Source organism: Anabrus simplex, chromosome 1, assembly GCF_040414725.1.
Source record: "Anabrus simplex isolate iqAnaSimp1 chromosome 1, ASM4041472v1, whole genome shotgun sequence".
Lineage (NCBI taxonomy): Eukaryota > Metazoa > Arthropoda > Insecta > Orthoptera > Tettigoniidae > Anabrus > Anabrus simplex.
In genome coordinates this window covers 1,091,520,534-1,091,664,712 of record NC_090265.1, presented here as the reverse complement: position 1 = coordinate 1,091,664,712, position 144,179 = coordinate 1,091,520,534, and the positions used below count along the sequence as shown (strand labels likewise).

The 144,179-nt window shown below is 39.0% G+C and overlaps 1 protein-coding gene across 2 annotated transcripts; it reads right to left on the bottom strand.

The window, feature by feature from the left end:
• Positions 1-25,025: 25,025 nt before the first annotated feature.
• YL-1 (Vacuolar protein sorting-associated protein YL-1) lies at positions 25,026-133,544 on the bottom strand. Of its 2 annotated transcripts, none has more exons than XM_067150417.2 (8): positions 132,981-133,041; positions 101,263-101,411; positions 90,696-90,822; positions 76,734-76,830; positions 56,107-56,295; positions 44,500-44,656; positions 42,697-42,879; positions 25,026-25,481 (listed from the first exon to the last, which is right to left on the bottom strand). In XM_067150417.2, exons 2-8 carry the CDS (start codon positions 101,400-101,402, stop codon positions 25,244-25,246), a joined length of 1,131 nt encoding a protein of 376 aa, XP_067006518.2. In that variant the 5' UTR covers positions 101,403-101,411; positions 132,981-133,041; the 3' UTR covers positions 25,026-25,243. The 2 variants fall into 2 exon arrangements, with proteins under 2 accessions (XP_067006518.2, XP_067006510.2); XM_067150409.2 differs by lacking the exon at positions 132,981-133,041 and adding an exon at positions 133,447-133,544 and having other exon boundaries at positions 25,028-25,481.
• Between the last annotated feature and the right edge of the window lie 10,635 nt (positions 133,545-144,179).

Here is a 144,179-nt window from a genome sequence, read left to right as displayed (position 1 = left end):
AAATTTGTGTTCGCCTCTGTGGTGGAGTGTTTAGTGTGATTAGCTGTCACCCTCGGAGGTCCGGATTCGATTCCCGGCCTTGTCACGAAATTTGAAAAGTGGTACGAGGGCTGGAACGGGGTCCACTCAGCCTCGGGAGGTCAACTGAGTAGAGGTGGGTTCGATTCCCACCTCAGCCATCCTCGAAGTGGTTTTCCGTGGTTTCCTACTTCTCCTCCAGGCAAATGCCAGGTTAGTACCTAACTTAAGGCCACGGCTGCTTCCTCCCCTCTTCCCTGCCTGTCCTTTCCAATCTTCCCATCCCTACACAAGGCCCCTGTTCAGCATAGCAGGTGAGGCTGCCTGGGCGAGGTACTGGTCGTCCTCCCCAGCTGTATTCCCCGACCCGAAGTCTGGTGCTCCAGGACACTAATCTTGAGTGGTAGAGGTGGGACCCCTCGTTGGGTCCGAGGGAAAACCCGACCCTGAAGGGTAAACGGATGAAGAAATAAGAAAATTAAATTCGTTCTAACAGGAATAAAGCTCCTAAATGACCAATTTTAGCATGCTTTTCAATTTGGTTTCCTTTTTGGTCAAGTTCAGATACCGTAAAACTTTTTTTTCTGTTTTCATTACCCGTATCCTACTTCTCAATTTACAGATTATTTTCTGTAATCTGGTATTTAATTTTCTCATCCGTATATTTTTTAGATTTAACAGTGACACTCGTAGACTTTCCTTGATATAGAAACGAGACTTGTACTCCTTTTTCGTTTGTGGCTGACGCATGAAGATATCGTTATCTGAATCGGAACTTTGATGGCAATACATCATTTTTGGGAGCTGGACGCTTCCTGCGTTTGACATTTTCCTGTTTGTGAACAGGATACACAATGAAAACAGAAGGAAATTTGATTGATATGCTTACACTGAAATCTGTTTTATGAGAAGAATTGCTAGGTACCTAAAGAGATCCTACTATATCACCTTGCCTAGAAATAGTTTGCTTCCATTTCTCCCTTAAACCGCACTCGGAAGGGAAACTATGGAACGTCAATTTTCATGCTTTTTAGTGTCATCCGAAATAAAGAGAGGTACACAACAGTGCACCTTCTTCTCAACCTCACAGACACTCACCGACAGAAACAATATTTACAATAAATTGCACAAAATCAACACAGCATCACAATTACTCCGCATATCACAATGTTAAAGTCCACCAAGAACAGAACGGAAACCTGGCATCTAGCGGCCAAACCGTGAACACGGTCGGGTCGCTTTTTCAGCGACAAATTAGTAGCTATGTCCCGGCCTTGTATATCTCGTAGGCAACGGTACAACCGGGTGATGACGTTACAACTTCTCCGCTCCGCACCGCTCCGTCCCCAGCACTACCCTCCACAAAAATGCGACACCACGAAGTGGAGCTTATCCCTTCCCTCACTCCGAAACAGCTTTCCTTTTCACAGCAGAAAGATAACTGTAAGCGCGGAGTCCATGATATGTTTATTTTAATTTTAAGTAGGCCTAATTCGATTATTGATTACATCTGTCTCAAACTTTTTAGGGCGACAAAAAATATAAAATTAAAAGCGTCGAATTGTTTCCGGCCCTGCTTGTGTATTGTGTTATATGAGCGAGGCATGCCAAAAGAAAGGGAGAGTTTCAGTCAAACAGGTTACAAAGATAATTATTTGATTCAGTGGCTCACACTGGTGCAGATCGCACAACATTTGTGTGGAATTACTGCACCTACGCTGTTAAGTAAACAACATTCACTCTCCCTCTCATCTCCGAGTTGCAAATCTCACTGGAACAAGATACAGAAAATAACTTTAAAAACAGGTAACTTACCTGAAAGGGCATGATCGTATTAACCATTTCAGCTACGCTTAATCCGTCGCCAGTTTTCCCGTACAAGGCCACCATAGGGCCAGTTTTCCATAAACATAGTCGACATACATTATCAGGAAACATGGTTTTGAGCAAAATCGTATTTCTTCTGATAATTAGAAGAACGGATAGACACGGAAAAGATAACTTCTACTGTACGTCACTCAGCCCAAAGACAACGCACTCAGCCTATATAAGTTACCGATATGTAGCCATGGCAACGGGAACTCGCAGAGTTGTCTCTTGTCTGATATTTTTCTAGAACAAGTCCCGTGTTTCCTGTTCCGGATAAATACTATGTTCCAAAATAGCAGTCAGTTAGGAGGTAGGGGAATAAACATATATTAACAAACCTCGTGTACCTATCCTAGTACTGTAATGCTAAAATAATGAAAGAATTTTCTGCTTTTTACACTATATTGAGACTATATACAAAAATAACTACCGTACACAGGGCACAATTATTGTAATACCTCTCTAGTTTACAAATTGTAGTGATAGCACAACACAAAAAATCGTAAACCGCGGGGGAAAACCTAATAGTTGACAATGCACGTGGCTTAACGCATCAAAAATTAATACGAACAAAGATTAATAATAAGTTAGTCATTGTCATGAACACGTACCGTACCGCGGATTCACTGTCGAATTTCTCACCAAGGTGCGCGCTTCATACAGTTTCATATTTCGCGGTTTCCTGGGGCTAAATCTAATGAGTTTTGTCTGTACATTGCTCAGAATTTAAAAAGAATGATATTTCTGTATCGGTCGTGTCCACAGTAACAAGGAAATGCACTTTTTAAATTTCCGCCATTTCTGGTACGCGCATCACGAGAAAACGGCTGAAGAAAATTTAATGAAAATCGGTATGTAAAGACAAAAAAATGAACCACTACTACATTCTAGGCTATAAATAATTTTATTCACGCTGAGTGAAATGGTAGTTTAGGGGAAGACCTACAATGTAATTCACAAATATTTATGTTATTAGTGGTCCTATCGATAAATATTACATACGGTAACTAAAGTTATATAGAATTAAATTTCCGATCATTTATTATACCTGTTTACCGTACTGGCTATGATTCATGAATTTTGATTTTTGTTGCTAAGTCCATATCAAGGCCGAGCCACGATAAAATGGGTAGCCTAAACAGGATTTTATGAAAATCAGCATGTAACGTCAGGGAATAAGCAACTACACTCCAGGCCATAAATAATTTTCTTCACCCAGGTTGAAATGGCAGTTTAGGGGAACGGCCTAAAATTTAATTTTTAAATACCTGTTATCAGTCCTATCAAAAAGTACTACATAAGAACAGTTATACATAATACAATTTCCGATCATTTATAACACTAATCAGAGTGAAAAGAATAGAAGGGGTCCAACACTTCGAAAAATTAAAGTATTGGCCTAAGAAAGACAAGGGCCACAAAGGGCATGAAAATGAAAGACTCCCTAGGCCTCCATACATAATACTGTCAGGGTCAGAAAAGAACGAGAGTTGACCACGGGAGATTGGATAAAAGTGAAGAAACTGGCACACCTAAGTGGAAACAATGCCAGGGCTCAGCTAAGGGCCCCATGGTCGCCAATGCACGCTCCTAAGTTCAGAGCCCATAGGGCCCCTTTTAGTCATATCTTACGACCGGCAGAGGATACCATGCATGTTATTCTACCGTCCCTACCCACAGGGGGACGACTGTGATAAAAATTAATGAATTTAGATTAATTTAGAATTTTATTGTTTAGTCTGAATCAATGCCGAGCATTGCTGACACGGACATATTGTCCAATCGTGTTAACTGACAGTGGTTTTAGTCATGATTGTCTCAAAGTGTAAAACGCAGAGATGAGTGGCGACAGAAGAGACAGAGCATATCACAGAAAACAATGGTCAATAAAAGCTATTTTTTAATCCATTTTATGATCTTTCGGTATTTTGTAGGCCTTCACATCGATGGAATTACTGCTGCGTACTGAGTATAACTGCCTACCTGAATATTGGCGGGAAGTAGCTGGAGAGTTAGATAACTTTTTCTTTAGCATGCCATTCCTCTGGTTAATAAATTGTCTGATACTACTGGTAGAGGAGAGGAGTGTTCACGGCTGTCTGCAACCTAGTCATTCCAGTTCTGGAACTTTGGACAGTTAGAATGGCAGCATAGTACTGTTCTTTAAAAGTGAAAAAATGTGTGATTTTTCATTTGATCAAGTATTTCATATTATAGCATTGCTTTTAATCGCAACATTCCTCCTGACTTCACTGTTATGACCTATGTTGATTTCAGTTGGGAAAACCACAAAGAGAGTCTTTTTGAAGATGTATAAAGGCAGGTGGAGAGTGAATGTCTGCCATTATAATGAAAACTGCTGAACTCGATTGTGAGTGACAGTAGGCAAATGGGCCAGCCATTATAATGAAAACTCTCCAAACTTTATTGTGACTGATAGTAGCCAAGAGGGCCTGCCATTACAGTGAAAACTCCCTCACCCAGTCTTCACACAAGAACATTTTTCTATATCTGGATCAAAATATCAGGTAATTTGCGCACCAGAAATCTACGTTGGCACTCGTGAAAACAGGAGGGAAAAATGGGAAATTATCATCTGTTGGCTTGAAACACTGTACACTAGCCCCTCCCATGGGTGTACTAGACTAGTTTAAGCAACACATCCTCTTCCTTTTCTCTTGTTAGACTGCAAGGGCTTTTCAACTGTAGGCCTGTTTCATCTCCTCACCATTTTTTGTTTGGGTCTCGTTCTGGCTGAGCGCCGATCGTGTCCTGGGGACTTACTTGTGGGGATTATATGACTCGTACGGCTAAAACTTTGACATAATTAAGCTGAAATATATTAACATATGATATAAATGAAATGTACAGGCAATGTACGGTTTCAGTATTTTGCGATATAGATATGATGAACATGATTCCAACTGTCATGGGGACTATCACCAATTAGCTTAGCGAACACTAGAGAAGACATACGGTAACTTCCCCGTCTCGTTTCTGGGGTAACATTAAGAGCTATGCAATTTAATACAGTCCTACTTACAACGTGCACACTACTTAACCTAGAATGTAGAATTCCAAAGTGAAGCAAGGGTACATCAGCTAGTAGGTAATAAAGATAATAGTGCAAAGCAGATGTGGAAATCTGTGACAGAGACTGTGACTCACTCTGGTGGCTCGAAGTGCACACTAACAACTGGACATCAACAGCTGTAAAGTAATACAATGGTTTAATTATTTTATAGAAAAATGGCTGGAAGATGCAGTATTTGCGTTATATATGATTGTAATAATAACAGACAGCAAAGAGCGTTAAAGTCTGTCTATAGATTTCCATAAAGAAATGTGAGTGTGAGTTGAGATGTTAAAGTACTGTAGATGCCATGTATGACAATTGTTATTTCTTGTTGGCCCATAAATACCTACTTTACAGCCCTCAATAAAGTCTTTGAAAATAAAATAAATAATTCCTATACATCCTAACAGAAAGCAAAACACATCGGATTGCAGAAAGTAACACACATGACTGCATGTTAATGTGCATGTGGGTCCACATAATTTAGTATTTATATACTAATTATGATATGTGTGCATTGTAACATTATCTCTACTAAACACAACAAAAGTCACGATAACATGTCCATAGGTGTATGTAGCAGCAGATAAGCACAGCAATACGTAGTGAAGACATCAATAAATTGGGCATAATTTATTATCTAATTTGAGCCAAAAAGTATAGTAATTTATTCATGGGTTGAAAGTAGGTCACGCAATAGTTATGGAAAATTCCTGTATGCCAGATGTGCCGAAACTAGCGTCTCTGTCAAAAGAGGAGTTCCCGATTGTCTTGGCCTAAGTGTCTGAGAAACTTGCAAACTCTGCTGTTTGGCAGAATGTCCCAACTCCGGGAAAACGCGAGTGCTAGTTCTCTACACTGTTTTCGATGTTCTTTGGAACTAGTCTCAGTTGCAATGAACTGCAGTGGAGTACCAAGGCAAATAGGTTACAAAGATAATACCAGAATACATATCTTTCTGACGACACTAGCTGATGTACCCGTGCTTCGCTTCTTCTATTACTTGTTTAAAATCAGAGTGACAACGTTGTCACTCTCATTATAGATTATGATTTTCATTTCCGTGTTGACGTATAATTAATATAATAGAGTTTGATGGATGTTCCACCATTCAACACAATGTAAAATATTTGAAATTTATTAAGTGAAGACCGATTTCGACTCCCTTGGAGTCATCATCAGTTCTTGTAGATAATTAAATCAATGGGAATCTGATAACAATCATCATGGGGATTGCCTACATACATCTCCATAGGTTGACAAAAAAATCATGACAAAATCATACACACAATGGCAATTGCCTAAATACTTATCAATAAGTTGTCCTAAAACATAATGACAAATTATGTACACAATGACATGAAACACTTGGCATTTTAAGAAAGTTCTTGGTTCTGGTTTAAAAATACTGTCTTGTGTATGTGGAACACAGAACAGACTTGTTAATCTTGTTTCAGTCTACTAGAAAATATATGAACTAGTTGAAATATACACATTGACATGAAATACTTGGCACTTTAAGAAAGTTTTGGTTCTGGTTCAAAAACACTGCCGTGTTTGTTGTACATTGTCACTGTACATACCTAATCTTTAATTACAAAAAAAAATAGAATGTATGTATGCCTAAGTGAATTTAATAGAAATATAGTTGCATGGCCTAACGTTGTAAGTTATGTAAATTGTTTGAGTAATGTTTCATGTCTAAACTTTAATTTGCAAAAATAACTTATGTGCAGCAAGCTGAGTTATTTTTTAATGTATGTAGTTGTCACTTTTCATACCTTATCTGAGAATTACAGACAGTATAAGATATGTAAGCATAAGTGATTTTGGTCTAGCTGTAGGCCTAAAATGGATGTCACTTTTCATGCCTCATCTCGTGACTAATAAAATGTTATAACCCCAGATCAAACATTTTGTACCTGAAAACCTGCTCCATAATTCATAACGGAGTGCGTGGGACCTGGCCGATCTGCATACCATAGTCTGTAACTCCTGAGTGCCATCTCCATCATTCTACAAGATGACGAGCAGTCAGCAGACCTCGTCATCCGGTTTTATAAGGGATAGTGGCCTTTTTTATTGTGTGAAAAATTGTATTTTCTATTAGTGTTATTTTTTGTTAACTACGCTTTTATTCCATTGACTCTATTTTAATTTGTGTTTGAGTATTTTAATGTGTTATTTTAACTTCTAACTTGAATGATACATATCACTGTACTTCAAGGCAATGCTTTACTCCATTGTAATCTATATTTTCTATAATTTTATCAGAAAGTAAGGCATTGCGATTTAGATCCACTGATTAATTTAATTTCATAATCATTTTTCTTCATCATTTGTTTTAAATTAGTCAGTGGATATATTTTAAAATTTTAATTATCATGTCTGTTTGTTCCATCTCGTACCATTAGGGGCCGATGACCTAGCTGTTATGCCCCTTTAAAGAAAAGTATCATCATTATCCATAATTCGTTTAAAACTGAAAAGCAATATGTTGTCGAATATAAGTGGAATTTTGAGATCTCTGGTTCTGGTATTATATCATAGCAGCCAACAGGAGCAGACGAGAGCTGTAAGTAGTTAAAACAGTGAGCTGCTTGGTAGCATCAGTCGCACTGTGTTGTCGGAAAGATATGTATTCCGGTATTTGACTTTTATGTCATCAATGCATGTGCACAGAAAAGTCAAGGATTTCTTAATCTCAGGTTGTTCAGTTTCTATAGCCTCCACTTTAGACAATTTTGTGTAAATTTCCCTAATCACATGTGTCATATATTTATGGATAGGACAAGATGGCAGCATGTTCTCTGCATCTTTCGTATGATCACACTACCACTTTTAAAACAACTTTTATGATAGAGCTTTAACTTCTCTGAATTGGAATATCACCTGTCTTACTAAAACTATGTATTACAGAATTGTTGTAATTTGAATGGGTGCTGGCCAGGAGATGAAATGAGTAACTTGACATATATAACAAAAATAGGGGAAAGTGTTATAGAACTATTATATTCAAGGAAGGCATTACCACTCGTCAAAAGGATAACAGTTAAAAGGTGGGCAGTATCCAACCACTTACCTCTGATCATTAACAGGTCCCGCCCTAGGCTTCATGGTGTAGGGGCCATCAGTTACAACTCGTGGTCACAGTTGGTGTTTCTGCAGGGTAACGTAACCAGGTTGTTGCCTCCATGTTACTGCCATTTATTCGACAGGAAGATGATTTACTTTTTCAGCAGGACAACGCATGTTCACATACAGCTGCTGTGATGCAATGTGCTCTACGTGATGTACAACTGCCCTGGCCAACAAGATCACCGGATCTCTCGCCAATTGAACGCATATGGGATGGGATGAAGCGGGAACTTATGCGTTCTCCAGACCCTGCAAGAACCACTGCTGAATTGCATCAAAAGGGACAATCTATCATAGGATACCATTTGGTACCTTTACGATAATTTGCATGTGTGAATACATGCCTGCATTGCCGCCAGAGGAGGGAATACTGTGTACTGAAGCGACTATTTGGGCACCTTTTACTGTGACATTTGTGTTTCACATAGTATGAATTTATAATCGTATACCGGTACTCCTCCAATGATGAACTACCTGTCACATCGCTTGTGAATAAAATGACCTTGTCCTTAAGGATGTTGCATGTTTTTTTCCAGAAGTGTATAAAGGTAGGAGTGCCCCAGGGATCTGTAGTTGGACTGACCAAGTTATTTCTAATTTTTATTAATGATGTAGGGAAAGTGGATCTAAGAGGTAAGTTAACATTATTTGATGATCACACTAACGTGTTTTATGCCAGAGAGGTGAGGGATTTACAGAATTATATCATTTATGATCTTGGGATTCTTGACAACTGATTCAATAATAAATTATTCATTAAAAAAATATGATTTTTCATAAGTTTGCATTGATAGGTGTGAAGTAATAAAATTTCACTTACCAAGTTGAATTAACTTAATATCTGGGTTTGATAATTGACTCTTAGTTGGTTTGGGATGCTGACATTAATTAGAGAGAATGAAGATTTATTTCAGCTTTGTCTCACCTGAGGTTGCCAGTTGACGAATTATAATAAATGATATAAATTAAAATTATACATTTCAGCACTAATATTATTCTGGTAATTCTAGTATAAGTGGTTTTGCATTAGTTATACTGAATCTTTCAATGTAGTAATAATTATATCTGAGATTAATTGAGATTAATTTTGTACAGTTTAAAAGTATCCAACTAAAAATTATGGAATAGTTCCCCTGGCACTTATCATTAATCCTATAACTTTGATATTCCCACTGTATTTTTCCTTGTGTGTGTATATGTATACATACTTATCTTCTCTATATTAATTCTATGTGGCTGCTCAGCATTGTGCTTTGGTTTACTTTTTGTATTTGCTTTACGTCCCACTAACTACTTTTATGGTTTACAGAGACACTGAAGTGCCAGAATTTAGTCCCGCAGGAGTTCTTTTACATGCCAGTAAATCTACCGACACAAGGCTGACATGTTTGAGTACCTTCAAATACCACCGGACTGAGCCAGGATCGAACTTGCCAAGTTGGGATCAGAAGGTCAGCGCCTCAACCATCTCGGATCAATTACAGCAGCAATTCTTTCTTTCTTTCTGTCAACTGCAATAATGTCCAGTCAACCTACACAATCTTCTACAGCAAGACAATGTACTTCCTTTTGTACCTCCAAACCAGATTCAATTAATTTGCTATGATCTTCCTGACTAAGCGATGACAGATGTTCCTTAGAAGTTCTCCATGATGACAGGATCCCAGAACATAAGCAAGGTTTCAAAGAAAATCTCTTCCCACATTGGTGTCATGCACAGATTACGCTATCCCACATCCATTTCTCTCAAGAAAAATATTTATCATTCAAAGATCCATTGTCATTCAATACATGTGTGTCGTTTGGGGTTGGTGCAAAGAAGAACTCTTAGAACTCCACGTCTTACAGAACAGAGCACTTAGCAAAATAAATGATCTTGACTATTCCATTAGAACCAATATTATTTTTAAGGATTCTACAATACTCAAAATTGATCATACCATACACTACAATTTTATCCTCTTCATTTAGAAGTGGTACATAGGTAGAACTCATATAAAATGCTGATGTCAACAAAACAGAATTTCTGACCAACATCAGAGAAGCACCCAACTTCATTTCTTTCGGGGACAAAATAATACGAAAGGCCAACTCATTCAAATATCTTGGAGAATGGAAAACCCCAAATATATAATGAGGACCTTGCAATGAAGAGTAGATGCACTAAATTACACAGAGCTTATCAACTTTGTAAGAACATATACAAGTCTAAATCCCTCTCCTTATTCTGAAACTTAGACACTACAACACTGTAGTAAGACCATATGTACTGTACGCCTCAGAATGACTAAACATGACCTGGAAAGGACAACTCAGAAAACTGGAACTGAAAGAGCAAAAGATCCTAATAAGTATTATAGGTCCCATTAAACAAGGAGATTGATACAGAATCAGGCACAACAAGGAACTGTACAGTGAAACAGAGAGTTTTACAACAGCTATGAGGAAGAGAAGACTAATGTTCTATGGTCACATAGTCAGAACGGACAGCCAGAGACTAATTTCAAGGAGCTTCAACACTGTATCTAGAGGGAAAGCAACAAATACCAAAAGGACACATTTAGTTAGGAAAGATCTACAATACATAAACATTCATCACATTGACATTTACAACCGAGATAAGTTCAGAAAGTTAATCAAGACATCTGACTCTCTCCAGTCACTAACAGCTAAATCAGTACGTCCAGGAGTAGGAGTGAAATGGACTCAAGAAAGAAAAGACATCCATAATGCTAGAATGAAGGAATACTGGGCTAACAAGAAGAAAAAAGCTCACCAGAGTTAAGAACCAAGTGGTCCATCGTAGGCCTAAACGAAGATGGAGAATAAGAAGAATAATTCACAACTTGTCAAAACTATAAAATGAATTACCAAAACATGTACTTGAAATAAATAAAAACATCAAAAATGTAAGTTGAGATAAATAGGTATTTGTTAAAAAAGGAGCTAAGCTACATTATATTAAAAATTTAATATAGATTTATATGTTAATTAATTTTGTAATAATATTGTTACCACTGATCACCGTATTTATAAATTTATGTTGTAATTATACTGTATTATACTGACAATGGGAGTCTATCTTTCAAGAAAAGAAGAAAACCCTTTGCTAAAGCAGTACAAGGCTGAGTGTTAGCCTGAACAAAGGTTAAACCTACCTCTACGTTCATGCCTCCATCCTCTACTTCTTCTCTCCAGTGGCCATACTCCCAATGAGGTTAAAGACTGCCTGGGTTGTCCCGCAGTACAGCCGTCCCTTGTGCTCCTGGATGTACTGGGAGGAGGGAGAGTCCACACTAAGCCCAAGGTGAATGCCCTTAGTCCTACTTGTGCTTGTAGACCCTCTATTAGTCCATTTTCAGGCCTGGGTTCTGAAGACTGAGCCTGTTCAGGAGAATCTAATTCTCCTTCTTAGGCCCCAAAAACCAGGCCAGTATCTCTTATAAGTACGCAGAGCATCTATGCCCACACCAGTGAGTCTGGATCCATCCCATGCTCCAGTCCATGTACCCCAGACTCCAACCCCTCTCTAAAGTCTGTGTCTTCACACCATGATAACAGCCCCCTTGGTCAGGTATCAATCAGCAACTCTGGGGATCTCTTCCTCTTTGGAGAATTGGTCGAACATATGGTCAACGTCCCCTGGATCATTGGGAACTGTTCTTCATGATCTGGACCTCAGGATGGCCCACTGGAACAATGGCCACCTTAAGTCCAGGCTGAGCAGCCTTGGCATATCTAGGAGCCCAGCTGCTTGAGTCTTTTTTATCCCACATCCTCTGGAGTAATCCCGCAGATCTTGGAAGTTCATCCAATGGCCCCAGTTCAGCTAGCAACCCAGACACTGTGGCAGCTGATAGGATCCCTCCAGATATCTTGGGGAAAAATGTATCAACCTGACAGCGCTATTCGAGGTCCACCGTAACTTTCCTCCTCTTCTTTTTAATCTTTAGGGAGCCCAACTTCTCTGTTAGCGTTCCTTTAACTGAATTAGTCCCGTCTGTCTGAGGAACCCTGTCCCCGATATGGGAAGAGGCCGGGCCACCAAGAGCTTTGATGATGATGCTTGTTTTTTAAAGGGGCCTAAGATCTAGGTCATCAGCCCCTAATGGTACAAAATTAGACGAAATGGAATGACAATTTATAAGTTCAAAATCAGCCTCTGATCAGAATTTTAAAATGTGATGAAGAAGAATGAATGGGTGGATGTGAATTTAAAACAATCAACGGACCTGACTCAAAAACTATCATAAACAATAGTATTACTGACCAAGGGACTGCTTCTAAAGGACAATCCTGAATCGAGGATGCTTGTTGTCTAAAGGGGTCCAAAATCCAGGTTAATGGCTCCTCATAATGCTACTTAATACTAGTTAAGTAAAACCATGGTATTTGTCATGTTGCGGTACTAATCAAAAGTAGCATAGACTCACGATGTTCCACACATTATGGCACTACTCACAAGTATTGTACTTTGCACAGGTAACACAGACCTATGGCTCTTCCCACACAATGGTGCCACTCATGGGCAACGCAAACCCATGGCATTCCTCACCTACGCGTACCAATCGTGGGTGCCAGTATTCCCATGGTGTTCCTCATATATGACCTCGGACACTCCTGGCACTGAAAGCCACACGCCATTTCAGTGGGTACTAATCACAGGCAACGCAGATCCACAGTGTCGCTCATATAGTGGTACTAATCACAGGCAACGCCCTGACCCGGGTGTCTCTCACAATGGTACCAATCATGGGTGGTGGTGATTATTGTTTTAAGAGGAAGTACAACTGGGCAACCATCCTCATACCAATCACGGGTACTGGAAAACCCATACAGACTCACCTTCTGTTGCTACTAATCACAAACCTATTGTGTACCTAATACAGTGCTACTACTCACAAGTAAAGGCAACCCATGGTGTTCCCCGCATGATGGTACTAATCACACGTAGTTTCATGGTTCTAATACAATCATCTCTTGGTTGCCCCTTTTAGTCACCTCTTACGACGGGCAGGGGATACCATCAATGTATTCTTCATCTGAACCCCCCTACAGGAGGTAGACAGAGAGAAAAAAAGAAGAAGGGATCCATCACTTTGAAAAATGAAGTAACGGATGAAGAAAGACAAGGGCCGCAAAAGGCGTGAAAATGACTCTCTAGGCCTCGAATGCTCTAATACCGTCGGAGTCAGAAAAGAACAAGAGTTGACCAAGGGAGGTCGGACAGGATAGAGGAAAGTTAGGAGCTTGGCGCAAGTAAGTGGAAGCAATGCCAGGACTCAGCTAAGGGCTCTGTGGTCACCAACTCACGCTCCCAAGTTGAGAGCCCCTGGGGCCTCTTTTAGTCGCCTCTTACGATAGGCAGGGGATACCATGGTTGTATTCTTCTTTAGCATCCCCCACAGGGGGTACCATGAGCTTTGATCCATAACCATTAGTTCTCCTTGCAGAGTCCCTACTGCAAAAGGGACACTGTCACCAATGTCTCCTTTGTTTTGTAATACAGAGTCCTTCAAGGAGGAGTCATTTGAAAAATTTTGAATTTGTGCTAGTTCCTAAAACCAGTTCCCTCGAGTAGTGGGAAAATATAGGTCACCCACTATGGAGCCTCAATGTGACAGAAAGATCTGTATACAACAGGCTGCAAGCTAGTGTCACAAGGGCATCTATTTCAATAGTTTTGGCACAATAACTTACATCTTGACTTGAGTAACCTCCTCCTCTTTTGTCAAAGCTTGGGACCGGTTTGGGGATTTCCAGGGTAACTCCTTAAAGCAGAGTTATATTGGTCACAATTAGTCGTATGTTGAAAAAAGATAGACTCCATTTTTGGATTGTTGATGACTTTCCTGAATTAGTCTTGGGTTTTCACATGATCAATAATGGTTATTTCTTTTTAATTTTCACAGCTATATACATGAAACTATACTTCATCAGTCAACAGGACTAATTTAGATTTTAATTCACCACTATTTACTGACTGGCAAACTCAAAATTAAATTACCATTTCATTTTCTGAGGGATACTCTTGGATATCATTCGAGTCTTTCAAGAATATTCCAAATCCTTTCTTGTATTAATACTGTAGTTTGTTCTACAACCTTCTGTTTAGCACTCAACTCAACATTTTGAATTTATTTATTAATCAATGATGCACTTGCACATTGAGATATACCTCACAAAAATTTTCTTTTATCTCTTCCAGATGATTCATTCTTCAGCATACAAAAGTATGTTGTTCAACACTTAGGTCATGCATGAAGGCAATGGCTTAGTACCATATAAAATGCAACTATAATTTACAGAACATAATCTCGAGTCTACCTGTAGTAATTCAATAACAATTTGCCCCAGCTGGAAGTCCGTATGACCTAACATGATGACATATAAACAAACTAACTACATACATACTGGAGGCTGACAATGCTTGAACAGTGTTCATTTTACTCAAGGAAAACCGGAGACTTAATTCAAGGTAAAAAAAGAAAAGAACAAAGGCAGATAAATCAGACATTTATAACAGGGGTTATCATATTGTTTTACTGTCCTCTGAATGTGAATAATGTTTCCTAGACATTAAAGAGGAGAAAACTCCACACCAACAGTAATATTCATCCCTTACCATCCACTGAAAATGTTTCATACACACAGCAAAGATAATTGTACCTTCAATTTAGCAGTCTTCTTCTTCTTGGCCTTTCTCTCCAACTGCTGGGGTCACGAGGGTGTGTGGATTTGACCCAGTTTTACAGCCAAATGCCCTTCCTGACACCAACCCCATGTGGAGGGATGTATTCACTATTGCAGGTTTGTGTGTAGTGTGGTACGTTGTGTGTAAATGGAGAGGTGTGTATTAAGATGAACACAAATACTCAATCCCCAATCCAGACAAATTAACCATACAGAGTTAAAACCTGGAGCCCAGCTGGGAACTAAACCTGGGACCCTCTGACCCAAATGCCGTGATGCTAACCATTCAACTAAGGAGCCAGATACCTAGAAATTAGCAGTATTAGTATCTAATTCAAAAGTTCATAGGTGCGCAGAGATGTAGGATATGCATATGTGGATAAGCAACTGTGTCAAAATCCAAGGTTGGAATTGGTGTCAAATTGCAAAATTGTTTTGAAAAGACAACACAGGCTGAAATTTAGTCAAGAATCTATATATATAAAATAAGAGTTTTGTCTGTACATTGCTCAGAATTTGAAAATAATGGTATTTCTGTATCGGTCACGTCCATAGTAACAAGAAAATGCACTTTTTACTTTTCCGTAATTTCTGTCTGTCTGTCTATCTGTCTATCTGTATGTATGTACACGCATCACGTGAAAACGGTAGAAGAGAATTTAATGAAAATCGGTATGTGAAGTCAGGGGATGAGTCTCTACAATCTAGGCTATAAATCATTTTACTCACGCTGAGTGAAATGGTAGTTTAAGGGAAGGCCTAAAATTGAATTCTCAACTATTTATGTTATTAGTGGTCTAATGAAAATCGGTATGTGAAGTCGGGGGATGAGCCGCTACAATCTAGGCTATAAATCATTTTACTCACGCTGAGTGAAATGGTAGTTTAGGGGAAGGCCTAAAATTGAATTCTCAACTATTTATGTTATTAGTGGTCGTATTTTAAAGAAAATGGGTATGCAAAGTTGGGGAATAAATTGCTACAATCTAAGCTGTCAATAATTGTATTCACGCTGAGAAAAATGGTAGTTTAGGGGAAGGCCTAAAATTTAATTCTCAAATATTGTTGTTATTAGAAGTGTACTCGATGAATGCTAGATAACTAAGGTTATATAGCATTAAATTTCCTATTATTCACGTCTTATACATTGTTACCGTACAGTACTGGCTATGATCACCAAGATATTCATGACTTTGAATTTTTGTTACTAAGTCCATATCAGCGCCGAGTAACGAGAAAATGGGTAAACGGTATTTAATGAAAATCGGTATGTAAAGTCGGAGAATAAGAAACTACAGTTTACGGTATAAAATATTTTACAAATCACAGAGTCGAAAGAAAACTAAATGTGTAGGCCTACAATATAGAAAGCTCATAACACTGATAAACAATAACATTACATTGACCATTGTTTGTCGTGATGTGCTTTGTCTCTTCTGTTGCCCCTCATCTCCGGTAGATAGGATTACTGCTGCGTACAGTGTATTTTTTATTTGATTTCCGTCGCACCGACATAGATAGGTTTTATGGCGACGATGGGATAGGAAAGGGATAGAGGTGACTTAGGCCTTAATTAAAGTACAGGCCCAACATTTGACTGGTGTGAAAGTGGGAAACCACGGAATACCATCTTCAGCGCTGCCAACAATGGGGTTCGAATCCACTATCTCTCGGATGCAAGTTCACAGCTGCGCACCGCTAACCACACGGTCAACTCGCCCAGTCGGACAGAGTGTAACGGCCTGCCTGAATATTGATGGGAAGTAGCTGGTGAGTTAGATAACTTTCTTCTTTAGCATGCTATTCCCCTGGTTTATAAATTTTCTGATACTACTGATACGTAACACACTGGATCATCATAGCATTCGGGCTATTCAATCCCTACTCTGAGGTACTGATTGGAATGAACAGTGTGCATATTTAGCGGAATAATGACAGATGAGTGTTCGTGGCAATCTGCGGCCTGGTCATCCCAGCTCTGGAACTTTGGACTATTAGATTGGCACCGCAATCTAACCGCAGCACTGTTCGTTAAAAATGATAAAACGTGCGGCTTTCCATTTGATCGAGTATTTTATATGATAGGATTGCTTTTAATCGCTACATTCATACTTACGTTTTTGTAATGACCTATGTTGATTTCAGTTAGGAAAACCACAAAGTCAGTCTTTCTGAGAAACCCGTAGCGAAGCACGGGTACATCAGCTAGTTTTTAATAAAGAAGTGTGTAAATAATCAAAATCGACTTTCAACCTATTCGGTCGTGTTATGTACATGCAGTGTGTGTTGAAGAGATTTCGCGGAGGTTGTGGGTTCAGATCCCACGGGTGTCTGGTTGGCCATTTTTGTTCTGTACTTAACATCTCCTCCATCCACAGTTGATCTCATTTTTGCAGCCTATTTACATCACATTTTGCAAGGTGTTTGAAACTGTGTTTTTCCCAAGCATCACGAGGCCTCCCTCTGGGCCTCTTATGAACAACTTCCTTTCATAGTTCTATTTGGATCTGCTTTATTCTAAGATTTCCAACAGAAACTGTCCCATCCAAGTTGCTGATTCCTTATTTTGCCTCTCCTTGTCTTTTGGAGACAAGTATTCATCCTAAATAATGATATTCATTGCACAGGGTGGGCCAGAAGTCACGATCGTATATGTTTAATATTATTGTATTGGAACAAGAACCAACATGAAAGGCAAACAATTGTAATTAACAGGAAAAAAGAAAAAAACAAAACAAAAAAAAACACAAGAATGGAATAAGACAGAAATTAATGTTTTTACATATTTCAAACTCTCTCGGTGTGCTGACCAACACTCTTGGCCCAGAGTTGGATTCGCTGCCATGTGAGTTTGCTTGCCTGGTGCAGCATTCCAGGAGTGATCATTCTCAGGGTACGGGTAATCTCTTCTTTCAGCTCTTCAACGGAAGTCATACTAAATGCAGAAATCTTTTACTATAAGAAGGACCACAACCAGTTATCGCACGTTGTTAAGTCAAGGCTTCTGTGCGGCCATATCAGAGACTCTCCATGTCCAATCCATAATGGAAACTGATTGTTTAACCAGTCTCAAACAGGAGTCCACTAGTGTCCAGGGATACCATCCTGTTTCATAACTACGTTGTTCATCAGGGCAATTTTGTCAAGTTCAGGTAACAGCCAGTGAGGGAACATCTGTTGGTATGATTGTCATCACAGACCCATCAAAGAAATACGGCCCGATGATAAGGTCACTGGTAACACCGGCCCATAGCGTAACATGGGGAGGGTGTTGCTTAATTTCTTCATAAAAATGAGAGTTGTCTTTCACCCAGATATAAATGTTTTGAGACTGGGAGTTAAGATACACAGCACATTAATTTGTCATCATAACCTTGCGGCGAGCCACTAATGTTGGAAGAGTTGCAAGTAACTGTTCGCATGAATCACGTCATGTATTCATATTGTGATCACTTAATTCATTGATGCTGTCGGGTCAAAATGAATAGTAACTTTCATTCTTCATCCAGCGGTGCAGGGAGGTTCTGGGAATGTCCATTTACGCCGACCGCTTCCTTGTTGATTTTGCTGGTAAACGAAGCAATGATACATTTAAGCATTCAGTGACTTCATTATCGTTGTCATATTTCTTGGGTCTTCCACTGCGTGGTGCATCTAACATAGACCCAGTTGCAAAGTTCTTTCTTTCCAGTTTCCACTTCTTTACTGAAGTGATTAAAAAAGTTTTCCCTAATGTCATATGTCTCACCCGTTCATTTCTTTTCATGCACCCATACGCTAAGAAGATGACGTTCTTCAATTGTGAATCTGCTTGCATCTGCCATTATAACACACGTTTACAACAGTATCACCTTTTTAGCAGTCACCAGAACCATCATTGTAAATTGAGTGACCTCTACCAGAAGACGGACATGCTATGCTTTTTTTTTTTTTGCTATTGGCTTTACGTCGCACTGACACAGAACCACAAGCAAAACAGAACATGATTACACTGCCGTATGTGGAATTAAAAAAAAAATCCTTGGAAGGGAAAATCGCCAAGGCCATGTGGTTTCTGGTGGGTAGAAGCAAGTGGAAGCATTCATAAGGATATTACCCTCATCCCTGTTGCACATGTTTGTGACAAAAATAAACCACAGCTGCGTAGGAACGGCTACAATTCAAGGTTGCGCTTATCAAGGCTAACTCAGAAATGGTCCAGAGCATGGACACGCGCTATAGGCAATAACTCGAATACGGGTGTGAATGTGGTAAGGTACAGCCCCAGCCTGGTGTGAAAATGGGAAACGACGGAAAGCCATCTTTAGGGCTGCCGACAGTAGGGCTCGAACTCACTATCTCCCGCATACAAACTCACACCTGCGCGCCCCTAACCGCATGGCCAACTCGCTTGGTAAAATGAGATTTTACTCTTTTGTTGTTCTTACTCAATGAATATCTTACGATCATGTCTTCTAGATGTAGATTTCTCAGAGAATGTTTGCCCGAATGTTCACACTTTCTGCCAATAAGCTGTTACGCAATGAAATTAAATCTATCAACACCATGTGTGTACGTATATCATCCTTCCTTGAAAATCCAGATTTATATCACAAAAACAAGAATAGAATATACACCAGCGAGCAAGTGGCCGCGCGGTTTGGGTCACGTTTCTATCAGATTGCATTTGGGAGATAGTGGGTTTGAATCCCACTGCCGGCAGCCCAGAAGATGGTTTTCCATGGTTTCCCATTTTCACACCAGGCAAATATTGGGGCTGTACCTTAATTAAGGCCATGGTTGCTCCATCCCCTCCTAGCCCTTTCCTATCCTATCATTGCCATAAGACCTATTTTTGTCGGTGTGACGAAAGCAGACTGTTAAAAAATTATATATATTGAAACAGGAACGCCCGTACTTCAGTTTTGCGGAGAGCATGGATAACGCCAAGGCGTGTATGGTTCATGCTTTAGAGAGTATGAGAGAAGGGTAGTGAAATAAGTTCATATTTAAAGTGGAACTTGCAGTTTATTCAAAAGAAATGCATAGAAATTATATCACCGTTTACAGACGAATAGTTAGAATGCCCTTGAAGATGTGGAGGAGGCGTCATTATGTGGAGGAGGCGTCTTTCTGCGGCGTCGGCGTCGTCTCCCATCGTCGAAGTTGTCCCATGGCGTCGGAGTTGACCCACGGCTGTTGTCAGCCCTTGATGTTGGCGGAGACTCGAACCTGGGGTGGTCGTCTGATGATAGTGCAGCGTGGAATAGTTGTTTATTCCACAAAGTCCTATGAAAGGAGCAGAGAAATGTAGAACTTTCGCACAGAATGTCAATGGAATCTGATATGACACTTCTCTACCGCACTGCACTGTGAATTAAGGCGAGACACTGTTAACTGGTCGAATATGTTCCACTGTAAATGGTGATGGACGCACTTTTGAAAAAGGATGAATTCAAAGTCACAGTTCTGTGAGAATAATGCAATACGCACTATCGAACTTGAAAGAATAAGCAATGAAAATAATCTGGAACTTTCTGAGATGCGATAGTTTAGCACTTCACTCAATCTCAAAAGAAACTAAATTAAGTCCTTTGGACACAGTCTCTGCACTGTTTGCAATGAGTACATGCAATATCCTAGCACACACGCACACTCTTGTGAAAGAGAACCAAGTTCTGTTACGACTCAGTCTTTAAAAAAAATCTCGTAACTTCTCAGAGGTAAAATTATCACTGTGGCATAATATTACACGTAGATTCAGACATAGTCTTTATGAGGGGAATTGACATAGTCCCTTGAAAAGAAATAAAGGTGCCGCATTCCACGAATCAGCACTGTCCTTGAAAGGAAATATCGGCACAATTTTATGAAAGTAAATATTAGCACAGTTCTGTGAAATGGATTGACACAATCTTTTAGAAATGAAGACTGGCACAGTTTTATGCAAAGAAAATGTCGACACTGTTTTTCTCACGGAGTGATTGACACAGTCTCTGAAAGAAAAGCAGGCACTGCTCTTTACGAAATAAAGTGACACTGTCCATAAAAGAATTGTTCTGTCACTAGGGCACAATTCTTATGAAACAGCCTAACATAGTCTCTTGTAGAGGAAACAGCTAAAGCACAGTCTTTATGCCCTAAGTCCTTTAAGCACAGTTTCAAAATGTACAGTCTCTTCAATTACACAATTCACAAACAAAATGAAGTTACACGGCTCGACAGACTGATATTAACAAGAACAAGCTCTTGCTTACACGCGAAGTTAGAGTCCACAGAGAAGGCTTTCAACACTAGTATTACGTACTTTCGAACCCCGATCCTCAGCCGGATAGAGTAACGAACCGTATCACATAGCGAGGCGACTGGTTCACGACGATGTGCTCGCTCGCACACACACACACACACACACACTGAAACATCCAGTGACACACTGACCTACTCAAGGCTGGCGACTTCCTTTTATTGCTGAAGGTCGGATGGCATGACTGTAAATGTGAGCATCTTAAAAAATTCATATCTCGGCCATCCTTCCATAGATTTTAATGAAATTTTGGCTAGCAGCATTTATTGTCCCGGCCTACCAGGCGACGTTCTCGAAATTATGATTTAACCTTCTGTTCGTGATAAAATGCCATAGAACAGAAGAGAACTTTCGGTGTGACGTCACTTGGCCTTGGCTGGCACTCTGGAGCAGCGCTTGCTTGCATGTTGTTTCCCACAATGCCTGCACGCTCGGCGCTCGTTTTGAATGCATACAGCCGGGTGTTAGCGAGTTCCTCTCAAGAAATACATGCACGCGAATGCTCGCAGGGCATTCCCGTTTCAATATATTACACCAAAAGAACTGCAGTTCTGGACATCCAGTATACCAATATACAGTATTTCACGGCATAATTGTCGCCACCGCATAATCGTCGCATCCTTTATTTTCAATACAAAAATCGGACTTTAAACCTTTAATTACATAATCGTCGCACGTCCAAATTTTGTTCACTAATCTGGTTAAAAGGTAAATGGAACTGAAACGTAAGTTGCACATGAATGCGCAATTTAAATACGAGTATAGTTTATGGGCAATTTGGCAACACAGTCACGTTTGCGACATGTTGCACAACGTATAAATAAATAATACCGGTACGACGCATGGCTTACCGGTAGACTATCGGCAGTCTGACAACGTGGTCGCGAGACAGTGTACTATTTATTCACCACCTACATATTATGCTTACCGGTAGACTATCGGCAGTTTGACAACGTGGTCGCGAGACAGTGTACTATTTATTCACCACCTACATATTATGCTTACCGGTAGGCTATCGGCAGTTTGACAACGTGGTCGCGAGACAGTGTACTATTTATTCACCACCTACATATTATGAGTTCCCATCTGAAATACGTAAGGCTGTAAGTTATCGCTTATCGGCAACGTCGCCAGGAAATACCGGCTAGGTAGGTTGAATGGACCTCGAACCAGCTCTCAGATACAGGAAAAATTCCCTGACCCGGCCGTGAATTGAACCCGAGGCCTCCGTGTAAGAGGCAAGCACGCTACCCCTACACCATGGGGCCGGCTCCTGTGTTATTGCGCACGAAGTGAAATCCAAGACGATAACGCAGATTTCCACGGAATTATTCAGCCGAATTATTTACGATGTCTCAGTTGTCATCGCTAGACTCTTATCTTACTACTACGTCATAAGTGTCTGGGCATGGGATGAAAACTTTTATCCAAGCAGTCAAGATAATTATTATCCAATGCTATTAAAGTTTTATTTTATAAACTCGTCAGTAATGTAATGTAAAATCATCAATAACTGGGAAAAAATATTAACCTAATTACCGTATGTTTAAAAGAAATTGAAAAGAATGTTTGTTACTGACGTCTCGGAATACAGTCAACAACTATACAGTAGATCTACACCGCGCTAGCTAGAGCTTCGGTTTGCGAGCTTTGGGCAAGCGCAGTAGTGTGTCGCAACCATCGAGCTAAACTGATAAATTGTTGCATGCTTCCTTGCTGCCTAACAGTATTGGCTGCTCTGGAATGGACAGATCACAGATGCATTTATTTGTTTCAGATTTACGTGATTACTGTAGACATGTGTGCATGAGAATTTAAGTTTTTAATTTGTGTTTTGGGTGTTTGCAGAAATAATTTGTTTTAATAGTGAACAATTACGGAAAGTCATTTATATCGCAAAACATTAACGTGTGAAGCATTTATAAGCGATTATGGGTAAATATAGAAACTATTCTGCGGGCTTCAAGCTAAGCGTAATTGCCTTCGCTGAACAGCACGGGAACAGAGCTGCAGAAAGAAAATTTCCTGTGAGTGAAAAGTTGGTGCGTGACTGGCGGAAAGTAAAAAACAAGCTAAAAAGCACAAACCCTTCTAGACGCGTGTTTAGAGGTCCTAAAACAGGGAAGTTTCCTATAATTGACGAAGAAGTGTTTAGGTACGTCAGTGAAATACGTAACAATGGCTGCAGTGTATCATATGAAATGTTACAAATTAAGGGACAGGAGGTAGCGCGCAAACACAACATACCGGTAACTCAGTTTATGGCGACTCGTGGGTGGATTAAGGGGTTCATGCGACGACACAATCTGTCAGTGCGAAGGAGAACAACACTAAGCCAAAAGTTGCATGCTGATTACACGGACAAGATTGTAAATTTTCACCGATTTGTCATACGTTTGCGCAAGGAAACTTCGTACTTGCTTTCTCAAATCGGTAATGCCGATCAGACTCCAATCTTTTTTGATATGCCTCGCAACAGCACTATTGCGCTAAAAGGATCACGGAGTGTATTAATGAAAAACAGCGGTAGTGAGAAGTTGCGATGCACGGCAGTGCTAGCCATTACAGCTGACGGGAGAAAGTTGCCGCCTTACATCATTTTCAAGAGGAAAACGATGCCTAAGAATATACAGTTTCCCCGTGGAACTCATGTACGAGTGCAACCAAAGGGTTGGATGGACGTAGAACTCATGCTGGACTGGGTTAAAACTGTGTGGAATAGAAGATCTGGTGCACTACTAAAACAACCAGCTCTGCTTGTTTTAGATAGTTTCCGAGGTCACCTCGTGAACGAAGTGAAGCAAATTCTCACTACAAATAAGACACGACAGATAGTCATTCCTGGTGGCCTAACATCTGCTTTGCAGCCACTAGACGTATATGTTAATAAACCCTTTAAAGACCACTTACGTCGATTTTACAATGAGTGGATGATGAGCGGCGATCAGCAATTGACGCCCGCCGGAAATATCAGGCGTCCACCCTTGGACTTGTTATGCTCGTGGGTAAAGAAGAGTTGGGATCTTATACCACCTGAACTAGTCTCCAAGAGCTTCAAAAGGACTGGGATTTCGAATGCACTAGACGGTTCCGAAGATGACGCAGTGTGGCAGGGAGACGAAGAATCTGATACTAGTATTAACAGAGGCGAGGACGGCGCATCAGATAGCGAAACCTGCGATAGCGACACCGAAGATTTGGAATAAATTGCGTACCGGTAAGTCCGCATTTCACAACAAAGCGATAAGTTTGCAAGTGTAATATTTTAACTTTAATACTCAAATTAATGACAAATTAACTTAATACGTTCGTTTTTATTTTCAGGTTGGAAAAACGTTCGCCGAATTGTTGCGAAAAATTATGAATTTTGTTTTAGACTATTTTAATTATTTTGATGTATAAACGCGAGTATTACGTGCATCTTAAGTTTGTATCAAATACAATTTAGTTATAAATACATTTTTTGAGTAATACAAATACTGGTATTAAATATTCATCGTATAATGGTCGCACCCTACAATTTTTTTCGAAAATTTTGGTATAAAAAGTGCGACGATTATGCCGTGAAATACGGTAGATCGTCATGCAATCTTTCATGTTTTCTTCAGAATATGACTCAGGTACAATAAGAGAATGATGTAATTGTTGATATTGTGATCACAGCCACGGGACCTTAAGTTTTACATGGAATGTGAACCACAGGGAAGTGAATTTTTATTTCAAAAATCCTACATGCATTCCCTAGGATTCAAACCATGACTGCCTTGGTGAGAAGTCTATAACAATGCCACTTGCCAACCATGCCCCTTACAAGAAGAAAAATAAATACAACTTCATCACCATCAAACTGCTATGTAATATACTGTACTACTTCTTTGCAAGGATCTATCATACTAATGCTATTTTCCTGGCTTTTAATGTTTATTATATGTATAAAATAGTAAACACCAAATATTATTCTATTTTGATCTCATTATCTTCCTTTCCAAAAGTAAAGCCTGCAAATTTTTACAGCTAGATAACGGTAATGGCAAGGGCAAGGAACTGGGATGTGAGCAAAGAGGGTCATCAAATAAGATATTTCTCTCAATTAGAGACCAATAATCTTGTAAAAAAAAAAAAGTATTATATTTAAATTAAATGATGTATAAAAGTTTCAAAAGTCCTCAGCTAGCAGCAGGCTGAGGTTCAGGTTCTAGTCTAATACTACGGTTTACATGAGGTAAGAATGCACTTTTCTTCTCTCGCATTGTACGTCGCCACTCAATCCAACGAGCTACATCAGGATTGTTCTTGTCTCCATACATCTCCAATTGCTGGTAATAAGCCTCTCGGAGAATGCGAAATGAATTGGCCATCCTGAATGGATGTTGTGTGACAGGATCGTAGTACCGTGCAGGAACCCTGAAATAAGTGCAAGTACAATTTAACCAAGTAGTTTATTATATAACAATGAAGACCTCTGCTCCATAATGGATTATTCAAAGTAAAGTTAGAATATGACAAAGCAATTGATTTTGGCTGAGGAGCAAATTAAACAAATTCTAATATTGTGCATTAAATCAATCATAACCATTTCTTGCCACCAAAATTAAGAAATTTTGCTTTATAATATGGTTGCTTATTATTATACTTCTCATTCTTGGCTTTATTTTGAATTTATTAGGGTCGGCATGTGATATGGATAGGGCCGAGTTTTACAGCAAGCCCTTCCTGATGCAAAATCTATATGCATATTTTTGTGATGGTTACCAGTGTGGTATACCAGGTGAGTCCGCTATGTCTAGGTACGTATGTATGAGACATAGTGAACACCAGAAGAAACACGAATGTACCTCCCAGCAACCCTTCTAAACTAACTTCCCAACTTTTACGTAGCACTGCGGTTTAAGTGAAGGCCATCTGAGCGCAAATTCCCATATCCTACCCACCCATTAGGATCTAGAAATCTCACTCCTAGTTTTCCACATACCCACTCCAAAGTACCTGTAGTACTTTTAAGTTATTGTCTGTGATTACTCCATGTATGAAGTTATTTCAGACAATCATATGTGGAAAAAAATCTTTTAAATAGCACAAGTATCCCTCATTTACATTAAGAAAGATTACAACAAAATACAATATTATTTAGTTTTTTTTCTGGGTTGAACCGTGTTGTTGTTTTCTGTACATTACGTACAGTTTGCCAACGTTTCAAATACACTGCAGTATTCTTTGTCAAGGTGACTGAAATACCTCTACTCGATCCGAGGTAATCAGTCTCCCAAGCAGCAATCACACTACAAGAGTGGTTCCTGACCTTGGTCTTATATATCCTAGCCTTTCTGGCTGACATAAGCCCCCTGGCTGTCACGTGAGATTTCTGGAAAGTATGTGTCACAGCCAGGTAGTGAGACTTGCCCACGCTGTTATGTAATTAGAGGTTCGACCTGCGTGTTTATGTTGTGGTCTGTATGTCTTAATCTATGTATGATACGCGTCCTAGAATTACTGATTTTATATCCTTCTTCAAAATTCATATTGTTCGGGTGTTTGATTTTGATAGCCTCACGGATTTTCCTTTCCAGATTCCAAGGGATAGCTGCTAGGATCTTGGTCTTGTCAAATGATATTCCGTGTTTTGTTTTGTAGAAATGCTTGGCTACAGCTAAAATATCTGTGTTCTGGTTGTTTGTGTGATGGATGTGTTCTTTTAGGTGGGTAGAGATCAGATGTTTCGTTTCACCAACATAGAACGTTCAATGTGGTATACTCCAGGAACCTGTAGTTCTATTGTGTCTTTTACTGGTGGTAGATAACGGGCTAGCTTCCGGTGTGGTTTATAGATGGTTTTTATGTCGTATTTATCCAGTATCTTTCCGATCCTGCCTGTGGTGTTGCTTCGCTGTTTTTGGGCGGGGCAGTTCTTCTTTCCTGTTGTTTTCTTCTACGGTGGACTCTTCTTTGTTTTCTTCTGATTTTCTAAAGATTTGTCAAATGTTATTGAGCGAGTAGCCATTTCTCCTGAGGGTTCTCGTGAGGTGTTCTTCATCTTCTTCGAGGTGTTCTGCGTCTGATAACGCTATGGCCCTGCTAACCAGAGATATTAGAACAGCCTGCTTTTGTGATGGGTAGTGATGAGAAGAGGCGTGCGGGTACCTGTCTGTGTGTGTGGGTTTTCTGTATACTGCGTGACTCAGAGTCCCATTAATGTTGTGTTTTACTAGGACGTCCAGGAACGGTAGTTTTCCATTTACTTTGATTTCCATGGTGAACTGAATATTTACGTGAACAGAGTTGAGATGGTCGAGAAATAGCTGCAGGTTATTGCTCCCGTGAGGCCAGATCACGAACATGTCATCCACATAACGGAGAAAACATTTCGACTTCAGGGTAGATGTGGCTAAGGCTTTCTGTTCGAAGTGTTCCATATACATGTTCGCTATTATTGGAGAGAGCGGCGACCCCCTCGCGGCCACTTCTGTCTGTTGGTAGAATTTCCCATTAAAGTAGAAATAAGTGGCGTTAAGGCATTCTTTAGCTAATGCTGACAGGTCTTCTGGAAGTTTCTGGTCTAATAGCGGAAATACTTCTGTTAGCGGCACCTTGGTGAAAAGTGACGCGACATCAAAACTTACTAATAAGTCCGTACTTTTGATTGATTGATCCTTAAGGAGCTGGATGAAATGTCGGGAGTCCTTCACGTAGGTTTCAGTATGTCCTGTATGTGGCTGAAGTAGTCCGGCTAGGTAACGGGCGATACCGTGCATCTGAGATCCTATAGCGCTCATGATAGGTCGCAGAGGTATGACTTGTTTATGGATTTTTGGGAAGCCATACAATTTAGAAGTTATCAGGTCTGAGGAAATCGGTTTCTTTTGTATTTTGGCTGGAATACTGGAATTTTTTACTAGTCTGCGGAGTTTGTTCTTAATGCGGTTCATAGAGTTTCTTCTATTTTCAGTGTGTAGTCGGTGCGTGTCTTTATCTGCGGGTAGGATTATTGTTTCTGTATCTTGACATAGTGTTTTGAGGGCATAAATTTCTTCTTTGGCCCAATTGGATGGCAGCGGTTTTGCGGTTCTCAGTAGACTTGATATATCCTGTCTTCTGCAGATTCAGTAGGGAGGTGTCGGATTGCAATTTCAACTTCGCTAATTATTTCTTCCACTGGTATCCTATTAGGAGCTACTGCATAGTTGAGTCTTTTTTTACAAGGCCAAGGTATTAGGTTCACTGAGTGGCTTATCTATGAGATTAACTACAAGGCACGTAAGTAAGGGCCATTTGAAAATAACTACACAACGAGAGACGATTTTCAAACTCCACATTTCTTTGCAGATTCTACATATTTTACTCTATTTTTCAACATAGCCGCCAAATTTCTTTAAACACTTATCATATCTTACAACTCAGTTTTGAATATCCTCTTCATAGAAATTTGCCGCCTGCTCCGATAACCAAGAATTCTTGATCTTGATCTTGTGCTTGGACAGAGTCCGTTTGGTCTTCACCTTTACAGGTGAATGTGTGTACGTTACCATTCCTTGCTCTGTTGTTTCGATTCGGGCATGATATGCGAAACCCATGTTTCGTCATCCATTACGATCTGACTCATCATTGCAAGTTGTCCATTTCATGACCGTATTGATGAGTATAATCAACAAGTATAATTAAAGAACCACCTAATCGATACTTTATTTTTGCGTTGGGCAAAATTAAATATACATAATCACTCACAGAACATGTTTCGACCACTTAGTGGTCATCATCAGCTGTATAAGGAAAACTTAGATGAAAATATTGGACAATAAGCACAAGCGTTAATCTTTAGGTTATGGAAAAAATATTTGCTGTGTATCAATTAGGTGGTTCTTTAATTATACTTGTTGACTGACTCATCATGTCGTCACCTTCTTCACCATAATGAGTCAAAACATCATCGAACACTCAAATCCCAGAAATCAAAAGATCTGAGTGTTCAATGACATTTTTGACTCGTTATGCCGAAGAAAGTGACGACATGTTGAGTCAGACTGAAACAGGAGACGAAACAAGGGTTTCGCATATCACGCTCGAATCGAAGTAACGGAGCATGGAATGGAGACACACACATTCGCCTGTAAAGGTGAAGACCAAACAGACTCTGTCCCAGCACAAGATCAAGAACTCTTGGTTATCGGAGGAGGCGGCAAGTTTCTATGAAGAGGATATTCAAAACTGAGTTGTAAGGTATGATAAATGTTTGAACAAACTTGGCGGCTATGTTGAAAAATAGAGTAAAGTATGTAGAATCTGCAAAGAAATGTGGAGTTTGAAAATCGTCTTTCCGTGTGTGGTTATATTCAAATGGCACTTATTTAAAAAATACGCCTCGTATTACATTCTTCTGTAGTGAATCAGATGGTCTCTGTTTTAGTAGGAGGTGGTCAAATTTCTTGTTTTGTATGGCAGCGGCTAGTTCCAGTGTATGCTGTGATTGTGTGTTGCTAATGCTGTCTAACATGGTCCAATCATTGAGAGACCAAGTGCTGGCAAGTTCCAAGTGGAGGTTAAATAATTTATTGTTGAGGTGTTCCAGAGTCTGTCTGGTGTCATTGATCCGTTCCTTGAGAAGTTTAATACTGGTTTCATGCAGAATACAGTCTGTCCATCGGTTCTTGGTGTCTCACACGTGCTGGTATAATGCTGTTGTCCCTGCAGCGTTTCAGAAAGGTGAGTCGAGCCAGGTAGTTACTCATCTTTTTTCGAAGGTTGTCGAACTGCCTAGCAGCTTTGAGAATATCCTCCCTGTAAAGGTTTCGTATCTTAGAAGTGAAGCTTCCACAGTGTGTAGAATTATTGTAATTTGACACCTCCCTACAGAATCCGCAGAAGAGATCAGACAGGATATATCATGTCTACTGAGAACCGCAAAGCTGCCGCCAGCCAATTTGACCAAAACAAGAAATTCATGCCCTAAAAAACACTACGTCAAGATACGGAAACAATAATCCTACCCGCAGATAAAGGCAACGCTACGGTGATAATGACACGCACCGACTACTCATTGAAAATAGAACAATTACTTACTGATTCTACATACAGGAAAATAAGAAACCCTACCAACCGCATTATGAACAAACTCCACACAGTAGTAAAAATTTCCAGTATTCCAGCCGAAATACAGAAGAAACTGACTTCCTCGCACCCGATACCTCCTAAATTGTATGGCCTTCCAAAAATCCATAAAGAAGGCATATCTCTGTAACCTATCGTCAGTGCTATAGGATCTCGGACACACAGTATCGCCCGTTACCTAGCCGGACTACTTCAGCCACATACAGGGCACACTGAAATCTACGTGAAGGACTCCTGACATTTCATCCAGCTCCTTAAGGATCAATCAACCAAAAGTACGGACTTATTAGTAAGTTTTGACGCCATGTCACTTTTCACCAAGGTGCCGCTAACAGAAGTATTTCCGCTATTAGACCAGAAACTTCCAGAAGACCTGTCAGCACTAGCTAAAGAATGCCTTAAAGCCACTTATTTCTACTTTAACGGGAAATTCTACCAAAAGACAGTTGGTCGCCGCTGTCTCCAATATATTTTTTTTTTGTTAGTGGCTTTATGTCGCACCAACACCGACAGATCTTATGGCGATGATGCGATAGGAAAGGCCTAGGAGTTGGAAGGAAGCGGGCGTGGCCTTAATTAAGGTACAGCCCCAGCATTTGCCTGGTGTGGAAATAGGAAACCACGGAAAAACATCTTCAGGGCTGCCAACAGTGGGATTTGAACCCACTATCTCCCGGATGCAAGCTCACAGCCGCGCGCCCCTAACCGCACGGCCAACTTACCCGGTCTCTCCAATAATAGCAAACATGTATATGGAACACTTCGAACAAAAAGCCTTAGCCATATCTACCCCGAAGCCAAAATGTTTTCTCCGTTATGTGGATGACACGTTCGTGATCTGGCCTCACGGTAGCAATAACCTGCAGCTATTTCTCGACCATCTCAACTCTGTTCACGTAAATATTCAGTTCACCATGGAAATCGAAGTAAATGGAAAACTATCATTCCTGGATGTACTAGTAATACAGGTACCTGTATGCCTCTTTCCATTGCCATCCATCACAAAAGCAGGCTGTTCTAACATCTCTGGTTAAGAGGGCCATAGCGTTATCAGACGCAGAACACCTCGAAGAAGATAAAGAACACCTCACGAGAACCCTCAGGAGAAATGGCTACTCGCTCAATAACATGCAAAGAGTCTTTAGAAAATCAGAAGAAAACAAAGGAAAGGCCGCCGTAGAAGAAAACAACGGGAAAGAAGAACTGCCCCACCCAAAAACAGTGATACTTCCATACATTAGCAACACTACAGACAGGATCGGCATGATACTGGATAAATAAGATAAAAACCATCTATAAACAAGCTAGTCCGTTATCTACCACCAGTAAAAGACACAACAGAACTACAGGCTCCTGGAGTATACCACACTGAATTTAGCTGCGGAACGTGCTATGTTGGTGAAACAAAATATCTGATCTCTACCCGCCTAAAAGAACACATCTGTCACACAAACAACCAAAACACAGATATTTCAGCTGTAGCTAAGCATTCCTACGAAACAAGACATGGAATATCAATTGACAAGACCAAGATCCTAGCAGCTATCCCTTGGAATCTGGAAAGGAAAATCCGTGAGACTATCAAAATAAAAAAACACCCAAACAATATGAATTTAGAAGAAGGATGTAAAATCAGCAATTTTGGATACCTATCATACATAGATTAAGACATACAGACCACAACATAAACACGCAGGTCGAACCTCTAATTACATAACAGCGCGGGCAAGTCCCACTACCTGGCTGTGACACATAATTTCCAAAATTCTCATGAGACAGCCAGGGGGCTTACATCAGCAAAAAAGGCTAGGATATATAAGACCAAGATCAGGAACCACTCTTGTAGTGCGATTGCTGCCTGCGAGACTGATTACCTCGGATCGAGTAGGGGTATTTCAGTCGCCTTGACAAAGAATACTGCAATGGATTCGAAATGTCGGCAAACTGTACGTAATGTACAGAAAACAACAACATGGTTCAACCCGGAAAAGGAACTAAATAATTCTACACACCGTGGAAGCTTCACTTCTAAAATACAATATTGTTTACTTTCATTTAATTAAGTTGTTCATGTGGAAAATTTACACAATATCTTTATTAAAGGTGAATACTCTTCTTTTCTATTTTGGTGCTGGCAGAACTTTGGCAATCTGGTCCTTCAGAACTGTGTCCTTATCCTCGACACTCGGAAACACAAATATTTTCTTGCTTCCCCTGTGAGAATGTAGGAATTTTACAATGACGTCCCAGGCTCATATGTTGACTGCCACACCAGCATACTGCCTAGTTTGTTTCTAGCTCCCAGACTCTTAATCGTAGTTCACTACAACGAAACTTTCCAGTCTAAGTGTGTAAACGTATGGTTGGTCATCTGATAACTGTAGAACTTCTTCCTGATTTTCCACAGCAATTTCAACATCATGAAAATGATCACCAACGATAGATTTTTTTGGAGGGACATTCAGTTTACGACGATGAGTTGTTGTGGCATTGGTAGAGCCATAACAATATTGGGATAGTACCGTCTCAAAACTGAATGACCAAAACATTTCCTTTGCATCTGAATCCAAAGTTTCTGGAAAACTTTAAAGGACTCTCTGCAGCTCAAGGAATTAGTCCAATACTGTGGAAGCCACTTCTGATGTTATCTGCTTTTCGCACTTCTATCTTATCTAGCATAATCTTCAAAAGAGGTGGAAAAGCATCTGTAGATATAGGCCCATGTGTACACTTCTTCCAGTTCATCAGCATACCCCTCCATGCTTTCTCGAAGGGCCAAAAATTGCACACGTCTAGAGGTTGGAGAATGTGTGTGCTATTCAGTGGGAGAAAAATGAAGGAAATGTTGTATTTCTCACTGAGAGAAAGAGAGACATGGCTTAATAAATTGTCCCCAATCATGAATTTTGGTCCATCTAGCTGTTTCAAATACGGTAGTGCCACCGTTAAGAACCAGTTTTCAAAAATTGGTATATCAAACCATCCACTTTGATCCTGATGTATGGGGTGCCAGGTTGGCCACCTTCTTGCCAGGTATCCCACAGATGCTCAGGCTTGTACAAAATGTATGGGGTCAGTAGTTTTCTATCCCCACTTGCCACACATCATGACAGAAATATTTGTCTTGGGAGATGTCCATTACTCTCTTAACAATCACATGTTTCTTTCCAGGGTCATCTCACAGGTTGGTTTTGTCATAGTTTATGATGTTTTCGGGTGGAATATTTTCTAGAATGGGTTGCACATTCATGAAATATTCCCGCACGGACTCCGAGCTGACCTCAGCATGAGCTCTCTTATTGTTCTCCAACAGGTGAACGGAGAGAATGCTGGAGTGCTCCTTCATGAACGACCTTGCCCATTTGATGCCTGGAAGATTCTGAGTAAACTGCCTCTCCTTTCTTCCAACTCTGTCAAGGTATCCTTTTATAATATATCATATATCAGTTAAAGTGAGAGGAAATCCCCAGTGCGCCGCTTGGACAATACCATGTACAAGCATTTCCTCCTCTTCAGTGTCCACGACAGGTAGTGCTCTGACGGCTTTGGGGTTGGTGCAGTTTACCTTATTCTCCAGGATCGATCATCGTCCTGAAAATACTCCACAGTATGCCGGTATGACATTTTTACAGCCTTAATGGCTTTTACTGCCACACTGAGTTTACTTTTGTCGTAGTGGAATACGACTGTCCTCCTAATCTTCTCTTGTACACATGCGGCATAGTCCGAAATTATCCCAGCCTTGCACACATTCACAGAAAAGTTTGTGTAGATTGAAATGTTTAAAGATAAACTTCGTAGAACCTTCACAGAACAAATGGTAGACAATAATGAAAAGCAGCTACACTCTTAATACCTGAGCACACTAAGAAGTTTCTGTACCAATTGTTAAGGCTGTAATGAAGCCGACAACAAAGATTATTATTAACGTGACACTTTCCTAAGTAAAAACTGGTGCAGGAATTTGCCTTGAATTCAGACAATTTGAGCGCGGGACTTCTATCTTGGAGAATTCCGAGTGACTAACAGTGATTATTATTTATAAATTTCATTTTCCGTATTGACAGATTCAAAGTATAGATAAGAAATGTGTTTTTCCACCAATCAATACACAATTTATTTTAAATAGATTAAACTAGTACTGGTTTCGGCTCCTTAACGGCTATCATCAGCTAGTACATGATTTGTTTCCAGCCATTAGATAATTCACAAGTTGTTATTGTATTAGACATCCGGATGTCTAATGGGGGATGGAAATGTATACAGTAGCATGAAATTAAAATATCAGTAGTCAAGGTAAAAAGTTACAATAAATTAGAACATGAGTATGTAGAACATATTAAAACATATGGGCCACAATATAAAACACTTAAAAAGTTTTAACACATTAAAATTTGGTATGTATAGGTAGACACTTGTTAAAATTTTTAGTTATTCTTCTATCTTCTGTGTAGTTCATTTGCTTCTATGTTATGTTGATTTTAGCTGTGTGAGGTAATCTTCGAGAATGTTCTGAAGCTAGTATGCGTCATGTTGATATGGGCCTTTGTCATGAAGAAATTTTATTGTGTTTTATATTCCAACTTGTGATGTACTCTGGTAAGTTTTAATATAGTAAACAGCAGGTCTTGAGTTTGAATTTAGAAGTAGTTGGTGGCAACACCTCTCTCGTCTACGTTTGTGATTGTAGTTATAGTTGTTGTGGAAGTCTTGTGCCGATGTGTTTGAAGGCTTGTTGTGTTCTACTGCGAGTGCGTCTGGGGCTCATAACCACAAACGTAGACGAGAGAGGTGTTGCCACCAACTACTTCTAAATTCAAACTCAAGACTTGCTGTTTACTATATTAAAACTTACCAGAGTACATCACAAGTTGGAATATATAACACAATAAAATTTCTTCATGACAAAGGCCCATATCAACATGACGCATACTAGCTTCAGAACATTCTCGAAGATTACCTCACACAGCTAAAATCAACATAACATAGAAGCAAATGAACTACACAGAAGATAGAAGAATGGAATCTATGTAACATGAACTAAAAATTTTAACAAGTGTCTACCTATACATACCAAATTTTAATGTGTTAAAACTTTTTAAATGTTTTATATTGTGGCCCATATGTTTTAATATGTTCTACATACTCATGTTCTAATTTATTGTAACTTTTTACCTTGACTACTGATATTTTAATTTCATGCTACTGTATACATTTCCATCCCCCATTAGACATCCGGATGTCTAATACAATAACAACTTGTGAATTGTCTAATGGCTGGAAACAAATCATGTACTAGCTGATGATGGCCGTTAAAGAGCCGAAACCAGTACTAGTTTAATCTATTTAAAATAAATTGTGTATTGATTGGTGGAAAAACACATTTCTTATCTATACTTTGACTAACAGTGAAACGAAAAAGTAACATTTTGTCTGAAATTATCTCCTGCGTCTGAAATAATCCCAAATGACGGTACGCAGCACAAAATTTGTTTGATTATACCAACATTCTGACTTTCCAGAAAATGAGGACAAAAAAATGTGAATGAAAAACAGAAACAGGAAAAATTGGACGATTATTTCCTAAAAGTGACGTGAAATCAAGTCATATGAAATACAGTGTTTTTTAAATGTACTTTTATAATGTAAGAATGCTCACTTGTGCAATCTTTCCTATTTCTGTTTTTCATTTAGCGAATAAGTAGTCAGTTTCCAGTAAGCTACATGGAAGTAATACAGTGGACTTCCAAAGTTATATGTAGCATGTTTTGTATATACAGTAAATGTGCAGTTTCTGGTAAGAACACATATATTTTGGATTATTCATGTTTTTTGGTTATCCATGCAGTCTCAGGTCTGCATTAATCCAGATAATTGAGAGTTTGCTGTATTGATAATACAGGAAAATACTGTTTAGAAAACACAAACTAGAAATCGACAACAAAAAATTTCAAAAAACAACAGAGCAAAGAGTCAAGCATCTGCTGACACTATTTGACACAGCAAAGACATGTCTAATATTACGAGAATGGCTTGTAATGAGGAGTTTGTTAATGTGATGGTGTTTTAAAGTGAATTTTTAGACCGACCGACCAATTCCATTGATCTGCATTTAGGATTGTCACCGCAGTGATAGATTGCTTATGAATTGTTTACCAAGCCTTTTCTTAAACAATTTAAAAGAACTCTGAAATTAATCGTTCATTTTCCTTGACAAATAAATTATTCCAATTTCTAATTCCTCTTCCTATAAATTCATATTTGGCCATATAAATGAACATGAACAACAACAACAACAACAACAACAGCAGCAGCAGCAGCAGCAGCAACAACAACAACAACAACGGTATTTCTATTTGTTAATTTGTTAGTACAAGTGATTCAACGGTTGTTATTTCCATTTTTTGCACACATATGAGGTATTTAAAAAAGGCTGGACTCTCCATTACTTTGGGGAATATAGATCTTCCTGTTTTATATCTACCATGTTCAGAGTAGGATTATGAACCAGAAGAATTGTACCAACTGCTATAAAATGTAATGGAGATTCAGTTTCTTGTTGCTTAACCTTTGTTACCAATATATTTGTCAGTATTTCATCATTTTTATTTTATGTTATAGCTCTCTTCATTGGAATATACTTTTCTCCTCTATTTTCAAGATAGTGAACAAGGTAATGTAAACTGAAATTAAAATAGAGACACACTGCAGTACAGTTTAGCATTAACTCTCATTACTATTTTACAGAACAAGGAGACAATAAAAGTAACAGTTCTGAAAAATGCCTCTCTCTCTCTCTCTCTCTCTGAGGAAGTAAGAAGCTACAGAGTACAGAACATAGAAATCTAGAAACTGTGGAAATTAAGGGTTCATTCCAGGCGTATTTTGAAAGTTCAGGCATCCAAATCGGCACTGAAACTAATTAATGATGGCTTTTCATATAGCAATAGCAAGCTCATTAAATCTGCATGAGGTAACACAATACAAAAGATGAAAATGTCGCCTACAACTGGTGTAAAGTTCTTGTAAACTATCTTAAGGTAGAAAATCCTGAAAAAGGCATTGTGTTGTAATATGCTGTACAGTTAGAACTTCAGTGGTCAAAGACAATCCTCATTAGGATGAGAAGCACAACAAAGAACGTTGAGGTATGCATTTATGTCCCGGTATGGCAGTAATAAAAATATGTCATTTACTATAAATATGTCTATCCTCATTCTTTCTGTGGTGTGCTAATATACCATCTCAAGAAGGCTGGATAAGGATGTATGGATAACATCAGCACTCTTTAAGCAATGCTTTCACTTTGCTAATTCAAGAATGTGGATAAGAAATAAAAATATTTTTTGCCTGTACAGACCATTGTAGGTTATGATCTTCATTTCTGTGTTGACGTTTAACTAATAAGATAGAGTTTGAGGAATGTTTCACCATTCAACACATTGTAAAATATATTAAATTATAAGAAGACTGCTTTCGACTCCTTTGGAGTCATCATCAGTTCCTGTTGAAAATTAATTCAGGGGGAATCTGATAACAATCATAATAAGAAAATTTAAAGGTGATAACCTGGAAAAACATCAATGGGTTGCAAGACATTACTTAGAAATGCAACGCATACATGGCAAGCAGCATTTGGAATTTAATATGTTCTTAGTTCTGGCCTGAACTGTCCTGTGTTCATGGAACACGTAACACTGGAAATACATGCACTGTTGAACACATGACACAGTCATTTATAATGATATGAAACCTTGGCTCTCTAAGAGCGTTCCTGGACTTGACAGTCCTGTTTCTATCTTAAAAAACTGGATAAAATACACACATCTTGAAACAAATGTTCAAAGACATGGTTCTGGTCTAGACTGTCGCGCATTCATAGACACGGAATACTGAAATTCCTTGCATTGGTTGAAAACACACTTACGATATGAAACAATTGACATTTCAAGTATGTTCCTGGGCTTGACAGTCTTGCCTCCAACTGATTAAACTAGATGAAATATATATACATTAAATGTACAAAGACAAACCATTTGGCAACTAAAAGTTCTTGGTTTGGTTTCAAAAAAATTTGTCATGTGTTTTCGGAATTAGAATAGAACCGTTGGTCCTGCTACAATCTATTGGAAACAAATGCACTATCGTAGTTGAGAATATACACATTGATTGAAAGTTTATGTATAGATATGAAACACATGGCACTTTAACGTTCTCGGATATGAGTAAAAATGCTGTCGTGTGTCCGTGCAACTCGGCACAGACCCGTCAAGCGGTCTTGCCACACTCAACTGGAATATGTGAACAAACATAAACAAAACTTATTAACCATTATGACCACACAATCACAAGAAATGTTTAGTAATCAGCTTAAATTATACATTGGCTTGAGATGCTTAGTATTACAGAAAGGTCTTGGGTCAATTTAGAATTATTACCGGGTGTTTGTGGAACACAGAACATGATTATCGGCCCTGATTTAAACAACTTGATATAAGACATAGTTGAAATGAAAATATTTCTTGCAGTGTTTTAGGATAGATGGATAACCTTATTAGTAGATTTAAGTTCACAGAAGAGCTGGGGGAACATACTTCATTATGGATCACTTGCTGATGCAGTTGTAACCGTCATCAACTATTGTTGATGTAGAATGGTGATGGTATGGCATTGGCTTATTGAAACATGCATTGAAGGTGTCTGAGGAAAAAGGAAGAAAGAATAAGAAACTGTTTTGTGTGTGTGTTTGAGTTAAATTGAAATGATATTAGTATTACTTACTCACTCTGTACCCGCTCGCACTGACCTGCCGCTAGGAGAGTGGGTTGCGATCTGTTCGACTGTGCTTGTGTGAGTGCATGTGGTGCTATTGTTGGCTGGTAGAGGGGGTGGGGAGAGGAGGGGGAAGGGGTGTGGCTTGTTTTGGCCAGAAAAAGATTAACGAAACTGATTATAATAATTTGGTGCGGCTATTTCTAGCCGAGTGCAGCCCTTGTAAGGCAGACCCTGCGATGAGGGTGGGCGGCATCTGCCATTTGTAGGTAACTGCGTGTTATTGTGGTGGAGAATAGTGTTATGTGTGGTGTGTGAGTTGCAGGGATGTTGGGGACAGCACAAACACCCAGCCCCCGGACCACTGGAATTAACCAATTAAGGTTAAAATCCCTGACCCGGCCGGGAATTGAACCCGGGACCCTCTGAACCGAAGGCCAGTATGCTGACCATTCCCAACGAGTCGGACAACGGAACTGATTAACAACAACAACAAAAAAACCTAACAATAGCACCAACCATCAGCAACAAATCAACCAATTAGGTGCTATCGTTAGGTTTGTTGTTTTTTTTGGTTGTTAAATGAATTTTTAGAGCACCTAAATTCCATTAACAGTACGATCAAGTTCACAATGGAAGTAGAAAATGAAGGTAAATTACCTTTTCTTGATGTGTTAGAATACAAGAAGAACGATGGTACACTAGGCCATGCAATGTACAAGAAACCTACACATTCTGAAAGATACCTTCATAAGTCTTCACATCACCACCCCTCCCAAAAAGCAGCTCTCCTTCGAACGTTATATACTAGGGTGGATAATGTTGCAGACGATGATAACCGCTCGAGTGCATTGAAAGAACTGACAACATCCATGAAGAAAAACGGCTATACACCAGGAGACATAACACGAGCTGTGAAGATCAAGGAGCCTAACTTGGATAGTACCAACCAGGACTACAGCAAAAAGAAAAAAGTATTCCTTCCTTACGTGGCAGGTATAACTGACAGAATAGGGCGCATTCTTAAGAAGTACAATATAATTCCAGTTTTCACCGCAGACCGGAAGCTCAAATCCCTGTTTCGACCAGTCAAAGAAAAACCACATCTTGAAACACTGGGCATATTTGAAATTCCATATGGTTGTGGTTGTTCATATGTTGGCATGACAAAAAGGCTTGTTAGCACCAGGGTGAAAGAGCACATCAGGTCGGTAAAGAATGTCGCTCTTTCATCCTCCATGGAGAACGCTATAAGCCAGTCTGCCATAGCAGAACATTTCTGCAGTACAGACCATGAAATCCTCTTTGACCAGGTGAAGGTCATCACGCCTTTAAAAGACTTCTATGCTCGTCTTGTGAGGGAAGCCGTAGAGATAGAGCTGCGCCCAAATAACATCAACAGGGAAGATGGCTTCAAGTTATCAAATGCATGGAGACCTGTATTGCAGAAATACATGCATAACACCACCATGGCACAGCGGGATGCACTCAAACTGTCGACAGAAGGCAGTGAATCAGTAGCTTCCCTCCCAACCACCACAGCACAGCGCCACGATCCTTGAGTCCAGTTAGTGCGGTAGGCCGTGGATAGTACGGGCATGACTTCCACGTTCCTTCGGAGAATTTCTTTGCTCACTGTTGGAGACAAAACTTCACATGCCCTGATGAAGGCCAATGCAATTTGGCTGAAAGCTTGGCTTTATTATTAAATAAATACATATATAGTGGCTTTAATCCAGTTCATTTATTTCTTCATGTTAATCAGTTTCCTTAATCTTTTTTGGCCAAAACAAGCCACACCCCTTCCCCCTCCTCTCCCCACCCCCTCTACCAGCCAACAATAGCACCACACGCACTCACACAAGCACAGACGAACAAATCGCAACCCACTCTCCTAATGGCGGGTCAGCGCGAGCGGGTACAGAGTGAGTAAGTAATACTAATATCATTTCAATTTAACTCAGCACACACAACAGTTTCTCTCTCATTCTTTCTTTTTCCTCAGACACCTTCAATGCACGTTTTCATAAGCCAAGGCCATACCATCACCATTCTACATCAACAATAGTTGATGATGGTTACAACTGCATCAGCAAGTGATCCATAATGAAGTATGTTCCTTCAGCTCTTCTACGAACTTAAATCTACTAATAAGTTCATCCATCTATCCTAAAACACTGCAAGAAATATTTTCATTTCAACTATGCCGTATATCAAGTTGTTTAAATCAGGGCCGATAATCAAGTTCCGTGTTCCACAAACACCCGGTAATAATTCTAAATTAGACCCAAGACCTTTCTGTAATACTAAGCATCTCAAGCCAATGTATAATTTAAGCTGATTACTAAACATTTCTTGTGATTGTGTGGTCATAATGGTTAACAAGTTTTGTTTATGTTTGTTCACATATTCCAGTTAAGTGTGGCAAGACCGCTTGACGGGTCTGTGCCGAGTTGCACGGACACACAACAGCATTTTTACTCATATCCGAGAACGTTAAAGTGCCATGTGTTTCATATCTGTACATAAACTTTCAATCAATGTGTATATTCTCAACTACGATAATGCATTTGTTTCCAATAGATTGTAGCAGGACCAACGGTTCTATTCTAATTCCGCAAACACATGACAAATTTTTTTGAAACCAAACCAAGAACTTTTAGTTGCCAAGTGGTTTGTCTTTGTACATTTAATGTATATATGTTTCATCTAGTTTAATCAGTTGGAGGCAAGACTGTCAAGCCCAGGAACATACTTGAAATGTCAATTGTTTCATATCGTAAGTGTGTTTTCAACCAGTGCAAGGAATTTCAGTATTCCGTGTCTAGGAATGCGCGACAGTCTAGACCAGAACCATGTCTTTGTACATTTGTTTCAAGATGTGTGTATTTTATCCAGTATTTTTTAACATAGAAACAGGACTGTCAAGTCCAGGAACGCTCTTAGAGAGCCAAGGTTTCATATCATTATAAGTGACCGTGTCATGTGTTCAACAGTGCATGTGTTTCCAGTGTTACGTGTTCCATGAACAACGGGACAGTTTAGGCCAGAACTAAGAACATATTAAGTTCTTGAAATATATAAACATTTATGTGTAAATTCTGTTTAAATCATGAAATACTTGAAATATGGAACTTGTCTATACTAGAAAGGAGTGAGAAAGCACTGCTGGAGGACTTCATTAAGGTAAGTTCCAAGTTTCAAGTATTTAACGATTTAAACAAAATTTAGACATACATGTTTACCCATTTCTAAATATTTTCAAGTGTTATTTGATGGTATCTGATGATGTTCTTCCAAAAACAAAACAGTCATTCTATTTTTAATTGTTTCTTTTTCAGGTGTAATTCTGTTATGTTTTATTTTTCAAGTAGTTTCTAAATGTATTTATTCATAAATTAGTTTTGAGAGACTAAAGCACCTTAGTTATAAATTAATCTAGTTGAAACTGGAAAGAAATGGCTTCAAATATAAAAAATTAATGTTTAGTTTTTGAGAATTTGTGCTATTAGAGAATGCATCTTAAGCAATACAGTTTTCCTACCATGTGATATCACTTAAATGCATTTCCTCAAGAATCGGCAGGATAAAGAGAGAAATAGGTGATTTTAAAAAGCTGTTGTTATTATTGTGCAAATATAAGAAAACCATAACAAATTTCAAACTGAAAAATTATAAGAGAAAACTTTGTCTAGCAATTCTCTCAGGAGATAAATAATGCTTATTTATTTGGTAAAACTGGACCTACCTGGTAAATGGACATAGATGAGGTTTGGGAGGCTTTGGTTTCATTTCTGGAAACACCTCACGAAAAGAACGTTCATCTGTAAAAGTAATGAATGTGCGAGAACATCTTCCTTCTTCCACATTACGTAGTTTTTCTTCCTCTTCAGCGGGCTTCACTGTTTGAGGCAAAGGTTCCTGGTTTGTGCTGTAAGGGTAAAAACATTAATTTCATTAAGAATTACCATAGTAAAGGTTTGAAATATTTCTTTGCTATTTATAACAGCGGCTCTCTTAAAACATAAGAAATTAATCTAATCCTCTTTACAAAATTGTACGATAGATTCAGTAGATGGATGAATAATCAGAGAGCAAACAAACAACACAAGCCTAATGGGACTGTTTTCTTTGCACGATGAACAAGGTAATCCAAGAGTGACTACTAAACGAATAAAATATTCATCTTTTCCAGATCCCAATAACATAAAACTAGGATATTATTTGCTGAATGTACAAATAAATTCAACAAACATTTTGTTCTTTTTTTTAAATAGAACAGAATGTAGCTAGTAACACATGGTAGCAATGATTTCATGGTCTATAACTGATGTGATTTAGGTCACATGGAACACCCTGATTTAAAAGATAAGTTTTTGCATACAATGTACACATATTTTTCAGCACTTACATACTGTTGATAGCATATATTGTTAGTATTAATAGCACTACAAGTGCAGAAGATAATATTTTTAATGTGGTCATGTCTCAAAACTACATTTTGCAGTTTTCATTGTAATTATTTTAAAAAACCAAAACTCATTACAAACAATGACCTGCCAAAACAACTGCTGCTAAGTCAGATGGCCTATATATATGGGAGTGTCATGTGGTTAATGTGACAACACCTTCATTCATTTGGTTGGCTTTCTTGACTGCAAACTCTGTCTCTTATATAGGCTATTTTTAACTGGTCTCATTGATTGAAAGCTGTTCCAGCCCTTGGTTCAGAATTACAATTTTTAGATGACCCAAGAATCAAACTGGGACCTTGGGTAAGAGCAGACACACTATACATACAGCACAAGGTTGTCACATTTTTTATATTTTCAGCTATAAAAAATTTGAAACCATGTAATCCTTTTCTTAGAACTACATAATATACTGCTCCCACCTTCAGAACTACCAACTGAAAACTACTAGTTGTTTAGTAGTCTCACTTCAACCAATTATGCCAGTGTCAGTATGTCTGTCCTAATGTGCTTGTGTGCACCTCTGGAGTGCACTGATCAGTGCTATTAGTTGCAGATACCCTGGTCAGATTTAAGATAGGCGGGAGGACTGGTACGCAGTTAAAAAGGTACATGCAGCTCACTTCCATTGGGGGTGTGTCTGTAAAGAGCTGCATCACCACAAGGAATATGAGGACACAAATTTACTTTATACTAGATGCTGCCCACCTTCATCGTAAGGTCTGTCTTACAAGGGCTGCACCAGGCTTGTGCGTCTCCAAGTACTAGCACAACCAAAACAAAGGAGCACATTATCATATACTTCTTGACTAGTTATGGAGGTTTATCTACACTTTGCCACTGAATTTGCGTACTTCCATGCTTTTATAACAAATTTAATAATATTCACCTACAAATTGTCCTAAATGCTGTTTACCACTATCCTAGGAACAGAATAAACAAATTTACTGATAAGTGTGTACAGGACAAATGTATATCCTTATGTGTATTCTCTCTAACTTCACTGTTTCTGACTATTTCCACTCTTTTTACAACTACAGTAAATATTCTAGACTATTCCCTTTAAATCCTTTAGTTACCTAGGTTCTTCATCAACAGTGATGGGGCTCTCATTTTCTAACTTGACCTCTTCTACCAGCGGCATCGTCATAGAATGGTAGCGAATCATAGGTCCTTGGACAGTTTTCTTCACGGTTCTAGTTTTTTTCTTCTCTAGTTCTAATTTCTGAAATTTTTCTGAAAAAATCAAATAAAAAATCAAATAACATTTAAAAAATGAAATAATAAACATACATTACATACTAATCCAGCAGATACTAGATTACAATAATGCTGTATTAACAAAAATGCTAGGTTACTGAATTGTTTAAATGAAAATGCATTTAAATGACAAAAGTTATGCATATTGTACATAACACATACAAAAAAAAATGGGAATAGGCCTATATATTGAAATAATGGAGGATATTTCTAAAAAAGGAAAACAAAGACTATTTTATTTACTTTTATTTACAACTGATATACATTTAGGGCTGTTGAATAGGTGGCAGATTCCCTATCACTGGTTTACCTAGTCTTTTCTTAAATAATCAAACATCAAACATCTCTCTAGGTAAATTATTCCAATCGCTAATTCCTCTTCTTATGAACAAATACTTGCCCCAATTAGTCCTCTTGAATTCAAATTTTGTCTTCAAATGATGATACTTCCTACTTTCAAAAGCTGATAAGTGTGTTCAGGACAAACATATATCCTTATGTGTATTCTCTCTAACTTCACTGTTTCTGACTATTTCCACTTTCTTTACAACTATAGTCAATATTCTAGACTACTAATGTCATTCCATGCTATCTCGCCACTGACAGTCCAGAACATATCCCTTAGTTGAGCAGCTCGTTTCCTTAATCTCAAATATTCCCAGCCCAAAGATTAATGTAATAATAATAATAATAATAATGTTATTTGTTTTACGTCCCACTAACTACTCTTTTACGGTTTTCGGAGACACCGAGGTGCCGGAATTTAGTCCCGCAGGAGTTCTTTTATGTGTCAGTAAATCTACCGACACGAGGCTGACGTATTTGAGCACCTTCAAATATCACTGGACTGAGCCAGGATCGAACCTGCTACGTTGGGGTCAGAAGGCCAGCGCCTTAACCGCCTGAGCCACTCAGCCCAGCAAAGATTAATGTAACACTACTCATCTGTCTGAAATCACCCAGAACAAACTGTGCTGCTTTTCTTTGGATCATCTCCAGTTAGAAACTTGTATGACAGATACATTGAGGTTCCACCTACTCAATACATCTTATAATTAGAGACGGGAATTATAGGCACGAATAGGTTAGAATGCAAACGTATTTAACCAAGGCGCAGGTGGATGTTACCCGCATGACGGTTCTGCGTTGAGATTTGCATATATATTATCGATCTGGACAAACAGAACCCCTAAAAGTTATGCAACTCCCCGACATACCTGTAGAGCGGCTAGAATACACTTGCTCCTTCTTCAAATACGTTTGCATTCTAACCTATTCGTGCGTATAATTCCCGTCTCTACTTATAATCTTATACATTACATATATTTTATTTACATTAAAGAAATGTGACATGTTTCATATTTTGTATTTGAGACATCTTCAGCCATTAAAAATCATTAAGATTAAAATGTGACAAGACTGGCTGTTGAGAATATTCCTATTATACATTTAAAATTGCAATATTTTTTATACAGTCTTTCTTCATCCTGTAGAGAAAAGTCATTTATTTATACCTTTAAGAAAACAATGTTAACTATATATTATATACAGTGGAACCTCGATATCTCGAATCACCTCGGGAGCTGAATTTTATTTAGAGTTATCAAAATTTTGAGATATAGAGAATACCATTTTTTGAGCATGTATAGCATATAATTGAATCATAATTACGTATCTACAGGCTTATACTGCATACATTACTCTTAACAATATTTAAAAATATACAAACAAACTCTATTTTACGGCATCACTTTAATAAATTACAATCCTTATTATAGTGACCTTTTTAGAAGACAGGATACAGTACATACAGTACAGTAGTGAAACAAGAAACATACCTTGGTTAATACCTTTGGAAAAAATCCGTTAGTCTCTCCTATTTGTTACTGTTAACCTTTCCTCTCTTCACGTTGAAACTTCTCGCCAATACCACTCAGCCGAGATTCGTAAATAGAGCTCGTCATCCGCGACTTTGGGGCTGCTTTCGTATGTGACTGGTAATTAATTCACACCCGAGAAACAGCGAGGTTTCGCCGATTTTCCGATCATTAGAAGTTTTAGTTTTTCGGTTCCCATCATATTATCTCCAAGCATCACTGTAAACCTTTATTTACTTGTTAACTGTTCCTCACAAATCACAAATGCCATATTGCAAAGTTAATGTTGCACACAATTCGAGTTACAGAGTATTCTTTGCTTTAAGAGAGGACATGTTTGCTTCAAGAAATAGAGAAATTCATGTAACCAAATTTCGAGTAATAGAGAAATAAATACACATGAAGAACAGGACAAACAGCTAGGAAATTTAAGTTACTTCGAGATACTGAAAATTCAAGTGATGGAGGTTCGAGATATCGAGTTTTGACTGTATACACACATTATACTCTTAACCACTTAAGAGACTTGTTTTTGTAAACAACTCTTCAATATTTACTGATTATACAAACTGTTGTTTTTTTGCTGTAGCCTTATTTCAAACTTTACGGAAGAGGGGACTTTTATGGACCTAGTATACCATTCCAAAAATCTCAGTAAATATACGTATTCAGATTTATTTACAAGTCTGAAGGAAGAAAAAAAAGAAGAATTTAGAAACTTGAAGTAGTAGGGTTTGGCATGTTAATATGAGAACAAGGAACCAGACTCACCCCTCTCTTCCTCTTACAGCTGACTACCTTAAGTGACTTATCCAAAATTGTTGGTGGCTGGTGTTAGTCGCGAATTAAATCTGTGTTTCTTGTTGTGCGGCAGAACCTCACTAGTGGGAGGTGAAGTACAGGGAGCAGAGGGAGGAAGAAGTCTTACAAGTAAGAAGGACACTAGAGAGGGAAGATTTGTTTATTGGCTGTAGGCTTAGTTTATTAATCCCTAATACATCTAAGACGTGAGGTATTTGATCGCACAGCGGATTTTTATTTTCCAGCACATTGTTTAAATTCTTGTTCTTATTAAAGAACTGATCTATCCCAATATGTATATTTTCATATACATTCATTAAATTGCCCTTATTAACTTTCTTAAAGGATGGCTAAATCCTTGCTAATAGTTGTATAAAGATGCCCCGTTTCTCCCATATGTATACTCATAGAAGAGAACTTCAGGTGTCCATTGGCATTGACATGCTCCATATATCTAGTCATAAAGCTCTGCCCCGTTTGCCCAAGTAAGAGGCTTTACACTGGGCACAAGTGAGTTTGTAAATACCTGAACCTGAAAATCGTTCCTTATTATAAGTGATACTGCTGTGATTAAAAAACATTCTTCGACCGTTATTGAAAAAGAAACTTGAAAATCATATTTTTTAAACAGATTTGTTATTTGAAAAATCCTGGGATTATTAAAAGTAAAATTAGCAAATTTTGTTTTTTTACGTGTTTCTGAGACCAATTTTGAAACTTGCTCTTTACTAATTTTTCCTATGATTCCTATGATTCCATATTAAAACCATTAAAATTAGCCATCCTTTTTATGATCTGCAACTCTTTATTCTGTTCTAAATTTGACAGCGGTAAGTTGAAGGTGCGATAAATTAAACTGTGGTTTAATAGAAAATGGTAAATAAAAATGTAAACAACTTATGGGACGGGTTTAAAGCAATATGATATAGATATAGATGTTGATTCCCATAGGGAATCTGAAATATATTGGTATTTAAAGCAATAGTCGAGGAGCGTGAAAACTGGTATGTACCTTTATTAAAGATGGTAAGGAATAGTAAATACCCGCTCACCACTGGGAAAGGTTGTTTTGGAGTTGTTCACAATCCTGTAAATTACTTTATTCTCTATGCAGCATAAAATCATCTGCAAAAAGCCTTGCCTGCAATTCCATATCTTTACTTTTATCATTTCTTTCTATATAAAGGTCCAATAACACTACCCTCCGTAACACCCTCTTAATCATTACAGATCAGATAATGCTTCACTTGAGCTAATTCTCTGAGTTATATTTTCTAGAAATATGGCTAACCATTTAATCAGCCTTTTGTTTACTCCAATAGCCCTAATTTTCATCAGTAGTCTCCCATGATCTATGTTATTAAAGGCCTTGAATAGGTCAACAGCAATACAGTCCATCTTACCTCCTGAATCTAAAATATCAGCCATGTCCTGCTTGAATCCTGCAAGTTGAACTTTACTGGAATGACCTTTCCAGAATCTGATTTGCCTTCTATCAAACGAGTTTAATTACACAAACATGTCTAGTATAACCAGAAAGAATGCTTTCCGACAGCTTACATGCAACACATGTCAAGCTGATTGGCATGTAATTATTTTATCAACCTTTTCTTTGTATAATGGGATTACAATAGCAACTCTTCATTCTTTTGGTATAACTCCACCATGCAAAAATAAACATATAATGGTACTTTATCCCAACCCCTTATCTTTAGCATATCCCCAGAAATCTTATCAATTCCAGTTGCTTTTCTAGCTTTCAACTTCTGTATCTTTTGTAAATATCTTCATTATGATATGCAAATTTTAGTACATCACTAGTATTAGTCACCTCTGCCTGGGGACTTCCTTATATCCAGCTATCTTTACATACTGCTGACTAAATACTTCTGCCTTCTGTAAATTCTTGCACATACAATCCCCTTGACCATTAATGATGCCTGGAATGTCATTTCTGGGACCTGTTTCAGCCTTAAAGTACCTATACATTCCCTTTTTCATTAAAATTAATATAAATGCTAATTATGCTTGCCATCATGATGTCCTTAGCTGACTTCTTTGCTAAATTCAATTCCTAGTAAATTCCTTCAATCTCTTCTTAATTCCACAACCATTCCTAACTCAGTTTCTCTCTATAACCTGCACCAACTCCTTAATCTTACTTCTCTCTTTATAATTGAGCAGGTACGGTATTTACTATTCCTTACCATCTTTAATAAAGGTACGTACCAGTCAGTTTTCACACTCCTCGACTATTGCTTTAAATCCATCCCATAGGTTCAGTTTAATACGGATATAAGATGAAATTCTTAAATTTAAACATCCCATAGGTTGTTTACATTTTTATTTACCATTTTCCACCGAACATAGTTGCTTTCTAAAAACTCTTTCATGCCTGTCTTATCAACCATATGATACAGCTTAACAGTCCTACTTTTATAACCTTCCTTTCAGTTACATTTATTTTTAAATATGACTAAAACTGCTTTATTTTCACTCACATCATCTATCACTTCAGTTTCTCTATACTGTTCATTTGATTTTATCAGCACCAAAACTAGAATATTCTTCCCTGTAGTTGGTTCTATATTACTTCCTGATTCAGCTGACTTTCTGACATTAACGTATTTACCATTTGTTGGCCATGCTCTCTGTCATCCACCTTACCTTTCCAGTTAACATTTGGTAAATTGAGATCACCTGCTACAATCACATTCCTTTCTGTGTCGTTCCCAACATGGCTGATACATCTTGTCAAATGATTCTGCATCAGTGTCAGTGTCACCCATCCATGTCTGTTCACCCTCAAAGCATCAAGTTGCCTATTACCTTTAGAGTTGAGCCTTACACCTAGAATTTCAAGTTACTTGTCATTAAATTGTTTAGAGCTTACAAATTCTTCTTTCACCAAAATTACACTCTGTCTCCCATCATATCTATCCTGTCTCTATAATAAACACTCCAGTTTCTGGAGAAAATTTCTGCATCCATAATATCACTTTTTAGCCATAATTCCACCCCTATTACACATTCTGGTAAATATATATATATATCTTATATTATTTAATTCTATTCCTTTCCTTACAATACTTTTACAGTTTACAACAACTTACTTTACTTGATTTCCACCTCCCTGTACTCTCATCAAAGCATCCCAGTCCACCCCGTTTCCTTGAATGTGCCTCCCTATAAACCTAGAAAAGCTAACTTTATGTACCCCTGTGGTTCAAGTGAAAGCTATCTGAGAGCAGATTCTTATCTTCTACCCTACCCATTAGGGTCTAAAATTCTCACTTCCAGTTTCCCATATATCCACTTGATAGTTTCATTTAAATTCCCAATTACCCTCCAATCAATAGGCCTATCCCTCCTACAGAGTATTCCACTGATAATCTCTACACCCTTGAACTTCTCCCATGCTGTCATAACCAGATCCCACACATTCCTAACTATGATGCTACATATTCCTGCTTGTCTTATGTTAATCTTCTTCTCAGAAGGGGTTGAAACTGATTTCTGCCCGTGGTGCCCCTGCTAAGGTAGTTGGAATTAAATTTCCATTACCAAACTGAACATTAGCATTTGCCAGCCAGACAATCCTTGGGATCTCCCGGCTCATCACACATCATCTACAATGATGTCATCAAGTTTAAGCAACTTTTTTTTTTCTTTCAGAACCATCAATAAAACACCTTGGATCTAGTATTGCAATCTGTCAGATTAATATTGCGGGAATTAGTCAATCAAAGTGCCAGGTGCTACAAAGAATCTTATCTGATAACAACATCAATATTGTTGTAATTCAAGAAACTCACATTGATAATGAAGATCAAATAAGCCAAAGAGGTAAAAGAGGTAAAACTGAAGGCTTTGACTTGATGGGAGCAACTTATCATCATACTTTTGGGGTGGCAACATATGTTCGATCCTCTATTGAAAATGCTCAGCTGTGTTCAGTCTCAGACCACAATGAACGGGACTAAATTCATCGCAGAAAAAATTATTTGGTTTCATTTATTTCTAGAATTAATTCGAACTTGAACCGTGTATAAAGTCTGGAAGTGGAATATTTTATTTTCTACGTCACTATTCAGCCGAAGTTCTCACATTTAACTTTGATAAAGTGACTTATTTATTTTCCGTGGCTGATACATCGCAGATTTATTTTAAGCTTAATTCAAGCCATCAGCAATAACTGTGTTCATTAGTGAAATTCCACTGTAAAGACAATTGAGTGCAGACCACTACTAACTATTATCTCATTTGTGCAGACCAGTTACTTTGGATCTATTTTATGCCCAGTACCACGTTACAACCATGACTACGAATGCTCCTAGACCATCCAGACCTCCGAGATATTCGAGACCTTTCAGATATTCAAGATCGGCTCGGAAGATGGTGGCACCACTAAGCAGACATTATGATCCGCAATGTATCAGGGCCAATTCCGCCCCAAGGAGAAGTACTCATTATAACTGCTGTGCTGAGGTGATGTTGAAATCTGACTTTATTTTATGAATAAACATTTTTTTTAAATAATTAGTGTTCCATTATACTTATCTGACTTCCCCCTCCTCTGTAACAATTCAGATAGTGATGACCGGTCACCCCTGGGCCGAGTCTTGTGTTCAGCTAGCCATCAAAACAAACTTTTACGGTTACAATATTTGCATGAACTTCAACCACCTAACACAACTATTATAAATGAGCCATGGAGGCTAGACCTGAAGAGTCTCCTTAACCCAGTCCATGGGACTTTGTCTGCATGGATAAATCCCATCAGGTGCGTCCACATCGCGGGGGTGGGCAATGGTACTATAGTCGGAGCTATAGTAGGAGCTAAGTTCTGATAGGGGCCCAGTATTGTGAAGACGTGTGAAGATGTATGAAGACCTCAACGGCGGTGAAGGCGGAGAATGTAGAATTCAGTACGGTGGAGCCGGCGGAGGAGGCAACCCATTCTTCTGGGGTAGTTCAGATGGAATCCACTGCCTTGTGGGATGAGAAAGGGATCCTCAAAGGCTAAGGGAGTAAACCCTGAAAGAAAATTCTCATGTGCGCTAGACTTAGCAGGTCAGCAGAAGAATACTGCGCAGCGGGCGAGTTGGCCATGCAGTTAGGGTCGCACAGCTGTGAGCTTGCATTCGGGAGACAGTGGGTTTGAATCCCACTGTCGGCAGCCCTGAAGATGACATTCCATGGTTTCCCCTTTTCAAACCAGGCTGTACCTTAATTAAGACTATGGCCACTTCCTTTCCACTCCTATGCCATTCCTATCCCATAGGCGCAATAAGACCTATCTGTGTCGGTGTGACATAAAGCAAATAGTAAAAAAAATATAGTATTGTGCATATTGCTTTCAACAATTTTTTTTTTCTTTTTTTTTTTCTACTTGCTTTATGTTGCACCGACACAGATAGGTTTTATGGCAATGATGGGATAGAAAATGCCTAGGAGTTGGAAGGAAGTGGCCATGGCCTTAATTAAGGTACAGCCCCAGCTTTGCCTGGTGTGAAAATGGGAAACCATGGAAAACCATCTTCAGGGCTGTCGACAGTGGGATTCGAACCCACTATCTCCCGGATGCAAGCTCACAGCTGTGCGCCCCTAACAGCACGGCCAACTCACCCGGTTTCAACAAAATAAAGAGCCTCAGAAAGAAGAATACAGACCGGACTGACATGACCTCTCAAGTAATTGTAAAGTATGATGACCGTAAGGATGATATTCCTAGGTACAATGACCTGAGACCCAAAAATTGAATTGGAACTATGAACATATCATTCTCAATGCAATTTTATTTTAGTGTAAATAAATATCACACGAGATACATTCAATTCCTTGCATAAAACCACCTTATTTCCGCTACGTCTATTCCTTAACAACACACAGTTATACACAATTATACACAACACTATTAATGGAAACACACTGAAGCAATTTACTGTTGATTCTGCCAAGTACAGATATCAATAAGTTCTCACAGTGGTTATTCATTTCACCATCACACAGTCGATTCTGAAAAGTACAGATATAAACCAACTCCTCAGCTCACTGTAACACTCACTCTAACCCACACTGTACATTCTCTTAGTGCACTGTCTGACCGACTGACTTCTCGGCCTGCCAGCTCGATATATATACTGTTTGACAAACAGTCTAGAAATAAAGACTTTTGTAAATGTTCTTGCAACACACTAAATGGAACACATCTGAACATACAAGGCACAATTGATCGACTGGGCCTCTCGATTGGAGTAGATCAAACTTGAATGTTCGATTACGGTTTATAAACACATATGGACAAGTCTATAACATTCCTAATGTTTCTACATCTATCTGGATAATAAATCATTACTGTAAGTTTCCAGAAACCTCAATATGTATCAGAATGATAGTGGAATATACCCAATATACGAATATAACAGAGATTTCCACAGTTTTCGACTACACAGATTTTAAGGTTAGACGGATTCACAATATGTACTTGTGGTTATACAAATGTACAATACATATTTACAGGGTATAGTCATAATTAGCATTTGAAAAAAGATAATTGAAATATATTAACAATAATAATTGAAGGTTTTACAAGAGTTAGGTTACGTGTAGGATGGCGTACATATGACAAACATTCTATCACTAACTCGAAAGACAGAAGAACTCCCAGATATGACAGATAGAAGAAAAATATCAATACTAGGATCAAAATGAGACCAAATGGAGAGGGATAGGAAGTAGGACTCTTCGGGGAGGATACAAATTGTACCCGAGTAGAGAGAAGAAAGAAGCAAAGAATGGTGTTGGACTCTGTGTATGGGCCCATGCTTCTTTTAAGGAACCATTTATACTCCAAGACATAAAAATTGTCCAATACTGTGTCTTATGGCAAACCTGTTGAGGATCAGTTTCCTAATAAAAAAAAGATTACTGTATACTGTATATACAGCAAAGGGATTGATGTTACAGCAGAAGTTACCTACAAAAGTGATAGAATCATAAAAATGTCCATGCAATTGGTGGAGACTACTAAGTACTTAGTCAGACAAGTATATGCCCAACAGACAAGCTGCAGTGAAGAAGAAAAGGAGCAATTTCGTCGAGACCTGGAAGATACAGTTAATGAGGAATACAGTATTATTACTGGAGATTTGAATGCAAAAGTACGAGTAAACGGACATGGATACAAGAACATCATTGACCTCCATGGATTTGGAGAAAGGAACCCTGAATGAGAACAACTGTTATATTTGTGCAGAAGAAATGGTCATATCATCAAAAATATTCTTAAAAAAACAGACAGCTATAAAATAACATGGTACAATCAGGATGGCCAGTACAGAACATGATTGCAAATAAAGATGGAGGCAGATATATCACCGATGTTAAGGTCATCCCTAGTGAAAGATGGACAGTGACCATAGACTGTTGGTAGCAGACTTCAAACATATGACCAATGAAATGCAGAAAATTTTTAAAAACCACCAAGGGTAAAAACATTGACATTGGAAGAAATTCAAATAAAGGAAGAATACAAACTAAGAATTCAACAGTCTATCGAAGGATGAAGTGACCATCATTAATGATGAGTGGAAGACCTTCAAAGAAACCTTTGTGGGAGAAGCCAAAAACCTACACGGAGTTACAAATTCTGTTAAAAGGAAAAAGGAGACACTGTGGTGAAATGATAGAACAGTGTGAAAGAAACCAAATAAAAAAGGCAATAGACAAGGAAAAACAAAATCAGGGGCTAGAACGTGATGAACAAGAAATACTAAGACTGCAAGGAATGTACAGGTCCAAGAAACTTTCTGTCAAGACCATAATAGGAGAAGAAATGGAACGAGTTTTTAGACAAACTGGAAGAGGATAGCAGAGGTAATTGCTATACAGAGTGGTAAAAACAAGAGAAGGGATCAACAGGCAATAAAAGCAATAGAATACGATGATGGAGAACATAACAATGCTTTTCTTTTTTCTTTGCTAGTGGTTTTACGTCGCACCGACACAGATAGGTCTTATGGCGATGATGGAATAGGAAAGGCCTACGAGTTGGAAGGAAGCGGCTGTGGTCTTAATTAAGGTACAGCCCCTGCATTTGCCTGGTGTGAAAATGGGAAACCACGGAAAACTATCTTCAGGGCTGCCGACAGTGGGATTCGAATCCACTATCTCCTGGATGCAAGTTCACAACCACGGACAACTCGCCCAGTAACATAACAATAGACAGAAAAGAGTCAAGTCGAGGAACCGAGTACGAACCATCAATCACATGGTTGGAGGTTAAAAAGGTGTTCAAGTTTCCGGGTGCCTCATGATATGGTCAAAGTAGGAGAGCTTCTTGATCTTAACAACCCTACACAAATCTTTTTCTTTACACATCCTGGTAAATACTACCTCATTGTGTATTCTGTCTACCCAACTGTTTGTTATGGGGTTAAAATACTTTGTTACATTATCATATGATCAGTGAGAAAATATTGGAGATTCAGAATTAACAGTTAATTTGAAATCATGTAACTGAAGTCCAATTTTTGAGACCCAAGCCCTTTGAATCAACAAGGTTTTACTGTATTCATAAAATGTTATAATTGTACTCTGAGCACCCTCTTTAAGCTATTGAAATCTGGAAGTAATCTGTGAGAACTCATGTTCATTTTCTATATTTTTCATTCAGATTAGATATATAGTTCATACTAAACTATGATAACTACTCAAAACTCAACTCGGTCAATACCCAATACTCACCCAGAGATTTCAAATTTTCTTCTTCAGTAATTTTTGCCTCTTCTAGCAATTCTTCTTGTGTTGGTTTCCACGCATCTTGGTTCCTTGCACGTCGACCTTTTCGCCGCCTTCCTTCTTCATTACGTTCTTTGATGCGCTGCAATGTGGCTGCTGATTTAGCAGCTGTAGACCGGCGAATAGATTTCCGCTCTAAAACAATAAGCAATATCAGTAACCATCAGGTACAGATGAGAGCTCCTTAGAACGCAACTAACTTTACAGACGTGAAATGGGCCGATAACCTGCGATGTTAGGCCCTTTAAAACAACAAGCATCATCATCACAGACGTGAAAAATATGTGTTGTTTATATGTCACGTTTACAAATATTAAACCCTTCATTTTGAAGGAATTTGTCACTAAAGATTATTACCAAACTCTGAAGGACATTGTAGTTGACGGCATAAGCCTAGTCATCGGCAATACCAGCAAAGTTTGAATTCCAGACAATGCAGATGGGATTTACGATGAAAAGCCAAGTCCCTGATGTTCAAATACCTTGTCAAATGCAGGTGGGATTTATGAGATGAAAAGCCAAGTCCTTGTTGTTCGGATACCTTGTAAAACTGGAGATCTCATGACTATGAATACAATATCAACAGTCATATAAAACTATAAGCTTGCTTTCTTACCACCCAAAAATCATTCCTTCTCTCAAATTAGATCACCACACCTCTTCCAGCATTGCCAACCATTTGCACAGTCCTCACACTGTCTATCGAAATATAAGAATAAACTTCCAGTCATCATTTTGAATCTTTGCCTCAACCGTTAGCCATCTGCATAACCATTCCAACATTTTTAAATCTCAACGTTTCTCTCACAACTTCAATTTCTGTAGTCATTTCAGTCTTTTCTACATTATAATTTTATTGACTGTAACAGAATAGAATGGCAAGGTAAAAGGTATTATGTCAACAGTCCGAAGTAGAAGAAGAGGAAGAAAAAGAGTAATTTATTTATAATAATAGGAGTTTTTATTCCACTTAATCAATACATTAATTTGATGTAATTGTCATTAACTCATTCAAAAAAAATTTTGACTAGTTTTGATCAATAAATGATCATCTTCAACAATTCAACACGATAAAAATCTAACCAAGAATGAGATATAGCTAAAATATAACAGTAAAATGTCCATTCAAAAACATCAAATGGAACTATAAAAGTATTTTAAAATATGAACACAATGAGCCAGAAAAACATATATACAATGGATTAAAAATTCTAAATGCTGCATATATAGTCCATAATTATATGCTGTCTTGAGTTCCTGATGCACAATTAAAGTAATTAAAACAAGGTGACAACTACACTCTCACTCATATTAGTCCACTGAACATCTATACTATTGTATAAAATGTGTGCCCAGGCACGTAAAATTTGTGAATGTACAGGGCTGTAGTCTTCTGTGAAAGTTTGTAATGACGTCCAATAAGTGCTGAATTATTCTAAAAGGAATATCCTGGTGTTGAATAGAAATAACGCCATATCAATCAAGACGCTGAACGATGTATATAATAGGATATCTAAAAGGAAACAAAAATGACCGTGATGTAGAGAAGCTAATAGAGAAAATCGATTCAGAGACAGAAAAAGAAAGAAACAATGGTAACAGGCCTACCCTTTGATGTTCCAGTAACGGCAAATGTCGTTGGGAAATGCTCTGAGAATCTTCGGTGTGAGAACTCAGCCATAGGCATTCAGGTCTTCCCCAAGTGCATGCAGAGCTTGAATGCAGTGATTACAATCAATAAATGTAGAAATAGGCCCCTCTGGTGTAGCAGAGTGGATGGGCTTAATACCTTTTAGGTAATCCAAGTGAGCCTCTATGAACCCATTCTTTTTGCCATAATGAGCTTCAAGAACTTTCTTAGTTTCTTCATATGTCTTTTTTTTTTTTTTTTTTTTTTTTTGCTAGTTGCTTTACGTCGCACCGACACAGATAGGTCTTATGGCGACGATGGGACAGGAAAGGGCAAGGAGTGGGAAGGAAGCAGCCATGGCCTTAATTAAGGTACAGCCCCAGCATTTGCCTGGTGTGAAAATGGGAAACCACAAAAAAAAAAAATCTTCAGGGCTGCTGACAGTGGGGTTCGAACCTACTATCTCCCGAATACTGGATACCAGCCGCACTTAAGCAACTGCAGCTATCAAGCTCGGTTTTCATTTGTCTTGACAGTCACGACGATAACTTCAATCAAGTGCTTCAGTTCTCCTTCAAAGTAACCTCACAGAAATATGTGTTTATTAATGGCGGATAGTGACGACTCAATGATCGGCTGTTCGAAATCTTAACATGGTCAAGGGAACAGCTGAAGCAAGTGTTGGTACCGGTTGTCTGTCTGTGATCCTAATAATCGACATCAAACTTGCCAGTTTTTCCTATCTCACATAAAATATGTACGATAGCAGGCTTGATTGTTTCTATGTATGTGTGTAGCAGTTTCTATGTATGACATGTAGTCATGTCAGTGGCATACGCAGTGTCATCAGTGAGGTCATGAATCTCAAGGCTGCCTACTTGTACTTCCTCTTAAAACAATAATCACCACACCACCACTGCTAATTTGTTCAAAGGCCTCCTGTAGCCCATCCTTACAGTACTTGTAACTTTCAAGAGAGGTAGACTCGATAAACTCTCGTACTTCCTTGACGAAAGGTGTAATGTTTGCTCTTTCTCTAGCATGTCTTCCTTTCATTTGGTGTAGTAGTGTGCTGGTGTCATCACCTTCCATACTGAACCTCTCGACAAAGTCTGCAATGATAAAGGAAGTGTGACTGATTGGAGTTTAAAGGTAGGAACTGTACTGATCTGTGAACTGTGTTGTCAACTGATCCCCTCAAAGTGCGAGAATCAGCCTGTACTGAAGCACAGTTTGAAGAGAAGCCAACAGATGGCAGCACTAGTCACTCAGTCGTACGTGAGGTTCTCTCCAGCTGACATAAATAAAACAATATGACTTCTCTTCAGATCAACTAATAAATCATTCATGCCTCTACACTACAGGTTAAAGCTTTACCACGCTTTAACCTCTTAACATGAAAGTCCGAGTATACCTGGGGGATTTATATATTTATATAAAATAAAATCCCGAGTATACTCGGGAATATCGCTCATTGGTCGGTACCTAATTTAAAAGCCTGAATATACTCGTTTCTTGTTGTTTCTCAATATTTCCACCAGATGTTTATGAAATTATTACTTTAGGGTCCTATTTTTGCCAACAGATGTCTCTGACTCAACCGTAGTGGATGTCAGTGACTCAGGCAGTTCGTTTTCATGGCTTTCCAGCGATGTAGCATTGTGTTGATCCTTGTTTTAGGGCATTTCACACAGCCACAAACATTTGAACAGTATTGAGTGTCATGTTGTATTACTTGCCATCTGTTTAGTGCTGTGTTATTTATTTTAGAACCCGTAAAAAATATCACAAGTATACTCGGGATTTTAAAGCAGGAACTTTTCGGTGGCTTATATTTCATTGTTAAGTTCGAAAAATGTATTTTTAATGTTACCACTGTCATTAGTTTTCAATAAATAGCCCATTTTAACAATAAAAAAGTTAGGTAAAAAAAGATCACAATTTTGTAAATAATTGGTATGTTAAGAGGTTAAGCAGCATTTTTCCTTCCAAGTCTCTTCAGAATCTCATATATTAGCTGAACCATAAAAATGCTTGCTGTCTCTCCTACCGCAGAAATCTTTAATAATCCCCCAATGGATCGTGTAGTGAATGTTTAAGCAGTATGTAATTACGGTCTCTGGTCCGTGACATATAATGTCTGTTAGTGTCTGAATCTGTTTTTTCTTCTGGGTTTCGGCATCATAAATTATTGTCATGATACATGGGAGAGCAATAAAGAAAACACAGTTCAAAACTCATCTTGATCTTCAACTGTATTTTCAAAGGACTTAACTAAGATACATGTGACATGGTTTCCAGCAGCTGAAGTTAGGGAAATCAGCTGGAGAGGATGGAATGTACTCAGAATTTCTTAAGTACTGTGATAAGATCATCAAACAGTGGCTTGCAAATTTTTTCAGTAACATCTTCACAACAGCAATCTTACTGAAGGAATTTAGGAATATGGAGATAATCGCACTTTTGAAACCTAACACGCCAAGTGGTAGACCTGAGAGCTACCAACCGATTGCACTCCTCAGCTGCTGTTTTAAACTTTTTGAGTGACTAATGTAAAGTGCACTAATCGAACAATAATGGATGTAATCCCCCAAGAAGAAGCAGGCTTTCGACCCAGCCAAAGCTGCAAAGATCAAGTACTAGCATTGACCATCTACACTACACTGAACTTGGATTTACAAAAGAAGCCAAAAACATCAACAGCATTTACAGACCTAACAGCAGCCTATGACACTGTCTGGAGGAAAGGACTCGCGTATAAACTACATAAAGTAGTGCCCTGCAGGAAGATAGTAAATGTAATTACCAACTTTTTGGTTAACATATGGTTCACAGTAGATCTAGGCGAGAAAAACTAGCAAGAAGCTCAAGCTGAAAAACAGAGTGGTGCAAAGATCAGTTCTTGCTCCACTCCACTTTAACTTATACTTGTTTGATATGCCAACGACATCTAGCGGAAAATTTGGATATGCTAATGGCTGGGTCAAAGTGACACAATATCAGTCTACTGCAGTGACCGAGGATACCTTGACGTATGGCATGACTGCGTTAAGAGACTACTTCAGGAATTGCAGACTTTGTCCTAGCGTGGTTAAATCGGAAGTATATTGCTTCCATCTGACTAGTAAAATCACCAACAGGGAGCTATTGGTCCAATTTAATGATATTTAGCTTCACCACAAAAAACATTCTAAATTCCTGGGTTAAACACTCGATCGATTGCTGATATTCTGTCCAACATCTTTCTAGAACAGCAACTAAAATTGGAACATGCAACATCTTGTGTAAGCTACTAGCCACTTCACGAGAAGCACAAGCAAGCACATTCTGGATGGCTGCATTTGTCATAGTGTACTCCATAGTGTACTGCGCATCAGCTTGACTCAACAGCTGCTATTACTAAGAAGATCAACGTTCAGATGAACCAGGTGATGAGGCTAATATCAGAAACCATTAAATCCACTCCTCTTTACTGGTTACCAACAGTCTGATATTACACCCTCATATCTCAAGCAGGAAAATGCCAATACCCACTAGTATCAAAAGTGCATTTATATATATATATATTAAATAAATTATTTATTTAATTCATTGTTGAAATTAAATAGATAATGAATATAGGATATTATACTTAAATCCCAATGTTTCTATATACGTTACATAAACATTTATTAATATATAAATTCATATTTAATATACAGGGTGAAGCATAATTCACGCACTCGGGCGTCGCAGCGCGACTCCTCAAATGCCAGCAATAAAAAAATGTCTCTTACAAATTTTCATCTTGCGAGTATATCCGGTAGAAAACAGACGTTGAAGAGTAGCAATCTGGCAACACTGTAACCATATGTACGGTAACTACCGCTGTCGGCATGTTCTCGTCGTGCTGTACAGTTGGTGCAGTGGGTAGAGTTTTTGGTTGGCATGCAGGAGGTCGATGGTTCGATCCTGGGTTGAGGCGCATTATTTATTTGCTAATTTCCATCTGACATTACCTACTGTAATACAGTAAGACACCGTTTCTGAGGTCATATGTATCCTACATTTACAACATAATATTAATAATAATAATAATAATAATGCATTGAGATACATACTAAACAGCATGCGGTTACCAGACGCAATGTTGAAAGGCAGAATTATTGGGACCATGGTGATAACACATACAAATTGTAACCGAGTTTGGACATTATTCGCAGAGCACGTTGCTAGGCCTACTGGTAAGGTAAGGCCCTAACGAAATGTAATGGACCTGAACGAGGCAAGAATAATAGTTGGTACTAATCTATGGGATCATTGGAGGAGGGTACAAAGAAAACAGGTTTCACATTTAGTAGATAAAGTGGTGCGAATAAATTCACGCCCACGACGTGGAAAGGGCACCTTTCAAAGCTGACCAATGAAAACGATTGTTCATCCATTTCTAGGATCGTAGTATGTAAGTGCAAATGGTTTCTAGAGGACCCACTGCAATCGCTGTTGACGATTAAGATGCCAGGTACCATACCACCTGGACTACATTTACGAAATAAAAAACATACGCCTCAACCCAGGATCGACCACTCGACCTCCTGCATGCTAACCCAAAACTCTATCCACTGCACCAACTGTACAGTACGACTAACTTCTGCTGACAGAGGTAGTTACCCTACATGTGGTTACAGTGTTGCCAGATTGCTACTTTTCAACGTTGTTTTTTTGCTGGATATACTCGCAAGACGAAATTTTGTAAGAGACATTTTTTTATTGCTGGCATGTGAGAAGTCGCGCTGCGACGCCCGAGTGCGCGAATTACGCTTCACCCTATATATGCAGATTGATGCAACCTACAATGCTAGAAATATCTTTAAGATCTTAACAGTTCATGGTGATCTGCTGGACCAGAAGATATTCATCTTCGATTAACATCAAGAAACCCCCCCAATGTCTGCAGGTTTCATTCAGTCTGCGAATACTTTTAATTTGAAGCAAAGGTGGTATAATGAATGGTCCTCCAGGAGATTTCCACAGTGGCTCACCATCAAAAAAGTAGAACACTTAAGACCGCACGATTTGACCTACTCCGTCATCTTTCGGCTCGCCTTAACAAGCTGCGAACCAATCATGGATGCTGTGCTGCACTGTGGTGGTGGTAATTTTCGTTTTAAGAGGAAGTACAATTAGGTAATCATCCTCTCTGAATAAATTAAGTAGAAAAGAAATTTAAAACAAAACAAAACAAATTATCAACGGAGAAATTTGAAAATGACTTTAAAATAAAACAAAAATTATTGTATTAAACCGAAAAGGTCACAAATGCATCAAAAGCGAACGCAAGTTCAAACACTGGAGGGTCTTCCCTCTTTAGGAGGTAAGAGTGTGTACATCTTCCATGACCTATCCTCAGCCTAGACAAAACTACGGCCTTTCTCCATGAAGGCCAGAAAGGGAACCACCACACAGTAGTTGTCTTAATTGCTCTCCGCTTGTTGGGAGTACGGATAGCTAGCCACTCCCATTCCCAGGATGCCAAGACTGTTTGATGTAGCTGTGAACCTAGAAGGTACATTCACATGTCTAGGAGGTAAAAGTACTGCTTCCTTTGCAGCTTCATCTGCAAATTCATTTACTGCAATCCCAACGTGGCTTGGGAGTCATGCAAAAGTCATTCTGGTGCCAGAATCACATAACATGGCGAGAAGATCATGAATCTGTTGTACCAGTTGTGTTGCGGGAAACAGGTGTGTTCCGATCTTAGAATCATCGAAGACATATCTCGCAGCCGGATACAGTTGAACAAAGTCCTCTGATGAACGGAAGCATCCGTGTTCACCTTGGAGCCACAGAGTAGATCAAGCGGTATATCCAGTAGCAGAACTAACAGTGGAGGTACCTTGCTAGAAGTCCACTCAAGACAACCATCAATAGGCACATCGTACTCATGACACAAGCTATCAATTCAAATCCCAACCGGCCATGTGGCATTTGGCCGGTTTTGTTACCTCTGGTGGTACTGGGTACTATAGATGCATTGATAACTTGGATGTAGCAGCATTTCAAAAATTCTGGCAGCGTACGTGAGGCGTAACTGCTGCCTCCTTATTTATAAAGATGGAACTCCCACCTCAGCGAGTAGACTTGAAATGGGGCTAGTACGGAAAGCTCCCGTTGTCAACCTAACTCCACTATGGTGAACACTACCTAAAAGGTTTAGCATAGATCTTCATGCTGAACCATAAGCTGCACTACCATAGTCTATTCGGGAGAGGACTGTTGCCGTGTAAAAAAGTAGCAGCACAGCATGGTCAGCTCCCCGCGAGGTGCTGCTGAGAAAATTAAGCAATGTAAGTCTCTTCATGCAGGCTACCTTCAACTGATGGATGTGGAGCTACCAAATTAGTCTTATCAAAATGGAGACCCAGGAATCTGCAAGTGTGTCTCACTGGTAAGACGATGTTTTCCAAGCGGAGCTCTGGTTCAGGATACACAAGCTGATGTTGACAGAATTGTACAACTGAGGTTTTCACCTCTGAAAATCAAATAACATGTTGCAGGGCCCACCCGTCGTCTCAGTTAATAGTTTGCAGTAGCTGTCTCTCAGCAACTGCTGTAATGCAGACCTAAATCATCTACATACAGCAATGGAATGACCACGGGCCCAGTAGTGGCAACTATGCCGTTGATGATGACTGCAAACAGGATAACACTCAGTACAGATCCCTGTGGTACTCGATTTTCTTGAATGTAATAATGAGAAAATGCATTCTCTACCCAGATGCAAAAGAACCAGAGGGATATGAAGTTCTCAATAAACACTGCTAAATTTCCCAAAAATCCACACTGGTGTAGTGTGGAGATTATCACATATCGCCAGGTAGTGCCGTAAGCTTTTTCAAGGTCACAAAACACGGCAATTAGGTGTTCCTTCTAGAGAAAGGTCTCCTGAATGGTACTCTTCAGCAGTAGAGCGAAAACCACACTGGTATTCAGTCAAAAGACTGCTCTCCTCCATGGCCCATACAAGTCGCTGCCAGTTTACCATCATTTCAAATAGCATGCACAGGCCTTCTGTAAGGAAAATTTACCTATAACTACCCAGAAGCTTTGAATCTTTACCTGGCTTGGAAACTGGTATTACAATTCTCTCATCTCAATGAAATGGAAACACTCCCTTACTCCATATTCTGTTGAATAGAATGAGGATATACTCAAGACACTGGTCACTCAAATGTTTCAGCATTTGATTATGGATTTTGTCCGGTCCAGGAGCTGTGTTCTTGCGCAGCGTGAGTGCACTCCAGAATTCCCATTATGTGAAAGGCACATTATAGGAATGTGAATCAGTGAGGTGAAGGAGAGATGGTTTCCCTCCGTTTTGCAGGTAATAGGCAGAAATGCAGGATCGTATCTCCCAGAGCTAAACGTATCTGTGAAATGTGACACGATGTGAATTGCAATGACTGAAGGAATCATAACTACACTCCATTAATGGTTCTGGGGACTGAAGGTAAGTTCTGCACTCTAACAATACGGCGGAGTTTAGTCCACACTTGTGATGACGTAGTATGTACCGTCATGAAAGACATGTACTTTTCCCATGTAGCTTTCTTACTTTCTCAAATAAAAAATGGGCCTTAGTGCACAGACGCAAAAATGTAATATGATTGGCCATCGTAGGATTCTGACGATAATGCTTAAAAACCCATCGACGATCACATATGGCGGTCCACCACGGGACCTGTTTCCAGTGAGGGATACCGGACAAGGAAGGACTTGTTTTCTCTGCAGCAACCAGAATCTAAGTTGTAGTGGTACAAACATGGTCAACAACGGACTCCAACATATCATCGGCCATAGCTGCATGTTTTGAGAATTCTGGCCAATTTGCCCAATGAAGTAACCAGCACTTGGGTACTTCAGACTATCTTTAATTCAAGAGCATGAGAATTATCAGGAAGTGGTCACTATCGTAAAGGTCATTGTGTACTTACCACTGTAAGAGGGGAACTAGCGCATGACTGCACAAGGAATGTGCCCTGTGCACTGCTGAAATGTGTAGGTTCCCCTGTGTTAAGCACACAAAGATCGAACTGGTTGATCAATCGCTCGAGAATCCTCCCTTAGCGCAGGAAGACTGAGAATCCCAGAGGGTATTGCAGATGGTCGCGTCTCCCAGCAAGCGGAAAGGAGGAGGTAACTGGGCAATCAAATCTTGGAGTTCAGGCATTTGAAGATCGTAGTCTTGTGGAAAGTGCACAATGCACATCATTGTCATTACTGGCAATATATCATGAACTGCAACTGCATCTAGCTGAATATGGAGCGGTACTTTGTCAATGAAGATGCTGGAGCGGACTACGGAACAAACAACCCCCGTTGCCCTACTATCCACAGCTATTCTGTCTTTAAAATAACGACAATATCTCTTCATAGTAGTGTCCTGTCCAGGTCTCAAATGAGATTCCTGTAGACAGAGTATGGAGGCTGTAGACGTATATCAATCAACGTTACTCAGCTAGGTGACGAGTAAAACTAGTGCAGTTCCACTGCGTTTGTGCCATTGTGTGGACGGGTAGCACAATGGAATTACGACAATTTCTTGTCCTCCTTTCGGTCCATTACCTGCCAGTTTCTGCTTTGTTGGTTTCAATGTTTTCATCAACACCATCCACAATAATGAGTGCCTCAGTCTCCACTGTCTCCTCAGCAGAGGGTGACTTGGAGACCAAGCACTCAATATATGGTGAGCTCTCTGATTTGGAACAGTGGTCCTTCTTTCTGGCAGAAAAGAGTTCCCCAGAAAGGGATTGAAGAGGCTGTCCAAGCCTCTTGCTCTTGCCCACCATTTCCTTATTCTTTGAAAGAGAGATGGCAGATGGCTTGCCGATCTTCTTTGGTGATCCTGTGAACCCAATCGGGTTGGAGTACGCTGCTTCTCCAACTTCTCCTCCTTCCTTGTTTGGGCACTGTTAGGAAGGTTGGACTTGCCAGACATGGTTGGTGAAGTCTTTCCTCCCGCCCTGATAGGGGAGGACTACCCACCAGAATGTGCCATGGAAGAGGCCTTACCAGACAGCGTTGGCAATAATGCACGGGATGGCCCCAGTAGGTCCAGGTATTTTCTTGGGACCTCACTACTCTTTATAGCATTTGATTGTTGGGGGATACTGTTCAATGATTCTGATTTTGATGTTGCTGCTGGTACAAAGCTTTGTGGCAAGATTTGTACTTGCATGACCTTTTGCAGCGAAGGAGATGGAGAACTCCGGAGGAGCCATAGATTTAAAATTTTTCCGGGCATCTGGATAGCAGAGTTTATCCAAAGTTTTTATCTCCTGGGTCTTTTTCTCCTCCCTGAAAGTAGAGCATTCCTTGGATGTAGGAGCATGGGCAGTTGATGCATACAGGTGATGGCGTACAGTCGACACCAGTGTGCTCACGCTTTCCACACAACCTATAGGTTGACAAACCTTGACAACACAATGAAGTGTGGCCAACGTTTTGGCAAATATAGCACGTCATTGGAGCTGGAATATAAGGTCTTACAGTTGAAGAGTACATAACAATTTTGATCCTTTCGGGTGGTGTCTGGGCATCGAATGTCAAGGTGAATGCATTTAAAGTTATACATTTTATTATGGGTCTGTATTGAACCGAGAATAACAAAGCTTTAAAGAGAACTTAGTGGTCCACCTATTCAATACAATGTGCGTCATCTTCAGCCGATCGTGGAAACGGGCAATCATACAAAAATTACATATACAGTACACAATATTAAATACAAGTTATATATCACTATAACAATACTCTTAAAATGAAAAGTTCCTAAGTAATTTGACAATAATGGCTGTGTTAATCTTAATTCTTAACAAGTAAATTCTTGAGAGTCGAATGTAACACATTGTGAACTGAACATCTTCTAAGTTGGGAACTTGGGAGCCCTGGGCTGACTTTTAGTCACAACTTGATATTGGATAAAAGTAAATTTTTCTTTACGAACTTGTGCTTTGTTCTGAATATAAGTAATGATTCTGTGAAAGATAAAAACAACCTTAAAAATACAGCTGTGAACAGTTGTGTGTGTCTATTCCCACTGGCTTAATGTTGTAACATGTCTATGAGGTCCTTAACGCGTTAAACGAACAACATTTCCCAGTTCAATGCGGGACCTTGGACCACTGTTGAATGAACCTGAATGAAACTTACCCATTTCACCAACTTCACCTCCAACAATCTCTTCCACAGAATTAGTTATTAGGAAAGGACATTCATTCAAAAAACTCTGATCATCGGCCCTGGAAGCAACCAGGAATCAAAGGAGTCTTTTGTCAGTTTCACTTTTCAATGTTAATGATGAAAATCTCTTCCTTTTTTTTTTTTTTCTTACCATACCCAGTTCTGTCTTTTGTCCCATGAGTAGGTAGGGAAATATATGGTCAACCCCCGGCAGAGCCCCACATGCTGAGGTAAGACTTTATACTCCAGAGGACGCCTGGTATCTGCAGGTGGGCCATTAGCGACTACTCACCCAGTAGCCACGCATCACCTCGCCACGACCCGAAACTTACGACTGGGGAGGATGAAACCTCCGCACACACGCACTCACTGAGGAAAACATTCTAGCCAAGGCAGAGAGGCTGGCTAGACAGTCAGAGAAATGAAAATTAAGAAGGTTAGGATAGTAAAGGTAGAAATAGAAATGAAGAAGAAAGAGCACAGACACCTCTCAGGCAACTTGAGAGATACCTTGTTAGTCTGGCCCTACACCAAAGCTAATCCAGCATGGGTAACCCTGAGCTGGCACAGCCCTCAGGATCAACAAGCACACAAGCCCCCACACCGATGTTAAGGTCATCGTGACCCTAAAGGGGGCACTATGCAACATTTAACCATGTGTTTTCCACTATATAACTTGACTTCAAACTGTCCTGGTCATGTATCTGCCTTTCTCAGCAAAATGAACTGTCACTTACTTCTGCAGTTTACATACTGATTGCCACATTCAATTAACAGTTGACGGTCTCGCTCACTATGACTTCAATCTTTCCAACATGTTTGCTTCCGCCTCCCATACTTTCTAGAAAGAGTATCGTGAATATAAATACCTGCCTTCTTCCTAAGGGCAGATGGACTGAGAATGTGGCAGTGGATGGATGCCTGAACTTAAAGGACCTTTGTGGAGAGAACTTCATATATGTATGTATGTATGTATGTATGTATGTATGTATTATTATTATTATTATTATTATTATTATTTCGTGTGGCTATTTCTAGATGGGTGCAGCCCTTGTAAGGCAGAACCTCTGATGAGGGTGGGCGGCATCTGCCATGTGTAGGTAAATGCATGTTATTGTGGTGGAGGATAGTATTGTGTGTGGTGTGAGAGTTGCAGGGATGTTGGGGACAGCACAAACACCCCGTCCCCGAGCCAAGGGAATTAACCATTTTAAGGTTAAAATCTCCGACCTGGACAGGAATTGAGTCTAGAACCCTCTGGACCAAAGGCCAGCACGCTAACCATTTAGCCATGTCACCCTGTGGGTGGGGGCGGTAGAATAACACCCACGGTATCCCCTGCCTGTCGTAAGAGGCGACTAAAAGGGGCCCCAGGGGCTCTGAACTTTGGAGCGTGGGTTGGCGACCACGGGGCCCTCAGCTGAGTCCTGGCATTGCTTCCACTTACTTGTGCCAGGCTCCTCACTTTCATCTATCCTATCCGACCTCCCTTGGTCAACTCTTGTTCTTTTCAGACCCCGACGCTATTAGGTTTGCGAGGGCTAGGGAGTCTTTCACTTTCATGCCCTACGTGGCCCTTGTCTTTCTTTGGCCGATATCCTCATTTTTCGAAGTGTCGGACCCCTTCCATTTCTTCTCTCTGATTAGTATTAAATAGAGGATGGTTGCCTAGTTGTACTTCCTCTTAAAACAATAATCACCACCACCATCATTTAGCCATGGAGCCGGACATACCTTCAGGTGAGAGATAGAGAGACTTCTTCAGGTTAAATTAATCCTCATTCTCTTTTCCGGGGCCATGACAAGAGTTACGAAAGTGACTGACAAGAGTGGTGATTATTATGTTTTGAACAGATGGAATTAACACTACGTACGAAGCCAGGCAGTCACTTATTGTTAAAGAATATCCAAATTTGTTGAACTCGTAACTTCTCCTATACTTAAGCATTTCTATCATTCTCTATGTTACTTTCTCTTGTTTCTCTACTACCTTTTTTCTCCATCTATTAAGTTTACTAGAGTTTATTTCAATGTCTTGGCCTATCATGGCTCCCTTTCAGACCTAAATTCTTACCACAATCTGCTGGCCATGCGCCAACCAAAAAAAAAAAAACCAGGCATCCCACACAAACACTGCAGCCCAGTCTAATGTGAAGAAAGCATCAAATATGTTCAGAAACATACATGGACTGAAAGGGCTATAAGGAGGTTAATATAAAACATGATCCTTTGGTAAGGTTTTAATGTCATTTGCACCTGATTCTGCATATCAAAATTTGATAAAATATGTATTTCTGTAACTTAACCTTTCAAACACTTCATGGCTTAACATGAAACATGATGCCCTGGCAAGCCTTCAATGTTAAATGTATAAAAAACAGAGACAATATTGTTGAAGCTAGCCAAATAACCTCAATCTTTGGAAAAAACGATTACTTTGCCTACTTCATTGAACACGAAAGTGCGCTCTATGGTATTAACTACCTTTTCATGTTTGTTGTCATTTTTACTAAAGTTGTCTTCTTTTCTTCTGGCGAGACAAACCATTCCATGTAAAATTATGTAATCATTGATCTCTGGTGAATGAAATATGTAAAAGTTAAATTGCTTACCTTGATATTATGACTTTCCTAACTGTTGTTTGAGCCATCAGTCCACAGACTGGTTTGATGCAGCCATCCATGTCAACCTATCCTGTGCTAACCTTTTCATTTCTACGTAACTATTGCATCCTACATCTGCTCTGATCTGCTTATCATATTCATACCTTGGTCTACCCCTACCGTTCTTACCACCTACACTTCCTTCAAAAACCAACTGAACATGTCCTTGATGTCTTAAGATGTGTCCTATTATTCTATCTCTTCTTCTCGTCAAATTTAGCCAAATCGATCTCCTCTCGCCAATTCGATTTAGTATCTCTTCATTTGTGATTCGATCTACCCATCTCACCTTCAGCATTCTTCTATAACACCACATTTCAAAAGTTTCTATTCTCTTTCTTTCTGAGCTCGTCCATGTTTCACTTCCATACAATGCCACGTTCCACACGAAAGCTCTTCTTTGCTTGTGCTAATCTGCATTTTATGTCCTCCTTACTTCTGCCATCGTTAGTTATTTTACTGCCCAAGTAACATTATTAATCTACTTTCTTTAAGACTTCATTTCCTAATTTAATATTTCCTGCACAGAGCTCGATAGCTGCAGTCGCTTAAGTGCGGCCAGTATCCAGTATTCGGGAGATAGTAGGTTCGAACCCCACTGCCGGCAGCCCTGAAGATGGTTTTCCGTGGTTTCCCATTTTCACACCAAGCAAATGGTACCTTAAGTAAGGCCACAGCCGCTTCCTTCCCACTCCTAGCCCCTCCCTATCCAATCGTCGCCATAATACCTATCTGTGTCGGTGTGACGTAAAGCAACTAGCAAAAAATATATATATTTCCTGCATCACCTGCCTTCGTTCGACTACACTCCATTACTTTTGTTTTGGACTTATTTTTCATCTTTTACTCCTTACCCAAGACTTCGTCCATACCATTCAGCAGCTTCTCAAGATCCTCTGCAGTCTCAAATAAAATAATAATATCATTGGCAAATCTCAAGGTTTTGATTTCCTCTCCTTGGATTGTGATTCCCTTTCCAAATTCCTCTTTGATTTCCTTTACTGCCTGTTCTATGTAAACACTGAAAAGGAAGGGGACAAACTGCAGCTTTGCCTCACTCCTTTCTGGATTGCTGCTTCTTTTTCAAAGCCCTCGATTCTTATCACTGCAGACTGATTTTTATACAGATTGTAGATAATTCTTCATTCTCGGTATCTGATCCCAATCACTCTCAGAATCTTAAATAGCTTGGTCCAATCAACATTATCGAATGCCTTTTCTAGATCTACGAATGCCATGTACGTGGGCTTGTCCTTCTTAATTCGATCCTCTAAGATCAGACGTAAGTCAGGATTGCTTCACGTGTTCCTAAGTTTCTTCTGAAGCCAAATTGATCTTATCCCAACTCAGCTTCAACTTGTTTTTCCAATCTTCTGTAAATAATACGTGTTAAAATTTTGCAGGCATGAGATACTAAACTAATGGTGCGATAGTTTTCACACCTGTCAGCACCGGCTTTCTTAGAAATAGGTACAGCAACATTCTGCCGAAAATCGGATAGGACTTCTCCTGTCTCATACATCTTACACACTAAATGGAATAGCCTTGCCATGCTGGTTTCTCCTAAGGCAGTCAGTAATTCAGAGGAAATGTCATCAATTCCAGGAGCCTTGTTCCTATTTAGGTCTCTCACAGCTCTGTCAAACTCTGACCTCAAAACTGGGTCTCCCATGTCATCAGCATCAACAGCCTCTTCTTTCCTAACTATGAGACTATTAAAGTCTATTCACACTAATGGGGTAATATCTACCTTGGTAGACTCTTTTAATAATCTGGATTAAATAGACAAGCTGATTGTGTAAATTTACTTGTAACTTAGTAATAGTATCAGTTCTTTCTTTGATCTTTGTTAGGTATTTTCATTTCACAAATTGTAAAATTCTGCTACTGGATGGAAAATTTCATTAAGTAAACTAGGATTAATTTGATTAACTGAAAGTATTACATGTTCTATGTTATCCTGATTTTTCGTGTCACTGTCGACAATCCCGGATTTTTCTAGTATCAGGGCCTACACCTAGTTTTCATGATAATCCCCCTATATTCCTCTCTGCATATTTTCACAAGACCTTATTCCTACTGAATTTGACTTTCATGTTGCAAAATAATATAAAAAGGAAGTGCGTTCTGGCAAATGCATAAGTGTACAGATCTTATTGGAAGTTATTCTGAATATTCAAGTTTCTTTGGGAACCATGGGCTGATTGCAGAAATGATGACTGGTTTTAAGCCTTAGACATCGTCTACCTAAACAACGTCTAAATCATTCACGATCTTCCATTGCATAAACAGTGTTCAGATCAAAAATTAGATGTATGGCTTTTCAGGCGTTTGCTCCCGTATGCAGTTATCAGACTGAGCCACATAAGAGGCTTCTGATAAGTTCACCTGCATACACCCCAGCATAAGTGGGTATGGTCTGACACATCCCACTCTGACGAGTCTAGTGTCAGACCTAGGACGAAATGCTGGTTTTTGCAATAGAGCAAACGCCTGAAAAGCCATACATCTATTTTTTTATCTGATTTTGATATGCTCTATTGGTGGAAAAATATCTAATTCCCTCCATGGGAATTTAGAATTACCATTTGGAATTGCTAGGCGGGCATTAATTCCATTGTGGAGTTTTATCTCCCGTATGCAGTTATCAGACTGTGCCACATAAGAGGCTTCTGATAAGTTCACCTGCATACACCCCAGCATAAGTGGGTATGGTCTGACACATCCCACTCTGACGAGTCTAGTGTCAGACCTAGGACGAAATGCTGGTTTTTGTAATAGAGCAAATGCCTAAAAAGCCATACATCTAATTTTTGATCTGATTTTGATATGCTCTATTGGTGGAAAAATATCTAATTCACTCCATGGGAATTTAGAATTACCATTTAAACAGTGTTCAGTCAATGTTTAACTAGACATCCTTTAAAGTTTCAATTTTGGTTTGAAAATGGAGACAGAAGTATCTTTCATGCAACTCTTTGCTTGTCGCAACCAATGAAATTCGTCGGTGAGCGCGCCGAACGTCAGTCAGCTGTTTGTTCTCCTACACATTACTTATATATGGCTGAGCATGACCTGCCCACAGATAAGAGTATCGCTTTCAGTGCAAATTAAATCTCATAATATTATCGACACAAGCGACACGCTACCGTACGGGGAAGTGTAGCTTTCATTATAGCGTTGTTATAGTGAGTGTAATTTACTCATAAATGCAGTAGCTTCAACGAAGAGAAGATGAAGCAATAGTAATGTGTAACCGAGTGTGTTGTACGGGCCATATAGATTTAGCTTGCATTCTGGAGATCGTAGATTCGAAACGCATCATCGGCAGCCGTGAAGATTGTTTTCGGTAGTTTCCCTATTTTTACACCAGGGTTGTTATTATGGCCACGGCACTTCTTCCCCAGTCCTCTTTAAACGATAATCACCACCACTTGCCTTTTCCTATCTGATAGTTGCCGAAAACCTATGCGATTATATATATAAATCCCATACAACCTACTTTTTAGTTTTCACAATTATGTGTGTTTACTTGGCAGTAAATATAAGTGAATCTCTCCCGGTTGATGTATGTGACAGCCTTCAGACGATCGGGACACGTAATTGTGGTATGTATGTAGTCGAAGTGACCTATAATTCCATGGAAATTACCCCATGTATATAATAAAATATATCGATTGCCAAGAATTGTATTCAAGTTGACAGTTACCGGACTGTCACTTCCTCAGTCTCAAGAAACAAGTCTCTCGTAAAGCGAAACCTTATTTTATGATTATCTCCCCGTGCATGTCAAACGAATTGCTGCGATTTAGCAGCAGACGACCCACAGAGAGGCCGTCGGACTAACCTTTCTTCCCGGAATCGTCTCAACATGATAATACAAATTACATATTTCACGGTACATAACCTCTGATTGTGATTCACTCCTGTCATTTGAGGTTAAACAGTTCTCTCGGCAGTGTTTAAACATGACCGGCTGAACATCACTTTTAGACAGTGTCTAAGTGATAAATAACGTCTCTGCAATGCGGCAGCCATACTTAGGCATTGTTTAACCATATACATCGTCTAAATGCCGTTTCTGCAATCGGCCCCATATGTTTATGTATGTCAATCACATCTTCACCACTACAAAATGGTACTGCCACTTTCACAATTGGCAGTGACGTGAAGCTTAAAACAGTCAGCTACCTACCAGACCATCAGCGATATTGCATTTGAATGTCTTGTCAGGTCTTACGCAGACAAAAGAGAAGATTCTATCGATGTCAACACTGAGGTAGTTGACTGGCTGAAGAATCGTGATTGACAACTGTGAAGACTGCTGTGCCATGGCCCATTCATTTCTCTCCATTTATTACACATGTAACTTCTTCATTTTTACTTTCCCTGTATGCTTCATGCGCCATATGGTAAATAAATACATTTACAACATCAACAATGGAAATCCATTCAAAATTATCCACAATTTGTATTTAATGAAACATGATACGGAAACAATTTTATTTTTAGTGAGGTCTTACAAGTATGATCTCAAGAATGAGCCATCCCCTCAAGGTCGTACAATGTACCAAACTCCAGCAATTTTGTGTTCCATAAAGAATGATACAAAAGAATGCTCCCTTTATAAGTTACAACAAATGCAAAGGCACTGTGACATACAATCTATGTCACCTGGTCAATCAAGGAGAAGTATCATCTTGAAGTTTGGAAACATCATCTGCCAAAAGTTTCATGAGCCAGACGGTTGGCATTTAACTTCTCTAAACACTATGATATCTCTCATTATGACTAACTTGGGTCATAACAACTATCTGTTCCCAAAACTCAGGGTGGATGACTTGAAAGTTAGGTTTCTTAAAACAATAATATACTACCTCTAAAAACTCATCAATACTCAGAGCATCACGTTGTGCTTGTATGTTGGAACTCTTCCGAGTTAGACTAAGAACAGCACACATTAATGGCAATATTTAAGATTTTTAGCAATTCTTGGGCAGTAACCACTCTATGAAGTAACTGTCCATGGTCTCTGGAATAAATTCTTCCTCCCAAGACTGGCAGCTTCTGAACGGAACAGTGCCATCACAGAATGTTCATGTCAGCCCTGTCAATTCTACATGCCCGAAGACCAATGCCGTCAAATTATTCCATTCAAATTTGTTCAGTGCATGCTCCACTTCAGTACATTTGATGTGGCACAGGGCTCATCGAGGGATGTGAAGTGCTGCCAGAAAAATTGTTTTAATATGACGTGTTTACATGTTCAGAGGACCCTAGGATTTCCCTGAGGATTTTTTTTTTTTTTTGTCATCAACGTCCTAGTAAGCCTTGTAGTTCAAAATGAATTTGTATTATCCCGACTAAAACCTCTTCATTGCCGAGTCTACATTATTCAACCAATAAGAGCTATGATATTAGTTGTATTCTGTTGCCAGTGCAATGCAAACATTACTTTCATTTTACTTACGTCACCTCATTGTAACCCAACAGATATGAGCCTGGAATTATAATGTATTCCATTGACAGTAGGTAAAATAAATTGTTTAAATCATTGTCAGAAATTTGAAGCCAAGCATACTCAATGAGAAGGTAAGCTTTTATCATTTAATAGTGTCTAATATAAAAAGTAAAATATAGGGTTTTCAAACAAAAGTTTCATAACATGGATGATTTGGAAGCTTCACACATTAAATATAACACTTTTTTTTTAAATTACCACAGGCAACAAGATAGATAAGATTTTCACCATCAGAATGTTCAACAGCAAGGTGTATTCTTTAATTTGCTACAACAAAAACTTGGACCTACAATTCCTTTTATAACCAGACTCATTGGGTTATTATCCTGGGACACAAACTTTAAGAAAGAATAAACCTGTCAATACAATAATGTACAAGAATCTCAAAATGTAACAACAATCAGCATGAGGATGTTACACAAGAGAAATGCTGAGCTGTAGGATAAATCCTGATATTAAGAGACACAAAACTAAATTTATTGTAATTAATACCTTTTGTTTCAGTTTCTCTGTAATCAATGTAATTTAGAAATTGAATTACCATATTGATCCACGCCAACTACAATCTTCACTTTTCTAGGTTTTTTGGGCTTTGATTCAGCTGATTTATCTGCTTTCTGAGCAGAAGGGATTGGTTCCTAAAAAAAACAAAGGTGAAATACAATAATTAATTACCTTTTAGATTAAGGAGGATAACTGAACATGTGAAAATTATCACTCTGATCCTTTAAAGAAATGCACAAGAAATATGTTAAATTTGGTTGATACAACTGTAGGAAATTATACCGCCTTCACAAATGTCTTAATGGTAAATTAATTACCTGGCTAGAGAACTTTCAACTGTCTTTTGAACAGCTATCCTCAGCGACCAACTCCTATGACAGGAACACTTGATATTTTGTGTTATCTACAGACTTTGATCATCATCATCATCATCATTATTATTACTATTATTGTGATTGTACCCTGTTAAGAGCGTGCCCCTTAGGCCTGATATAGAGAACTTCCACGTTTGTGTTTATGTCTGACTATTCATGCCCTGTGGCTAGTAGGGGTTGGGAAATGCAGATTCTATACTGATGATGTGTTCAAGGTATTTTGTTTAGAAATTTTGAGCTATTAGTGGAATGGAGGAATTTTTTTCTTTTTTTCTTCTTCTTGCAAGTTGCTTTACGTTGCACCGACACAGATAGGTCTTATGGCAACGATGGGATGGGAAAGAGCTGGGAGTGGGAAGGAGCCAGCCATGGCCTTAATTAAGGTTCAGCTCCAGCATTTGCCTGGTGTGAAAATGGAAAACCATGGAAAACCATCTTCAGGGCTGCCAACAGTGGGGTTCGAATCCACTATCTTCCGAATACCGAATACTGCCCGCACTTAAGCAACTGCAGCTATCGAGCTCGGTCCAAATGAAGAATTTAAGGCAATCACTGCATTTTAGTTTGTTAACACCTTTTAAGATATATATTTGTGTGTTGGATGTCTTTTTTGGGTCCAGCAAGTGTTCCTGTTCCAAGAGTCAGTTACAGAGGATGGCTATTCAAAAAGTAGTTGAAAACATGAGGTAAGTAATTTGCCATTATAAATGGTTTACGACCAAGAGCAGAGTCCATTATCAGTGTTCTGCCCCACAACTGTTTATCACAGTTATGAAACTCGATGCAGCTGCCTTTGTTGACGACATCATACTTTAGGGAGAAACAGAAGTCATGGTGCAAGTCTCGATACAAAGAAAGCCAAGTACCACGAGTTAAACCTCTAAATTAGCAAGACTGATGGCAGTGAACAGAGATGGCTGTGTGGCAGTCCAAGAGCACTTGGGCAGTGAGGTAGAAAGAAAATGCCTAGTTGGAAGATCTAGAACCTGCTGGTTGGATATGGTTAAGACTGACTTTGCAGATACGGGAAGGACACAGAATGAAGCCAAGAAGAACAAGACATTTGTGAATAGAGGGGAGTGGAAGAAGTTTATCAACAGTAATCAGGAAACTGGAATTGTAAACTGATGGTGATGAGGACTGTAGAGAATCCCTAATGACTGAAATCTTCGCTCCATAAAGGGAGTACACAGTGAAGAATTTAACTTAAATTGAGTGTTTCCACCTATTCAATATTTTATTTGTCCTGAATTATGTGGACTAACACATTATTTCAGGACATACTTCATCTTAATGTAAGACATCTTCAGTTAATAGTTCATTTAAAAATGACACAGACATAAATAACACTTTTAAAAAGTCATCTAAGAACATGAGGTCACTGGTGTTTGCCTATGGTTTACAATGTCCTCCTCCTCCTCCTCCTCATGTAAAAGTTCTTATAATTATCACAGTTGTTGTAAATTGGTATATTTTGATTTATATTTAAGCTTAAAAACACTTAATGTGTGTGCTACTGTTACTTATTTAATGATCTTAACCCCTTAGTGATGGGCAACATTTGAGTACCGCTTTACCCAGAGGACAGAGGTGACTCAGATGTGAGCACCAAGAGAATACACTGATGTCTTTAAAAACTCACTGTTACAACAGTTTAGCTCAGATTATTTTCAAATGTTTACAGTAGAGACTCAAAAGAATGTAGTTTACATTTATTTATATTTGCCTCTTATAGTATAGTAATGGAGAAGAGACCTTCCACATTTTGTACGGAATGACAGTGACGTTCTTTTATTTCTTACATTTGCCTGGGTTGTTTCCCAATGCAATGAAAACTAGGGTAATCGTTGCCTTGGAAACTTTGAGTGGAAGAACCAGGAACAACAGTTCAAAGATTCATTTAGGTCAAATCCCCGGTTAATGGGACGATTAGTTTATGAGAAAGAGGGCGTATAATTTGGTGTGTTTTGTCGTCCATTACTTGACTGCGCACATCCTGCCCTCCCATTTCTTATGTTATGCGTCCGTTTTCGCTTTGCCCAGTTCAGTCTGGTGTAGTGCTTTTATTGTCTGGTTTATTAAAACTCTCTTTCATTCAAACTGCACTGTGCCATGCTTCTTCGTCAAGCAATATCGTACTTCAAAGTGACAGCGAGTCAAGTAATTACACGTCAAAAGAGGTTTAAAGGAGCTGAAAGAATTACAGGACTTTTCACCAGATGATGTCAACTTTCATCAGTGAAGACACGGTGATTTATACAGTACTAACAATCTACGTACGGAAAAAACATCCTGTAATGAAACATACATCTGCTAGAATGCAGCAGAAATTTAAACCTATATGCTGTCGTCAAGTGGAAAGAAGTCAAACTACTTCAAACACTTTAGAAATAAATTTAAAAAAAACACTGATTTGGGCTGATTCATACATACAAGGAAGGCAGAGATCTTCAGGCATATCATTTCCCTCTCTACAACCTTTAAAATTTTACAAGCTATAATAAAATTAAGTTAGGCCTACAGGGGTCTATACCAGACATAGAGGTCGGCAGCATGTAAAGAAAGAAGGTCTATACAACACGTGGAGATCGGCGTCAAGGGGTTAAAGGAAGCTGGAGTGGCTGGAGAAACTCCTCTCATAGTTGACGCTTGGTGTTCTACTTCTTATCTGCCAAAAATATGTTTTTAAATATTTCTTTATTTCAAAAGAGGCACCTGAGCCATGGCTCATAATGGTGCGGTACAATTATTTACATTTGGCAACAGAGAAGAGATTTGAGAAAATCAGCTCCTAGGACAAATATATAATACACTGTACAATGAATTATAATATTATGGTATAATAGTGATAAAAACCAAATATGAACAGCGGTAATGTAGTGTACTAAATCAGTACTCTATAGGCTTGACATTTTTACTTTTTGAAAATTAATAAGCTTTGTTTTAAAGATTGGTAATTTAGTGGCTTCCCGAATATGCTCAGGAAGGCTATTGAAAAACTTTACATAGAGTAATGCCATAAAGAATTAGTGCCATACTTAGTAGACTTTGATGATTTACAGTGAATTTTAGTCAATCCTCTTGTATTGTATGAATGTATATCAGAATTCAAGTTGTAAAGTGTGTTGGAATGAGTTTGTCCATTCTTCAGTTTATACAACATAATAGCTGAAGCTTTTTTATGAAGACCATCTCATCTAATGACAGCACATTACAATACTGGTAGACCTGTATGGTTGGTATTAATATGGGTAAGTTGAAAAGATTTTCAGTGCTCTTTTCTACAAGAGAATGATCATTTCAAATTGTTCTTTATTGCAACATGCCCAGATATGAACAATTCAGTGAGTGCATGATAAATACTCTTCAACAGTCCACAAGAAATTCTGTATTTTAATCGGCTGAGTACACCAATAGCAGGAGTCATTCTATCACACAGCATTATGATGCGAGTCTCCCACGTTAGCGACTCATCTATGCTAAGTCCTAGAAATATGTTTGCTTGAACTCTAGGTATCACTTGGTCATAGAAACTTAAGCTGATGTCCAGAGGAAATGTACATAATGGTTTGTGAAATATTGTATGTTAGTTTTAGTATGATTAATTCTTAGTCGGTTGATAGTAGGCCAGGTCTGATTTAAAGATATTTCATGTTGCATCTTTTCTTCAAGATTATATATACAATTCCCTGTGTAAAAAAATATTTATTTGTGTCGTCAACAAATAATGACAATCTGCCAACCAGCAGTAAGTTCCCAGTATCATTGACAAATACAAGAAATAATATTGGTCCTAGAACAGAACCTTGAGGTACACCATTTGTTATGGTCTGCAATGTGCTTTCTGCTCCCATACAACTAACAAACTGTACCCTGTCTCCGAGATAATCTGAAAACCAGTTAAGTGCTAAACCTCTAACCCCTGCTGCTTCCTACCTTCAGTAGCAAAATGTTATGGTCAACTGTGTCAAATGCTTTCTGAAGATCTATAAAGAGGCCTAATGCCACAATACATGAGTGTAAGGACTCCTATAACTTAATAATAATGTCTTTCACAGCACTGTAGGTACTAGAAGCAAAAATCCATACTGATATGGATAAAAATAATCATTACATTGTAGGTATTTTAACAGTCTATCTTTGAACACTATCTCTAGGATTTTAGATACAATGGGAAGGACTGATATAGGTCTGTAGTTATTAAGATCTATAAGTCTATAAAGAGAATAGGAGAGTAGTTTTATTACCACGTGAAGAAACCTTGTATTATATAGTGGAATGTTGAAATATATCAAATACTGACGACCTCCCCACTGGTGCTAATTAGATCTTGTTGTGTGGCTGGCTGATGCTTGACTATTTGTGTCCAGCAGCTGGCCTGAAAGAGTGAAGAAGGGAACGGTGGAAGCGGTAGGGGTAGTGTTGTGGTAGGCGGAACTTGTAGTTTGAGGGAAGTTTAAATGCTTTTTGATGTCCATTTTTTGTTACTTTATTGCATGAAACTATTTTTAAGATTTCATCTAAAACCATGTTTATATTCTCTGTGATTTTGTTAATGTTGTAATTGGGGCATACCGGGCGAGTTGGCCGTGCGGTTAGGAGCGCGCAGCTGTGAGCTTGCATCCGGGAGATAATGGGTTCGAATCCCACTGTCGGCAGCCCTGAAGATGGTTGTCCGTGGTTTCCCATTTTCACACCAGGCAAATGCTGGGGCTGTACCTTGATTAAGGCCACGGCCGCTTCCTTCCCATTCCTAGGCCTTTCCTATCCCATCATTGCCATAAGACCTATCTGTGTCGGTGCGACGTGAAGCAAAAGTAGTAATTGGGGCATATTACAATAAAATCAAAACTACTGAATATTTTTGGGCAATTTACATTTCATCAGATTCTACACACATGCAGCAACTTTTCCAGCATGCATTTGTCATATTGTGAGATGAGTTTTTTGTAAACCCTCACCACAGAAGTCTGCCTCCTGCAATGAAAACCACATCTGAACAGTTGTTTTCACTGTGGAAATGCTTACAAACAAGGAAACTTTTCGGATGGAGGAGGAGGTGGTAGTCACTAGGCACAAGGTCAGGGCAACAGGGGGGGAGGGGGGGGGTGATCGAATTGCTGTCAGACAAACAATTCAACATGAGATTGTGCTCAAACTGCAGAGTGAGGTCCTGCATAGTCATGAAGCAACAACACTCCAGCAGACAGAAGGCCACAGCATTTCTTCTGGACTGCGCACTAAAGTTTTATTCATGTCGCACAATACAAACAGCTGCAATGATTGTTGCACTGGCAGCATGAAATCCACTAGCAGAACACTACATCTGTCACAAAACATGACTGCATAAACTTACTTGAATTTTACTTTTGTCAGAGATGATATGTATCAATACTCCATTAATTGCTGCCTGGATTCAGAGGTCACGTGGGACACGCATGTCTTGTCCCCTGTGGTGACATGGTCCAATAACACATCACCTTCCGTTTGGTTCTGCCTCAAAAATGTTGGCATTCTCGGAACCCATCAATTGCACAACTTTCACTAGGCTTTATTTTTTACAGAATTTTGCAGAGAACTAACCCTAAAACATGTGGAAAGTGAAAAGACAGAGAGAAAATTGTGAAGCATGTGTTTGCACTAAGAGTGGTGTCAACCTCACGCACAATATTGTTGCTGATCAGAGGTGGGTGTGGGTTATCAAACATTCTCCTGACTTTACTTGAATAATCTTACCCACGCATGGCCTTTTACATCACTCTTAGCATTGGTGCCATACACTTCACACATCCGATGACGAATCTCTGCCAGCGGCACATTCCTTGCTGTGAAGAACTAGATAACTGACTGTATCTCACACCTGGCAGGCCACTCAATCGTCTTGATGAGTTCCATTGCACACCATGAGTAACAACATAGTACCAAAGTGGTAACGCGTGTGCGCATCAAAAATAGCCTTCGTATGTCAGTCTCAGCTGCAGTCCTGTGGTTAGTAACCCCCGCAATCCCAAGTTGAGGAACTCTGATTGTAAGGGAAAAGACAACAATATTATTTATTTATCAGAAAATGCAAATCAAGTTGTACATTCTAATAGTTCTAAGATAAATGTCAATCATTAGGTCAGCAGGTGAAAAGGTATTTGATCTGATTTAGAACTGATCTATAAAACTTTTGTGTGTTAACTCTTCAAATGCAATAGGCTTAGAGAATTAAGTTTCAAATCTTACAGTCTAAAGTCTAAGTATGTACAGGTTTGAAGTAATCTAAGAGATGTCCATAATAATACCAAAACTCTTGCATACCTTGAACAGAATATTAGCCTTTGCTGTCTTGGTGAGAAAACCTAGTGATGTTGCAAACTATTATATTTATTCTCAAGAAAGGAGAGGAGAGTATCCATGAGCCTGCAAGTCCAAACAAAGCCTTACTTTTCTCTTTTGTCTTTCCTGTGATTTTCCTTGATCAGTTCCTTTTCTCCCATTACTCCAATGTTATAAAATTCAACCCACTAACAAAATCGTTCATTTTCCCACTTTTAAGGGCTTTACTGTATTATTCTACAACCTGACACATTCATTCTCTACAAGGTCATAAATATTCCTCCATATAAATGGGGCAGATGACCATGATACATCAGTGTGGGAAGAGGGAGAAATAAAAAGCTTCCGACAAGCTCAAATCTGATGCAGATGTTGATTCCCATAGGGAACCTAAAATATTTGTCCTGAATGAGTAAATTTATAATACCAATATAATGGTCCGTTATTGGACATTATAAATTTTCCAGCTAACTCATTCTTGGTTGCCTGCGTTTCGCCCTCGTGTGCTAAGTTAGGCTCGTCAGTTGGGACTTAGCACACCACCCAAGACGCAAGGCTAGCATTTCCAAAAATAGATGCCTGCCTGGCCATCAAATGATGCAGATGTTGATTCCCATAGGGAACCTAAAATATTTGTCCTGAATGAGTAAATTTATAATACCAATATAATGGTCCGTTATTGGACATTATAAATTTTCCAGCTAACTCATTCTTGGTTGCCTGCGCACACGAGGGCGAAACGCAGGCAACCAAGAATGAGTTAGCTAGAAAATTTATAATGTCCAATAATGGACCATTATATTGGTATTATAAATTTACTCATTCAGGACAAATATTTTAGGTTCCCTATGGGAATCAACATCTGCATCATTTGATGGCCAGGCAGGTATCTATTTTTGGAAATGAGACATAGCTCTCATAGTGCATTGGCACTGCTGGTGGCTTCAAATAGCCTATGCAGTGGCCTCCATGGTATGCACTAGCCTTGCGTCTTGGGTGGTGTGCTAAGTCCCAACTGACGAGCCTAACTTAACACACGAGGGCGAAACGCAGGCAACCAAGAATGAGTTAGCTGGAAAATTTATAATGTCCAATAACGGACCATTATATTGGTATTATAAATTTACTCATTCAGGACAAATATTTTAGGTTCCCTATGGGAATCAACATCTGCATCATTTGATGGCCAGGCAGGCATCTATTTTTGGAAATGAGACATAGCTCTCATAGTGCATTGGCACTGCTGGTGGCTTCAAATAGCCTATGCAGTGGCCTCCACGGTATGCACTAGCCTTGCGTCTTGGGTGGTGTGCTAAGTCCCAACTGACGAGCCTAACTTAGCACACGAGGGCGAAACGCAGGCAACCAAGAATGAGTTAGCTGGAAAATTTATAATGTCCAATAACGGACCATTATATTGGTATTAAGCTCAAATCTGCTTCCCAGTTTCATTATGAGGACGGGTTTCAATACTCACTGAGGGAGCCATTGTGACAGATCGTCAGTCTTGTGTGAGAAGTGATGGTTAAGAAGAAAGGTGGATAAACATGGGGAAAAGTAAGAGTAAAGAAGAAACATGTGATAAAAGACTAGAAACATAGGACAAATGGGTATTCATTTTCTTGCAAAATGCTTTAGTCAAGGACAGGAAACAGCACAAAGAAGAAAGGAAAAAACAATGTAAAGTAAGAAAAGAAGGCTTCATCAAGTTAATAAAACAGAACTCAGAGAATTAGAGAAGGTGAAGCATTACCTGATCTTGTAATGATTAAGAGGTTGGGGGTTTGCAAGGCAGTATCATTGAACCATTATGTTTTCTTATATCTATATACAGTATATAAAATAAGAGTTTTATCTGTACATTGCTCAGAATTTAAAAATAATTGTATCTCTGTATCGGTCATATCCACAGAAACAAGGAAATGCACTTTTTAATTTTCCATAATTTCTGTCAGTATGTATGTATGTACGTACGTACGCACACGCATCATGAGAAAACAGCTGAAGAGAATTGAATGAAAATCGGTATATAAAGCCAGGGAATAAGTCGCTACAATCTAGGCCATAAATAATTGTATTCATAGTGAGTAAAATGGTAGTTTAGGGGAAGGCCTAAAATTGAAGGATGTGGTAGCCGTTTCTCAGGCTCCCTCTCCGGAATCGAACCCTGATTCCCCGTTACCCGTTACAACCATGGTAGGCGCAGAACCTACCATCGACAGTTGATAAGGCAGACATTTGAAAGATGCGTCGCCGGTACGAGGACCGTGCGATCAGCCCAAAGTTATTCAGAGTCACCAAGGCAAACGGACCGGACGAGCCGACCGATTGATTTTGATCTAATAAAAGCGTCCCTTCCACTTCTGGTCAGGACTCTGTTTGCATGTATTAGCTCTAGAATTACCACAGTTATCCAAGTAAAGTGGTACGATCTAAGGAACCATAACTGATTTAATGAGCCATTCGCGGTTTCACCTTAATTTGGCTTGCACTGAGACAAGCATGGCTTAATCTTTGAGACAAGCATATGACTACTGGCAGGATCAACCAGGGAGCTGGCTGGCTCGAGAGCCGAAACCGAGCGTCGTAGCCCGCCGCCGACGAGTGCGGCCTGCGGGACACAGACTTGCTTTGCTCCGTTGGCCGACCGAGTGGCCGCCAACTAAAATTTCATAGGCCGCCGAGCACGGGCTCTCACCCGGCCGGGCGTGCCTTCACTAGGGATCGGGTCCCTTCACCATCCATCGTCACATCTCCACTTCGACCGCTGCCGAGGTCGGCAGGACCGTACGAGAGGCGTACGATGCTACATTTTCACGCCCGAGCAAGGGCGAGCGGTTACCAACATTACTGAGCGCCGCATATGAGCATGAACACTGGGTGTGCAGTGGCTCGCAGCATTGCAGTCGCGAATTCTCAAATATTTATGTTATTAGTGGTCCTATCGTTAAATACTACATAACTAAAGTTATATAGTATTAAATTTCCGATCATTTATGTCTTACACATTTTTACCATACCGGCTATGATAACAGAAATATTCATGAATTTGTATGTTTGTTACTAACGCCATATCGGTGCCGAGTGGCGAGAAAATGGGTAAACAGATTTTAATGAAAATTGGTATGCAAAGTCAGAGAATAAGGAACTACAGTCTATGTTATAAATAATTTTAGAAGATGCCCTAATATCACAGAATCGAAAGAAAACTAAATGTGACGACCTACCATATAAGAAGCTCATAAAAATTATCAACAATAACATTAAACTGATCATTGTTTGTTGTGATGTGCTTTGTGTCTTCTGCTGCCACCCACCTCCGATAGATGGGATTACTGCTGCATGCTAAGTATAACAGTGTGCCTGAATATTGGTGGAAGTAGCTGGGGAGTTAGATCTCTCTTCTTTAGCTTGTCATTCCTTTCTTCTTGTTCATAAATTTTATACTACTGGTACGTAACACAGTGGTACATCATAGCATTCAGGCTATTCAATCCCTACTCTGAGGCACTGATTAGAATGAGCATAATAACGGCATAACGGTAGAGGAGTGTTCGTGGCTTTCTGCTTCCTGGTCATTCCAGCACTGGAACTCTGGACTGTTGGATCGGTAGAGTAGTACTGTTCATTAAAAGTGAAAATATGTGTGATTTTTCATTTGATCGAGTATTTTATTATGATAACATTGCCTTTAATCGCTACTTTCCTACTGACATCATTGTAATGATCTATGTTGACTTCAGTTGGGAAAACCATGAAGACAGTCTTTCTGAGAATTCCGTAGCGAAGCACAGGTATATCAGCTAGTAAATTATATAAATGATGATAGGAGTAAAGAAATGGAATCACAGATATGGTTTTTTGTGGACGATGTTACACTGTATACAGAAATAAATAAGTCACGGGATGGTGAGTGACTGTAAAATGACCTCGACAAAGTTGTGAGATGGAGGGCAGAAAATGGTATGATGGTAAACGGGATGAAAGGTCAGCTAGTAACTTTCACCAAGAAAACTCCTCTCAGTTTTAATTACTGTGTTGTTGGGGTGAAAGTACTTCATGGAAAGACCACTATAAGTATCTAGATGTTAATATAAGGGAAGATCTTCACTGGGGTATTCACACACACGGGATTGTACATAAAGGTTACAGATCTCTGTTATGAGGGTATTCAGGAGTTGTAGTGAGAATATAAAGGAGGGGACATATAAGTCACTGGTAATACCCAGCAGACTATAGTTCCAGTGTATGGGACCCCTTCACTAGGATTACTTAATTCAAGAATTAGAAAGATCCAAAAGAAAGCAGCACAATTTGTTCTGGGTGATTTCCAACATAAGAGCAGTGTTACAAAATGTTGCAAACTTTGGGCAGGGAAAACTTGAAAGTAAAGAGACAAGCTGCTCGACTAAATGGTATGTTCAGAGTTGTCAGTGGAGAGCTGGTGTGGAATGACATCAGTAGACAAATAAGCTTGAATAGAGTTTTTAAAAGTTTTACCTGATCTTGTAATGATTAAGAGGGAGGGGGTTTGCAAGGCAGTATTATTGAACCATTATGTTTTCTTATATCTATATATATAAAATAAGAGTTTTTATCTGTACACTGCTCAGAATTTAAAAGCTAAAGTTTGAACTCAAGAGGACAAATTGGGGCAAATATTTGTTTATAGGAAGACAAATTAGGAAGTGGAATAATTCCCTAAAGGATATATTCAAAAAATATCCTACTTCATTGAAATTATTAAAGAAAAGGCTAGGTAAACAGTTGGTAGGGAAGCTGTCACTTTGGCAACAGCCTTAAGTGGTGGTGGTGGTGGTGGTGGTGGTTACTGTTTTAAGAGGAAGTACAACTAGGCAACCATCCTCTATATAACACTAATCAGAGAGAAAAAAAATGTAAAGGATCCGACACTTTGAAAAGTGAAGGTATTGGCCAAAGAAAGATAAGGGCTACGAAGGACGTGAAAATGAAAAACTTTCTAGCCCTCGGAAACCTAATAGCATCGGGGTCAAAAAAAGAACAAGAGTTGACCAAGGGGGGTCAGATAGGATAGATGAAAGTGAGGAGCCTGGCACAAGTAAGTGGAAGCAATGCCAGGACTCAGCTAAGGACCCCATGGTCGCAAACCCATGCTCCCAAGTTCAGAGCCCTTGGGGCCCCTTTTAGTCACCTTTTATGACAGGCAGGGGATACTGTGGGTGTTATTCTACCGCCCCCACCCACAGGGGGACGACAGCCTTAAATGCAGGTCAGTCGTGATTGAAAAACTGAAAAGATCTTTCACTTTGAAGGACAGTACATCTGAAAGCAACTGCCCAGAGACCATACTGATCAAATTGTGGAATTCCATTGGTATACAACAGAAATGACACAGGCACACTTATCACAATAATTAATCCAGATTAATAATAATAATAATAATAATAATAATAATAATAATAATAATAATAATAATAATAATAATAATAATAATAATAAAAATAATAATAATAATAATAATAATTTTGTCTCACGGGAGTTCTTTTATGTGCCAGTAAATCTACCAACACAAGGCTGACGTATTTAACCTCCTTAAAATACCCCCAGACTGAGCCAAAATAGAACCTGTGAGGTTGGGCTCAGAAGGGCAGCACTTCACCGTGTGGGCTACTCAGACAGACAATCAAAAATTTTCATGACTATGCTGTGGAATAGCACAATACATTAAAAGAATGCATCTAAAATGATAATGATTTTTTCCTTTTATAATTTGTTTTACGTCACACCAACACAGATGGGTCTTATGGCAATGATGGGAGAGGAAAGGGCTAGGAGTGGGAAGGAATCGACTGCAGCCTTAATCAATTTGCCTGGTGTGAAAATGAGAAACAATGGAAAACCATTTTTCGGGCTGCTGACAATGGGGTTTGAACTCACTATCTCTTGAATGCAAGCTAAAGGTGATGATGATGAATAGTCCAAAGAATTTATGGTATACCGTTAACAATGACTGCTGCTGCAGGTAGGCAAAAAGCTCTCTCAATACTGAAGCTCATGAGTGTTATGTCGAGAGAAAGGTCCCATCGTAAGTTACTCCTGATATCGAGCAGTTTCCTTAACCATTTTGTAGACGATGTCCATCCATAATTTTTTAACATTTGTGTAATGTCATACCGACACCAACAGGTCTTTTGGCAATAATGGGATAGAAAAGGGCTACAACTAGGAAAGAAGTGGCCGTGGTCTTAAGTAAGGTACCCCAACATTTGATTGGTGCAAAAATGGGAAACCACAGAAAACCGTCTTCAGGGCTACTGAGAAAGGGGTTTGAATCCACTATCACCCGAATGTCAGCTGACAGCTACGTGACCCAAGATGCATAGCCAATTCATTTGTTTAAGAAGAAATATTAAAATGAATACGGATCTTGTCATTATTAATGGTGGTGTAATATCAATCCTGGAGCCATTTGTTATGCCCACTAACAAGCCAATCGTGTGATGATGGTGGTGGTGGTGGTGGTAATCAACAGAAAAAAATGGCTGCAAGATCTCATCACTCCTACACCTACTGGCAAAATCAAGAAGCCTTCAAAGAATTTTTTTTTTTTTGTTACTTGTTTAACATAGCAATAACATATCAAAGGTTTTTGGTGATGGAAGGATGGGAAAGGGTTAGGGAAGCTAGCAGCCATGGCCTTAACTAAGGTACAGCCCCAGCATTCGCCTGGTGTGAAAAGGGTAAACCACAGAAAAGCATCTTCAGGGCTGCCAATGGTGAGATTCAAACTCACTCTCTCCCGATGCAAGCTCACAGCTGCACGACCCTAACTGCACGACCAACTCGCTCGGTAAAAGAAACTAATATATGGATGAATCATCTCAGCATGGGTCTTGTTTCACATGAAACTAACCTAAATCTCAAATGCAGCAGATGGCAGGCACAGAAAATTAGTGCAACAGCAATGGGAATATCTGGGAAGGAGGCAAAAGATTCGGTATTTACTTTTATATTTTACCTATAACTTGAAAACTGAGATATTATTCATCTGAAAAACACAGAGTTGTTATATGGTCATTGAATTTCATAAGCAAATGTTGATGCAAGAGCATATGACATGAATTCTGAAATTAATCACAGAAAATAACTCTGTGCTCTTCATAAAGTTATTCAGTTCTTACACACAGGTTTCATATATTTATACAAATATGCAGTCTGTCTTTAAAGGATGTGGGATATGTCAGGATAAACTTTAAAATATCATACAGGTATCTTCAAAAAAAGAAACACACACATTCTCTCACTCTTTCTTCCTCACTCACCTTGTATGCCTTAGTGACAAGTCTTTTGGTTCTTTTCTGGACTTCATCTTCCTGATCTGAAATTACTTCATCATTTTCATCAATACTGAAATCAGAGTCAACTTCGTCCTCACCTTCTTCTTCTGACCTGCAAAATGATATAAAAGTAGTCACCACCTGTTCCTGATAGAAAAGAAAGGTTATACGAATGTGTGTACTAGATTGAGAAAAACAGAAGCAACTGCACGAGAACTGAAAAAAACGCCACTCTTATCAGCAATTCATAACAGACATCTTAGAGACCATAAAATTTCCTCTGTGGTAGGGAGTGGTAGAATATTTCCTGGTCTCCTTTGCCTATCAAGAGTAGGAACACCAGGGGCTCTCAGCTTGAGAGTATGGACTGGCAACACGAACACCATAGCTGAGACAGACACTGATTCAACTTACTTGCATTAGGTTCCACACTTTTATCTTTCATATTTAACCTGTCTTGGTCAACTCTTGTTCTTTTTTTTCCTGCTAGTTGCTTTACGTTGCACCGACACAGAGAGGTCTTATGGTGACGATGGGACAGGAAAGGCCTAGGAATGGGAAGGAAGCGGCCGTGGCCTTAATTAAGGTACAGCCACAGCATTTGCCTGGTATGAAATTGAGAAACCACGGAAAACCAGCTTGAGGGCTGCCGACAGTGGGGTTCGAACCCACTATCTCCCAGATGCAAGCTCACAGCTGCGCGCTCCTAACCACACGGCCAACTCACCCGGTAACTCTTGTTCTAATCTGATCCCGACTATACTAGGTTTGTCAGGCCTATGGTGTAATTCATATTCACACCATCCATGACCCTTCCCCTTTCCTTTGCCAATACCCTCACTCTTTGATTTGAAGGGTTCGATCTCTTCCATTATTTCCTCTGATTAGTTTTAGAGAGGATGACTGCCCAGTTGCACTCGCTCTAAAAATAATAACCATCAGACCGTATATTACGCTTGACATCAGCTTCTTGGAATGAAATGGAGTGAAACAGGTTCTAGAGGGTAATACAAACAAGCAAGATAATACCATAAAACTTTCTAACATTTAGATTTATATTCCATGGTCTGAAATCCTAGCTGTCTTTTTGGCTTATGGTATTTAAAGAGAAGACAGACTGCAGGAAATCTTAACATTCTGCAATATCTTGGCTAAGCTAAAAACTTTAACCCATTGGTCTTCTGATGAGTTTTGATGTGGAATCCTTGTTCACCAGGTCATGTATCTCATACAACAAATGTTCCCAGAGAAAATTGTCAATGCATGATTTCTAGCTCCTATTTGAAGGATGGGCGATATTATGAGCAGCAGTATGGGAAGTCTACCTCTGTCTGTATTAGTGAATTTCTTCATGAACTTAGCCCATTCGCCGTTGGCCTTTTCAATCTCCCACTGGTACTAGAACGCTGCCTTACAGGCCTTGTAATTTCAATTTGCGCATTTAATTAGAAAACAATTCATATCTTTGGTCATTTTTGTAATATTTTTATGAAACTAAACTACAGTGATTGAGAATCCTTCCTCTGTGTAGAAAGTTACAGACTATATTCATAGTTTTAACTCAGAAATGTTTATTTTTTATTTTAAGTTTTGCAAGAAAATGCCAAGGATAGCTAAAAATTTGTGTTTGGTCTGTATAATCTACACAGTCAGATATTTCCACTTGTGTTATGAAAGAAACTTTAGATGGAGTTCAATGTCAACAATGTCATTTCCCCATGCGCCAGTAGATATGCTCACTACAAATTACAAAAACAGACAGCTGCAGTCAGCCCTAGTATTTGCCCGATATGAAAATGGGCAACCATGAAAACCATCATCAGGGTTTCCGATAGTGGGGGTTCGAACCCACTATTTCCCAAATGCAAGCTGATATCTACGGGACCCACCCATACAACCAACTGTTGACAGTAAGCCTATTGAAATTTTTGAACATTTCTCTGATGATGAACCAAATAATTTGATAGTTACAGACATTTATAACAGAGAAAATCTAATTTCAAAGGAAAAATTAACTATGAAAAGTAGGATTCACAAATTGGTGGACGTTGCTGATGACGATATTTGTAGCTTTTCACCACTTATTATATTGATGGGTAATGTCAAGAAGCCATCAATGGAAATGTACTGGTTAACTGACAGTATATCTGGACAATTGGTACAGTTTTACAAAACTGTTTATAGCTCTCCATAACAAAGGAAGTAATGCAACTGGAACTGTTCAAAATAACAGAGCTGGGGTACCAAAAATTGGTAACACCAAAAATCTATGGAGGTGAGAAACGGAAGTCAGTCAACTACTCCCTCTCACATACGTGTTATGGAGTTATAGAAGACAAGCGTCAGTTTATCTAATTTTCACTCTAGGAGGTGGTGGTGGTGGTAAACAGGGAAGACAGATCCTATCACGAAATTAGCTATTTTGAAACCCAATTTAATGGTTGATTATAATCAGAATATAGGGATGTATATTTGGTTGATCAAGTAACACATTCATAACTATTTATGAGGAAAACTGTGAAGTCATATAACTGTTACTTCACCGGGCGAGTTGGCCATGCAGTTAGGGGCACGCAGCTGTGAGCTCGCATCCAGGAGATAGCGAGTTCGAATCCCACTGTCGGCAGCCCTGAAGATGGTTTTCCATGGTTTCCCATTTTCATACCAGGCAACCTTAATTAAGGCCACGGCCGTTTCCTTCCCATTCCTACGCCATTCCCATCCCATCGTCGCCATAAGACCTATCTGTGTCAGTGCGATGTAAAGCAAAAAAAAAAATTGTTCCTTCATATGTTGGACATAGCTATTTACAACAGTCTCGTCATTTGAATAGCCCTGAAGAAAATTACACTTCTTGATTTCTGTCTCGCTGTAGTACAGAGCCTGACAGAACAGCACCATGTGCCATACCCATTCACATAGAGAGGTAAAAATGTCAATAAAACCTTCATCCTTTAGGCTAAAAGAGAGGCATTTCTTCTCCAAGATTCCATCCACAGACAAATAAAAATATGCTAGCTAGCAATGAGTGTTGTGTCGGCAAAAAATGTGTTAGGAAAGACGTAAGAACAATGTGTTCCTGCCTGCAGAAATTAACCCTTGCACTTTAACTCCTGTTTCGAGGCTTATCATACTAAAATCAACAGGTAAAGGTAAGGTACATATATATTTTATTAATATTTTAAGAAAAGTATTCTTTCTACAACATTCAATAAAATACAAGGCATGTTTGATCAAAATAATCTGCAATAAATCTATGTCCATAACATGTGGGGGACATTTTCAGCTTGATGACGATTTGTTATCCATAACAGGTAATGGGCAAAAACAGGGTCTGTCATACCAATGATATCATGGACAATATATTTTCTGTACTCTAGAGGGGAGGAACTGAGAAACTTCACTTCCTGAACCACAAGAACATCACCATCCTCAAATCATCTCCCATAAGTCCAACCCCTCATCCGCATTATGGGAGATGGCACCATTACGAAGTAGAGAATTGTGTGTGAGGCTGATGTGCAGTGGGGACCTTGTGTGCCCTGTGTCTGCTACAGTAGCTGTGAAGGTCTCATAGAGTCCTAACAAGTAATGGCTAATGGAGCTCTGGTGATGTCCTCAATGGCACACACCGCAGATAAGGAGAACTTTGGAATGGGAAAGCCAGTGGACAAGTCAACTCTCCTCTCTTGAGGTAAATAGAGGAAAAACGACTGCCCTGTGGCAAAGAGCAATCTGCAAAGGTTAAGGGAGACAACATCAACAGAAAACAGTACGTTTGAAGGCTTTAGCTGGCAGATTCACCACCAAGATCGGGTTGCCAAAGGCTAATAATTCGCACAATCTTAAAAAACACTTTTAAAGAAAATAGAAACACAATTGTACATATAATTTGACAATTTTTGGCATGGAAGAGAAAATGAGAATGAGAATTTGGAATGGTAGCACCTTAAGAGAGAGAGAGAGAGTAGCACATTGAAGCAATAGCTCGAGTAATTGAGGAATACAGACTGGACATCCTTCGGTTAAGTGAAGTACAATGGCTGGACTTTGGGGAAATACAGACCCTTAACAGGAGGGCATTCCTTTACTTTGGACAAACGCGGCAAGATGCTGAACACAGAGAGGTAGTACAGTAGTACTGTTATTAGTAAAACCGTAAAGAGGAGCCATTTGGATTGGAAACCTATCTCCGAGAGATCGATGGCAGCTTGATTCAGGACTTGTTTCGCTATGTGACCGTTATTCAGTGTTATGCTCACACAGATAGGCCTAGGTCTGAGAGAGGAAAAAAAGAAGAAGAAGAATTTTGCTGCCAGTTAAATGAGACTATTAACAGAGTGAGAAAGAGGGATATTATTATTGTGATAGGGGATTTGAATGCAAAGATTGATTCTAACAATGAGGGTCTGGAATAAATTATGGGAGTTCATGGAGTTTGTGACTCAAATGAAAATTGGGACCTCTTCACTGATTTCTGTGCCAACCATAATCTGGTAATGGGTGGCACTCTACTGTATTTATATAAACAGTGCCATGAGTATCGTCAAATCACGTTACAGAAAACCAGATAGACCACATCGCCATAAATAGAAAGTTCAGAAGACTGCCGACTGATGTGAGAAATAAAAGAGGGGCATATACTGGAAGTGATCACTTCATACAATGAAAATTGGAGCACATGGAAGGAAATTTGAAAGGTGAAACAAGAAATCTGATGTAAGTCAATCGCAAAAGGAAAGAATTCCAGACAGAATTAAGAAATCAGACTTAAGCTTGCTGTTGAACCAGAACCTGCTGTTGAGTCTGAACCAGAACCTGATAAGGATGTTGAACCAACATGGAAGAAACTAAGGGGCATATACTTACAAGTTAATGTCAAGGCACTTGGATTCCACAGTCATCTTAGGAAGTCAATGGATGTCTGATAGTACTTGGGGAAAAACAGAGGCGAGGAAGCAAATTAAAGCAAAAGTTAACATGAATAAAACAGGCCAGCAGAAAAGGAACATGCAGAAGGAAAGAAGGAAAGGAAGGAAAGATCATAGAGGGTAGATGAGCAAGCACAAAAAACAGAAGAGGAATTGGTGAGGAGAGATGCTAAGGAACTGTGTAACATTGCAAACAAACTATCAAAGAGAGGTTTTATCAAGAATAAGCATGTTAAAACAAAAAGAGATGGACAACAGCAAGAAAAATGGAAGGCTTAATAGTGGAGATAGAGATACAGAGCAGATTATTAACCAACAAATGGAATCTATAGACAGTAACCCAAAAATAAATTTACAACCCCCAACCTGTTCAGAAGGAGAGAAGACCTTGAAACAGATAAAAACTGGAAAAGCGTCAGATATGGATAAGATTGCACCAGAAATACTCGAAGCAGATTGAGATCTTGGCGAAACTGCTTCAATCTGTTGGAAAGTAACAAGGAGAAGCTAGAGGATATCATCTGTGTGATAACCGGAGAGGATTTTATTTATTAAAAAAAACTGGAGAGGAATTACATTGCTGTCTGTACCCAGCAAGGGGCTTTCATGGATAATTTTAGATCAGGTGAAGGATGTTGCTGAATTACACCTTAGGAAAGAACAGGTCGGCTTCTGCAAGCAGTTTAGTCGTAACAATTGAAATAAAAAGGATGGTCCACATATTCAATATACTTTTATTGATATAATTAAATGAACATCACAACGTTGTGGGACTAGTTTCGACCTAACAATAAGGTCATCTTCAGCTGCTTAACCTTAAAATTGGCAAACACATTGACAAATTATGTACAATAAAACAAGTGTGAAGCCTAGCCTTAAATTCCAATGAAACATGCTGTGTTAAAACATAGTGATCTCTTCTTATGAAGGACAGTGGTTAAAATTCAGTTAATCCAGTTAAGATTACATCCAGGTGACATGTCTTGAGGGGCTTAATTGTAATTTAAATATTGTGATTCATGTCATTTAATGTCTTATTGTTTGAACAATAAGAAATATAGTCCATTAAAGTTGGTTTTGTTTACAGCACAGATCTGGTTAGAAAACTAAGAAGTCCCAAAGAAAGAAAAAGGAAAGACAAACCTATGGCTGAAAAGAAGAAGAGAGTTGAAAATGAAGTAGTATTTACGAGACTCACCCCCTTGAAGTACATTCTGATAGATGTTACTGGTGTTGTAACAGAAACCACAATGGCTTGAGTGAAAGCGGGGACAAGTGGAAGGAACGAAAACAAAGAGGAGAGGTGGAGCTGATGGCTGTAAAGGGGTGGGAGGGTAAATGCGAAGTATTAAGAGGATGATTTCTATCTGGTCTATGCTCATTGTATATTGGAATGATATCAAATAATATATTAGATTTCTCATAAATTTCATTAAGATTAAAGTTGGGGTTAAAATATATACACACATATCCCATGTTGTTCCATCTATATGATGGGTCGGCAAATGAAGCCCCTCCACCAACTTCTGTCTTTGTACTTTTCTCCTTTTCAATGCTGTCCCAGACCCTTACTCATTGCTGAATGTCGTTTTTCACCATGTCTGTATATCACATTCTTGGCCACCCTCTGGGTCTTGAATATTTTAACTGCAGATCATACATTTTCATGGGTATGCGATCAGGATCCATCCTTTGCACGTGACCATACCATTTGAGTCTATGCATTCTGTCAACCTGAGCCATGTCCCTGATGTTCTCATTACGAATTTTATCTCGTCTTGTTTTGCCAACCATCGCTCGGACGAATCTGATTTCAGCTGCCTGAATCCAGGCTTCATCCTTTTTCCTCATGGTGCAGGTCTCACTCCCATATGTCAAAATTGGCATGCAGATAAATTGCTCGCTTGCATTTCAATGGTACTTCTGGGTTCCATATTAGGTTTCGAACAACTCTACAGAATGTTCCTCTGCTTGAATCCTGCTGGTAAGTTCCTCTTCAATGGAGCCTGTTGCTGATATCATGCTTCCTAGATATATTAATTTGTTGGACATCTTGAGTTGTTTACCCTCTATTTCAATGTAACCTTCAGGTTGACCATTTCTCTGCATAATCAACACTTCACTTTTTTCCTGACTGAATCTTAGGCCGTATACTTTAGCTGTTACTGTCCATGCATTGATCTGATCCTGACGTTTCTCCTTGAATCTCCCCATATACAGATGTCATCAGCAAATAGCATGACTTTCATTTTGTTATCACCAACATTTTGGCGTACTTGTTGTTGAATCTCATTCATCACAGTAATGAAGGGAAGAGGTCTTAGGCCCATAGTTATTCTAAAGGGTTCCGTCATTCCTGATTGTGTTTTGACGCGACTACTGATGTCTTCATATAAATTCTCAATTCGTTTTATTATGTCATTATTGATTCCACTGTTTCTCAGCACTTCCCAGACTGCGTCCCTGCTTACAGCATCAAAGGCCATTTTGATATCCAGGAAGGCCAGCCAAAGGGCCTTATTATATTCATAATACTTCTCCATTAGCTGACGCAGTCCAAATATTAGATCAACTGTTGATCTGCCTTTCCGGAATCGGTATTGTTCCTCTGATAACTTTAATTCTATCAATGGTCTTATTTTTCTTTCTAAAATCCTTTCATACAATTTTCCCACTAGGGAAGTTAATGTAATACCTCTGTAATTGGAACATTTCTTCCTGTCACCTTTCTTAAAGAGTGGAATGATAATACCTTTTTTCCAATCTGCTGGTATCTGCCCATCCTTTCATATCTTGTGAAAAAGTCTATACATCCACTGCTTTCCTGCATCACCCATAGACCTCATAATTTCACCACACATCAGTGCCTGGAGATTTTCCTGTTTTGATGTATTTCCACGTGTATTCTATATCATTCCATGTCAGATGTGTTATAGTGTCTTCCATCCTTCCATCATTAACTAATCTATCTAATGGAATGTTTGTGATATCATTCACACTTAACAGCTTATCAAAATAATTCTTCCATTCTTCTTTGATCTCTCTGTCATCTGTAATGAGATACCCACTATCACTACTCAGATAATTAGTCTGTTCTTTGCCCCTCCTCCTATTCTTCATCATTCCATACAACATTTTTCTGTTGCCAGCTACATCTTCATTTAATTTATCACTCCATTCATTCAACCATTTTTCTCTTTCTGCTCTGACAACCTGCTTAGATTCTTTTTTTTTTTGCCAACTTATAGAGTTCTTTGTCCTTATCTGGTCAACTTTTGAAATATTTTCTGTAGGCATTGTTCTTTTTAAGGACTGTGTCTCTTGTTTCATCATTCCCCCATGATGTCTCTTTCCATTTCCTTTTGCCATTTGTTCTTCCCCATGTCTCCTCTGTTGTCTTGACCAAGCATTCCTTGAATTTTTTTCATTCTTCTTCAAATGTTCCAGTGTCTGTTTTTGGTATTCACTGCTGGATTTTTTCTTGATATTCTGTTGCCTTCTCTTTATTCTACAATTTCCATACTTTAATTTCTTGTCCTGGATGGTTCTTATTTCCTTCAACTTTTTAAACCTCAAACAACTAACAAGGAGCCTATGATCACTGTCAGGAGACACACTTGGGATCACTTTCACATTCACCATAATATAACCAATGATGGCCTCCTGTTGCCCATTGCATCCATATCTGGTGATTTTGTGACTTTTCTGTTTGTGAAACCAGGTATTACCAATAACTATGTTATTTCTCAAACAGAAATTTAGGAGTCTACTTCCCTCAGCATTCCTTGGTCCCCATCACATGTGCCCTGCTCTCATAACCTTGCCTATCAGACCCTACTTGGGCATTCATGTCACCAATAACAACGGTTCCTTCACCTCTAACTTGCTCTTCCAAGGATTCTTCAAATAGGTCTTTCTCTGAACTATCACAACCTACTTGCGGGGCATAGCACTGAATGATACTAATGTTCTGGGTAGGGTTTAATTTTAGATTGACTTGGATAATCCTGTCGGATTACTTGCTGTTTCATTGAATGGTCCATTATAATAACACTCACTCCATTTTTAGCTGAACTTCCTGCTTACCAATGTAGATGGTAACATTCTCTGAGTTCTTTTGACCCTTGTCCCTTCCACTTGGTTTCACTCAGTCCTAATACATTAATATTTCTCATTTTCATCAAATCAACACACTCTTCTATTTTCCCTGTCAAAGTAATGATACTCAGAGTTGCTACTCTGATTGTGGCCGTTGTCTTGTAGATTTTAGTTCTCTTGATGGAGCATCGAGCGTTGAGCTGTCATTAATATCAATACCAGGAGAACTTGCATCCTCATTGGGTTTGTTTAACAATCTGAGGCTTCTTTTGGTTTTGAAAACAATTAAAATTTCCCTCTTCCACTGACTTGCTAGGCCTAAGGTTTCAGAAGATTTTCTGTCAGGGATTGTCTCCCTTAGCCTTTGGCAGTCCCCTGCCTCACTGCAAGGCATCAGCTGATGAGTTTGTGTGTCATTTTATACACAAAGGTCTCATCTAACCTTCTAAAGGAAAACTCCTCCACCTGTAGCTGTTGGTTTTACCCTAGTTTGTCAAGTTTGGTATCGGCTGCCCAACCCATGGCCAGACAGTCGCAGGTTGTACCATCTACTGTCACATACAGTAGCAGAGTAATGTTCAATAGGGCACCCTTGTCTACTACCTTAAGAATCTTCATATCCTGTTCAACACATGTAAATTTATGACTAGCTTCCAGCATATGTTGGCGCATGGCAGAGAATCTATTATATTTATTTGCATCAACATGTTCCAGATATCACGTTATAAAACTTCTGCCTGTTTGTCCTACATATGTGGCTTCAGAAAGTGAAAATATAAGTTAAATGCTGACGTAGAGGCAAAGGAGGGCACCATTAAAATAAGTTCCAGATTTCAAGTTCCTAAGTATTAAACAGAAATATTTATTTCTAAATATTTGAGTGTGATTTGATAGAATCTGACGATATTTTTTCAAGAATGAAATATGTCATTCTATGTTTAACTAAGTTGTTTCTTTAAACTCGATCATGCCCAAAAATGTGCATTTAGCATTTAAGTGATATTTTGTAGGAGCCGCACTCCATGCGGCGCGCGCCCGTCTGTGTAATTTCTTTCAGGTTTTTTACTGTCACCATATATTTTCTCTTTCAGGTAGTTTATAAATTTATTTACTCAAAGTTAGGTTTGGCAAACTGAAGAGCCTAACAGTTATAAAGTAAAACTACCAACACGAAGCTGATGTGCTTGGGAACCTTCAAATCTCTACGGACTGAGCTAGGATCAAACCTGCCAACTTGTTGACTCAGAAAAAACAGTGCTCTAACCATCTGAGGCATTCAGCCTGGCTATGCATTGGTTCATTCTATGAAAGTGAAGATACAGTAATACTTGATTAACTGACAAAGCAACTTGAAAATAATATTTTTATTAAAGTCTTTGAAGAATTTCATAATGGAAATTATACCTGATCATAGAAAAACATAAGAAACAATCTTTCTATCTTGTGATAAAATTTAAGCCATTAAAGTAGGTGGTATATTCTGGACTACATAATTCACAGAGGACTATGAAAAATGTACTTACTGGTAATCATCATCGTTCTCATTTTCACTGAATCCTCCATAAGTTGTCTTGTAAAATTCATCTTCTTCCTCTTCATCTAACAGTTTGGCCATGCGACTACCAGCATTGCTGCGACGATCTCTAGTAGCAGCGAGAGCCATATCCTATATCTAGAATTTCAAGACAGGCCTGTTTTATAATAACTGCAGTTCCAATTATAAACAACAAATTACTATTACTGAATTCCTACGTCATTTTCCTGTTATTAATTTTAGGTGCTAAGAAGATCTGTAATCAACCTCTGAGAAAATTTTCTGAAGGCTGTGTTATGATAAATAACAGGAAACATGACCAACAAATGGTAAATAATTTAATCTGGGAAGGAAAGCTGAACCCAGAAAGTGATGGAACCAATAAGAGGGAAAAATATTCTACACATTGTGCTGATAAAACCCAAAAATAACTATAGAGTAACTGAAGTGATAGGTGATATAAATGATCACTAAGCTCTTTTATTAATTACTTATTAATAGTTGTCCTCTCGAACGGCCTGACCTGAATTGAGCAGTCCCGCTTCCACCATGAGTCATACATATTTTACCTGGCTTTTGTTTTCCTCTTAAATATGTTCTAAATTTTTACTGACCTCTTGACTACTTGAGATTGTGACTCAACGAAGACAGACCGTCATTTTAAATTTTAGCATAGTGATTTCGTCCTCGTTCTTAATGTAACACACAGCACTTCTAGACTAAGAGGTTCACAACCTCGCCATAACCACTTATTGTTTTAATTTCCTCATGTCTCATTTGTTTTCACACTCTTTTTCTTTTTTGTTGTGTTTTAACATATTCTTTTAACATTAATTATGTACTTTTTAAATCTTTTTTCACTGAAGATGGCTCAAACATGTTTGATTAATATTACTCCATCTAAAGATGGAGATATGTATGTACTGAATAGGAAGAAAAAAACATGTCATAGGTTATAAATTTCATTTCCAGTTCCATATTGAACTGAGATCAAGAATATAATTAGTTATAAAATATTTTATTCCACCTATTCAATACTATACATTATTTGCAATGCCTATGCTTATATCATAACGCGTTGCTAGGTACTAGTTTCGACCTCAATTTAGGTCATCAGTCTAAAATAATTACACTTTTCTATCAGATGTCCTGGAACATTACCCTCTTATGAAGTAATAAAAACTAACAGAGTAAACAATATGTACATTGTGATAACATTCATTATAAAATGTGGTTGAATAAATGAATGAGATTAAAATAGATCGCGATACCGATGATTAGATAAAAATAGTCAATGAACATGTCTAAGTTCAAAGTACAAAATATTGTCTATGAATCTGTAAATTGTTGCTTAAGTGTGGCCAGTATCCAGTATTCGGGAGATAGTAGGTTCAAACCCCATCGTCAGCAGCCCGGACGGACGGACGGACGGACAGATGGATGTGAATTTAAAACGATCAGTGGAACCAACCCACAGTGCCTCACATGCACAGAAGCTGGCATAGAACAATAGTATTAGTGACCAAGGGACTGCTTCTATAGCACAATAATGAATCAATGATACTTGTAGTCGAAAGGGGTCCAAAATCCAAGTCAGTGGCCTCTCACAATGGTACTTAGCGCGAGGAAAGTAGAACCATGGTATCTGTCATGTTGCGGCACTAATCAAGAGTAGCGTAGACTCGTGGTATTCCACACATTATGGTACTACTCACAGGTAATGAAATTCGCACATGTATTACAGGCGTACGCTGTTTCGCACATTGTGGCGCCATTTACAGGCAACGCAAACCTATGGTGTCCATCACATAAGGCTACTAACCACAGAGACTCGTACAATCCCGTGGCGTTCCTCATATAGTGGGTACTATACTCCGCACGGCCTTACTTCTAAATTGAAGTTTCGCAGAACAAATGAGCATCGCCTCTCCTCTGTTGCCAGCGCGCTACTCCCGCGAGAACAGCCGATGCAATATGACCGCGGTAAACAGCCCTCGTAAAATGTAATACCGTACTCAGAAAAACTAATGAATATGGATTCAAAACAAATTCACAAAAACTACACTTACTAACAACATCTGACACTAATAAGAGAATATATTATTAAGAATAAAAGAGAATGAGGAAATAATACATCACTCTCCGCTAATGGCTGACACAGGAAGGAGGTTATGGCCAACAAAGGGAACACTCCATTGATCTCATGAGTCACTAAAACCTCCAACAATATGAAAAACACACTAATTACTGAAGGAAAATGCAAAAGATCACGAACCGTACCGAGGGAGATAGGTTAACCACGTGGTGAATGTAAATATCAGAATTGGCAGCTAGGTTTCGAGATTGTGCTCTGCCGATATAAATCGATATGAATAGCAGCTTGGGATTGGTTGGATTTCTATGCTTCAGCACATAACCACCAGGCAGAGCCAAAATCTGCTAAAACGTCAATTTAGAAGTAGAGCCGTGCGGAGTATAATCATAGGCAAGCCAGAACCATGGGTTCCCTTATCCCATGGTGTCACTCATATAGTGCTACTTATCACAGGTACTGTAAAAGCCATCGCGCTCCCGTTTGCTACTAATCATAAAAACACAAACCTATTTGGTACCCAATATAGATGTACTACACGCAAGTAAAAGCGACCCATGGTGTTCCCCGCGTGGTGCTACTAATCACGAGTAGTTTCATGGTTCTAATTTGATCATCACTTGGTCGCCCCTATCAGTTGCCTCTTACAACAGGCAGGGGATACCGTGGGTGAATTCGTCTGGATCCCCCATCCACAGGGGGTTGTGTGTTTGGTCCGCGAGAGGTATTTTATTTCCCACAAGTCCATCGGCAAGCCGGATAGGACCTCACTATCCGCCACCTGGGACGCACCACATGGGAGTATCACCTCTCCCCCTGCTACGCCAGCGTAGTAGGTTCGTGGCTGGTGAGTTTTGTGGCTATTACACTTCCTTATAAAATTGTGGATCAATTATACATTACATAAATTGTATGATGATGTAAAGATATAACGTAGACATTGAGTATTGCGCAAATATAAAAGCATAAAAAATGTTCATAGCAATCTGATTACTATGTCCAGACTGTTTCTAGTGAGTTCTAAGACTTAAGTGCACATTCCTATCTATGATTGAAAGTTTTAATTTTGTACATCACTGGTGCAGATGGTATGTATATGTTGCTTAGAATCCAATATTACTCAGTTTAAGAGTTCAGGTAAAATATATGTAGACTGTATGTAAACTACTTCTAGAATAATGCTGCTTATGGTAAGAGGTGGAATTCCCAGTCCAAGATGGAATCAAATGGAACCTTGCGCGGCGATGTGATGGACTTGGCCAGTAATGTGCAACTAGTGTGAGGGTCACAGTCGAAACTAGTGAGTGAGTAGTTCACGAAACTCCTTGTGAGACAGCTTTCCGTCACATGATGTGTGAATGATGAAAGCATTCAAAATAACTATGTTCAGCAGATGGAAAAATAGTTTCTTTGTCCACTTCCATGTTCGGCGGGAAATATTGTAACTACTGGCCATACGATCACTCTTGACACAATAACCCATATGTGCATTGTAGCCCTCGATAATTGCAGACCTCGGTGCAATTGTCATCCATAAACTGACCAGATGGTGGGGGTTATGCATGTCAGTTAGCAAATACACTTCCCTCTTATCTTTCCAGCTTACTGCGCCCAGGTTTCCCTTCACTTTGCTAAAAATATCTCCATTCTCTTGCACGTCCAGCCATGTTTACTGCTTTTAAGGAACTAATTGCTTTATTTGTAGCTGAAACTTCAGCTGCCAAATTCTTCTGCGCATATTTATAAGTCATAATTCATGGCAGTAGTTACTCAAATATTAGTAACAAAACGAGTAAATCATTTTCGTAAGCCAGAATTCACAGCAATATGCAAGATAAATTATGTGGTTGATATATCGACCACTCGTCCTTTTGGCGGGGTTTGGCTATGGTTGAAATGTCAACCCCTCATCCCCTTCGAGGAGTAATTCTCTGATTGATATTTCGACTGCTCGTCCGATAAAGGTTAAAAAAAAAAAGGTATGGGATGTATCGCAAACCCTCTGCAGAGTCCTGTTTTTGAGAAAGTTTTCGACCAAGCACTACGCCAGGAATTTTCAGTTTTCTCACAAAATCAGTACCAGCTGAAGAGGAAATTTCTGCATTTCAAGGATATGATTCCCTTTTCAAGATCAGACCAATTATGGATTTGACCAAAGGCAACTACAGTGGTATTTTCGAGTGTGGGCAAGCTTTTTCTGTCCACGAGTGCATGCTACAATTTAAAGGTCGGCAATCAATAAATCAATCAATCACTACTTTAGGGTAGTCGCCCAGGTGGCAGTTTTCCTATCTGTTGTTTTCCTAGACTTTTCTTGAATGATTTCAAAGAATTTGGAAATTTATTGAACATCTCCCTTGGTAAGTTATTCAAATCCCTAATTCCCCTTTCTATACATGAATATTGTCTCAATTTGTCCTCTTGAATTACAACTTTATCTTCATATTGTATCTTTCCTACTTTTAAAGACACCATTCAAACTTATTAGTCTACCCATGTCATTCCAGGCCATCTTTCCACTGACAGCTTGGAACATACCACTTACGATATAGATATTGATTCCCATAGGGATTCCCTAAGGGAATCAACATCTATATCGTCTGATGGCCAGGCAGGCATCAATTTTTGATAAGACAAAGTCTCTCATAGTGCATTGGCACTGCTGGTGGCTCCAAGTAGACTACGCAGTGGCCTTCACGGTATGCACTAGCCATACGTCCTGGTGGGTGTGCTATTTACCAAGTGATGAGCCCAACTTAGCAGACTGGGACAAAACGCTGGCAAACGGGAATGAGTTAGGGAAAATTTATAATGTCCAATAACGGACCATTTCTATTGGTATTACATACCACTTAGTCGAGCAGTTCCTCTTCTTTCTCCCAAGTCTTAACAGCCCAAACTTTGCAACATTTTTGACACGCTACTCTTTTGTCGGAAATCATCCAGAACAAATCGAGCTGCTTTTCTTTAGATTTTTTCCAGTTCTTGTATCAAGTAATCCTAGAGAAGGTCCCATACCCTGGAACCATACTCAATTTGGGGTCTCACCAGAGACTTGTATGCCCTCTCCTTTATATCCTTACTACAACCCCTAAACACCCTCATAACAATGTGCAGAGATCTGTACCCTTTATTCACAATCCCATTTATGTGATTACCCCAATGAAGATCTTTCCTTATATATTAACACCTAGGTACTTCCAATGATTTCCATAAGGAATTTTCACGCCATCAACGCAGTAATTAAAACTGAGATGAGTTTTTCCTATTTTTAAAACTTTCAACCTGACTTATAATCAAGTTTATCACCATGCCATTGCCTGCTGTTAATCTCACAACATTATCGAGGTCATTTTGTAGTTGTTCCTCACAATCTCGTAACTTATTTATTAGTCTATACAGAATAACATCATCTGCAAAAAGCCTTATCTCTGATTCCACTTCTTTACTCAATCATTTATATATAAGAAAACATAAAGGTCCAATAATACTGGTTTGAGGAATTCCCCTCTTAATTATTACAGGGTCAGATAAAGCTTCGCCAACTCTAATTCTCTGAGATCTATTTTTTAGAAATACAGCAACAATTCAATCACTCTTTTGTCTAGTCCAATTGCACTCATTTTTGCCAGTAGTCTCCCATGATCCACCCTATCATATCCCTTAGACAGGTCAATCATGATACAGTCCATTTGTCCACCTGAATCCAAGATATCTGCTATATCTTGCTGGAATCCTACAAGTTGACCTTCAGTGGAATAACCTTTCCGATATCCGAACTGCCTTCTATCGAACTAGTTATTAGTTTTGCAAACATGTCTAACATAATCAGAAAGAATGCTTTCCCAAAGCTTACATGCAATGCATGTCAAACTGACAGGACTGTAATTTTCAGCTTTATGTCTATCACCCTTTCTTTTGTACACAGGGGCTACTATAGCAACTCTCCAATCATTTAGTATAACTCCTTCATACAAACAATAAGCAAATAAGTACTTCAGATATTGTACTATATCCCAACCCATTGTCAATAGTATATCCCCAGAAATCTTAACAATTCCAGCCACTTTTCTGGTTTCCAACTTTTGTATCTTATTCTAAATGTCATTGTTATAATTAAATTTCAATACTTATTTAGCATTAGTCTCCTCCTCTATCTGGGCATTATCCTCATAACCAACAGTACGTACTGCTGACTAAATACTTCTGCCTTTTGGAGGAGATCCTCACATACACACTCCCCTTGTTCATTAATGATTCCTGGAATGTACTTTCTGCCTTAAAGTACCTATAATACATACCCTTCCATTTTTCACTAAAATTTGTATGACTGCCAATTATGTTTGCCATCAAGCTGTTCTTAGCTAACATCTTTGCTAGATTCCAATTTCCTGGTTAAGTTCCCTCCTTTTCTCCTTTCTTCCACAGCCATTTCTAACTCTATTTCTTTCCAATCTGCACCTCCTTCTTAGTCTCTTTATTTCTCTGTTAAAATAAAGTGGGTCTTTGCCATTTCTTACCACCTTTAAAGGTACAAACCTGTTTTCACATTCCTCAACAACTGCTTTAAACCCATCCCAGAGTCTGTTTACAGTTTTACTTATCACTTTCCGCCAATCATATTTACTTTTTAGAAACTCCCTCACTCCTACTTTATCAGCCATATGGTGCTGCCTAATAGTCCCACTTTTAAAGAGCTTCCTTTCTATCACATTTATTTTTAACTATGACAAAAATAGCTCCATGATCACTAATACCAGCTATTACTTTTGATTTCTCTATAGATCTCATATTGTTTTACAAGCACCACATCCAGGATATTCTTCCCTCCAGTTGGTTCCTCACTTTCTGAATGAGCTGTCCTTCCCACATTAACTTATATGCCATTTGTTGGTCATGCTTCCTGTTGTTCGCATTACCTTCCCAATTGATATTTGGTAAACTGAGATCTCCCACTACAATCACATTCCTTTCCATGTCATTTTCCACATAGCTGATTATCTTATCAAACAATTCTGAATCAGCGTCAGCGCTACCCTTTCCCAGTCTGTACACTCCACAGACATCCAGTTGCCTAATATCTCTAGAAATGAGCCTTACACCTAGAATTTCATATTTGTCATCTTTAACTTTTTCGTGGCTTACAATTTCTTCTTTCATCAGAATGTTACTCCCCCTCCTACCATTCCTATACTATCTCCACAACACACACTCAGTTCCGTTAGAAAATTTCTACGTCCATTATATCATTCCTCAGCCAAGATTCAACTCTTATTACATTAGCTGGTAAGTATACATCTGTTAAATTACTTAATTCTATTAATTTCTTTACAACACTACAGTTCAACACTAACATTTTTGTCATCCTTACTTGACTTCCAGATCGCTGTACCCTTATCACCGCTCCCTAGACCACCCCGTTTTCCTGAATGCACCTCCCTATAACCCTTCTAAACAAATTTCCTAACTTATACGTACCACTGCTGTTTAAGTTAAGGCCATCTGAGTGCAGATCCCTATCTCCTACCCACCCATTAGGATCTAGAAATCTCACTCCGTTTCCCACATACCCACTCCATAATCTCATTTAAATCCCCAATCACCTTCCAATCAGTATCTCTCCTACACAGTATTCCACTGATAACAATCTCCGCTTCCTTAAACTTCACCCATGCTGCATTTAGCGGATACCATACATCCCCAACTATGTTGGTACTTATACCTGCTTGCCTTATGTTGTTGGTACCAACGTGAAATACTACCATCTTCTCCTTTCTCTCCTCCTCCTCCTCTTCTACTTTCTTCAATATCTACCTCAACCTAATTCCTGGATAACACTTACCATGGTTCCCTTTCCTCCACACACTTTCCCCCCACATGTCTAACAATGGAATCCCCTATGACAAGAGCCTCAACCCTACCCACCTCACTTGATCCCCTTCCCTCTTGGTCAGCCTTATCTTTCCTGACAGCTGCAGAAGCTACTTCTTCCTCCCTTTTCTCCCTCCCATGACCCTCTTCTACCTGTCTTTTCCTATCCTCTACTCTACATTTCCCTTTCCTACTTCCACACTACTCAGCAACAGTTCCCTGTTGCTCATCTTCGTTCTGTTCTACCTGCAGTGATAATATCTATCCAGTAAACCAACATCTAAGCAGGGAGTGAAACTTTGGTCACTATGCAACTTGCGTACAGATTATTTGTTGAAATACAATGTGTACACTACAAAATGTGAGTCACAAGTAGAACCAAGTAACGGGCTATCTTTGCAAGTTGTAAATGATCTGATGTCTGGTCTCAAAAATAAGGTCGTGTTTCCATGGACAATTTTTATACAAGTGTGCAACGTTTTACCAGCTTACTGCATTCAGGGACTAATGCTTGTGACACTGTTAGGATTAACATGATGGGCCTGCCAAGAGTATGCAGGTATTGAAAATGAAGCAGAGAGACTCGCGAAGTGTGGATATGACAAAATAAAAAGATGCTGGCCTGAGCATAGCAAGATACCAGTAGAGTAAACATGCTGTTTGCAGTAGGTAGTGCTGGAGTATAACAGGTAAAGGTGAATTCCAAGAGGAGAAAACAAAATTTGTTAAAACCAAACATTCAGGTTATGTATAATAAAAGCATGGGATGTGTCGATCAGTTTAATCATTACTGCTCTGTTTGTCCTTTTGATGGGCATACCTTGAAATGGTACTGTGACACTTTATAATTGAAACTGGTCTCATAAATAGCTGTACAAGTTACAATATTCCAAACCCAAAAAGAAAAAATGGTTATCCCACAAAAAGTTTCTGGAGAACATTACCCAACATCCTGGAAAACTATGAATGCCAGATACTAAACAAAAGGGGGAGAAAAACTCAACCCCTACTTTGAAGCCAAATTGATAGAGAAGCAATTCGAGGACAAGAAACACAAACCTAATTGCACTGCATGTTCTATAATGCCAACTCAGTACAAAAAAAGAAAGGGAAGGGAGCCTGCCGATGTAAGCACACAAGCCACTTTTGTAAAAATTTCCCAGACAATCTACCCTTGTGTACTGTACCATACCTTGAGACGTATCACACTTTGAAGCATTACAAAGAGTACGGCATATGCAATTAATTTTCTGTGCTGATGGGTACGTCTTTGATGAAATAGATCATTACTATTGATTTAAAAAATGAAAAACACACACACACAAAACTTACAATTTTTCAAGTTTTGTTTCTGCAGTGTATTTCTGTAGTGTTTAAATATTTAACTCAATCAATACAAAGCCAATCTCTTTGGCTAAATGGTTAGCATGCTGGCCTTTAGTCCAAGAGGTCCCGAGTAAGAGATTTTAACTTTCATAAGTTAATTCCTACAGCTCGGGGACTGGATGTTTGTGCCGTGTTCAGCATTAAAATTCATCTTAGGTAGGGCCCCATCTTCACTGACACAGCGTCAACTCTAAAGACCTGCACCAGGCCTCTCCGGAAGCCACACACCATTATTATTATTAATAGAAAGCCAATTCTGATCACACTGTCTAATTCAGGTGAAGGAAGAAAGTAGAAATCAAAGGTTTCGAAAGTATTTTCTAAATTGAATAATTTTTGTATAATTTATATTGCATTCTTTTAGTGTATGAATAGCATTTTCAGTTACCATCAATTTACTGCAAAAATACACGTTTCCCCATTTTCTTGTTTTTCAAAGTGTAATCCTGCTGTGTCAATATTATTACCAAAATATTACTTTTCAATGGTTTGTTGATATTTATTTGAGAAGAAAATCATGTTATTTGAGTTGAAAATAAAGATTCATTTTTCACCGCTTGGTTCCAGATTTTCACAGTAAATTGTATAATTTTTGTGTCTTTTTTTTTTTTTTGCAGTGTATATTTTCTATAGTGTCAGATATGTACAGAAATGGACAAAAGTAATTTATACCCCAACCCATCCAAAACAAAATGCTTTATTGCTGGACCAATATGGAGTACAGGTCAAAATTACAAACCCAAACGTATACCTTGTACAGCAGTGTACATTAAAAAGCACAAAATAAACTGGAAGTAAAACAGTACATAACAAAGCAACAAATTCGTACTCCATGACACTACTTGTCTGGACATAAGTATTCATACCATATCCCAGAAGAGTTCACAACTCAATGAAGAAACATATATTACCAACTCGATCAGCAGCGTGTTTGTTTGCCTTTCCTGTATATTATTTATTTTAACCTGCTAGACGTTGAGAACACCAGTTTCCATGTTATTTCAGCTGAAATGTTCCCCATTCTTGTTGTAGTAACTGTTTCAAGTGTACTTTACTTGTTATGTGGTGTTTTCCTAGTCTAAACTCCAATTCACTCCATAGATGTTTGAGGGTTGGTATCCGGCGACTGGGGAGGTGTTTTTAATGTGTGTGGCGTGCTGTAGAGTATCCACAAACGAACAATTTCCACCGTGTATTTGGGGTCATTGTCGTGTTGGAAGTAAAACTCATTAGCAATCCCAAGCTTTTCGGCGCTTTTGCGAACGTTCTCTTTCAGGATGTTCAAATATTAAATCTGTCCTTAGACCCCTCAATAAATACCAACTCCCCGACACCTGAAGCGGCCATTGAGCCCCACACCATAACCTCACCCCTCCCGTGCTTCACAGTGGTAACAAAGTTCTGCTCATTGAGCTCTGTTAAGGCTTCTCCACACCAAAATGCATGCATCACTTCGGAACATATTAAATTTACTCTCATTTGTAAACATCACTGTCGACCAAAACGCATTATCTTTTGCCACATATTCTTTTGCAAATTGTAGTCTCTTCCATCGATTCACTTTTGTTATGTGCGGTTTCTTTCTTGGGACTCGAGATCGATACCCAGCACAATGAAGGGCCTTCCTTACTGTTTTGTGTGACACTGCATGATGGAAATATTCTGCCAGCTGCGATGCTATTGCCGAAGATGTAGTGTGTGGTTGCTTTTAATTGTGGTTACTATGAACCTTTCTTCTCGTGCGATCAGTTTCTTCGGACGTCCACTTCTTTCCTTGCTTATAAGAACATCGTGTCCTTTTAACTTTTGTATGATGCTTTGCACAGTTCTTTTACTTCTTCCAATGATGTTTTCGATCTCGGAATACGATTTTCATTGGTGATAAAGGCGTAGAATAAGTCGTCTCTTCAACAGACGTATCCCTAGTTTTCCTCGCCATTGGACAACAATAACAATCAATTACCATTATTTCACCACAAAAATAAATTTTGTATTTTTTCCACATTTTGTTTTTCTTTACAGTGTATCCTGCGGAGCATCAATATTCTCAAAATATTAGTTTTCAGTTGTTTATGATAATTTAAGAAGAAAATCATGTTATTAGACGTAAAAATAAATACTGATTTTTTTTACTGCTTAATTAAAAATTTTCACAGTAAAGCTCCAAATTTCATTCGGCAACATAGGGGTTAATCATACAACTTACTTTTTTATTTTAAAATAATGTAAATAAAAATTACAGGCCTTTTTATCTACTTAGAATAAGACAACAAATAACACATCATAAGTTACAAATATCATTATGGTCCGTACTGACAACTGACTATCAAAGGGTAGAAAAGGGGAACATTCATAACTTGAATAAGTATTCCTTTTCATCAGATGTAGTGATCTATTGTTTAATTTGGTTTGAAGTGAATGTCTAAAAAGAAAATATTTGAAGTAAATTATTGAGAAAAGAAGGGAGCTAGAAGATTGAGATTAATATACAGCAATATGAGACTCACCCCTATGTTCCTCGTAAATTGTGCGCGCTTGGCACGGACACCAACACTGAATTGACTGTTGAGAGGTAACAGGAGTATAGCTTATGATGGCAGGTGTTGGATGTGGGATGTGTGAGGAGGGGCAGGTGAGGGGTAGGGAGGGGGGGGGGGGTGAGAGTAGGAGCGATGAGACAGTGTAGTTCGTAGCAGTTTTGATGTGTCATTTAGTTTTAATTTTGGATGTGTTGTCGGACTTCATCAATATTTTAAATTTGGATTTTAAATTGAGACATACCAGATTGTTTTCTTTATTATTGGTTACATGTGAGCATATGTTATCCAAGTGGATCGTGGCTGAAGATGACCCAATGTATGTGAGGTCAAAACTAGTACCAGTTATATGGGACATTATACAAGCTAATGGTACTGAATAGGTGGACCCTTCTCTACCCTTTGATAGTGATCAATTGTCAATACGGACCATAATGAAATTCACAACTTATGATATGAAAGTAAACCAGGCAAGAAAAAAGGCTAATTTATACTTAGGCCTAAAAAACAAGATTGCCAAAATATACAAAATTATCACTGTGTTATGCAATAAAAGGAAAACAAATACACATTGCCACAATGCATTGTATGTTGTTTCTCACAGTCATTACGCATGATCCCCAACAGTTTTTGTTTTGTTTTAAGTTCCTTTACATCGTACCGACACAGATACGTTTTATTGCGATGATGGGATAGGAAAGGGCAAGGAGTGGGAAGGAAGCAGCCATGGCCTTAATTAAGGTACAGACCCAGCATTTGCCTGGTGTGAAAATGGGAAACAACAGAAAATCATCTTATGGGCTGCCAACGGTGGGATTCAAACCCACTATCTCCTGAATGCAAGCTCACAAAGAGCTAAATAGGAGCAAGACACCTAGAATTGATGATATACCCTCAGAATTACTGATTGCGTTATGAGAAAACTTCAAAATGTATCCACTGACTAGAATCTAAAACAAAAGATGATGAAAAAATGACAATGAATCCAAAACAATCAGTGAATCCAATTCACAATTCCTTACTTTTGGAGATGATGCTTGTAATAGAGTTAAAATAATGTATTATTAAGGTTCACCTTTTCAATACAAATTGTACAGAGTTTAAATTACATATATGTTTAGGGACTAGTTTCGACCTAACAGTAGGTTTGCCTAAAGCAAATTAAATACATAACTATCAAAGAAATTAAACAATGTAAAGACACATAAGGTCTCAAAATTGTACATACCATGTGAGAAACTGAGATAAGATTTGAGAGACGTGCTGCACTATGTTAAAAAATAGCTCTATGATAGAGATTCATAAAAAGTCCAGTGCGCTGGACAACATTAAAAAAGTTGTTAAAGATAGAAATCCTTAAGTTGCTGGTCAAGGAATTCAATATATGCCGACTCCTTAAAGATGCTGTTATCCATTTGAAGAACAACTGAGCCAAAGTCACGTCGTTTTCCTAAGATATTCATAAATGTAATAACACCTGGATGCTAGAAAGGCTCTTCTGCTTTTTGGAACTTGAAGGAAGGAGATTGTTGCACGTGGAGGCTCAAGAATCGAGAGATGCGCTACACTATGTTAATAAATAGAGATTCGTAAAAAGTCCAGTGCGCCGTATGACATTAAAAAAGTTGTAAAAGTAATCCTTAAAATTGCTGGTTATGGAAATCAATATAGGCTGGCTCATAAGAGACGCTGCTTTCCATTTAAAGATCAACTGAGTTGTAGTCGCGCTGTCTTCTCAAGATGTTCAAAAATTTAGTACAAATGCTAGAAACAGAAGAGCATTTTTCTAGCATCATGCTTCGCATCCATGGGTACTAAATTTATGAACAGCATTTGCCTGGTGTGAAAATGGGAAACCACGGAAAACCATCTTCAGGGCTGCCGACAGTGGGATTTGAACCCACTATCTCCCGATTACTGGATACTGGCCGCACTTAAGCGACTGCAGCTATCGAGCTCGGTTATCTAGAGATAGGCTGAATTAGTCATGTAATAAAAAAAATTATTATTCTTTTCAGGAAACCGAAATCGGAAAACGGCCCATTGGCTATGCGTTCTGGACCTTGTCACCTCAAGACAATACTCTATATATGAGTTAGAGGGATTGGCCGCGCTCTTTGTCTTAGAAAAATTCCACCTTTACCTTCAGCATGTTAAATTTGAATTAGAGACAGACAATCAGGCTCTGAGTAACGCAGTTATGTTGAGAGCTAATATAGACAGGGGGTGTCCACACGGAGGAGTATTATCACCAACATTATGGTGTCTGATAGTGGATGAACTACTTACCAGGTTAAATGTTGGAGGAATTTACGCCCAAGGCTATGCAGATGACATTAGCCTGATGGCGGTGAGAAATTTCCCCAGTACGGTTTCAGAGCTCGTACAGAGCTCCCTACGTAGGGTGGAAAGATGGTTCCACAACATGGACTTGTCGGTTAATCCCGACAAGACGGAGCTCGTGGTATTTACCAGGAGGAGGAGGCTAGACGGACTGTCAGAGCCTTTCCTATTTGGGAAAAAATTAGTTAAGACAATCTCAGTTAAGTACCTAGGGGTAATCCTTGAGGCAAGACTGAGTTGGAAGAAACAAACAGATCATAAGGTGGATAAGGCTCGCAAGATTATGTGGGCCTGTCGCAGGGCCGTCGGAAAGACTTGCGGCCTAGGACCTAAGGTGGTCCAGTGGCTCTATATTTCTATTGTACGGCCCACGATCACCTATGCATCTTTAGTCTGGTGGCCAAGTTTGGAGAGTAAAACTGTGACCACCAAGTTAAACAGTGTCCAAAGACTTGCGTGTCTAGGAATAACAGGGGCACTGGATACTACACCATTATGTGCAATGGAGGCCATCCTAGGTCTTCCCCCCTTACATTTATATGTTAAGGAAATAGCGGGAATGAGTGCCTACCGCCTCTGGTCACTCGGAGGATGGTCCTTCAAGAATCCGAATAAAGGTCATGCCTCTATTCTCACAAGTCTTCACCAGACCTGCCCTACGACAATGATGATCGGGGACCTGATGAAGCCTAGTTTTAATTTGAATTATAAATTCACAGTGGTGATACCCACAAAGGAGGAGTGGGCCGCGGATGCTGGGGCCCGTCTTAGGTCTGGGGGCTGTACATGGTACACAGATGGCCCGCGGACAGAGACGGGCACAGGCGCCGGGGTCTGGGGGCCTAAGACAAGGCTCTCTCTACCTATGGGTAAATACGCTACTGTTTTTCAGGCCGAAGTATATGCAATACTGGCCTGTGCTGTATATATATGGAACATGCCTGGACACAGAAGATGCATAACTATTTGCAGCGATAGCCAGGCAGCGTTAAAAGCACTATGGGCAGTTAAAACAACATCAAAAATGGTATGGGAATGCCAAAGGATGTTAGATCAGCTGTGTGAATTTAGCTCAGTTACCCTATTATGGGTCCCTGGGCACACAGGTATCAGTGGAAATGAAGAAGCTGACAAACTAGCGAAACAAGGCTCAAAAGGTCCTTTCATAGGACCAGAGCCCTTCCTGGGAGTGTCACTCCAAAGCGTGAAACTGGTAATATCCCAGTGGACAAACCAGTCTCACTTAGACATTTAGAAGAGGTTAACTATAGCAAGGCAGGCACGCGAACTTATCAAAGGGCCTAGCCAAAGTTATAAAAAGGTCCTGATAAATTTGAATAGGACCAGAATGCGAATGGTAGTTGGACTGTTGACAGGCCACAATACCTTACAGAGACACCTACACATCATGAAAATCAGTCAGGATCCGATGTGTAGAAGATGCGGTAGGAAGGAGGAGACCTCCGCACATGTGTTATGTCAGTGCGAGGCTCTTGCAAGCACTAGACATCGATACCTTGGCTCACATTTCGTGAGCCTGGAAGACATCAGGAATGCCAACATCCGGACACTGGTATCCTTTATAGGAGCACTAGGGCTGGACTAGGCAAACCCGTTTAAGGGACACAAAGGGTTTTCACAGACCTACGTGTGGAGCCCTGCAAAGGCAGGGTTCACCCATTCTTTATCTATCTATCTATCTATCTATCTATCTATCAGGCTTTGAGCTGGGTTTTAGCTAGGCCCCATCGTACAGGGCGCATTGCCCGATGGGCAATTCGGATTTCAGCGTTTCAGTTTGACATGCGACACATCCGGGGATCTGAGAATACGGTCGCAGATGGATTAAACAGAATGTTTTCCGGTGATAAAGAGTTCTGGAATCTTCCCCTCAAAAATACTATAAAGGCTGGGCAATTTAGGGCCTATTGTCATCTTCATCGCTCCAGTTAATTGAGTGCGGCGTGTTCTTCAGGGGCAGGGGCCGCGAGCGGCATTTGGAAGGCTCAATAACTCAAGGTAATTGGCAATTTTCATAACATGTGATAGCTGTGGCAGATAGCTTGATGGGAAGGTTTCAAACCTCTTATTTTATGTAAATTTCTAAATCTGGTGGTTTAAATGTAGAATTTTTGGCCGGTCTGAGCACTCTGTTCTATTCTCTACTGGGAAATATTTAATGTAAGGGAACAAAGAGTGATTACCCTCTGTTGATTCCCTTTCAACTTGGTTTCAACTTGGTATGGGGTGACTAAAGTTTCTAAACCTCTAAAATTCTTAACACTCTTTTGGTATTTAAAGTTTCTTATTTAATCACCCCGGCTTAGCCTCTGTATCTTTGGGCCATAAGCCCACTTAGGGTTTTAGATATATCTAGAAAGAGTGCAAGTGTTTTGCATTATAATATTGTTATTGTTGATTCAGATAGTCTGTTTATCCGATTTTAATTTTTTTTTAAGGAAGGAAATAAAAATTTAAAAATTGGTTGTGTTAACTCATTCTCTAGTTAATTCCTTGTCCACCCATTCACACAGACAGCTTCTTACACCTCTGTGATCCATGAAATCCCCAGAATGGTACTAATCGCTAGTAAAGCGGAACCATAGTGTTTCTCCTATAGTGGTACTAATCAAAAGTAACATAGACTCATGGTGTTCCTCGCATGGTGGTACTAATTACAGGTAATGTAGACCCATGGTATGTCACACACGACACCACTCACAGGCAACAAAAACCTACGGTGTTTTGCACATAAGGGTACTATATAAGAAATAAATTGACAAGAGGGTTTATTTTTTTTCAATACAATATATCAAGTAAATAATATCACATTAGTCTTGGGACTAGTTTCAGCCACTTAGGGCTGGTTCGACCATCTGCTGGTAAACTGGCTGGCAGCTGTGTGGGAGGTAAACTACCTGGGGGTGTAAATCAGCTGGTACTTTGGCTTGCATGCAATCACCTACGCGCAAGCGCTAGGTAGCTACCCGGAGCTAGACACCGATATGCGGGGTCGGCTAGACTGATTTTTTCGACTTCTCGCTTTCAAGTGAGATGCTATCTACCGTCAAATGTATGAAGCTCATTTTGATTGTCTTATTTTCCTGTGCTTGCATGTGCTGATTATTACCAAAAAGCCTAATAAGGGGAGTCTTAAGAGTTATGGGCAATGATTTATGTCAAGCTTTCGTGATTTTAATCTATGAGCTTCAAAATCAATACCTAATTTGTATTAAAATCTTGAGATTACATTTTCTTACGCTGCAAGGCAGCGTTTTGGAAAGTATTCTCATAGTAGATTGGTCAAGATGCTCATTCCGTAATAGAAGGTATGCAGGTTCTCTTCGTCTTTCTAATTTATATTTTTAAATGTATTAACGTTCCCTGCCGTTGTTCTTAACTCTCTTTTACGCGCTTCCATATAAATACACACGCACATCTTCTTTAGGGACTTATTGAGCATTCTATCTGCAGGTTTCTGTGAATAGATTAAGTATCTCCACGATCCTCTATTTGCAATTAGGTCTGTGACCTAGTTTAGTTCCACATGCTTCCATTTATTGGTAATGCATTTCATTCTAATGTTTAACTTTATGAAGATAAGTTGGAAGATACTGTTCATGTAAAGAACTAATCAGGGTAAATATCCATTCAGAAGAACAGGAATTAGGGAATGGAATAGTTTCCAATTTTTTTGAAATCATTTACGAGAAGACTAGGTAAACAACTGATAGAGAATCTGCTACCTGGGCGACAGTCCTATATTCTATATGCTTTACTACAATACTAATGATTGGAATTAATCATAACACTGTCCGAGTCATTGGCTGAATGGTCAGCGTACTTCGGTTCAGAGAGTCCTAGGTTCAGTTCCCAGCTGGGTCGGGGATTTTAACCATCATTGGTTAATTCCAGTGGCCAGGGGCCTGGGTGTTTGTGCCGTCTCCAACATCCCTGCATCTCACACACCACACATAATACTATCCTCCATCACAATAACATGCAGTTACCTACACATGGCAGATGTCGCACACCCTCATCGGAGGGTGTGCCATACAAGGGCTGCACTCTGCTAGAAATAGTCGCACGAAATCATTATATCATAACATCACTTTCTATGAGTAGCACACAAAAAAAGCATTTTCCTAGTAGGCATAATATTGTGATTAAACATTTCAATGAAATATATTATTAACAAAAGAACATATGAAAAGAGGCATGCACATGAATACAACACTACTAACGAAAGTAAAAAATATTCGGCATAAGGAATACTCAAACCTGCACACCTCATATTACGAAGCGAACGTGTTAGCCATTACGCTACGAGAACGCTTGGGGTAACTGAGATACATATATGAACTTATACCTGGTGTCTGAAAACTGAAAAATTAAAATTAGAAAATTAAAGCCCATTTTAGATGATTTCCAAATAGGTTTTGATTTTATATCCTTGTAGTTTCATTGCAAAAGCTTGACGTATAAAATGTGTCCCTGACACTGTCGATGTGAGAGGCTGGTGTGACCGTTGCAACTCAAGGGAAGAAATAATGTTCAAAATCCTGTAATACAATATCGATCACTTATGGTATCATGCTTTTATCAATATACTAAGCTAATTTAATCTGTATGTCACCAGATATACAGCTAATAATGTTCAGCTCTCGAAGCTTGCCCAGCAGGTAAAGTCTTTTTGGGCCCTTGAAGTGGCCGATAAATTACGTGGCGGGTAACTATGATTTATACTGCTGACAGTGCTACCTGGGAGTGGTCGAATAGAAACATCCTTTTATGCAGAGGGCAAGTTACGCGCTATTTTACCCGTAGATGGTAGAACCGGCACTTAGTGGCCATCTTCAGCCAAAATTAAAATTAAACAGGTCATTATTATTATTATTATTATTATTATTATTATTATTATTATTATTATTATTATTATTATTATTATTATTAACAAATACATCGCATATGGGAAATATCCCAGTGGCAATGGTCACTTACAGTGGTGTAATAATGAAGTAAAGTTAACATAATACCCAACAACAACAAACAAACAAACAAACAAACAAACAAGAGTACAACAAGCAATTCCACGGAAAGAAAATAATACAAGAAATACTACTGGTTTAAGTTAAAAATTCTAAATCCATCATCATATTACAAATTCACACAAAACTTAAGTATTTCCAGTGCTTAACACTAAGGTTTACAATACTATACGTTGAACTTACTACTAGCTTAACATTACAAGTGATAATAAAGTGAAGTTAAAAACATTGGTAATTACCCAACAACAATAACAACATCATGAAACAAGCAATTCCCAGGAAAGAGAATACCACAAGAAAAACTACTAGTTTCACAATCTAAACCAAGCACAAAATCCGTAATTTACAACTTTTACTTTTTTCTTTACACTAGCACTAATGGTCTTCTTAAATGACTTGATACCAGAAGGGAATCTATCAAAGACTGCTGCAAGTAATTTATTCCCATCCCTTATGGTCATATGTATGGATGTAAGATAAGGACAATGTTGCAGGAATAATTACAACATTAAAATACATATAACAACAAAAATTGTGGTTGTGATCTTGTTGTCAAATACGACGTCGCCTTTTAAGTTTAGTTAGGACCTCAGGCAATGAAGTAAATCTGGAAATGATAGCAAGAATTAGGGAGGAATGAACAAACAAAAAAGAAATTTAAAAGGAGGAAAAATTATTTATGAGGGGGGATAAAGAAGGGAAAGGAAGGATAGGGGAAGGGATGAGGGGTGGGAAAGGAAGACGGTGGGAGGGGGAGGGGTGTCTAAGGTGGGGCTGAATGATCCAGAAAGGAAGACTGCTGCTGAGAGGGGAATTTAAAGAGATTATGAAAGAAAGAATTCTTTTTATCTGAGACATGATTACTAAAGGAATTCATCATCATCATCATCTTCCTTCCAAGTATTGGGCCATGTGTCCCGTTACGGTCTTGCATTAAAAGGTCAAATAATATGTTTGATTTCTCTGAAATCTCATTTAGATTCAAGTTAGGATTGAAAAACTGTTCCAGACGGATAAAACAATTTTGTAAAAGTTTCAAACAAATGTATTTAAAAACCACCATTCCAATACTTTAAAATCTCTAAGTCTAAGATACAAATACTACATACATGTTAAAATGGGACATGTTTCGCTTAGGCTTTGTAAGCATCTTCAGCCATACTTAATCTAAAGCTAAGTCAGGGCCCTGAACTGGGTTTCTCATTATAGTATAATAATACAAGATAAAACAGTCATAAAATCTAGTTTGTGGAAAAAGCAATACTTAAATGCAAATAAAATTCAGTAATGAACTTGTCATAGTATTATATGTACATGGAATGAATACTAGTGTTCATCTAAAAAAGTACACGTTAGTAATTTGTAGAACGAGACAGTCATAATGATCTGACATACATTTGGATTGTACAGATTGCTTGACATTAATGAAGCGTGGATTAATTTAAAATGTTGAAAATAAAACTTTGAGCGTTGTTGACTGAGAATCAGGTACGTAGAATACAGTAGAGTTGTTGATTCCAAGTGGTTGTGTAATAAGGTCAAAAGGCGCTTGAAGTATCAATATAGAAGTGTTGTGTCTCCTTCTAGAATAATCTTTGTAATAGAGTGTAGGCGCGAGCTGTCTAGCGTAGATTCAACAAATAGGGTGTTCAATAAAGCCTTAGATGTGGGAGAATTCACAATGCAGCGCGTGTTGAAAACTGAAATGTGTAAGAGAATAAATGTAAGTTTTGAAGCATAGAGAGCATTCTATTAATGAGTGGAAGTTTAACAATGCTTACCCCTAGTGTTGACAGAGAGGTGACTAGTCTTGTTGGTTGTCTGAGACGATCTGGCAGTTGTTATTCTACTGCGACCTGTATTGTAGGGGTATGTCTGTGAAGGCGGAGAATGAGTCAGGAGAGGGGAGGTAGGCGGAGCATTGAGGACATTAGGAGTAGGTGGAGGGGGTGTGGCGTGAATCGGTGACTTGGGAGTGGCTACTACTGCGTTATGGAAATTGCTGACGTGTTTATAATAAATATTTTCATGAAGTTATTTGTATTTATGTTGAAGACTGTGAGTAATTTGGGGATTTGTTCAATTAAGGGGCTATTTGTGTCAAGTGAAATGGCTCTCCTAAATAAAGGGTTGAAATTTAATTGGCCTAATCCTAATAATACGGACGATTTAATCACTACAATTGCCGAAATTGAGTCCAATATTTCAAAACTTCCCGTTGATAAACAAAATGACATCAAATACGAAATAAAAAAGAAACTCCTTTCTTTAGCAAATGAACTAAGATCCAAGTCCGATCCGATTCTCGAGAAACAGATATGCGAGATAAAGAATAAAATTAAGAAGAATATAATCGTTACGAAAGCAGACAAAGGTTCCACAACCATGATGCTTAATAAAGATGACTACATCAAAAAAACTGAAGACTTCTTTTCTGCTAATACATATATCATAATAAATAAAGACCCAATCCCTAAGATCCAACGAGATTTAAAGAATTTATTGAAAAATTCGTCCTTTCTTTTACAAGAACACGAACGTCAAACGCTTATTTTAATGAATCCCAAACTACCAACGGCCAAAGCCTTACCAAAAATTCACAAAAACAAAGTACCCGTACGCCCTATCATAAACTACAGAAACAGCCCCACCTACAATGTCTCTAAATTTTTACACAGTTTCTTAAGTAAACACTTTAAATTTAATAACCTCGCCTACGTCAAAAATTCCATCGATTTTTGCGAAAAACTCTCTAAATTTAAATTACAACACAATCATATAATGGTTTCATATGACATTGTCAATATGTATTCGAATATACCTATAAATGAAACTATCAACATCATTAAAACTAATCTTTCAAAACAGAACAACTTAAGCAAATTTGAAATAGAAGAATTCATCAATCTACTGAAATTTGTTCTAAACAATAACTTTTTCACTTTTAACGACAAAATCTACCATCAAAAGGGCCTTGCAATGGGCGACCCAATTTCGGGTATTCTTGCCAACATTTTCATGGACAACCTAGAAACGAATAAGATAATTAACAGAATCAATGGTCTTCAATTGTGGCTGAGATTTGTAGATGTCACATTTGCTATCATTGACAAACATCAAAATAACAGTGATAATATATTAAAGTACCTCAATGACCTTGACACTAATATCAAATTCACTAAAGAAGACGAATCCAATAATTATCTGAATTTCTTGGATTTAAATTTAACAAGGGCTAAGGATAAATTTATATTCCAAATTTACAGGAAACCTTTGTCTGCTCTGTTGACTATAAAGAATGATTCTTTGCAACCACATTCTCATAAGCAGGAACTTTTTACAGTTTAATTCACAGGGCTCTAAAAATCCCGCTGTCTAATGTTAACAGAAAGAAAGAATTTGGTTACATTAAAGATCTAGCTGAACTCAACGGCTACAAACCAGATATGGTCAATAAAATTATAGGTAAAATCAAACTAAAAGCCGCTTCAAAATTAACTCCCGAAAAACTCGAAAAAATGAATTTTGCTGCTTTTACCTTTACTGACCCGGCTATATACCGTATAACCAATCTGCTAAAGAAATATGACGTCAAAATCGTGTATAAAACTCGTAACACGAATTGTAATATATTTTTTAACTCCAATACCGTAAATTCAATACACAATAAATTTTCGAATTCCAGAATTTATAGACTCAAATGCGCCCAATGTAACTTTACATACAAAGGACAAACCGGACGCAGTTTCAAAACTAGATATTTGGAACATTACAATGCTTCAAAACATAGAAAATATTCCGCCATGAGCAATCATATGAAGGATACCGGCCATAACTTTACCACGATTGAACAAGACCTTCATATTATAAAACACGTCAACAAGAGTAAACTGACGACCGAATTTGAAAACGTTTATATTTTTCTAGACCAGCATTATAACACATTAATAGTAATCTAAACGATGTTCTTGACACAAATAGCCCATTAATTGAACAAATCCCTAAATTACTCACAGTCTTCAACATAAATACAAATAACTTCATGAAAATATTTCATTATAAACACGTCAGCAATTTCCATAACACAGTAGTAGCCACTCCCAAGTCACCGATTCATGCCACACCCCCTCCACCTACTCCTAATGTCCTCAAATGCTCCGCCTACCTCCCCTCTCCTGACTCATTCTCCGCCTACCTCCCCTCTCCTGACTCATTCTCCGCCTTCACAGACACACCCCTACAATACAGGTCGCAGTAGAATAACAACTGCCAGATCGTCTCAGACAACCAACAAGACTAGTCACCTCTCTGTCAACACTAGAGGTAAGCGTTGTTAAACTTCCACTCCTTAATAAAATGCTCTCTATGTTTCAAAACTTACATTTATTCTCTTACACATTTCAGTTTTCACCACGCGCTACATTGCGAATTCTCCCACATCTAAGGCTTTATTGAACACCCTATTTGTTGAATCTACGCTAGACAGCTTGCGACTACAATCTATTACAAAGATTATTCTAGAAGGAGACACAACACTTCTATATTGGTGCTTCAAGCGCCTTTTGACCTTATTACGGAAACACTTGGAATCAACAACTCTACTGTATTCTAGGTACCTGATTCTCAGTCAACAACGCTCGAAGTTTTATTTTTCAACATTTTTAATTAATCCACGCTTCATTAATGTCAAGCAATCTGTACAATCCAAATGTATGTCAGATCATTATGACTGTCTCGTTCTACAAATAACTAACGTGTACTTTTTTAGATGAACACTAGTATTCATTCCATGTACATATAATACTATGACAAGTTTATTACTGAATTTTATTTGCATTTAAGTATTGCTTTTTCCACTAACTAGATTTTATGACTGTTTTATCTTGTATTATTATACTTTAATGAGAAACCCAGTTCAAGGCCCTGACTTAGCTTTAGATTTTTTTAAATTTTTTTAATTATTTTTTATTTTTTTTATTTGCTTTACGTCGCACCGACACAGATAGGTCTTATGGCAACGATGGGACAGGGAAGGGCTAGGAGTGGGAAGGAAGCGGCCGTGGCCTTAATTAAGGTACAGCCCCAGCATTTGCCTGGTGTGAAAATGGGAAACCACGGAAAACCATTTTCAGGGCTGCCAACAGTGGGGTTCGAACCTACTATCTCCCGAATACTGGATACTGGCCGCACTTAAGCGACTGCAGCTATCGAGCTCGGTTGCTTTAGATTAAGTATGGCTGAAGATGCTTACAAAGCCTAAGCGAAACATGTCCCATTTTAACATGTATGTAGTATTTGTATCTTAAACTTAGAGATTTTAAAGTATTGGAATGGTGGTTTTTAAATAAATTTGTTTCAAACTTTTACATTCTGTACTCCAATATGGCTATCATAATGAGACTCATAACGTGTAATAAAATAATTTTCCATGATATTGAACAGGGGGCCTTATTCTATAACTTTAAGAATTTTCATATCTTGATCGATATTAGTGAACTTATGGTATCACCCATGTGCTGTCCCATCCCCCCTCTCCTCCTCTCCTTATCAACATTGTTTCCATTGCCTGCTTCCTACAGCTTGTCAGTATTTTGTTTCCTATTCACTCCTTTGTTTGCATGGCCTGTTTGCTTCCTCTAGCATGTCAGTGTTTTGTTCTACATCAGTCATTAGATGTACTGTATATTTCAGTCTAGAGGTGAGTCTCATAATAGTACATTATGCAACAAGCATATAATGGCAGTAATTAAGACACGAGTACGTTTATAAAACGAGCAAAGAGAGTTTAATAATTTCCATATGAGTGTCTTGATTACCATTATCGGAGAGTTGCATACGACTGTTTATGCTTGACGATAACTATAACTCTATTTTTTAAATATTCATAAATTTCTGTCGAGGTGTCGCTTGACAGTTGAGTTTACTGAACAGAGCGCAGAGTGCATGCACTGGATTATTGATTTTCCGTGAGTTGATCAGAGACCTTGACAGGAAACAACTGCGAAGCTAGTGCGTTGAGCGCAGGTGCGATGCTATCCTTACCTAATTGGTCTAACAGTTGTATGATAATGAAAATCTGAACTCTGATTGGTGGAGAACCTGTATCATAATAAAAATCTGAACTCTGATTGGTGGAGAACCTGTATCATAATGAAACTTGAACTATAATGAGCTCATAAAGATCCAGTTTTCTGGCATATAGTATTTATACTTCGGCATCGTCGAGCATAAGTAATTGTTCTCCTTTTTAATTTCTCTTTTGTTTGTTTATTCCTTCCTAATTCTGACTATCATTTCCAGATTTACTTCATTGCCTGAGGTCCTAACTCAACTTAAAGACATCATCATATTTGACAAGATCACAACCATAATTTTTGCTGTTATATGTATTTTACCTGTTATAATTATTGTACCGGGAGGTACACCCCAACGCCGCGCATTCAAATTTAGCGCCTAAATGAACTCCTCTATGGGTAAAACAGTGAAACTGAAACTACACCAACTTAGAACTTTACTCAGCAGATGGCACCACTAAAATCTGATGTAATTTTGTTATTGTGAAGTTTCCTGAACTGTGTGAATTTCTACTTGTTTTGTTTGCCATTTATCAGGAAGTTTGGACATTCTTCCACAGATGTCACTACTAAAAACTATGATCATGCACCCTGGTGCGAAGTGAAAGAACTTTTGATTTAAAGAAGTTTTGTATTCGTAAGGTTTTTTTTACTGATTGATGTTCATTTATTTTTGGGTTGGCAATATTTCCTTTTTATTTCTGCCAGTTTTGAATTAGCCAATCCCAAATTTCTGTAATTAATGTTCAACCTATCACAGCCTTCTTCTTCGATTTTGAGAGTAACTTTCAAACCGACCAATAAAAATGAGAGGGTGTGGCTAGTTTAATCTTGAATGGTCTCGAACTTTCCCCAAGGGTTTATAAACTGCGGATTTTCAGGTTTCTTGGCCAATTGATCATCATCTTACTGAGTGTGTGTGTCAAAGCAGGAGGCGGGCGGCCTCTTCGTCAGCTACTAGAACTTCTAAAAGGTAATGGCCACGTAACATCTTTATTTCTTGCTAGCTCCGAGATCGTTAACCATGTAACCTTCTTTTCTAAAAATGTAACTTTCTGGTGGCTAATGTAATTACTTCATAAAATCTTTAACTGTAAATCGGGGATAGAGTGTGATGTACCCTCTCAAGCTCCCCTTCATCTTGGTTTGAGGTGCCACGTTCTTGTAACCTTTCGTTTCTGCAATGTATTAAAGTTATTTCCATCCGAGCAACCTCAGTAGTTTGGGAATAGCCCGTTTCGTCGGCCAAGCGCCCTATAGGATTAAAATTATTTTTGGAGCTCAGTCTTCGACTCCATTCAAATTGTACTCAGGCCGTTTATTTAACCCGTTCTTTTTCTCTAAGGCCCTGTAGGTTGGGTACTAGATACCTCTTTGTAATAAGATTTCTATTTGTAAATAGTGCCTTTCAAGTTCAGAGATTATTAGAGTTTCATGCTATGTTGCTGTGAGTAGGCTTGGAAAACTAAGAGCACGTTAGCTCTTTTTTCAAGTGTTGCAAAAGTGCTTCTGGGAGGCTTGATAGTGTTCCATGTATTAGGGGATTTCTGCCCTTATATAAATTTGTGCTCTTTTGTAAATTTGAGCTAGGAGCTCACAAAAAGTAAAGTGAGGGCTTAAAGCCCATGATCTGTTTATACCACCAATCTTGTCTTTCCTAGACTTGTTTAATGATTGCTACTTGTACCTGTAAAATTGTTAAATTTTGTGTTTTGAAAATATAACCTTCAGTTCACGTTTTAAATTCAATTCTTGACATTGTAGTTAGACCCATTCACCCCGGCACCTTCTTTCACCTCTGTGATCCACGAAAAACCACGGAACAATTATTACTGCAACATTGTCTTTATCTTACATACATATGTTTTAGTTATCACATGATCTGCTTAATTTTTAATTTGGCTGAAGTTGGCCACTAAGTGGTTGAAACTAGTCCGAAGACTAATGTAATATTATTTAATTGATATATTTTTATAATTGTTCTTCAATACGGAACAAAAATGAAATTTATAGCTTGTAAGGGTACTACTCACAAGCAACGCAGACCCATGGTGTTTCTCATGTGGTGGGACTAATTACGGGTGCTGGTATTAGTGGAACTAATCACAGGCTACGTATACTTATGGTGTTGCTCACACAGTGGTACTGATCGCAGGCAATGTATATCCACGGTGTATAACACATTATGGTACCACCTGCAGGCAACACAGACACATGTTGCTCTTTACATAATGGTACTACTCTCAGGCAACGCAGACCCGTAGTGTTCCTCACACAGTGGTACTAATCACGGGCAATGTTCAAACCCATGGTGTTCCTCACATAGTGGTACTAATCTTTTTTTTTTTTTTTTTTTTTTTTTTTTTTTGCCAGTGGCTTTACGCTGCACCGACACAGACAGGTCTTATGGCGACATTGGGTAGGACAGGCCTAGGAGTTGGAAGGAAGCGGCCGTGGCCTTAATTAAGGTACAGCCCCAGCATTTGCTGGTGTGAAAATGGGGAAACCACGGAAAACTATCTTCAGGGCTGCCGACAGTGGAATTCGAACCCACTATCTCCTGGATGCAAGCTCACAGTTGCACGCTCCTAACCGCACGGCTAACTCGCCCGGTGTGGTACTAATCACAGGCAACGCTCAAACCCATGGTGTTCTTCACATAGTGGTACTAATCTTTTGCTATTTGCTTAATGTCTCACCGACACAGATAGGTCTTATGGCGGGATGGGACAGGAGAGGCCTAGGAATGGGAAGGAAGCGACCATGGCCTTAATTAAGAGACAGACCCAACATTTGCCTGGTGTGAAAATGGGAAACCACGGTAAACCATCTTCAGGGCTGCCGACAGTGGGATTCGAACCCACTATCTCCCAGATGCGAGCTCACAGCTGCACGCCCCTAACCGCACGGCTAACTCACCCGGTGTAGTACTAATCACAGGTAACTGAGATCCATGGTGTTCCAGATATATTGGTACTGCTCTTAGGCAACGCAGACCCATTCTGAACACAGGGGAACCAACACATTCGAGTGCAGCGCTCAGCACCTACTCATGCTAGATACTTGTCTATGCAAACCAAGCGCCCACTTCCCCACCTCGGTGGAATGCACATGATGGATGAATCACAGGCAGTGCCCAGACCCATGGTGTTCCTCACATAATGGTACTGCTCTTAGGTAATGTAGACCCATAGTGTTCCTTACATGGTGGTACTAATTGCAAGTAATGTCTACCCATGGTATTCCTTATGTAATAGAACTAATTGCAAGTAGTCTCATGGTTCTAAGTACATCATCATATCTTGGTCGCCCCCTATAGTAGTCTCTTACAACAGGCAGGGGATACCGTGGGTGTACTCTTCATTTGCATCCCCCATCCACAGGGCATCAGAGAGAGAAGATAGAAGGGATCCAACACTTCGAAAAATTAAGTACAGGACAAAGAAAGACAAGGGTCATAAGGTGCATGAAAATGAAAGGCTCTCTAGGCCTCAAATTCTCTAATACCATTGGGGTCGGAAAAGAACAAGAGTTGACCCAGGGAGGTCAGACAGGACAGATAAAAGCGAGGTGCCTGGCACAAGTGGAAGCAATGCCACGACTCAGCTAAGAGCCGTGTGGTCGCCAACCCACGCTTCCAAGCTGAGAGCCCCTGGGGTCCCTTTTAGTCACCTCTTACGACAGGCATGAGATACCATAGGTGTATACATAATCTGAGTCCCCCACCCACAGCGGGTGATGAAAGTAAGAAGGAAAAGTCCACGTACATGGCATTCATAGATCTAGAAAAGGCATTCAATAATACTGATTAGACAAAACTGTTTGAAATTCTTAAGGTAATCGGGATCAAATACCGAGAAAGAAGAATTATCTCCAAACTGTACAAAAATCAGTCTGCAGTGATAAGAATCAAGGGCTATGAAAAAGAAGCAGCAATCGAGAAAGGAGTGAGGAAAGGCTGCTGTTTGTTCCCTCTCCTTTTCTATGTTTATATAGAACATGCAATAAAGGAAATCAAAGAGGAATTTGGAAAGGGGACCACAATCCATAGAGAAGATATCAAAACTCTTGAGATTTGCCAATGATATTGTTATTTTATCTGAGTCTGCAGGAGATTTGGAGAAACTGCTGAATGGAGACAGTCTTGGAGAAAGATTAGGCTTACAAGATAAAAATAAATCATTTAATCTGCTTTACGTCGCACCTACACAGGTAGGTCTTATGGCGAAGATGGGATAAGAAAGGCTTAGGAGTGGAAAGGAAGTGACTGTGGCCTTAATTAAGGTACATTTGCCTGATGTGAAAATGGGAAACCACCTTCAGGGCTGCCGACAGTGGGGGCTCGAACCCACTATCTCCCGGATGCAAGTACACAGCTGTGCGCTCCTAACCACATGTCCAACTCGCCCGGTGAAAAAGAATAAATCCAAAACAAAAGTAATGGACTGCAGTCGAACAAAGTCAGGTGATGCAGGATATATTAGAATAGGAAATGAAGTCTTAAAGGAAGTAGATGAATTAATATTGCTACTTGGGTAGTAGAATAACAAATGAAGGCAGAAGAGGACATAAAATGCAGACTAGAACAAGCGGGGAAAGGTCTTTCATAAGAAAAGAAATTTGTTCACTTTAAACATTGGTCTAGGAATTAGAAACATTTTTTGAAGACCTTTCGTCTTGAGCATGACACTGTATGAAAGTAAAACATGAATGATAACTAGCTCATAAAGAAAGAGACTAGAAGCTTTTGAAATGTAGTGTTACAGAAGTATGTTGAAGGTAAGATGGGTAGAATGAATCATCATGATTGACGAGATACTGAAACAAATTGATGACAGGAGAATGATTTGGTAAAATTTGTCCCGAAGGAGTGACAGAATGATCGAATACATCTGAAGACACCCAGGACTTGTTCAGTTGGTTTTTGAGGGAAGTGTAGGCAGTAAGAATGGCAGGGGTAGACCAAGACATGAATATGACAAACAGATTAGAGTAGATGTAGTAGTTATGTAGAAATGAAAAGGTTAGCACAGGAAAGGGTGGCATGGAGTTCTGCATCAAACCAGTCTATGGACTGATGACCCAAACAACAAACTTTGCTAGCATTAGTCCATTCCTCTTCCTGGACATTATCCTTATATCTGGCTATCTTCACATACTGCTGACTAAATACTTCTGTCTTCTGTCATTCCTCACATGTACCGGAATACTTCCCTAGATCATTAATTTCTACAGTGTCCTTCCTGGAAACCGTTTCTGCCTTTAAGTACCAATACATACCCTTCCGTTTATCACTAAAATCCATATGACTGCCAAGTATTACACTTGATAACAGGTTTTCCTAAATTGACTTCTTCTCAAAATTCAACTGATCCTTCAATCTTTCTTTACTTCTACAACCATTCCTAACTCTTAATTCTTTCTAATCTGCACATTCTTCTTAATCTCTTTATATCTCCGTTATGATATAGTGGGTCTTTACCATTTCCTTACTACCTTTAAAACTACATACCCGTTCTCACACTCCTTAACAATATTGCTTTAAACCAGTCCCACAGGCTGTTTACATTTTTATTTACCATTTTCCACCAATCATAATAAATTACTTTACAGAAACTCCCTCATCATGTTCTTATCAAACACAAATAACTGCCTAGTAGTCCTATTTTTACAACCTTCATTTCTACCCCATTTATTATTAACTACGACAATCATTAACACTTATACAATTTATCACTTCAGTTATAGAGGTCATCTGGTTTTATAAGCACAACTAGAATATTCTTCCCTCTAGTCGAATTGATCTCTTTCTGATTCAGATGAATCCCTGTTACAATCACATTCCTATTTGTGTCATTCCCCACATAGCTGAACTCATTATCTTATCAAATTATATGGTGTCAGCATCACCCCTTCCATCAAGTTGCCTGTTATTTCATGTTTTTCATCCCTAAGTTTTATGTAGCTTACAAATTTGTCTTTCACCAATGCGAATACTATTGAATCTATCCTGTCTCTACAATAACCATTCCAGTCCTGAAAGAAAATTTCCACATCCATAATGTCACTTATTAGCCATTATTCAACTATTACAGTATCTGGTATACATAAATTAAATTACTTCATTCTATTCACTTTGTCACAATAATTCTACAGCTTAGCACCAACTACGTACATGTCATCCGTTTTTGACATCCAGCTCCCTGTACTCTAATTACCGCTCCCAAATCCACCCTGTTTGCCTGAATGGTTCCATACGAACCACTGCAGGTTAAGTGAAAACCATCTGAGCACAGATCGCTATCTTGTACCCACTCATTAGAATACCGAAATCTCACAACCAGTTTTCCACATACCCATGCCATAATCACATTTCAAACCCCTATCATCCTCCAGTCAGTTTCCCTCCTACACAGTATTTCACTGATAACAATATCCACTCCCTCAACCTTCCCGTGCTGCTATAGACAGATTCCACAAATCCCAACGACAGCAGTACCTAAACAAGAGAGCAACTATATAAAGACTGACTACTTTTTGACTGTGAGAGAGTATAAAGATATTGAATAATTTATGAGCGACTTCATATTGCGTGCATACTTAGATATACTTCGTAAAATCTAAACTTCTAGAGGAGTTATACTTGAAAATAAAATTCCAAAATATACACTATTTTTAAGTTAAAATGAATAAGGTTATGAACTAGACTGAACTGAGCTATAAAAATCTTAGAGAACAATGAGCCAGTCATACATTGTTTTCCATCAAATACAGTTGTTACTCAGTCAAGAATTTTCATAAATTATATCTAATGACATATACCTAGTTGATTTGCGCTTTATTTACACTTAGTACTTCAAGCACATATGTCAAACATATGACAGATACGATCACTGTTGCCAACACTCGACGGTAGCCCCAGACGGGAATTTGTCTTGCCCTTAGAGCATTAATACGATATATTGGATATATGATCGAAGGTCTTGCCTTCTTCTTCTTCTTCTTCTTTTTCATCTTGGTTAGTTGTTGGACATCGTCGTAAGACACCACGTCCAGTCACGTTGTTGAAAGAAGTGTAAAAGAGTCTCCATATTGAAGTGTAAAGTAGATGGGGTACTATTAAGACGATTAAGAATATTTGTGTGTAGTGACTGGGCAAAAGTCACAGTTCACAATTGTTTATGTGTAATGTATGCGGTGATGCGTCGTATCTGAGATAGAAACAGGCAAACTGTACTGCAAATAGTTAAGTGTTCGATCAGTTATTCGGAATTCTTGTGTACATTTGTTTAATGACCAGCCACACAGCTTATTAGTGTTACATAATAGCGTTCCGTGGTCCATGAAGCCGTTGAGAGCCATTGTTGATATGAACATGGTAAACAATCGACAGTGACGGTTACAATTGAAAATCACGGCCTATCGGATAACAAAACTGCCTATTTCTTAACTTTCGTGTATGTGATTTGTTTTTCCTATCCATGGTTCTGCGTGTGCATATCGTAATACTTTTAGTGATTCTGATTATATGAGAACTCTACTGACATATATTTGGTGGAATCAGCTTTGTGTTTATATACACGTGAAATAATATTTGTGTGCAGTGACTGGGCAAAAGTCACAGTTCACAATTGTTTATGTGTAATGTATGCGGTGATGCGTCGTATCTGAGATAGAAACAGGCAAACTGTACTGCAAATAGTTAAGTGTACGATCAGTTATTCGGAATTCTTGTGTACATTTGTTTAATGTATAATGACCAGCCATACAGCTTATTAGTGTTAGCCGCTGAGAACCATTGTTGATTTGAACATGGTAAACAATCGACAGTGACAGTTACAGTTGGAAATCACGGCCTATCGGATAACAAAACTGCCTATTAATAATCAATGATGTTTTGTCACAGTGAATGGAATGCAAATGATTGAATGTGATTTCAATGTGTATAATATGTGTTGCTGGACCGGTAATTGGCGAAGTTGAATTATCTGTCTTTTTTAAAAAGTGATTTTAAATGATAGTCCGCCTTAAATACACGGATAGTGATTTTCATAGTGTAACAGCGAACCTCTATGCGTGTCCATTTTATCAGTTAATGGAATAATAGTTATAGACTGTGATTCATCGAATCAAACGTAGGCCTGGATTACGACCTACAGGAACCGCCATCTTGCCAAAGACAATCTATACGCAGTCACCAATCGTAACATAACAAGCATGCCAAGAGTCGATATGACAGATACCGATACGCCATGCGGAGGCTGCGGAAAGCTTGTAACGGAAACTGATGCAGCGATTGAATGTGAAGGAATGTGTAAGAGGTGGTATCACAAAGACTGTGCGGCAGTCAGTGCAGGGGACTTTGCCACGCTCAAGAAGCCCAGCTGCTCACTTATGTGGCTATGCACGGAATGCAAAGCTGACTTTGCAATGCTTAAAAATGGCAAAGAAGAGTTAAAAGCAATATGGGAGGAGATTAGAAATCTGAAAATCTGAAAATTATAAAATTATAATAAAGCAGACTGTCGTGGAGGAAATAAGACAAGCTCTATCACAGTCAGAACGAGAATTAATAACAAAAGATACAAGGCTTTCCATCCCCGCCCAAAGAATTGAGAAAGCTCGAGATACAGAAGGAAAGAAAAGAATGGCGCCTGACCCGCCCAGAAAACCAATAACAGCCCAATCAACCAGTACAGTTGTGTCGTTACCCGAAGAGACGAGAAAACAGCAAAGAGATTCCCAAGAAATCATGGATGCCATACCTTATACCTCGAGAGTGGTCAACGGCGTGTCGGAAGAAAATGAAGAAAATGAGGAAGTAACCTGGGCGGAAGCCGTTCAGCGTAACCGTTCTCGCAGGCCGAGTGCCGGCGTCAGGGGATCAAAACAAACTGTCGGTAGCAGCCTTAAGGCCGCCCCAAGGACCGTCTGGTTATATGTCGGTAGTGTCCATCAAACGAACGAAACAGACGATCTAAAAAAATACTTGAAAGATAATGGAATTACTGGAGACATCTTATGCGAACAACTCCCTACCAAGGGAATAAAAAAGGCGTTTAAGGTAGGAATAGACTTTGACCACCTTCACGCGGTGAAATGCCCAGAGTTTTGGCCTCAGGATGTTTGTGTAAGGCGGTATGCCTTTCGTCCCCAACAACAAAGAAGAAACTCCTTTCCACCCAGTGTTCGAAAGTGAACAAGGTCTGATTGTAAAGGAAGACTTGATTTCGCAGGAAATTAAAATGCTATCTTGGAACGTAGAAGGACTCTTGAGTATAGCAACAACAGTTCAGAATATGTTACAGACTTACGATATCGCAATTTTAGTTGAAACTTTCCTAACTTCGGAGTGGAACATCAATAGTCATTATTCAATTCATGTCTTGGCGGATAAAGGCCCAACTGGCAGGCCAAAAGGGGGAATCGCCTGCTTTTTCAAAGAGAATCTCGCACCATTCGCTATACAACATAAGTCAAAGAACACGTTAGTAATACGAACAAGGCAGTGCGTACTTATATGTGTTTATTTTCAACCAGAGTTTACATCCACAGATATTATAGAAGAAATAGATAACTGCTTGAATATGGTTACTAAGAACGATCCCATCATCCTAGCGGGTGATCTCAATTGTCGTGTAGATACAGAATTACAGAAGTCGAAAGAAGTTTTGAGCTATCTAGAAGAAGAAGGGCTAATACTAATCAACAAGAAGGAACAGCCGACATATATATGCTATAATGGCATGAGTACAATTGATCTTGTCTTCATAAATTCTAGTATAACCACCAAATGTCAAAGTGTTATCATGGAAGCTGAGAAGAAGCATCTGCCCGTGAAAACAACGCTGCTAATAAACGGTATGAGGCACAGTAAGAAGTTACAGCCTTTAAAGTTGAGAAGAACATTGGACTTAACAGTACTAGAGGATTCAGACAACAAAGCAATAATCGATACACTAAACAAAGGGACTCTGAATCAGGCTGCTTTAAAACTGGAGGAAATCCTTAAGAAGGCAATACCTCCTACAGTAATTAACAATAGAAAAGCAAAACCATGGTTTACAGATGCATGCTACAAAGCAAGGAAAACAGCTTTGTCAGCCCTGCACGCAGCAAAATTGCAGCGCACGAAAGAACGACTGGAGTACTACGCTAATTTAAGAAGAGAATATAAAGCCATAGCTAAACAAGCCCGTCAGACGTTTTTGGAAAAGGAAGAAAAACGTTTAATTGAAGAGGCTACTCAGGACCCTTACAAAGCTTTGCGTCCTAAACAGCCAAAGTTTTCTCGTAATATACCAATGGATGTCTGGGAAGCGCACCTTCGTGCAATTCTTCAGGAGAGGGACACGCGGCCAATCAATTTTTATGTCGATCCAACAGTTATCCCGAATGACTCAGAGAGATTTACGCCTAAAGAAATAGAAGAAACTGTTAACAGCCTAAAAAATGGGAAAGCATGTGGTCCAGATAACATTTATAATGAACATTTGAAAGGGATATTCCCAGTGTTGAAAGAATCCATCTGCCAGTTATTGAATGAATGTTTACAACAGGGTAGGATACCAGACAGCTGGGCTAAGTCCACAATAAAAATGATGTACAAGGGCAAAGGTGATACAGCAGACCCTAATTCGTACAGAGGAATTGCCCTGGAATGCACTCTCTTAAAGACACTGACTCAGTTAGTATGTAAGCGCCTCACAATATTAATAGACGACAAGCTCCCAGATTCCCAGTTTGGCTTCAGAAGAAGAAGATCAACCATTCAAGCAATCGATTGTCTACAGCAGTATATTAATGAAGCCCTCGCAATTCCAAAGGGAAAACTTCATGCAATCTTTATTGATTATTCTAAGGCTTTTGATACGATCAATAGAGTTATCGTATTAGAGAAGTTGCGAAATATCATCGGGCCTAGTTGTTATCTTCTTCCAATCATCAAGAATCTCCTTACAGATAACTGGGTAGAGATTAGTGATGGCATCACCAAGTCATATCCGATACTTCAAACCATTGGCGTCCTTCAAGGTGACCCCCTAAGCCCATTGCTTTTCATTGCCGCCACAGCTGACATCGTACAAAGAATAGATTCAGAAAATGTCAATATTCTCATGTATGCAGATGACATGGTTCTGATGTCAACTTCTCAGTTTGATTTGCAGACTACTTTTAATAAAGTTACGAAATGGGCAGAAGAGAACCAGCTGAGGTTAAATGAAAATAAGACTGTCTCTCTGACCTTCAGAAAAGGAGGAAAACGGGGAACATTCTTAATCAATGACCAACAACTAAAGTCAGTCACAAATTTTAAGTACCTAGGAGTCACTTTTCAAACACCGGGGAACGTGTTCTCTTTACATGTAAAAGACCGACTAAATGCTGCCATAAAATCCATTAACGACATCAGATCTTTGAGCCATCTCTCACTATCATGTGCCATCGAGTTATTTCATCTTAAGGTTAGTCCTGTAGCCACCTACGGATTAGAAAACATATGGATATATCTTGGAAAGAGGCAACTACATAGTATAGAGAAGGTGAAAGCATTCTATTTAAAGAAAGTACTTTGCCTGTCAAAGTACACTCCATCACGCCTCGTATACCAACTGTCGAGGGAATTATTCTTTGTGGAAGAGCTGCGTTTGAAACTACTGCTCCCGGCCACTCCAGCGTATAAGGAACTCCTACAAGAGCTTCAACAAAAGAGAGACAGCACATGGTGGGACTTTTACCAGTGTGATGCGATGATCAACCGCAACTGGACTCAGGGAGGCTATGAGTTGAGACACGTTGTGACCAGACCCTCAGTCCATGGGTTTCACCAACGCCTGTGTATTAAAGCGAGCTTTCATGAGCCAAGTCCGGACTGCAGGTGCAAAAGATGTGGCGAACTCTGTGAACGCTATCACGTACTTAAGTGTAAACTGAGAATAGAATCCTTAACAAAATTTTGTACAGACGACTGCTCATAAGAATTATTATCATTATTATTTTCCATGCACATTTGTGCGCAATAAAACATTTATTTATTAAGACGATTGGACAGGCCGGCAATTGCTCGCCATATATGTTTGGACGACGACTGTCTATTAAGAGATGAAATGAAGACTTCCCAAGCCAGGTGGTGTTTGTCGTTAAATACCTTTTTAGTTTGGGCGACCAGTGCTTTATAGTGTAAGTACGCTTGGAACGTTCCAAAACGGCGAAACGAGCGAAGTGCTGCCTTCGGTTTTTATATTAAAGCAGCACACTCAGCATCCCACCCGCGAACATAATGAATAATTTTGGGTCGGAAATGTGGCTGTTTCGGATGGTATAGATCTAAATATTCACTGAGAATGAATGTGAAGGTATTATAGGACATCTGTCGACCGTCAAAATCAGATCACTTTTGAACCAAAAACTATTGAAACTGGGGTGTATTGAAGGGGAACATCCGCCTACTCACTTTAAGCGGGGACAGAGCGGCTGGTTGACTGTCAGAAAACCCAGTAAAGATGGGGGAAATGACCACTCGAATTAGTGTCCTTGACTACCTCCCATTCGATTCTGCGTGCCAGATCGCTAGTACATATGGTTAAATCTACAGCACTCTTATTTAGAACAGGTGACGTCACTCGAGTAGGTGAGCCGTCATTCAAAATGCGTAAATGATATAAGGCCGCTATTTTAGCTATTTTATTCCCTTTAGGACACGAGACCTCGCATCCCCAGTTCTGATGGTGCCCGTTAAGATCGCCCCCGAGGACAAAGGGGTGCGGAAGTTGCGAGAAAAATTTCGTCCAATTCGATTATGTGCTTTGGATTTTCGGTGGACAATAGATAGAAATAAAAATATATGCTATCGACAAAAATGGCGACCACCTGTGTACGCGGTATGTTATAATGCAAAGGTCTCGATGAGAATTGTAGTTTGTTAGATACCAAAATACAAGCCCCATCATAACCATAGTTGTCAAGGCGAATACAGGTATAGTTTGGTATGTGAAATCGTCTGGCTGGAGCCAGCCAAGTTTCACTGATCAAAATTATATGAGGATGATATGAAAAAAAATATTTCGTGTCTCTTATGTACGACACTACGCGCATTCCATTGTAGAATTATCATGTGGGGAGACCGAACGTGCTAATGAATTGAGAAGTGCCAGTACTTCCTCCTGCTTGGTTAAGAGCATTTTTGACCATTTAGAATCGTTTTCCGCTGCCCTAGCATAAGCAGATATTTTATCCGTAATAGCTGTAATTGTGGCGGTTACCGGGGTCGAGTCCCGGAATCGTTCTTGGGACGAGGTATCATTAGAATCAACCCGCCTGGGAGGTACCTGTATGCTCTTCCCAGATACAGAAGACATAGGAGGTATTGAACTCGTGTAAGAGGAAGGCATTTGTAGAATTGCACGATGTCCCTGTACATTGTAACCTGGGGAACGACCATGTCTAGGCGGAGGCGGTGTAACAACCACCGTGAATTTTCTTTTCCTGGACGTCGGAGGTTGAAGAACTTGAGAAGTTCGCGGGAGAGGAGGAAACTGTTGGAGCGACAAGAGTGGACCGAACCGATTGTCTACAGGAGTGAAATAAGACTCAGACTTGAAAGTAGAAACATCCAAAGCCTGCTTTTTCTTCAAATCTTGTTGCCGTTTATGTTCGGGGCAGTGAAGGGATCCCACTGAATGTTCCCCAGAACAGTTGATACATTGTCTACGAGAATCCATACATTCTTGGGTTTCGTGATTGTGGGCGCAATTGGCACATCTATTGCTTTGAGCTCTACAATTTTTCCTAGTATGTCCATAGCGTTGACATTTACGGCAAATAGTAGGATGAAACACAAAAGGTTCAACCGGGGTTCGAACCCTATAAATAGAAATGAAGGAAGGTAGCGTCTGACTGCGAAAAATTAATGGTGCCTGTGAGAATATATGTGACCTTTTCCTCCTGCATGGAGCGTCTGTTCATGCGCTGAGCCCGGCTGTAGGTACGGACGTTTCAGCGAAATTGCTAATTTCATCTTCGGTCAAATCCCTATCTACCCCTCGGATCAATCCAACCTTATAGAGCAACGCTGAAGGAATGAAAGGTTTTAGATGCTTTTCCTTTAAAAGAGTGTTTGTTAGGAACTGATCGGCCTTGGTTCGGGTCTGAAATTCAATTTGGATCCGATATCGACCTCTACGAGAGATTTGGGCGACTCCCTCAAATTTCCGATCATAATTTTTTCCAAGAGCCACTGGTTGTATACTGCCCAATTTTCTACTTCCTTTCAAGGCTTCCACAAAGACTATACATGTGTCATTATGACGGGCATCGTGTCTGCGCTTCAGGTTTTAGAACAGAGAAACCGATATTAGTAGGGAGAGCAGTATTACGTTCAGGTAGGGTTTTATCATTAAGCGCAATAGTTTCCTCCATAGGTATTTCTCGACTGTCAACTACAACAGACTCCTCCTCCATACTATGTCCCCCACTTGACTCCACCATAAGGCCAAGAGTGAGGTAGGAAATCAACACAAATAACAATTACAGAACTCTCTCACCACTCCCAATTAAGAGAGAGAAAGAATTTAACACAACACCAAATCCGAAAACGCCTTGCACACCACACACAGTAAAACGCTAGCGCCTAGAAAAAAACGTCCACTCACCACCGGTAACCAGCACGAACTGAGCTGACAGGAATTTTACTTGACCTTACAGACAGCAGCCGTCCTGTGGCTTTGAGTCTCTGAGTGTTGGCGGAGAAATCTGAAGGGGTACCGTTTCAGAAGCAGCCGTCCTTTGACTCTGAGTCTCCGAATGTTGGCGAAGAAATTCGAGAACTTGAGAAGCTTGGCGCACTTCAGACACGTCGTCAGTAGTCTCCTCGTAACATTGTGATGAATGTTTTTTGAGAAACTAAACACGTTGTCAGTAGTCTTCTCGTAGCATAGTGGAGAATGTTTTTTTAATGTGAAGCTGGCGCACTTCAAACACGTTGTCCGAAGTCTGCTCGTAGCAGTGTGATGAATATTTTTTAAGAAACTAAACACGTTGTCAGAAGCCTTCTCATAGTATAGTGGTGAATGTTTCTTTTAAATGCAGTATGTTGAATATTTTAAATGTGTACAATCACATGACTGCTTGTGCATGGTGACTAATGTTGTTCACAGTATATCGTAATTTAATATATTTTTACTGTAGTTTAATATAGTTTTAATGTGTGTAACTACAAAGTGTTAAGCGAAGAACTGTTTTATCAATATTAGTGAATCGAAACATTTCATGTGTTCTGAATGCGGTAAAAGATATGATTACAATAAAAATTTAAGACAACACGTTTGAAAAGCACATCCCGAAAAGTTGAATGTTATCGCGCCTGTACTAAAAGGTAAACATTTGTACTCATATTAGTGCGAAATTTGCAACATGAATTTCAATTATGAGTACAACTTCAAACGTCATCAACGAGACTATCATGGCGAGGAGTCAGTTCCAAAGCGATCATTGAATTGCAGCTTGTGTAGTTATGAAGGAACTGCAGAAAAACTTTTTATTTGAAGATTTAGAGTTTGTAGATCCGCCATTGGATATATTATTCATTGTACAATTCCTCTGTATGAGCCTTTGGCTCGTTGGAATTAATTATTGAAATAAATATCTATCTATTAGTACATGAAATACCTATAAAATCCGAGGAACTACAGTTCTCATCCTTTAAGACTTGGAAACAGGAAATTGAAGAGACAAAACGTCGTTATTTGTTAAAAATAATGGGTATCATGCAACTGCTGATAATACTATAAGACATTATTATGAATGTCATCGTTCGGGGAATTTCGTCTCTAAAAGTAAAGGTAGTCAACATTTAAAATTGCAAGGAAGCAATAAAATCAGTGGAGTATGTCCTGCAAAGATAAAAGTTAGTGAAGCCGAAGATGGGAACATGCCGAGTCAAATTTATCTCTACTCATGTCGGTTATCAACATGACTTAAGCCAGTTTGGACTGACATGAAAAGAAAGGGTCAGTATAACTGCAGACATTGCTAATAAAACCCCTTTCCAAGCTATACTGGACAAAATTTGAGATTCAGTATCTGACTCTAAATTAGAAAGGATACATCTGCTAACCAAGCAGGATTTATATGACACTGAACGGTGGTATAATTTGTGCTCCTCGTCAGTCAGGCACCAAAATGATGGGACCAGCGTTGAGGCATGGGTGAGAGAAGTGAACTCTAGTGACAGTCCCTGTGTATTGTTTTATAAACCACGACCGTGAGTCACATCCAGAACTAAACAGCGCAGGTTGTGTGTTAATTATAATGAACAGTGCTTAAAGTGAGATATTGAAGAAGTATGGTAATGACTGCTTTTGTATTGATGGAACGCATGGGATAAAATAGCTACGGTTTTGAACTTACAACGCTGATGGTACTGGATGACATAAGGCAAGGATTTCCATGCGCCTTTCTCATATCCAATAGGAATGACTGGCACATATTCTCCATATTTTTACTGTACATAAATTCGGAAGTTGGAAAAAATTCTCCTAAGGTGTTTATGTCTGACTTAGCAGAATCGTCCTTTAATGCTTGGATTTCAACAATGGGAACTCTATTGTCCCTGGCACGTAGACAGGGCATGGAGGAAAAATATAAGCAGTAACATTAAAGGCCACGAAAAACAGGCAAATTCTTACAAGCTTGTTAGAACACTACTAGAGGAGAGAGATGCGGCAGCGTTTGATATGATGTTTCCTGTCGTATTACAGATGTTGAAATCTGATCCTGACACGTCTGAGTTTGCTTCATACTTCCTGGACAACTACCTGAGTAATGCAAAATGCTGGGCGTACTGTCACAGGCTGCATGCAGGCCTGAACACGAACATGCAGATAGAACAAATGCACCACACGGTTAAATACATCTATCTCCAGGGAAAGCATGTGAAACACTTAGATAAAGCAACAGATACACTAATTTCCTTTCTTAAAGACAAGCTGTTTAACAAGTTTTCTCTGCTTACAAAAGGGAAATTGACAATCAAATGGAAGGACATTCGTCGTAGGCATAAATCAAGCTTGCAAGTAGACAAAGGCCTGAGTGTTAAGGAAGAGAGTGGTCGGAAAATACCATCCTCCCCTACAGTGGATGAGATGTACTTTGTGCAAAATAATGAGGCTCAATGTAAATGTAAATTGATCGGCAGTGAATATAACACGTGCATACACAGATATTCCTGCTCATGTATTGATTCCAGCATTAAAAGGAATATGTGTAAACACATACACAGTGTAGGCCTATGTCAAATTCAAACGACAATAAACACCGTGCAGAAAATCCTGTAGATGTTGATGGATTCATTATAGACCGCGAGGACGCTTGTGCTGTGAATGAAAAGGACGAAATAATAGCCCAGTTCGGTAGAAAGGAAAGTGGTAAGAATTATGTTCCCGTATCAGAACAAAAGGACGTAATCGCTCCTGAATTGTTGGAATTAATGAAGGGTATATCCACAACAAGGGAACTTGAAGTCTTAAGAAACACACCGCATCCTTAAAGGCGACTGT

Bases quoted from the DNA above. Each gene is read 5' to 3' on its own strand.
- YL-1 (XM_067150409.2), bottom strand. From the start codon at position 101,402: ATGGCTCTCGCTGCTACTAGAGATCGTCGCAGCAATGCTGGTAGTCGC. The intron at 90,823-101,262 runs GTAAGTACATTT...ATCATTTTGCAG, and splicing joins GAGAACGATGATGATTACCA to GTCAGAAGAAGAAGGTGAGG. The intron at 76,831-90,695 runs GTGAGTGAGGAA...TGTTTTTTTTAG, and splicing joins TTGTCACTAAGGCATACAAG to GAACCAATCCCTTCTGCTCA.